General features: G+C 36.0%; 1 protein-coding gene across 6 annotated transcripts; it reads left to right on the top strand.

Annotated features, from left to right (window-relative positions):
• The first annotated feature begins 16,055 nt into the window (after positions 1-16,055).
• On the top strand, positions 16,056-127,770 carry LOC149539203 (auxin response factor 6-like). Of its 6 annotated transcripts, none has more exons than XM_089800528.1 (15): positions 16,056-16,393; positions 54,369-54,481; positions 100,384-100,482; positions 100,588-100,644; positions 100,758-100,913; positions 101,099-101,183; positions 102,656-102,746; positions 102,881-103,045; positions 103,133-103,255; positions 119,118-119,193; positions 120,863-121,016; positions 125,482-126,477; positions 126,589-126,737; positions 126,825-127,015; positions 127,218-127,770. In XM_089800528.1, exons 1-15 carry the CDS (start codon positions 16,360-16,362, stop codon positions 127,414-127,416), a joined length of 2,688 nt encoding a protein of 895 aa, XP_089656654.1. In that variant the 5' UTR covers positions 16,056-16,359; the 3' UTR covers positions 127,417-127,770. The 6 variants fall into 6 exon arrangements, with proteins under 6 accessions (XP_089656654.1, XP_089656653.1, XP_089656652.1 ...); XM_089800527.1 differs by having other exon boundaries at positions 103,118-103,255; XM_089800529.1 differs by lacking the exon at positions 16,056-16,393 and adding an exon at positions 16,910-17,127 and having other exon boundaries at positions 103,118-103,255.
• Positions 127,771-131,605: the final 3,835 nt, after the last annotated feature.

Raw genomic sequence — 131,605 nt, 5'->3', positions numbered from 1 at the left:
GAGTTCAACTTTGGCAAGAAAAATTAAATTACATCAAAGTCAAAAGAAAAAACCATCATTGAGTTTGAAACGTGAATCTACCATTACTTCTATAAAAATGTTTATTAATAAGTTGCTATGTTATTTATTATGAGAGTAGTTCAACGAATGCGCTGATTATATGAATCAATACATTATTTATTTTGCACAATTATTTTAAAAAAATTATGTTCTAATTTAGCCAGGAACTACAAAATTCAGATATAAACTATCCAATTTGAAAAGCTTTTTATAGGTTGCAGAGAAATGTCCTAAGCAGTCTATGATAAATATAGATGGTGACAATGATGTTTTTGATAATTCCAATATCATATGGAAGTAGATAACAATATTGATGTGGGGAACTATAAACACTATTAATACTAATTCTTTTCATATCACCGCATTGTCCTCGAACATTAATAAAGTCTACGATATTGATAGACAACCAAGTGCAATTTCTAATGGGTATGATGATATCAAAGTGAGGGCAACACAAGCTAAGCTGTAGTTGAATAATTCAGCAAAGGTATCTCAGATCAGATCATCGAACAAAGGCTAAAGGACTTATGGGAAAAATGAAGCAAGACCTGCAGAGAATCAGTAGATGATGTTAAAGTAATTAATTATTTATACTTATTAATTAAATCACTTTGATTTAATTAAATAAGTTGCCTATTACTCTAGTTTTCTTAAGCTATCTCTTAGGTGCATATAATTAATATTTTATTAATTATATTGTGCAACCTAGCTTTTTTAGGCTTTAGGGCTTTCGTTCACCTTTAAGGTTGAACTCTTGTAATTCTTTTTTCAATCAATCAATCTTGGAATACAGTTTTTCTCTTATCTTGTTGAGATTTTCCAAGCTCTGCTTTTTCCTTCTTTTTTGGTTTCTCTTCAGCAGGTTATTTGCATGTAGGTGATCTTGGCAATCTGTGAAGTTGGTTTTCACAACTTCTACATGGTATCAAAGCCGCCCTGCTGCTTCCTGGTCTGAAGATTTTTGAAGCAGCGATTTAGAGTCAGAAACCCCAAATTTTTTGGGATTTTTTTTCTTCAATCGGGAGGAAGAGAAATTTTATAGGGCACTTTGGACCCAAACGAATGCTGTCATTGGATTCAGAAGGCAGTTTATAGTAAGGATTCATATAAAACTTTTCATTTTTGGCTTCCGGGTGTCTGGGAAAAATTCCCCCCTCGAGGAGGCCGTACGGACTGAAAAAGGGCATTTATTACGATTCTGCACAAAAAAAATTCAATTTTTGGCACCGACCACCACCGCACCATTGCAAAGCCGCCATCACGTAGCCAGTGCGCAACCTGGGAGCCACTGTAGTTGACTGCATTACCGCGGCAACACCACAACTCGGCCGTCGTCGGCACACATCCCTCTAGCCACCACGGCCTGGCGGCACCTCCAATTTTTGTTGCCCTGTTCTGTGCACCACCAAAAATGACCACCCCTTCGCCGCTCACTTGTGGCCTGCCGGCTCAGTCTAGAATTTGCATAGTCAAAGGACAGTTGGCACAGTTGCCGAGTGCCACGTGGACCTTGCCACGTCACCAGCCCACGTCAGCCCACTGCCACGTGGCCTTTTTGCTACGATGACCTTGTGGTCGTCAATTTTTTTATCGTGAAATTTTGACGTCAACATGACGTTAGCACTGCATCAGCACACTTGTAGGCTCCCCAGGGTCCTTTTTTGACCTATTCGCGCCTTTTTGGCTGTAACTTGAGCATACAGAGGTCTTTTTTCAATCCGAAAGAAGCACTGAAAAGCTGGTTCCGAGACGGAGATAGTGGTGTAGGATTTTTTTTATTTTTATGCAATTTAGTTTCTTGTTTTTTCAGTTAAAGTCTAAAATTCTATTTTGTACTCCGACAAGCGTTTCTTGAGCATCCGATCTCTGATTTTGGACTTCTTTATATCGCTGGAAAGCTCTTTCTATGCTCTTTTTAGTTATGTTGGTTGTTGTTCTAGATTATGCTCCAGGCACATTTTATTTAGCCTTTTGCATTTTTGAATGCTAGTGGGTATCCTGGTTGTTTCAAGTTTGGGGATCGATTTTGTTGCTTCAGATGCTTTGTTTTGGCTTGTACTTTCTGATGTACTAGTCTTATGTTTTTTTTTTATCATTGTCGATATCATTTGTAAGCATCTTTATGCAAATGCACTGAGATAAAGTGCCACTCTTGCATTTCAGGATCCTTTTCATCATTGTGATTCATTGTACTCGTACTATTTTATAAAGTGCCATGGGGGGGATAATTGATTACCATTTAGGCCCTCTTTCTTTGTCAAGTGAGTGTCCCTTCCACGAAATTAGCCCCATGATTGTTGATGACATGTGCCTTTATAAGTGTTTGTACCTCACTCTTGATGTGTTTAGTTCTTGTGTTGTAGTAGATTTTTGGCCCATCTTTTCAGTTGCCTGTCACCTCACCCGCTTTGCATTAAGGGGGGGTTATATTATTGGTTATAATGCTTCCTTGGTTCGATGGTTCATTAATGTGAGCTGTGTATTTAGTACCTGATCCTACATACTAGGCGATTGCAATGGTTTGCTACCTATGCATTTCGGTGAGATGGATCATCTACCATATAGACACGCTCGGTTCGTGCCTTCTATTTCCATGGAGGTTCTACAGATCAACACCTTTTGACAGAGTTTTGCGGTTCTTCATGCTTCAATGATTCTCTTCTGATCTCTTTGTTCCTTCTTCTAGAACATTCTTTGCTATCTCTTTTTGGAGAGGGGTTTTTCCCACTGGGTTTTCTCCTTTGTCTCTGGTTTACTAAGATTTCCTTGTTTTGGGTACCTGATCAAGCCTTGTTGCCGGGACCCATTTTTTCCTGCTTTCTTAGTTGTGCTAGGTTAGCTTAGCTCCCGAGCTTCGCTTAAGGGGGGTGTTACAGTAATTAATTGTTTATACTTATTAATTAAATCACTTTGATTTAATTACATAAGTTGCCTATTACTCTAGTTTTCTTAAGCTATCTCTTAGGTGCATATAATTAATATTTTATTAATTATATTGTGCAACCTAGCTTTTTTAGGCTTTAGGGCTTTCATTCACCTTTAAGGTTGAACTCTTGTAATTCTTTTTTTTTTTCAATCAACCTTGGAATACAATTTTTCTCTCATCTTGATGAGATTTTCCAAGCTCTGCTTTTTCCTTCTTTTTCGGTTTCTCTTTAGCAGGTTATTTGCATGCAGGTGATCTTGGCAATTTGTGAAGTTGGTTTTCACAACTTCTACAGATGAAAGATACGCTACTAGAAAGAATTTACATCTTAAAAATAGGTTACAAGAAATATGTAATACCAAGATATATCTGTTGAATGCCTTCATTGAGAAATGAAATTTTCACAACATTTAGGTTGTTTCCACTTTTTTATTCCTTCCACATTTTTTGTTTGTTGTATTAGTATATTGCGTAAAAAAATACACCAAAAAAAATTTTGAGACTGAGGGACTTCATCTATTGGCCCTAGATTTTGATGGTTTGGTTTAATAGTTAGGGTTAGTAGATATAATTAAGGTTAGGGTTTTGAGATAGAAGTGGGCTCAATGATAAGGTTATGGTTAAGGCTAGGGTTAAGCTATGGAATTATAAGCTTAGAAGAGACAAAATTTGAAATTTATATTATTCATTTTCAAGTTTTCTACTTGGTTTATGTTTGTTTTGTTTAATCTTAAAATGAGACTTGAAATTCAATTTTGCATTTGCACACTAAACTATATATTTTTTAATAAGTTTGTTGTGATCATTTTTATAATCTATTTATGTATGGCTCCTTATGTTGACTACTTATCAGAGTAATTTAGGCCCCCTCGGCTTACACCAATAGTGTTGATATTGAACAAATGCCACAACAAAAAATATATATATATATATATATATATATATATATATATATATATATATATATATATATATATATATATATATATATATTTTTTTTTTCTTTTAATTTAATTAATATAGAGTTATAAAAATACGAAAAAAATAATAAGCCACCCAACCAAAAGGCCTTTCTCATCATGTCCAACTTGTATTTATTACTAAAATTAAAAGATCATGTAATTTAGCCAAAATCAACAGTAGAATTTTTTTTTTTTTTTTTTTTTATGATTTTAAATTTCTATGTAAAAAATTATCAAAGTCAAACTCTACCATATTCTAGAAATGCTAAAATCCCAAAATACATGGAATAGTTAGCAAAAATATTTTATGATTCAAAACATGTAATCATAAAGTCAATTGCAAATATTAAAATTACTAAATACAAATACTTAATTAATTAAAAACATTTATCCAAAAAAGATGTATTTGAAATTGATATAAATAATTTTGAGGAAATATACAAAACAAGATATATGATCTTTGTATATTTAACCAATATAACAAAGATGAATCTCATTGTGCCTTAAAAAATTATCTAAAGTAAAAAATAGATATATCACACGATTTAAAATTATCTTACCATTACAAGTTCTTAAAATATGCACGTTAAATAAAAAATTGAATTCTAATTCTATTAAAAATTATTTAAATTAATATTTCTAACTTAAATTTTTTAAGAAATTAGCAAAAATATTAAAAATTTGTACATTAAACAATTATATTCTTGCTTCTGGGTAAGAGTGTGTGTGAGTTGATGCAAAAACTCACACACAATCTTACCTGGAAGCAAAAATATAATTATCATGGATTGTGGAAATTTCTCGTCTTTAATAATAAACAATGTTAAACAAAAATTAAAATTTACTCATTCAGTTGTATACTAAACAACATTGTCCTCAAAATACTGTTGAATGCAACAATGACTGGTGTGCTTCTAATCACAGTGCATTGCATGTTATTAATGACCTAAATATAAATATGGTTTCCATACAATAACTATTGCTCCAACTAAAAATTTCTACTATATTTAGCAATAACAGAAACTAGATGCTATGCGTCTCTTTTCTTGTTAAGAAAAGAAGTGACTCTTAGTTGGTCAAAGGCCGTATTTCTTATATTATCAAACATAAATGAAGAATGCTCCATGTGTTAATGTATAGATTTAAGGAAATGATGTGAGCAATGGACAAGAAGCAAAAAGAGTAATAAATGAAGTAGAGTAATATATATATATATATATGTATGTATGTATGTATGTATGTATGTATGTATGTATGTATGTATGTATGAAATTAGATTTTTAATCAAATTTATATATCTATCAAAGATAGAGTATGAAAGTGCAAAAATGAGTACATATGTTTCACTTTAAGAAGTCAACTTCAAGGAGATAAGATAGAAGAAGAGGAAGTGTGTGCTAAGATCCATCACTGGTTGAATAAAAAACATTGCTAAGGTGGAAAAAAAGTTTGCGTGTAGTGGGTTGGTTCTCACAAAGACGAGTAGCAGGGGTTGGTGCTTCTAGTAGGTCGGAGCCAACAAAGTGTTGAAGTTGGAGCTTCTAGTGAGTTGGTTCTCATAAATGTAGGGGTTGGAGCCTCCAGTAGGTCGAAGCCTACAAAAAAATTGTAAAAGAATGATTTATATAAGAAAACATTTATTTATTGTGGTTTTCTCCCACATTGGGTTTCCACATAAATCATGTGTTATTGTGTTCATGTGCATATTGTTCATTTCAAAAATTGAAGTTAATTGTTTGGATAAAAGTTTTAAATTGGAAAATTTGGTATTATATTGACTCAACCCCCCTCCCCCCACCCCCCTCAATATAATTGTGTGTTCTTTGTGAACATCTTACTTATTCTTGATTGAAGGCCTTTGTCCACATAATTCTTCCTTCTACTTAGACTGGCCCAAATTTTGGTCTTGTATTATTGCTCAAAGGGGATGAGTGTTTGGACTCCAAGTTTTAACATTGTATATATTTGGGAAACTTCTTCTACACTACTTGTAGTTGGCTCCTACTCTTTTGTAATGGTTTATTACCTTGGAAGGAAGGGCGGTATGATGGGCCTAAATATGGAGCATCTCTCCTTGGATTGGGAACGAGCCTTTCATTATAATTACTATTGTTCATTATTTGGATGGTCTGTGTATTAATTGGTTGGTACTTTCAAACCTCTTATTAGTTTTCTCCATGAGTATTGGGCTAGTTTTTCTACCATGGTTGTTCATCCTCCAATGCATTGAAAATCTTGCATGACTTATCCTTCGTAGGATGATATGGTTATTTCTTTGATACCATTGTAATGTCCCCACTAAAATATCCATAATTTTGACAGTCTAATAATTGTGTTTACAAACTCTCAAGTTTTATTGAAGGTCATAAAAAATTCCTTTATATACAATGTTATAATCTTAGAGAGCTTAATTTGCAAGATTTGTATGTATTAAGATAACTTTGGTAACTTCCTATTTAATATGATATTAAATATGTAAGGAATCTAAGCCTGTATATTTATATAATATTGTTTCAAATCTTAGTTTCAGATGGATTGGTGACTTTAAAGACTACTTCCAAACCCCTTAATTTATTTTTATTGTTATTATACTAGTTCTCCTTTTTGTACACCCATTCATTTGTATTTCTAATTTCTTCTTGCAAATATGTCAAGTATTAATATATCTTTCCTATTAATTCTTCCTCTTAATCCTTATATGTAGATATGCGTTATAATCTATATTTTTTCTTCTTATACCCTACCCCAGTGAAAGGGATTCAATTGTTACCTTATATCTCCTTGATTGAGTGATTACATCCTTTGGATACTAATATACCATTTTCTTCAACTTAACCATTTTTCTTAAAACCACACCCTTCTATATTTAAATAGTATAATTTGTTATCAATATTTAAGATTAATTTATTCTTATTTATCAATCACTTAGATTACATGCTTGGTTGACCTTAGGTAGTTATCTTTAGACCAATTGTTCTTATGATCTTAAATTGTGACCTCCCCATTGCCAACATCTGACCTTGATTTCTTAGAATATTGTATTAAGGAAAGACGTGATATATTTTAAATTGATTGCTCTCGTATTATCCTAGTCACATTTTTCTAATCTTGACCACACCATATTGTTCATTTCAACAATTGAAGTTAATTATTTGGATAAAAGTTTTAAATTGGAAAATTTGGTATTATATTAACTCAACCCCCCTCCCCCCACCCCCCTCAGTATAATCGTGTGTTCTTTGTGAACATCTTACTTATTCTTGATTGAAGGCCTTTGTTGACATAATTCTTCCTTCTACTTAGATTGGCCCAAGTTTTGGTCTCGTATTATTACTCAAAGGGGATGAGTGTTTGGACTCCAAGTTTTAACATTGTGTATATTTGGGAAACTTCTTCTACACTACTTGTAGTTGGTTCCTGCACTTTTGTAATGGTTTATTACCTTGGAAGGAAGGGCGGTATGATGGGCCTAAATATGGAGCAAGTATCTCTCCTTGGATTGGGAATGGGCCTTTCATTATAATTGCTATTGTTCATTATTTGGATGTTCTGTGTATTAATTGGTTGGTACTTTCAAACCTCTTATTAGTTTTCTCCATGAGTATTGGGCTAGTTATTCTACCATGGTTGTTCATCCTCCAATGCATTGAAAAGCTTGCATGACTTATTCTTGATAGGATGATATGGTTATTTCTCTGATACCACTGTAATGTCCCCACTAAAATATCCATAATTTTGACAGTCTAATAATTGTGTTTACGAACTCTCAAGTTTTATTGAAGGTCATAAAAAATTCCTTTATATACAATTTTATAATCTTAGAGAGCTTAATTTGCAAGGTTTGTATGTATTAAGATAACTTTGGTAACTTCCTATTTAATATGATATTAAATATGTAAGGAATCTAAGCCTAGATATTTATATAATATTATTTCAAATCTTAGTTTGAGATGGATTGGTGACTTTAAAGACTACTTCCAAACCCCTTAATTTATTGTTATTGTTATTATACATAGTTCTCCTTTTTGTACACCCATTCATTTGTATTTCTAATTTCTTCTTGCAAATATGTCAAGTATTAATATATCTTTCCTATTGATTCTTCCTCTTAATCCTCATATGTAGATATGCATTATAATCTATATTTTTTCTTCTTATACCCTACCCTAGTGAAAGGGATTCAATTGTTACCTTATATCTCCTTGATTGAGTGATTACATCCTTTGGATACTAATAGATGATTTTCTTCAACTTAACCATTTTTCTTAAAACCACACCCTTCTATATTTAAATAGTATAATTTGTTATCAATATTTAAGATTAATTTATTCTTATTTATCAATCACTTAGATTACATGCTTGGTTGACCTTAGGTAGTTATCTTTGGACCAATCGTTCTTATGATCTTAAATTGCGACCTCCCCATTGCCAACATCTAACCTTGATTTCTTAGAATATTGTATTAAGGAAACACGTGATATATTTTTAATTGATTGCTCCCGTATTATCCCAATCACATTTTTCTAATCTTGACCACACCCTCTTTAATTAGGGTCCCTTTGGTTGCTAGAATAGAGGTGAAATTGGAAAATGCAAATACCCGAGTTCTCAAATTTACAGTTTGTTTGCCAAGACAAAAATGGAATTGGACTTTGCAAATTCTTTTTTTTGCCCAAAATGAGCACACAAATCTTCCATCTTAAAAGGTGGAATTGGAAAATCAATTCCACCTTTTTATAAATCAAAATTTATAAAACTATCGAGTCTAGTTGCCCACCTTATCCTTTTTATAGTCCAGTTCGATGTTTCTCTTTTTTCTTTGCACTATTTTACTTAACACTTTCTCTGTTGTAATTACGCCTCATATGTGCATCTTGATGTTTGAATTCATATCAAACATTTTGAAATTATGATCTAAGGTCTTAAACAAAGACATTATAAACTTGACAATGACATATGAGATCCTATATCATGGAGAGGTTGTGAAGGAAATGAATGAACTCACATCGAAGAAAAATATTGTACTATAGTAGCCATAATTGCTTTGATATATCAAAACATGTTATCCATTAGTTCACATTTCATGGTGGGAAAAGGAAAACATAAAAAATAATTCACGAAAATTTATGCATTGCAATGCTAATTGGTTCTTATCAATGTTATTTCACGAAAAGTTCCCACTAGGTTTTTATTGTTGCCCTGCCCAAATTTGTTCCTTTGTAAACTTCACAAACAATTTTTCTTCAGCTTCTCAAGAAGTTTTGGAACAAAAGCCAAAATCTTTAAACCATGTTTTCCAATCTACCAACAATGTCACTTCAATTATGTTTCCAAGAACCAAATGTAGAAAATGCATCTTCCCACTCATCTACCAGGTGAACCAAATAGTTCCAAGCATATTCCAAAAACTATTTTCCAGATCTAGGAATTCAAGAATTGGCTAATTCTACTATTGCATAATTCCAACATTTTGCAATTCCAACAACTAAACGAACCCTTAGGGTCCATTTGGTTGCAAGAATTTCCCAATGCGACAATCAACTGTGCTCGAATAAGTTCATTCTTGGATTCACCCATTCTTAAAATAATTTCTAGGATAAATTCTCAACTTGTTTGGTTAATCTAGAAGAGGAGTGAGAAAACACATTTTCTTTGTTTGGTTGCAACTTGTTAGAATTGGAAGTCGTGGTTGAACTACAATTGCAAGCCAAAACCAACACCAATGTTTAGAGAAGAGAAGAGAGCCTCAAAGCCTCAGACGATAACTTTCTATCAATTGCAAAGATCTTTGAACTCTTCAAATGTAAAATTGATTTTAACAGTGCAAAAACCAACAACACCACAATCCTCCAATCTCCTACAACAAGCCCATTGGTAATGGTAATTTGCATTTCACACCATTTAGTAGAGCATACATTTTTTTCTTTTGGGGCAACAAGCATTCCAAATAACCACTTTGAGTGGCCATAACAAAGTTCCAAAACCTCAAGCATCCATTGATTCAAGTTGGGCTCCCCTTTGTTATATGTAAATACAATGGAACAAGGGAACAAAGGTTTGTATTCAACGCAGAGATTGTAGAAGATGAACACAGAAAATGATACGCACAACAATATTTTAGGTCAAAATCACTTCAATGATGCTATTAACCCATTTACGAAACTGACATAAATTATGATATGGTTAAGAAAAAAGTGGAATAGGAATAGCTATTCCTATTCCACCCTTTTGGATGGAAGAGTTGGATTCTCATTTTCGATCAAAATGAGGATACCGTCATTCTAATTCCGATTTCAAATTGGACAACCAAACATTGAATTTGCTAATGTAAGAATTCACGCAATCTAATTCTTGGCAAATTCTTGTTACCAAACAAGGCCTTAGGGCCCGATTATTTGTTGGAATTGACTTGGATTTGGCATTGCCAAATTCTAGAATTGACATCTTCTAAGTTTGTTTCCAAAACATAAAATGGAAGAGAGATTTCTTATTTCCTATTCACCCCCAAAACCCAAATTTGAATCTTCCATCTAAATAGGTGGAATTGAAAAGTCAATTCCAATTCTAGAAAAAAGAGAATTGATTGTGACGAAATTTTATAATTTTTGAAACCCATTTGCATTATTTTCTTAAATTTATATATGCTATTAATACAAAGAAAGTAGAGAAGATTGCCTTAAAAATCAATGAGGACATGGTTTAGTTAGAGACATGATCTGCAAATTATTGATTTTACTTCTCATTTGGGTATTATGACCCATTTGTTGCCAACCACAATAATATGACCTGGTCATTGCCATTAAAAAAATGAAGATCAGACGATGACTGAAATCAGCCAAACAATACACAACTTCAAAATTGGAGAGAAATTGATAACCATCCAAGAACTAGAGAACTATAAATTTGAATCAAGATTTTAACAAACAACAATTGGTGAATGTGTGTGTATGCATTTGGGGATGAACTAGAAGGTTCAAACTGATGACTTGATCCATGTTATCTGAACTTCAATAGATCTTCTCATTTAATTTGGATGAGAAAAATTACTAAGAATATGAGAGAGAGAGAGAGAGAGAGAGAGAGAGAGAGAGAGAGAGAGAGAGAGAGAGAGAGAGAGAGAGAGAGAGAGAGAGAGAGAGAGAGAGAGAGATGACATTAGAAGGGGAGACATTTTTCCAGTAGTGCACACTTATTGCCAATAATGACAGAGGACATCCATAGGCATATGAGTGTCAAGAATCAACAATGAAGGAAAAAGAAACCTAAAAGCTTCATTAATTAGGGTCTCAAAATAATTTGAAGTGATGTTTAAGATACAACTAGAGGTTTTACAAGTATTAATTGAATAAACTCCCTTTTGACAAATTCATATTATTAATGTGTTTAATGATTGCCATAAACTTCTAAACATTTATGCTCAACCAAAGTTCAAAAAATAAGGAAGACCTCAGAAGAAAAAATGGTTATAGAGGTACTCAAATTCCAATTTTAGAATTATGAAATCAAACGTAGAAAATTCAATTTCTCATTATCAATTCTAGGTCAGCTAAAAAGTTCCAATGATATTCCGAAAATCATTTTTTGGATTTAAAATGTCCTAAATGGTCAAATTCTGAAATTTGACAATTCCAACATTAACTAATTCCAACAACCTAACAAACCCTTAGCGATTTTTCCCTTATCTATGCTTGTTTTTTGTTGTTACTAATTACATAGCTTAATAATTGGTTCTCATATTGGGCTCAATAATTTTCTCAAAGAGAATGGCGAGGTTATACATGAATAAACTCCCTTTTGACGAATTCATATTATTAATGTGTTCAATGATTTCCATAAACTTCTAAACATTTATGCTCAACCAAAGTTCAAAAAATAAGGAAGACCTCAAAAGGAAAAATGGTTAAAGAGGTACTCAAATTCCCATTTTAGAATTATGAAATCAAATGTAGAAAATTCAATTTCTCATTATGAATTCTAGGTCAACCAAAAAGTTCCAATGATATTCCAAAAATCGTTTTTCAGATTTAAAATTTCCTAAATGGTCAAATTCTGAAATTTGACAATTCCAACATCAACTAATTCCAATGACCTAACAAACCCTTAGCAAATTTTCCCTTATCTATGCTTGTTTTTTGTTGTTACTAATTACATAGCTTAATAATTGGTTCTCATATTGGGCTCAATAATTTTCTCAAAGAGAATAGCGAGGTTATACATATACCACCCACCATACATAATCATCACAAGTTGAGATACCATTATAATTAAATCAACATATAATTTGTTTTGAGACTTCACTCAATACGTTCATATAAAATTTTAAACCTCTCAACAAAGAAAGTATGTGGTGTAGGTTTGTCATTCTAGATGTGTGGAATCAATCTATTCCTTTGAAGACTGCATATCCCTTATTATTTTTTGACTCATAGTGGCATCTCATTATGTGGTGTGGATTACTTCTCACACAATTATGTTTGACAGGGGTGTCATCCTTGATATCGTCTTGTTGTTAATAATTTACAATTCCAAGTTTTAATTTATTATTTTAATATTATATTGTTTTATATTATTTTACATTTTAATATTATTATTTAATATATTAATAATATATTGTAATGTATAATAGTATTAATATATCATATAGTATTTATGTTATTTCGATTATATTCTCTAATTATTATACATAGTTAATTTAATAATAAATTGTATTATTTATTATAAAATCAAATTTTGTAAGTGGACATTATAGTAAAACATATGGTTTTTATTACAGGATTAAACATGTCATTGATGTATCCTACTAACAAGCCCTTCCACTTGCAAGAATGATTAAACTAGCCTTTTTTTTTTCTTGCTCGAGGAAAGTTTTTACCTAGACCATAAGAGTGTAATATCCCTTCTAGTTTTGTACAAGAGATCATTTTTTTGAGCCTATGATGATCTTAAATACACATGATATACAACCTCACATAACATTGTCATGGAGGTTTTGACACAACAATAAGGAATGTAAAAAGTAAAGATACAATGTGGGAGCTAACAACTATCTTGTTGTAGTTTCCGCATCTCAAGCTTGAAGGACAAAATTATTTTGAGGAGAAAGAGAATGCTAGGAAGCTCCTTTCTCATGCATGCATTTGGTATTATTAAATAAAGGTTTAGGTGCATATGCTTTGTAAGCCACCAAGTTAGTTAAGTAAAATGAAATGCTTATCCCACATGCATTGTAAAATGGCAATTGTGCTTAGTTATTAACTATATGTTGTATTAAGGGCAGAGAGTGACATATTGACTATTTTTTTAGAGCTTATGCTATATTTAGAGGACAACTTCGTCAAAATGGTGCCACAAACTTAATGTGGGATCATTTTCTTGCTCTTGTTTTTCTATGTATATTTGTGTATTGTTTTTATTTTCTTTGCAAGTTCACTACACATATTAAATAAGACATAATATATTTGTAAACTTCAATATCACTATATGTTATGCTATCATGAATTTGGGGCCTAGGATGGGGCTTGAAGGACAAACATAGTTACAAAGTAAATGTGTTATGATATAGAGATATTTTGTATAAATGAGGCTTAGAACTATATTGGACTAAAACATATATGAGAATAAGAAAAATACCATAATAGCGGAATGATACATTAAGAATTGTAATTTGCAGAGCTATACCATGCATTAATTACATACAAGATTTGAGAGGTTAGGTATGGTTTGAAAGCCCAAGGTATTGCTCTTCTCTACTAGTAAGTTAGTTAACTCAATCACTTGTCAACTAACTATCAAAATCTTATTAAGAATGGTAGTATACATTACTATACATATAAGAGGGCACTGAACAATTTGGTAGATACAAGCACATTATTGTTATGCCATTTTTTGTTATGACTCTTTTCTATAATTATAACATAAGTTTTGTGTTAGAGATATTTATGTAGAATATGTTATTGTGCTAGATGTCATTAATTGTGCATAGGTGGTCTAGGAAGAAGTGCTAAAATCTTTAAATGTGTACACAAAGCAGATGAAGAAGTGCTAACATCATTAAATGTGTACACGTTCAAGTAGAAGTGCTAAAGTCATTAAATGTGTACACCAAGTCCACGAATAAGAGTGTCACATTATGGTCACACATTTTATTGCTTAGTTAAGAACTAAATCTCATAAATTTCATTGTGCTACGAGGTGGTGGAAAAAAACAAAAGAAACATGGGAAGAGACATAGTCTTATTTTTTTCACTTCAAAATAAGTGAAAAATTAATAATTTTATTTTAGAGCGTGATGTCATAATTATCTTGACAACTAATTCTTGGGATGATTTATTCATCGAGTTGGAGGCACTCATCAACACATTGCATAAGAAAAGAGTTGAAAAGCAAAAATAAGTTTTTGAGGTAGTATGTCCTATAAAAACTTGTTGGGTGTTAACATAATTTCTTCTTCTTAATCTTCTATTATAAATGATGACTAAACTTCTAATAGAAACATCTACAACATACATTACAATAAAAACTATTACCATCTAAATAGAATTAAGTCGCGTGAATAATGGGTAGCTAGCTATTTTAATCCTAGGAAAAAATTAATTAGCAATATCTCCCAATTGTTTTGAAATTTTAAAAAAAGAAACCCATTTTGGAAGATAGTTTGTAGATTGACTAGGAAGCAACTCTTTTAATCAATCATATTTAAACAAGATTTTTGTGTTATAAATGTCCATGTGGAAAGGTCTATTGTCCTAAAGGTCATTAAATGTGAATATTAAAATCATCAAATGCGTACACCAAGTCTAGGAAGATGTGTTCAAGCCATTAAATGTGTACATCAAGTCTAGGAAGAAGCATGTCTCATTATGATCATACACTTTATTGCCCATTTAAGAGCTAACTGTGATCAACTTCATTGTGCAATTGTGCATTGGAAAAAATTAAAAGAAGCTCGAGCAAAGCATAAAGAGTGTATATTTTTTTAATGCATCATTGAACAATTATGTAAATATCTTGACAACTAATTCTTGGGATGATTTATTAAGAACCGTTGAAAAGTTGAAGCCACTCATCATCATACTACATAAGAAAAAAATTAAAATGCAAAAAGTAAAATTTCAATTTGTCTTAAAATAATTTCTCCTCCTTTCATATAAACACCCAATAAACTCATAATAGCAATATATAAACCATACATTACACTAAACACTATTACCATCTAAAAAGAAGTTGTTTACACTAAACACTATTACAATCTAAAGAAAAGTAAGTTGTGTAAATAATGGGTAACCAGCTATTCAATCCTATGGAAAAACTAATTAGCAATTATCCCCGAATAGTTTTGGAATTGAAAAAAAAAACACCATTTTGGATTTGGATAAGTTTGTAGGTTGACTATGAATCCACTCCTTTTGATGCAGATTCAAACCAGGGTTAGTTGGGTGGGCACATGGTAACACGGACATAATGAAAAATTGTTCCAAGATGGTTAACATCATTCGCAAAACACTGACAGCAAGTACGCTTAACTTCCGCGCCACTTTCTCCCAAGGAGACAATCTCAGAGCACGCCAATCACAGTGTACAATCTCTAAAGGACAAAGTACGAGGAAGTTAAGCAATATATGGGGAAGAAGATTCTGAAGCCTGCAACTGTACCCCGAAAACAAAAACATAAATACGATATACGGACTCAAGTCCCGAAGCCGAGGGAAGAATGGACGGCTGAGATCTTTCCCACTGAGAGATCGGACGGTTCTAAAGCAGGCTCGCACTTTCTGCGGCCCCAAATGCACTTCTCCATATAATATTTTCTACCATTCGCGCTTCGATGTGATAAAAGCTTTTATTGATAGTGATGCACTGTAAAATTTCAGAGTTTAACTGTTTTACCGCACGGTGGAAAAAATATGCCACGCTGCGTTATATTATTGGTGGGAGAGCACAACAGCAACCGCCCATAAAATGAATTATTACCGTGCGGCTCAGCGCATTATTACCGCTCCGTAATTGCGAACGTAAATTTGGTTTTACAGTGGTTGTGAAAAATTGGAGTTTTTTTTTTTTCGGGATTTTTTACGCTTTACAAGGGTTTGATGCAGGAGGAGGAAGATGATGGAGGAAGTTCTCTGCGTTTAAGCTTGAGATTTACTGAATTTATTTGTGTAATTAAGTGACTGTCAGACGTCGTGTTTACTATTATTGTTTTTGGATTGAATGACATAATCGGCTTCGAGGGAGGGGATATAGTTTTGTCTGCTGGGGTGAGAAGGATTATGGAATTATTGAATTGAAGTGTCCTGGCAGAGAAATATGTACAGGGGAAAGGAAGAGGGTTTTGATAATATTGGTTATAATTATAGTAATAGTAGGAAGAAACCTTGAGCGCTGAGATCTCTGTGAGGTCGGCAGTTGACAATGAGGAACGGCTTCTCACACCAGCACCAGGAAGGTATGTCTTTGAATCCTCTGAGATCTGTTTTTTTCCAGCTGCATTTTGGATTGTATTTGTGCTGTTTATTGAGTTAGGTTATGTCCGGAACACTGTAGCTCATGTCTGGAGTCGAAATGACATCTTTCTTTTTGTTCGGAAGATTTTCTCGACGCGAGACGTTGTATTCGAAGGGGCCGTGAATTTAGTTTCGTTAATTTTCGTTGGTTTGGAAACTCTGAAAGTGCATTCGGTACGACAGTATGTGTTGCGTTGTTCCTAGGAACGTGTATTTGCTCTTGCCAGCTGAGGTGCTGTGGCATTGCATCGGTTCACTTATTTTGAGTCTCTCTTGGGCTTGAAAGTGGAGACCTGAAGTGACCGTTAGTTAATTTTGGAACTCCGACGTGCTCCTCGTGCTAGCCGGAGAGTTGACTGGAACTATTGTCACTTCTAAAAGAATTGAACTCTTGACTTTGCTTGACAGAAAAAATTACTTAGGCCTGTCTGTATCATTTAGAAATTTACATTAATGTTACAGTAGGTCGTGGTAAGGGCAGAATGTATGATGTTTCCAGACAAAATCTTACGGCATGGATCGTTCTGATTCCTATCATATATGACCATATTGAAGGAACTGTAAGTTCATTCCGGTCTGTAACCGTGTTCGGCAACCCTGGTTTTATTCATAACGATATGGAAGAAGTGTCTTTGTGAAAGAATTTAGCTCGTTGAAGTCATTTTCAAAATACTCGGTACTAGTCAAACAACGTCTGGCATAATTTTATGTTGTTTATCATTTTAGGTTATGTTAGGGTCAGTATGCTTTTTGCAAGTGTCAAAAGGCATTGCATCGTTTTGCTTGTTTTAATTCTCTGTTGTGCTTGAAAGTTGTGCCTTTGAGGTGGCTGTTGGTTAATTTTGAAACTCTGCCGTGCTCCTTGTTCCAATTATGGTGTTGACTTGAAATAATGGTGCTTTGAGAGAATTGACTCTGACCTTGTTGAACAGAAAAAAACAACTTAGGTTTGTCTGGAGCATCTTCTGATGTTATTACTCCAGGTCGTGTTATGGGCAGTATGTTTGCTGTTTCTAGTTAAAATCCTTCGGCAGGGGTTTGTTTTGCTTTTTGTAAGATTTGATCAAGCAGTTCTTTTTGGACGGTAAACTTGTTTGGGAACCCTTGTTTTAGTTAATGTTCTATGGAAGTTGTGACTGAATTAAGAGATTTGAACTCTCATGTTCAAAATACTGGGAATTTAATCAATTAATGTCTAGGATAATGCTACGCTGTTTATCATTTTAGATATGTTAGGGGCAGTGTTTTGTTTAAATGTGCTATAACACCAGATCATGCTTCTTGTAAATCTGCATCTAATGAGATGGGTATTTTCGAAGTGGTTGTTTAGATTTTAAACTTGGAATCTAGTGAGGATTATTTTGCTTGTTATTAGCTTTCCCTGAACCAGAGAGTGCACTTTGAGGTGAATATAGGGTTGGTCTGGATAATTTGTGACTTGGAAATCCCCATTCTAGCTGGGAGAAGTAATAATAGTTGAAACGGATCAATTTTATTAACTATTAGGTTGTTGCAAGTTATTGTTATTTCTGTTTCAGTAGAAAAAAAATATGTATAGCAGTGAATGTTCTTACATCTTTAAAGCTGAGCTTGGCATGAGAGTGTGTTTTTGAAGTGGGTGTCAGTTTGGTTTTGGTTTATCTGTTGAATTGGAACCCTAGTATGCATCTTATTTTGGCTGTGGTATTGGGTGCAAGAAATGTTATTTCAAGAGAAATCAACTCGTGATCTGCTGGCGACAAATATTCTGAGTCACCAGAATCAGACTATTAGTTGTTATGCTTATTTACAATGACAGTTTCAAATAAAATTGCCACAGCAGTGCAGGTTTTGTACTTTTTCTGAAATTCTGCTTATTCAAAAGAGTGTTTTTGAAGTGGCCATATGTTTAGTTGTATTACTGAATATTCCATTGAAATCACTGAAAAATGTGTTGAATTTAGTATCATTTTAGGTTATGTGCTGGGCAGTATGTTCTATGGTTTCTATTATAAAATTTCACAGCAACGAATTGGTTAGCTTTCTTGAGATGACAATCTGTTCTTGAAATGGCTGTTAGTTTGATTGGTTATATGTGTTGATTGGAGCTTCTGGTTGATGATTAGGATAAATATTATGTTATTTGTTACCTCTGGTTGTTTTTTTTTTTGAAAAAGAGGGGTAAAAATTTATTCAATCGAAACAATGCAAATACAAAAGGCCTCAGGCCCAGCAAAACTAGTGAAAAAAACAAAAAGAACACCAGCGGAACTACTCAATTCCATCCTCCTCCAATAGCTGGTCCAAGATCCCAAGATGATCAGCCGGAAGACCATCCCTTCTTGCAATATCCCACCCTTCGCCATTCTCCGATGCCCATTTCACCAAGACATCAACCACTCGATTCCGCTCCCTGGGAATATGACAAAATGAAATGAAATCTATTAGAGTATTATAATGTTTCTTTAATGTTCTTCTTTGTTATTCTTTAGTTTATTAGGTAGTTTCTATTTTCTGTCTTTAGTTCATGATTGTTTCTTTTAGAAACATTGTCTTTGTAAATCTATATGAGGAGCTTTCATCTCCTTTGTTTAATACAACTACAACAACATTGATTTACCATAATATGGTATCAGAGCAGGTCGATGGGATTTCATAAAACTTGGTGAATTTTTTAAGGAAATTTCGAGCCTCTTCTAATCTGGATTTTTTTCAAAAAATTTGTTTTCCGATTTTTGGAAATGAAAATCGTTAGATGTATTTTATGGAACTTTTGTGGTTAGTCTTCAAGGATTTTTGCTTGAAATCACAAGCCCTGGTTAAGGGTTTTGATCCTACGATTTCTTGGTTGCAGCAAAGTCTTTGATTTTTTAGAGTTGCATGTACTTGCGTGTTTGTTGCATGTGCTGGTTTACCATGCGAAGTCTCGTATTTTGCCTCCTTTAAAAAATTTTGATGCGTTTTTATAATTTTTTCCCATAAAAAATTTCTTATGGGTTTTCTATAATTTTTCCCTTATAAATTTTCTGATTCTGTAATTTTTTTCCTAAAAAATTGTCTGATTGGGTTTTATTGTTTTTCATAAAAAAATTGAAGCTTTGTATTGTCTGGGTTTGATTGATTTTTCACCTCAAAATTCATGTTGGGTTTTGATCAAATTTTCACCTCAAAAATCGTGTTCTTTCTTCTTTTGATTTTCTTTGAAAAATCGTTCGTAGTTTGATTTGGGGGCATCATGCTCATCTGCAAAGTTTGGAGGGTTTGCTGATTTTTCCTCAACATCATGCTAGCTTTTCTCATTGTTTGTCTATGTCCCCAGGGAAGAGTAGCTTCATTATCCAACGTTAGGTTGGATGTATTGTGATGATTTTTGATCAAATGTTTTGTCGATTGTGGGAGGTTTTGTGATAGACTTATCTCAATGGCAAAGTCTTGGTAGGTTGTTGTCTCATTTTGCAGAGTATTCTGAAGAAGGTGGCACCCTTCTCGATTATTTTTTAGACAGATTTTGGCTTCGTGGTCATTAACATTTTGCAGATCTAGGGAGGGTCTTAGCAACATCAAAATGTTTTGAAGAATTTGTGACCAAAAGACATCAGTTAGACAATGACTATTAAGAAAGGGTATTAGAATATTATAATGTTTCTTTAATGGTCATCTTAGTTAGTCTTTAGTTTATTAGGTAGTTTCTATTTTCGTCTTTAGTTCACGGTTATTTCTTTTAGAAACATCGTCTTCATAAATCTATATAAGGAGCTTTCATCTCCTTTGTTTAATACAACTACAACAACATTGATTTACCTTACAAAATCCACATACCTACAAAGATACATAATTTCTCTGACAACAGAGGTTAATTGCTTGTAAGCATCATCTACGCTTTGGTTTTTTAACATATCCACAACAAGTTACCTCTGGTTATGTTAAGGCCAATGCTTCTGCTACATTATTTTTAAAAATTGGTGTTAAAGAGTTTTTTCTTATTTCTTAGTTTTTTCTTAGAATGACAACATGCTCTTAAAGTGAAAATTTTCCCAGTTTTAAGAGAATCGAATTTGACACCACCTTTTGTTGGCAAGCAATTCCAGTCATGAAATACTTAATTGTGAATTGTCTTTCCCCTTCTAGTTAATGGGATTGGGAGTTCTTGTTTGTTTTGCCTTGTTTTTGGTGAATTGACAACTTAGTTGTGCTCCTCATTTTTTTTTTTTTGGAATTTATATTACTCTATAAGAGAGTTGAATTCTCGAACTTGTATTCTCACAAGAAAAAGTCAGGCTCACAAGTCAATGCATTAGCTTCACGACTCTTTCAAGAAGTTAACTCTCCCTTAACATGTACACATTCCTTCCGAGAGATCTGTTTGTCAGAGAAAAAGCAAGCCATGAAAGTCATCTGCTTTGAAAGAAACTTGATTAGTAATAACAAGATAGTGTCAACTGTGTTCCAAATGTCTATCAACATTAACTTGATGTAGTCATAATTTTGCCAGTTTTAAGAGAATCGAATTTGACACCACCCTTTGTTGGCAAGCAATTCCAGTCATGGAATACTTAATTGTGAATTGTCTTTCCCCTTCTAGTTAATGGGAGTGGGAGTTCTTGTTTGTTTTGCCTTGTTTTTGGTGAATTGAAAACTTAGTTGTGCTCCTCATTTTTTTTTTGGAATTTATATCACTCTATAAGAGAGTTGAATTCTCGAACTTGTATTCTCGCAAGAAAAAGTCAGGCTCACAAGTCAATGCATTAGCTTCCCGACTCTTTCAAGAAGTTAACTCTCCCTCAACATGTACTCATTCCTTCCTAGAGATCTATTTGTCAGACAAAAAGCAAGCCATGAAAGTCATCTGCTTTGAAAGAAACTTGATAAGTAATAACAAGATAGTGTCAACTGTGTTCCAGATGTCTATCAACATTAAATTGATGTAGTCATAATGTACTTCCCTAGTTGCTGGGTGAATACAAATATGTGTACACTTTGCTTGCTAATTATCAAGTAATTTTTTTTATAGGACCAAAATAAATGTAATTCCTCATCTTACCAAGTTTGGTTGCATGATTTTGGTTAATGAGAATCAAACATCATTTTTGTTTGCATGCTATTGGAATCGACTGACAATACCTTTGTTTTTGTCACATACATTCTCTGGTACAAGATGAACAAATACCTTTATCTCGTCAATATGCACTCACTTAAAATGTTTTTTTTGCCTATTTTATATTGCTTGTATGTATATGTCTATTTATGTGTGTCAAAATGTAACATTTTTGGGCAAAAAGCTCACATTTTGTTCACCATTTTCCAAGGTTTGGCTACGTATAAGTTTACTCATTCTTGGCCTTAGTGAGTTGTGATCCAGTTCAAGCTATGTTACTATGATTGTAAGGAAGCAAATACTTATTGTCAAGGAGACAACATTCATATGCAAGACAATTAGAGTACATAGTTGGGAGCAGTTAGAAGCAACATTTTTTGCATAATAATGCTGAATGTCAATTTACTTTGTTAGTAGCAAGTTCTTGTATGACTAGTTAGATGTAGTACCCACATAAATGTCAATCACAATCTTGAAAAATAATTTTGTAATTGCACAAATAGACAGCTGAACTCGTGAAGAGTAAGTTTGGTGAGTATTAGATTGGGGGGATGACAAATAGTATTTTTTGGTACATTTTGGTACCTTATCTGATACATCTGGATATTCTAGTACTCTATGTAATGCATTAAAAAATCGCAAAACGAGTAAAACTTAAATCATTGTTCCCACGCGTATAATAAATTACTGAAGACACAAACATAATAAAAGAAAATAAGTACCAGTAGTTGCATGCTTTTGTACGTGCAACGATGAGCTGATAGGAAGATTAATTTTTAAAGAAAGTATGATGGTTTGAATAGAAGAAAATCTAAAATATAGAGTTTGGCAGATATGTTTCATTTGTGTAACTTTAGGTAATACATAACACATTTATAGACAGTCTGATGTCGCAAACACAATGCATATTAATGGGATATACAAACAGTGCATTGTAGTTATCTTGGATTAGTAAATGTATTAACTATTTTTCAATTTATATTACAATATGTCAACTCTGTCTTTTAAAATCAACAAATGCATCATTAGAGTTGAAAAGTAAGTAATCAAATGACTGATTTGACTATTGGTCTACCACAAAAATTGTCTCATAAAGGGGACTCTAGAATCTATTTTTCTGGGGCGAAAAAAATCTAGTACATGATAAGTTAGTTTTGAGTTTTGGAAGTTCCAACAACTAACTTGGAAGAGTTTTTTTGCCTCAGAAAATGTGCTTTACCTTTTTTTCCATGATCTACATGTCAAATATTAAAAATTAATAGACAATTTTTTCCAAATTTGTAATATATAAAAAATCAATTCATTTAAACTTACAAAATATGTTAGAAAATGAATCATCACCTTTTTAAAATAATTGGGTGTTCTTAATTGTTGTGGGATTTGGATTTGGCAAATGAAAAAACAAGAATGATTTTGCAGAGAAAGCAACATTATCTTATCTTCCAAACTTCTTTAAATTAATCATTCAATCTTTAGCTAACTTCTTTAAATTAATCATTTATTCTTTAGCCATTTTCAAAATAGATATCGATTTTGCAATCAGATAACACCAAATCTACAAGTCACAAAAATTGCATTGGAAAAACAACAATAATCAATTTAAAACCATAATGTTAAAGGAATTATCAATTATTTTTTGGTTTTTCAATTATTTTTCAGCATAACTGGAATACAACACTTATTACGCATTAATCAAGATTGTCTAAAAAAATACATTATTAATTTAGTTCTTTATAAGCCTGATTGGTTTTTTTCAATTTATTATAATTATAATAATTTAACAAACACAAAATGAATAGATTTAGGGACAGCCCAAATCATATAGACTCAAAATTGATAAAATAAAATGTTAAACGATCATTTAGTAAACTCTTGTACTGTTTTTCATAATAGCAATAAAACAACATACAAGGGAAACAACAACAAACTACGTAATAAAATATATTGCAATACCATAATATTGTAATATGATAATATTATAATATTTTTGATATTCTTAAGTTTAAAAATGATAATTTTATTGTGTTTTAAGAGAATTGTTGCAAATGTATTAGCATCGCTTGTACGCTGTGTGTTTTTCAAAGGCAACAATTGCTTTCATATATATATATTGTGAATGAGACATGGAGAGACATGTCCCTTCATGGGACATTTCTATTCATTATTACACATAGTTCTATGACTCTTTGTGAGTCGGACAAGTATTCTGGGTCGGTGAGTCGGGTTAGCCTTGCTGGGTCTGGATTGGCGAGTTGGTTTAGCCCTTCTAGTTTCAATATATGATAGCAAAAGGGTGATGGCAAGGGTAAATCTTCACAAAAATTTCAAGAGTTTCGTCGCTTTACTGAGTAACTGCCAAGTCATGGTCTAGTTCAAGCTGGTTCACAAGTTGAGTTACCCTTTTAGAGTCAGGGTGGGGTCCAAGTCTGGGAACTTGACATAAATATAATTACAGTTTTAACTATATATATATATATATATAATTTTCATGGATCATTATTTTATTAATATCTCTTCAATAGTTTAGTCTCATAGGTTTATTTGACTGAAGCTACCAAATATCAACACTTCCTCTTAGCTAGGGAGGATAAACACAAGATTACCTAAGGGCCTATATGGTTGCTGGAATACAACAGGAATAGTCATTAAGAAATAGAATATCCGGTTGTAATCTTTGTTTGGTGCATGGAATGGGAATGGGGAATAAGAATATGTATTTCTATTTTAGCCTTAAAATGAGCATATGTCCATTACAAAAAATACCTGTTATTGGAATGGAGAATAGGAATACCCACTTTGGTCTATGGACCCTATTCTTCCATTGGAGAAGCTCGCTCGAGTTTGATTCCTCCAAGTCAAAACCTCTTGCTATCATTGCTGCTGAAATTGTAACCTCTTGCTATTGTTGCTGCTGAAATTGTAGCGAATCTTTCATGATATTGTTCTGAATGCTATTGCTGGGGAAATAGATCAAATCAACAATATCTTCTTCCTATTGAAAATTCTTTACTAGCGGGTTTTGTTGCTGTGGCGGTTCCAAGATAATGCCCTTACTATTATGCTTGTGAGATGATTTGTTAAAAATGATTGGCTTTAAATTGTTCCTCTGATAAATCATAAATGGCAAAGGCTAGATCTAATTCCAAGTTAGATCTCCAAGGCCGAGGATCTTTTGGCTGAAATTGTAGTGAACCAGGGCCGAAAATCATAGAATTGTCTCTTAACTTAGTCCTTTTACCCTTTGCAGGTGCAATTCAAGAAATTGGTTGCATTGCCCTTGGATTGAGGCAGACACGAATCCATCACTGTTAATAGAAAAATTTACAGGGAAGCAAACAATAGAAGTTTTAATTTATTCACAAGATGAATCGAATCAAAACACTTCTTAATTTTTTAAAAATTGGAACCAAAATAACAAAGATTTGAAAGAAGAGTTTAACGCTTCCAAATTGTAAAAGAAATTTGAGCAATTTCTACTAAAGAAAATTTAAGTATTACTGATGAAAATTTTGACAAAGTTTTATAGCTGTTTCTTGCATCTTTGAGAATCAAAACAAATTCTCAATTAAATTTTAGATGAACCAAACAAGAGTGGGATTTCCATTTTCCATTCCAATTCTTCATTTCCATTCTCATTCTCATTTTCCATTCTAATTTTCTATTAAAATGCTTGTAACTAAACCAGCCTTTAATGTAAAAAATCAGGAATATGAAGTTTTAAGGATATCTTCAATCAGAAGATATCCACCATTTAGATATAATCTCATGATATTAAGAGTAATGGCCTCGTGAATGTCAATTCACAGGACATTAATCAAGTACTCTAAGAAATGATATTAAGAGCAATGTTCTCCTGAATGTCAAGTCACGTGACATTCATAAAGTACTCTGAGTAATGAGTAATGGGCTTTTGAACGTCAAGTGGCAAGATATTTACCAAGGACTGTGAATAATGGCCTCTTGAATGTTGAGTTGCATGATATTCATCAAGTACTTTGAGTAATGGCCTCCTGAGCATCAAGTTGCATGACATTCACCAAGTACTCAAATTTCCAAAAGGTATGTACACACATATCCTCAATGATACTTACCATAGGAACATTCATAGTTTGTTTAAGGAACCGAATCCACCATGCAAGTTATCATCTATCATGATCTACTTAGACAGCATAAGATGTCCATCATAATAGAAGATAAAAGTTATTGCAAGATTGTCACCTTTCAATAACTTCTGCAAATACAAGTGATAATCATTTGGAAGTCGTCACTTCCTCATGATGTGCATAGGGGGAAGGCCCATTAAACCATGCAGTTATGCACATGGATTTTTAGACTCCATCTAGATATCAATCTTCTAAGCTCTTCATCCAATGTTGCCTTTGATGAAGTGTTAGACTCCCTCTGAATCTGAGATCAATCTTCCTTTTCCTTCAAGAACATCCCTAAGACAAAGGAAAATATCAAGGCAAGTAGCTCTTCATAGCATGTAAAGAGATACCAAGAAGAGATTTACTATATTAGAAATACAATACTTAGAAATTATTCTTAAAAAAATGCTTAGCTTATGTAATCGACGGATAATGTTGTTCAATAAGAAATTATTAACATTGTGCAACTCGTCTTCATAAGCTTGTAGAAATTGTTCTCTTTCTAAATGTCTCCTTTGGAAACATTCGTCTCTCTAAATGCTTACTACGATGTCCACTCCAATGGTACGGCTTTCCACTTATATCTAGGTTGATATATTATCACATTTCCCTTTAATAGTTGGTATAAGTTGATACAATACCGAATCGCTCCCTTCTTATATGTGGTGGACTCACTCTTCAAATGTAATGTATATTTTAAAACTTATCTTGTTATTTGATCTTGGACATCTCTATGCTTTTTCCCTGATTCCATGGCAATTGGTTAACAATCAGCACATTGAATATGATGACAACCACCTACTCTGGATATGTTGTGGTTTAATATGGAGTTGACTGGGTCTCCTCACTCTATTCTCATCGTACTTCCTTGCTCGTGCTGACTCGATGATGCCACAGGTCGACAACCTTCCTATCGGCTTTGTTGCTCTTTCCATATATTTTTTTGGTACATGTTTTTAATAATCTCCCAATTATATTATAACTGGTTTGCCACCTTTGGTGGCCACGTAACTATTCCTTCATGCCTGTATTAATGGGTCAAATACACAGGTTTTTTCGCCTATTTTGCTTCCTTGCATCATCACTATCGATGCTTTACAATGGCCATGTTTACATTACATTCAGTTCAATTTTATTACTCTACTTGATTTGTAGTGAGACCACCTTGACTCTCGAGCGGCTCATACAATTCATGGCAGAATATTTAAACCATCATCCACTTTGGAGGGATTCGTGTACATTTTTATATCCTTACTTTTATTTATTTTGTTTCCCATCCGAGCTGTTTGCAGATGTGGCCTTATGCATGGGTTTTGGGTCATTTGTTTTTCTGATATCTTTTATATTATTTTCCTTCTTCTTTCTTGTATACTGATATCGTTGTGTCTCAATGTCCTGCAGCATATTTCTTAATAATGACTTATGCTAATAACTCAACAACATTCAGACCTTCAGAAAATTATTTCTGCCCAAGTGTCGTTCTTATTCTGCTACAGATACTTTTGAATACCCAAGATATTGTTTTTTGGTCACATACACTATGCGTGGAGTTATTGAGTAATATTTGCGCCCAACCACCATTAATATTCAACAAATTATGAATTCCATTTCAACTCACAGCAATCAAAATCTCTTCAGGTGAAACACACAAGCTTCCTAACTGAGAAAATATTTAAATCTCCAAAAAAATCCGTATTGAACAAAGTTTTATTAATGTTTGCTCCAACAATTATTCATGGAAACCATCACATTCAAACTCCCTCCACAATACATCTGGTGGCGTCAACTTCTCATGAATCATAACTAATACAATGAAAACATATATCTGTTTTACATTAGACCATTTTAATATTTCGTTTGCTTATAGCAGAGTTTATGTAGCCTCAAAGCCATGTATTTCGCTAATGAAGATACAATTTTCCTATTGCATTATATTTATTCCTTTGATACATTTGCAGCCTGGCTCTGAATACTATTGTTGTTTTTAGAGGATTGCTGCAAATGTAATAAGCACTGCCTGTACAGTATGTGTTTTTCAAAGGCAGCAATTGTTCTCTTTTATATATTGTGAATGGGACATGTTTATTCATTATTATATAATCAATATAATGACAAATTTGATTATATATATATATATATATATATATATATATATATAAAATTTTCTATATATATATATATATAATTTTCATGAATAATTATTATATTAATTTCTTTTCTATAGTTTACTCTCATAGGTTTATTGGACTGAAGCTACCAAATAGCAACAATTATCACTAATATTAATTTAATTTAGAAAAGATAAAACCAAACATAAACATAAATGGATAAGATATGAAAATCAATATCCAATTATATTTTTCTTTCCTCTTTTACTTTCAAACTCTAGTATTACTTTCTAACTCCAATTTTACTTTCTAAATCTAATTTTCTAAATGAACATTTGTTAAAAAGTATCATTCTAATTCAGAAACAATATATAAAAACAATTAATTGAAATGCTAAAAATCTAATAGTAGAATTTTATTTAAATTCTATATATATATATATATATATTAGCAACTATCATTATAATATAGAAACAATATAAAAATTAGAAATGCAAAAATATAATACTCATTTGTAAATGGGGTCAAGTATGCTTTACAATTATTTTGGTAAAATTTAGATTGTATTGTAATTAGAAACATTTATAGAAAAATGTTTATTAAACTTTGTAGCCTTTAAACTTAAAATACAACTTCTTCAAAAATCGAAACAGAAAAAAACATTAAATTAGAAACATCAAATACAACATCAAATACAATTAAATAAAGTCACAAGAAGTCATGAAATGTTAATGTAATTATATATTTCAAAGCCTTCTTTATTTTTTCTGTGGTTGCAATGTGTTTTGAAAATAAAATAGGTATGACAAAGAATATTGAAATTTAAAAATATTTGCTGGTTCACATGCAAGACAAAATAATAATAAAAAAAGGTCTAATACAACATTAGAATGATCTAAGGCACAAGAGCCTACAATGCATTGGTAAGTTGTGAGCCTCTTATCAAGGAGGTCTTGGGTTCAAATCTACTTGAGATTAACATATAATAATAATTAATCTTAACTATAATAAATGAATAATAAATAATCTAAGCTTTGGCCGATTACCTAAAAACAAATACAAATTGTTGAAATAAAACCAGAAACAACAAATCACAAACACTGATCAAGTAATTACCTTGGGAAAAACCTTCTTGATAGAGGGAAACAACCCAGCCCACAAAACCTGCAAATTTTATTGATAAACCAAATATTACAGAGTTACAGGATAAGAGAATTTTCCAAAACCCACTAAAGATATACAGAGACTTACTTGAGATATCGATTGAACTCTCAAATCAGTTGATATGATCACTGTAAACACAAAATTACAAATACAATTATAACAAGTCCCTCAAAGATCCCGATATATGAGAACTTTATACTTTGAGAACTTTATAACATCACTGATCAAGTATGAACTGCTGTCAGTGAACAAAAGGTTTTAGCACATATATGAGAACTTTTATCAAAACCTTTTGATAAACGATGAGCCTGCAAGAATACGTTCCAAATTTCCTTCTTGAATGACGTTATGCAGCTCCCAGTCATGCATGGTCTATGATGAGGTATACTGATCATGCACTGTCTTGAGTATATTTATCCCAATCATGCACATAATCATAAAATACGATGACTTGTGGTTGACGGAAAACATAAGCATCTATGCTCATATTGCTCTCTATGCTGTTGAAGGAAAACCGTTCTTCCTCATTATGTCTATGACTCATAGCGTCTTTAAATTTGGCAGTTAATAAATATAATAACTCCCTTATGATAAATCTTGCCTGGATGGGCCTGTTAGGAAGGAATGACAAACATGCAGCAGCGGTGAAGGCTTCACTCTAGGTGGATTGAGCTGACACCCGTTGACAAGCTATTATGTTGATGCCATGAATACAAAGTTTTAAGCCAATAGAATGTTGGTGCAAATTCTCAATATTTAGAATTTGCAATTTCATGAGTGGAAATATTAGAGATCTTAAATAAGTAAAATCAATAACACTTAGAATTTATATGATGCTATTAAAATTTAACACAAATGACACAAGTTTTTGAAAAATATAATGATCTTATTTGGAATTTATATGATGCGATTAAAATTTAACACAAATGACACAAGTTTTTGAAAACTATAATGATCTTATTGAACAACTAAAATGAAATGTTACAATCAAATCAGATACTTGTAAAAAATAAAATTAAAGAGAGTTCAATCTATAACACAAAATAATCTGAAATCATAAGAATTCCAATTCAAATTCTAGTATCAACTAAACTAGTGAAATTTGAGAATATACATCTCTTTTGATAATCGCTAGTGAATCTGAAAACATTTTAGCACGACAAAACAAAGCCACAATTTTTTATAGAGTAGAAGATTAAATGACCAGAATACAATAAAAAGTTCAAACTAATGGTAAACAATGATTAGCAATGAAATGCGTATAGGTACATAGTATATTGCAGGAAAAAGCTATGAACACATTAATGGAGACACAACAAACAACACAGTCAGCAATGAAAATGATTCCACATGAGGTTTATTCATAGGGAGAAATTAAAATAGAGCAAACAAGGAAGAAAAAAAAACAATTGAGAAACTAAGATGAAATCCCGAAATTTACAAAATTTGTGCTAAATACCCTAACAGAGGATGATTATTACAGCTTCCCAACATCAGTAATGGCCGCAGGGAACCTGAGAATGCAATGTAACCAAGGACTAATCATTGACGCTTTTACAGTTTGTGTTGATTTCCAAACAACACTATTACACTGGAATCCGTTTCCAAAAGTGATCTACCAGATGTGACCTCCTTTATTTGTTTGGCCTTTGGCTTTAATGTATGCAAGATTATACCAGAAAAGAAGTGTTACCCGATGAGGGAGAAAAGGAAGAGGATTTGCTCAGAAATTGGAATAACAAGCAGACCTAGGGTTGTGATATTTGATTTGAGAACTTGATTTTTTTCTAATTTCCAACCAGATGGGAAAGATAAAGTAAAAAAAAATATTAAAAAGCAAGGTAACTTACTATTTCAAATTCATTTTTTTGCTAATTTTCAATCGAAAAAGAAGAAAAACTTAAGTGTTTTTTCATTGTAGGACAAGAAACTATTCGGGAAGAGGGCTGACAACTTTTCTGTCAAGAAATGTAATTTCCATGAGCAAAGCTCCTACACAAAGCCCCCATCGGCTTAATTATAAACTAAAATATCAAAACCAAATAATTTATTACTCTATACATTAAAGTTATGTGCCATGCCTTTGTATATAAATTTAATCGAATATATTTATGATTTCATGATTGTTGTATCAATCCATATCCGCAATAGAGTATCCTGAAAATTTCCCACTTGTGTATCTGTTAATTCTATATAACTCTGATAACATAACTGATCTGAACTGCAGATCGTACATATCTAGGAAAGCATGAAGATCCTTAGAAAGGATTGGCCTCTTAAATACCTTATAGTATTAACCTAATCAGTGTCTTCCTTGGAGCATTTAATAATGTTCTAAATTGCATAGTTATAGTTAGTATATTTACTAACTAATTGCATATCCTTGAGATGCTGATCTGGGCAATATAATTATTGTTTTATATGTAGGGTCGACCTGGAAAGACTCATTTCCTTTCTAAGGATATGCCTCTTGGGTGCCATATAAGTAAGAGGTAGGAATGTGGATAAAGGACACACGAATACAATAAGTCTGCTCCTTTAGCATTCACTGCCTCATACGATTTATAGCAGAAATAAATATATTATTGCAGAACTATACATCACAACAAGGATAATTAATATACCATTTGGTATTGATAAAGACCATCTTCAGCAAAGAATAAAGACATTATTTCAGTATTGACCTATCAGAATTTGCAGAAAACTTACATGGTATCAAAGCTCTGGTAGTTGAACCTAGGCTCTGCAAATTGGCAATCAGATTTAAAAAATATCTACAACATCCTTCTACCTTCAATGGCTAGTGCAATCAGCCTCGAAGACATGTTTGATGGAAAAGAACACTTCGTTGCTTGGAAACTTAGAATTATGATGATTCTTGAAGACAATCATGTAATACAGTTTGTTGATAAGGAATCCAAGCAACCTGATGCTGATCCTCATAAAACTATCTGGATTAAAGGAAACAGGAAAGCAATGCAAATCATATTAGATGGAGTTAAAATGAAGTAGTACCTATGCTAATGAAACATCAGACAACATTTAATATGATTGGTGCATTATTAAATGCATATGAGGTTAACAATGCAACTAGAACCCTCGCACTAAAAGGACTACTAAATCATATGAAGATAAGGAAGGGAGAATCGATGAATTCATACTTCCTAAGGGTGGCTAGTCTAAGGGATGAACTTGCAAGTATAGGGACCATAATTGAAGACAAGGAACTATCAGTTATGGCTATAGATGGGTTACCAGATTTATGGGAAACATTTTCACAAGAAGTAAGTGCTACAGACAAACTTCTAGACTTAAATAGACTTAAAGGAGATTGCCTACAAGAAGAATCTAGGCAACTCAAGAAAGGAGGGAAATTAAAAATTGAAGATGAAGAACTTAATGTCCTCAACACAAATTCCTATAAAGGTTAGAAGAAGCACTTCAAGAAGAAGGGTAATCAAAGAAATGAAAAACCGCAGAGAGATTTATCCAAAATAAAATGCTTCAAATGTGAAAAATTTGGACACTATAAATCTAATTGCCCTGAGAACACAAAGCAACAAGTAAATTGTACAAATGTTACTGGGAAAGGGTTAAACTATGATCCTGAGAAACATGTATTGCTATCAAATGAAGTATCAAGCAAAGCATGGGTAATTGATAGTGGATCATCTCGACACATTGCAGGATACAAAGAAGTACTAGACTCAATATCAAAAGAAGTTAATGATGAAGTTACCATAGGTGATAATTCCACTCATTCTGTCAAAAGAATTGGGAACTGCACCTTGAAACTAAAGTCGGGCATTTCTGTTCATCTTAAAAGAGTACTCTATGTACCAAGAATCAAGAGGAATCTAATCTCTGCTACAACACTTGAATATGATTTGGATATATGGTTGCATTGATGGACGGTAAAGTAATGACCTGGTCTAAGAACTATTCAATTAAGAAATCAAAGTTGATTGGTCAAAGAAAGGGATACCTGTATGAATTAAATATAGAACCTATTCAAATCTTAATTCATGAAGCTGCTGATATAAACGAAATGTGGCACAAAAGGTTAGGACATCTAAACTTCAAAGCCTTATCAACTATGGAAAAGATGGTTACTGGGTTACCTAAGTTGAAGAAAGATCATTTGAGCATACACAAAGGATGCGCTTTAGGTAAGAACGCCAAAAGTCCATTTCAAGATGGCACTAGAAAAACTAACAATGTTTTAGAATTAGTCCACTTAGATTTATGTGGACCTATGTCTGTTCCTTCTCTTGGAGGATTCTGGTACTATATACTTTTTATAGATGATTTCTCTAGAAAAACATGGATTTACTTTTTAAAATGTAAAGAATCAGAAGAAATCCTTAAGAGATTTAAAGAATTCAAATCGTTAATTGAAAACCTATCAGGACACAAAATTAAAACTCTTAGGACTGATAATAGAGGGGAATATACTTTAGATTTGTTTGAAGATTTTTGTAAAGAAGCAAGAATTAAGAGGGAGTATACTGTTCTTTATAACCCACAACAAAATAGCGTAGCAGAAAGGAAGAATAGAACAATTATAGAGGCAACAAGAGCTATGATATTTGATCAAAATTTAGAATATTATCTTTGGGTAGAAGCCTCGTGTACTGCTATCTATATTCAAAACAAAAGTCCTCACTCCCACCTTAGAGATAAAACTTCTAAAGAAGTCTTTTCTGAGGTTAAACCAAATATAATAAGTCATCTTAGGATACTTGGGTGACCAGTATACATACATGTTCCAAAACAAAAAAAGAACTAAATTAGAACCCTCCGAGAGGAAAGGTAGTTTTGTCAGGTATAGTGAAACATCTAAAGCATATAGAGTTTACGTATCTGGTCAGAAAACCATTGAACTTAGTAGGGATGTAATATTTGAAGAAGATTTAGCATTCAAAAGAGCCCTAAGCTATGAAGATCCTACACATATACCTAGTTCTGAAGAAAATCATGAATCTGAGTTTTAGAGGGAGAACATTGAAGAAATTGAAGGTGAAATTCAAAATCTTAATCTTGAGGAAACTCAAAATCCTAAGAAAAGACCACCTTGGGCTGTTGAGACAGTAGAGGAAGCACAAGACTTTCTTGCACCATTTCGAACCTTCAGAGAAAGCAAAAGACCCAAAAGATTTTCTAGCTATGCAACAAACATGAGTGATTTATCTAAATCAGAACCAACCACTGTTTTAGATGCTATTAAACATACAACTCGGAAAGATGCTATGACAGAAGAATACCAATTCATTATTAAGAATAATGTTTGGGAAATTGTTCCAAGGCCTGAAGGAAAATCTTTTGTTTCTTCTAAGTGGATATTTAAAATCAAACATGCTGTTGATGGTAGCATTGAAAAAAAAAAAGATTCTCTTAGAACAAGGGAATTGATTATGAAGAAACTTTTGCTCCAGTTCCCAGATACGCCTCTATAAGAGCAGTCCTAGCTATTGTAGCATCGAAGGGATGGAAAGTGCATTGGATGAATGTGAAAACAACATTTTTGAATGGAAAGATTACAGAAGAGGTATATTTAGAACAACCTGAAGGATTTGAAACTCATAATCCTAAAATCTTTGTTTGTAGGCTCAAGAAAGCTCTCTATGGGCTTAAATAGGCTCCTAGGGCATGGTATGAAAGAATCGATACATGTCTCACTAGTTTAGGATTCTCTAAGAATGAAGCTGATCCAAATCTCTATTATAAAAGGAATAAAGATGATATGATAATTTTTATACTATACGTTGATGATTTACTAATAACAGGTGATGATCATCTTATAGGTCAATGCAAGAAAGATCTAATCAAAGAATTTGATATGAAAGTTTTAGGACTCCATTACTTCCTAGGATTGGAAGTATGGCAAAACTCTGACAACATCATACTTAATCAAGGAAGGTATACATTAGACATCTTGAAGAGATTTGGAATGTAGAACTATGGACCTATGTCTTCTCCAATGGAAACTAATCTACACAAACTTAAGGAAGCAACAACAGAATCACCTTCCATAGATTCTACTCTTTACAGATAGATGATTGGGTCTCTTATGTGCTTGGTAAATACAAGACTTGATATATGCTATGCTGCTAATGCCTTAAGTTAGTTTATGTGTGAGCCAAAGGAGATTCACCTAGTTGTTGTCAAATACATTATGAGATACTTACAAGACACTCTTAACCTTGGGCTCAAGTATGAGAAAGTTGACTTGGACTTACATGGGTTCACAGACTCAGAGTGAGCTGGAAGTGTTACTAATAGGAAAAGCACTTCTGGATGTTGTTTCAATTTAGGCTCAGTGATGATATCATGGATATGCAAAAAGAAGGCATCATTAGCACAGAGTTCCACAAAAGCTGAATACATTGCAGTAACAATGACCTCTTGGGAAGTAGTTTGGCTTAGAAAGTTACTTGTGGGATTATTTGGTCAACCCATGAATCCCACTATTATTCATTGTGATAATCAGAGTTCCATCAAGCTTTTTGTGAATCCATTTTTTCATGATAGATCCAAGCATATTGAAATTCCTTACCATTATGTAAGAGATATGGTAGACAGGAAAACTGTTAAGTTAGAATACATTTGCATGGCAGATCAGACAACATATATTCTTACCAAACCTTTCTCTCGAGTGAAGATAGCTCACTTCAGGAAAAGACTTGCTATGGTTGAATTATAATACATTTGTATTATTTAATTATTAATGAAATAATTTTGTGTTAAAATTATTATTGTTAGGTTATTGACTGTTATGGGCTTCATCATTTGTATTCATTATCTAAGAGGTGACGATCTCTAAGATAATGAACACTTGTATAAAAGACATTATAACAGATGACGATCTTTGAGATAATGTACTGAATATAGAGAACTATATTCAGATCTGGATGAGTTCAAGATCACATTGTGATGTAGACATTTTTATGAATATGAGTCACAACTTGGATAAAGGAAGAATTAATCATTCTCCGGATTTTATCTTGTGTACTGGTAGATCTTTACTCAGGATCATATTGTGATATAGGCCTGCCAATACTTATGAGTCACAACTTGTATAAAGGAAGAATTAATCACTCTCCGGATTTTATCCTGTATATTGCATTCCATGCAATACTGTTATCACAAATATAAGTGATAAATCATATCACAGGTATAATAATATGACATAGTATCATGTGTTCAATGATACCACATGCTTAGAAGATTCAAATAGATTTAGAGTATGAATCTATGCTTATTCATCTTAATTGATGTTGCTAGATATGTTATCTCTTAGTATGATTATCAAGTTAAGAGAGAGTGTTAATTCTATATAAGAGAGTGTTAATTCTATATAACTCTGATAACATAACTGATCTGAATTGCAGATCGTATAGATCTAGTAAAGCATTAAGATCCTTAGAAAGGATTGGCCTCTTAAATACCTTATAGCATTAACCTAATTGGCGTCTTCCATGGAGCATTTAATAATGCTCTAAATTGCATAGTTATAGTTAGTATATTTACTAACTAATTGCATATCCTTGAGACGCCTATCTGGGCAATATTATTATTGGTTTATATGTAGGGCTGACCTGGAAAGAGTCATATCCTTTCTAAGGAAGGACATGCCTCTTGGGTGCCATACAAGTAAGAGGTAGGAATGTGGATAAAGGACACATGAATACAATAAGTCTGCTCCTTTAGCATTCACTGCCTCATACGATTTATAGCAGAAATAAATATATTATTGCAGAACTATACATCACAACAAGGATACTTAATATACCATTTGGTATTGATAAAGACCATCTTCAGCAAAGAATAAAGGCATTATTTCAGTATTGACCTATCAGAATCTGCAGAAAACTTACAGTATCTAACATATCTGTACCTAATACAATATCCATTTCCATGCAACTCTGCCTAATGTCATTTTGAAAAGTGTATTCTTTTTCCTACTTCAGTTTTTTCATAGAATCATCAATTGAAATCTGCAATGTCCCCTATTTCAAAATCAGGCCAAGTTGAAACTCAAAATGTCCTCCTTGCATTTTGTGTGGGGGTTTGAGAATTTTGCACTAAGTGTTAATTTTAGGTGCTCATTTACCACGGGCAACTATTAGTCCTCCCAACCATAGACAATCTTGGATTCCCTCCTTGGAGCATAACTGCTGTCCATGAAACACGCTGTATATTACTACATGAAAAGGAGGGAGATCAAACTTCCTTTATAGAAGCAAATAGGACCCAAGGAGGGTCACACTCCTTCCAAAGCATGGGCCCGTAAATAATATAATTATTATATAATAATAGCATAGTAAGGTTGGGCCCACCCAAACATATAATACTATTAGAATAATTATTATCACAAAATATAAATGTCCTTGCACAAAAATATAATAATTATATAATATTATTATCTCTTATAATAAATATATTAAGTGCATACTATAACCAACTCGTAATATAATTATTATATTAGCAAATACAATAATTATACTCTCTTGTAATATAATATTTATATTATGAATATAATAATAAGTGCATACTATAACCAACTCATAATTTAATTATTATATTAGCAAATACAATAATTATACACTCTTGTAATATAATGTTTATATTATGAATATAATTATTGTATTATCAAACAAATCACAATGATTATACGATCTCAACCTTAAATGACCCTGAATCGGCCAAGAAGGGATCTGACCTAGCTACCAAAATCAACACTAAGGAAATGGAATTAATATTATAATTGACAGGGCCTCAAGCAAAGTTAATAAATAAAATAAGGTCTCACAATAAAAGTTAATTGTTAACACTTCCTCTAGAATATCAATCTAGGGCTGTGAAGGAAACTCTTCTTTAAGAGAGAAATTCTTTTTAAGAGAGGCTAGAGTGTTATGTCCCCTTTTCAAATAATTAAAAAATAATAATCTTTGCTAAGGCAGGAAAGTGAAGTTTCGGAAAAAGGGGGTTAATCTTTGGAAACCGTTGGACTAATAAATGAAAATTATTATTAAAATATGTTTCATTAACCTCTTTTGGACGTGAGTTACAGTTATGCCCTCTTTTAAGGGGTTTTGGAGGCATTTTGGGCTCATTCCAGAACTTGATTTTGCTGATTTCTTTGTTATTCTTCAGAGGCTGCCAAACTTGTGGAGAAGGAGACCCAAGAACGGGAGTTTGCAGGTTTCCAGGAAGACCCAAGAACGGGAGTTTGCAGGTTTTCAGGAAGGCTAAGGACGGGAGTTTGAAGCCATTCCATGTGCATGCTCATACAAAGTTTGCCTTTGTGTTGAATAGTGTAGATTTGTTGGTTTTTGGGTGTGTTTTTTGCATGAGTTTGGTGTTTTCAGTTGAGCATTTCATATCAGTTTTAGTTGCTGCTGTATTTCAGACTTTAAGCTGTTAAAATAGAGCTGAATATATCTATTGGGACGTGATTAAACTTATGAGATAGTTTATTAGTGTTTTTGTGGTGTTTCCGGGCATTTTTGTGTTAATTTCGAGAGCCCGATGAGCATAGTTTTTGTCCTACATTTGTGAGCTGCTATGTAAAGGCTATATAGATTTGGAAATGTCATTTTGTAGGCTGTTATGCTGCTGAAAAATCTGTAAAAATGGCCATTTTCAGATTTATTAATAATAGGTGAAGCTGTGAAGCTTTTGGCACCATTTCTGGCATACCCGATTTGGGGTTTCTTGAGAGATTTGGAGGATCTTGTGATATTAGTTGTTTGATCTTAAAGATCTGATTAAAGGTTGGAAATATCATACAAAATCAGAAAAGGGACATTACAGTGGTATCAGAGCCATGATCTTGCCAGCCTGAGGGTTTGTAGAAGTTGCATGTCAGTTTTGACAACTACCCAGATCTTGCATTTCAGTTTTGAGAACTACCCAGATCTTGCATGTCATAATTTGTGGTTGCATGTTGCTTGTAATCAACTGCATGTCAAAATTTATGGTTGCATGCTACTTCTAATCATTTGCATGTTAGTTCTTGGTGAATTTGGTGGTTGTAGAAGTTTGCATGTCAGTTTTGACAACTACCCAGATCTTGCATGTCAGTTTTGACAACTACCCAGATCTTGCATTTTTGACAACTACCCAGATCTTGCATGTCATAATTTATGATTGCATGTTGCTTCTAATCAACTGCATGTCAAAATTTATGGTTGCATGCTACTTCTAATCGTTTGCATGTTAGTTCTTGGTGAATTTGGTGGTTGCATGTTGCTTCTAATCAGTTGCATGTCAAAATCTATGGTTGCATGCTACTTCTAATCATTTGCATGTTAGTTCTTGGTGTTTGAAGAAGTTATATCCTATTGGGGTTACACTCTACTTTATCCAGAATGGACAGGTATAGTACAGAGTCTCAGAGGACACGATCTTGGGCAATTGATATCCAGAGTCAAAACAGTAGAAAGGATGGTTATTTAGACATTCGAGATAAACTTATGAAAATAAGCCATGACATGTCTGAACAGTTGGTTGAACACCACCGTATAATGAATGACATATTGTCTGACTCAGCTAAGGTGGATAAGTTGACTGGATTTCTATTTGGCAGATTTTCTCACAGGACAGATGACACAATTCCTAAGAACTTGCATGAGGAGTTTGAGAAACTAGCTGATAGCCAGGTAGAGGTCTCAGATTCTACTCTGCCACAGGAGGTGGTGGGAAAGGATATTACACAGATTGATAGTAATGGTCAACTTGATACTCAAATTGAGACAATTGTTTACAAGTTGTCAAAGGGTGATGCCACAGGTATTCAGGATGGTATAGTTACAACAGGCAGTGACTACAGTGTAGTGGGTTCAGATGATGATTATAAGGATGTTGTTGTGCAGGATGGTGAGATACCTGGTAGAGATGAGCAGACATTGAGCATTCATGACTTTGCTGAGAAAGAGTACCAGGCGCAGTTAGATGCTTCATCACATGAGGTTGAGGTAGGTAGTACTTCACATGATTTATCCCGCCAGCTGAAGGTGAGTGAAGATAGTATTTTGACTTCATTATCTCATCATGATAGGTATGTGGAGTTAGTTGGTATTGGTCATATTACTCAAGTGAGGATTTTGCTTGAGTTACTAGCTGATTCTAGTTTACAGATATGGACTCAAGATTGTTATATTGGCATTTGGGATTCAGTTGACAGGAGATCTTCAACACTTTTTGGTAGCAATGTTTGTTTGGGTGCTATCATGGATTTGATTAGCAAATTGCTCGGTGTTGTCTTTTCTTGTGCTAGCAGCTTGTCCGATGTTGGTATTAGTTTTTATACACCGGTGTTGGGCTTTGTTCATATATCCAATCGACCATACTTGCTGGAATGTGTTGATGATCTTTCATATTTGGCAGTGTGTACAGATGAGTCCCAGGATCATATTGACATTGATGACATCCAAGAGGATGCAGTGGGCAATTTTGAAGACTTATTTTCTTTGGGTACAGAGGAGTTGGACAGCAGTGCTACAGTTTTTGATACTCCGTATGTTGATATGAGCTTCAGAGTTGATTCACAGGACATGGATGGTAATACTCTAGAGACTAGTAACTTTGAGGATACTCCTTTAGACAGTGCATCAGAGGAGGTTTGTAGGAGACAGTCAAGCCACTGCCATCATGTGTCTAATCAGTTGAGAGTTAGTGACCGAGACATTGCTATCACTTGCCAACATTTTGATGCTGCTCGTCAGTTGTTAGCAGTTTATGGATGGGGTTCTCCTACTAGTGATGAGCAGGAAGGAAGTTATCTTTCCTTGACAGAGATCCACTCTTTATGGGAGGCTATTCGGATTTTGAAACAGAATTATATGCAGTTGGTAGCTGACAGAGATTATCTTATGGAGTGGGGTAGTATAGCATATGATGCATTGTTGGCCAAGGAAGATGAGGTGAGTGAGCTTACTGAGCAGCTTGAGGTGACTTCTGAGATTCTTGAGAGTACACAGTTGGCTTTCAAGGAGTCACAGTTTCATTTGGCTAAGGTGACCATGGAGTTAGAGCGACTACAATCTTTATCTGATTCTATACAGTCACAAGCTATGGTGTTTGGTGATTCGAGGATGTCCATGGCTGAGATTGTCAGAGACAGTGGAGATGGGGATGCATCCATCCTTGATACTAACATTGGCATATCAGGTTCATTCCCACTAGAGTCAGGTTCAGTTGAGTTGGGTGTTGTAGCAGATTGTTGTATGCCTAACATGGTGGTGGCCTCTAGTACTGATGGCACAGAGACTAGAGATGTATCAAAGATCGTGTGTGATGTTGGAGAGTCGACAGTTGGCATGGTTCCTGCTAGTAATACTACTCCCTTGGTGATATCTTTGGAGGTAGTAGTCAGTTCCAACATGGTTAATGATCAATTGCAGTTAGTTTCATCTGGATTACAGTCTGAGCCACTGACTGAGATTGGCGCATTCTATCAGCATTACACTGTGAGGTACGCTCATCAATTTACCTTTGATGACCATGTTGATGAGATTATGATACAAAGATGTACTTTGGTTCCTAGTGCTTATCATCACTTATGGAATAGTTTGATGCCTCGGGATGAGAGTTGTGATGGGCATGACATGGCGATAGGTCCTGCAGTTGATAGCTTGATAATACATGACTTAGAGCAGGAGTTTTGGAGTGATGCTTCAGCAGGGTATGTACATCAGTTAGCAATTGATCCTTGTGTTGAGGAGTTGATGGCAAGAAAATTTGGTTTGGGTTCCATTTCTTGTTGTTTATCTTGTGATGGCTTTTCACCATCAAGGGTGCATGGGAGTTATGGTTATGAGACAGTGGTCGATGATCTACAGAGTTGTGTTGACTGCAGGAGTTGTACAGTGTGTGGATTCTCCATACTTGGTATAGTTTCATTTGAGAGCATTCACCATTGTTGCAGAGTTGGATTGTACATTCTGTATAGGCCAGTGGAATGCATTGATGGTATTTACTGTGTTGGTAGTCCACTTTACTTGGGTTTTGATGTTCTAAGAGTTTGTCTCTCGTGGGTTTCTGATTATGGAAGTTGTGATTTTGGAGTTTGGTTGAGCTATAATTGTCAGTTTGATTATGGATTCGTCTTGGTCATATTGCAGAGGATATTGCAGGAGCCTGCGTTAATTGGTAGTAGTATAGTTCATGACTACATTTGGGATCCAGGTGGATTGATTGGTTTATTGTTCAGCCATTGCTTGAGGACAAGCAATGTTTGAGAGGGGAGGACTTGTCATGTCCCCTTTTCAAATAATTAAAAAATAATAATCTTTGCTAAGGCAGGAAGTTCCAAGAAAGTGAAGTTTCGGAAAAAGAGGGTTAATCTTTGGAAACCGTTGGACTAATAAATGAAAATTATTATTAAAATATGTTTCATTAACCTCTCTTGGACGTGAGTTACAGTTATGCCCTCTTTTAAGGGGTTTTGGAGGCATTTTGGGCTCATTCCAGAACTTGATTTTGCTGATTTCTTTGTTATTCTTCAGAGGCTGCCAAACCTGTGGAGAAGGAGACCCAAGAACGGGAGTTTGCAGGTTTCCAGGGAGACCCAAGAATGGGAGTTTGCAGGTTTCCAGGAAGGCTAAGGACGGGAGTTTGAAGCCATTCCATGTGCATGCTCATACAAAGTTTGCCTTTGTGCTGAACAGTGTAGATTTGTTGGTTTTTGGGTGTGTTTTTTGCATGAGTTTGGTGTTTTCAGTTGAGCATTTCATATCAGTTTTGGTTGCTGCTGTATTTCAGACTTTAAGCTGTTAAAATAGAGCTGAATATATGTATTGGGACGTGATTAAACTTCTGAGATAGTTTATTAGTGTTTTTGTGGTGTTTCCGGGCATTTTTGTGTTAATTTCGAGAGCCCGATGAGCATAGTTTTTGTCCTACATTTGTGAGCTGCTGTGTAAAAGCTATATAGATCTGGAAATGTCATTTTGTAGGCTATTATGCTGCTGAAAAATCTGTAAAAATGGCCATTTTCAGATTTATTAATAATAGGTGAAGCTGTGAAGCTTTTGGCACCATTTCTGGCATACCCGATTTGGGGTTTCTTGAGAGATTTGGAGGATCTTGTGATATTAGTTGTTTGATCTTAAAGATCTGATTAAAGGTTGGAAATATCATACAAAATCAGAAAAGGGACATTACATAGACAAGGATGAGGATACTGATTAAGCATTCTATTTCTGATTCATACTCCTTGTTGGAGCATAGGACTTTGATTCAATTATTGAGAATGAAAACCCTCTAGTTTTGGAATCGAGGGGTGAATTCTGGATGATCTCATCCAAAGATCGTATATAAGCTTCAAGTTGATAATCATATCAAATTCATGGTAAAATATCTGTTAAGCCTGCACCAAACATTTTCTTGATAATTTTGTGGCTGCTCTCAAATAGCTAATAATCTAGAATTGTAGTGGCATATTTTGTTCATAGCCAAATCGGCAAGTCAGTGATGTATGTTGACAACGATTTCCAATCTTTATAAGATTATAATATTCCAAAGAACTGTGCTTACGCAATATTTCCATTTCAGGGTTTAGAGTGGTGGCAATTCATATTCAAGAGTTGCAATTCTTATTCCTTCTTGTGTGATGATAGCTGTATGATTATAGATCTGCAATTCTAAATATTAGTGATCCAAATTTGTTTTCGTTTTTGGAAATAGTGCTTCAGGCTTTTGTCAGGACATACAATTTGGGCAAAGGGTTTCAAGGGACATTTGTATTCAAGGACAATGTTTTATATTCTGCTTACTGCTACCAATTGTGGGAGCTAGAATTTAAGTCTGCAGTTCATTGTATGTTTAGAGGATTCCAACTAAACATGTTAAAGGTTTTATAGCAGATTGAACTATTGTCTCTGATACACTAAAGATATTTTTATTGACTTTGCGGCAGTTTCATTTCAGAAACTGCCAACTCAAAAGACATACATTGAACACCATCTGAGATATATAGCAGTGATTTTGTGCTGTTTGTTATATGTAAATCAAATAATATAGAATATTTTTATATGGGATATTAGAAGACCATATTTTTTTAGCTACTTGTTACATCCTGACGATTCTGCTTGTAATAAACAAAATCTTCAAGTGTTGTTAAACCCGGTCCTCCAAAAGCACTGAGAAGAGAGAATTTTAATCTTTAATGAATGCATATGCTGTTTTCTAATCATGTAACGATGCATAATTTGTTGTTTTCCAATCATGTAACCACATTTATAACTTCCGTTAAATTACAACCTTAAGTGTTAATTAAGCTGACTATTCTCCTCAACAATTAGAAAAATACAGTTTTACTGGGAGATGGGGAAACTTGGAGGTCTCCTGTACCAGTACTGGTACCACTACGACTATTTTCCGAAAATAGGAGATGGGGTTACTTGGAGATGACAATTTAAAAAAAATATAATTTAACAATTCCTAAGAAATACCATAGATACATAACGCAGTGCTTTGAAAACAAGAACAATGAAAGTTATAAATATGAACATTGAACATTAAAAGTTAAATACTAAATACAAAATAGTAAATTGTAAAACTAAATACTAATAGTATTGTCACATTAATATAGAGTCAAATAGTTTAAAACTCCTTTACCTATTTCATAGTCATATCTGATTTCGGAATATTGCATATGATCATCATCATATCAGATTAATAATTGCTGAGGTTATCATTCCATATTCAAATTTGACATAAAAATATATAGTTTGACGCTAAATCGCTGATATGCAAACAAAAAACATAGAACTGTAAACAAAAAATCAGAAATCTATCTAGTATCTAGAATGATACTGACTTAAATGATTAAATCATTTAAATTGCCATTGGTTTTGCAAAAAATATTAAAATGAGGGCCAAAATACACAAAATATTATATTTCAATTTATTTTTTTAATCAGGAGACGTCTGAGAGACTTCACTTTTTGGTTTAGTGGACTTGTAGTCTTCTGGAGACTTCACTTTTTGGATTTGGAGGCTCAGAGTTTTTAGGAGACTTCGTCATGGAGTTTCCAACCTTTTTTGAGGCTTCTGGAGACACAAAAAGTCTGTGAGATGCATCTCCATCTCCAAGAAGTGTCGTAGAAGGGGGAGACACACCTCTTGATAACACAAGAAAAACGATATAGGCTCTTATTGGCTTTGAGCTTCCATAGTGCATAGTGTTTGCAAAAGAAGATTCATATCTCAACAATCTCTACATATATAACAACTTTGGAGTTGTTCTTGACAATATATGCATTAAATTCTGTTTCAGATTATATTTTTGCTATGCCTTGTGACTCAACATTGTCATCATTCTTTCTAGAAAACGAATACAAAGTGGTGTGCACATATAGATTTTTTTTTTTTTGGTTAAGTTAATGACTCTAGTGCTGTATGGTTCCACATTCTTCCTAAATCAAGTGCCTCAATGTTAAACCATTATGAACCATGTTACTTTGATTCCGAAGATGGGGAAGATAGGGGATGGGGTGACACATTTTGCAGTCTTGGATTTTTCACATCATTTTTGTTGATGGAAAAAAATATGGCTGTATAAAAAGAAGGATAAATTTAAAATATATAGGGGAACTTTAAATATTCATATGATAATGTTGATAATCATGCATATATACATCAGAGAATCTTCAGACATACGATCTGTGTAAAATTAAGAATTCACATGAGATTTGAAGTCAAATAAAGTAGCAAAATTCAAACCTCATTTCAAAACACTTGTAGAATTAATTGTCAATATGCATGTGCTATTAAAAAATAGCATCTAAGGTACAACAAAATTCCCGAACGTGACAAGTTTTACTTTCAATTACGATATGGAAATACAAAAAAGTAAGTACACTATTGCCCCTATTTTGCATCTCTAAACACTTCATCAAAACCAAAGTCCTTTAAGTCGGTGCCGTTGTGAGGGTTTGCCTCATCCAATGAAACACCAACTAATTCCTCTGGTGCCTCCACGTCAACCTGTGTGGTGTCTTCGAGATGGACATCCTATTAGAATATTATAATGTTTCTTTAATGGTCATGTTAGTTAATCTTTAGTTAATTAGGTAGTTTCTATTTTTGTCTTTAATTCACGATTGTTTCTTTTAGAAACATGGTCTTTGTAAATCTATATAAGGAGTTTGCATCTCCTTTGTTTAAAACAACAACAACATTAATTAGCCATAATATGATATTAGAGTGGATTGATGGGATTTCATAAAATTTGGCGATTTTAAAAAAAAAAATTGAGCGTCTTCTGATTTGGAATCTTTTCAAAATTTTGTTTTTTTATTTAAATGAAATTAAAATTGTTGGAGGTATTTTATGAAAGTTTTGTAGTTTTCTTCAAAGATTTTTGCTAAAAGATCGAGAATTTTGATTGCATGATTTCTTGATTTGAGCAAAAATCTTTGATTTTCAAAGGTTGAATATTCTTGTATACATTTGCATGTTGCTTGTATGTGGGATTTTACCATGTGAAGGTTTCTTTGATGGGGTTTCATAATTTTTTCCCTTGAAAAACTCTTGATGGGTTTTCATAACTTTTTCTTTAAAATTTTTTTGATGGGGTTTTATATGTTTTCCCCTTAAAAATTCTAATTGGATGTTTGTACCTTTTTCCTCAAAATATGGTGGGTTTATAATTTTTTCCTCAAAAATTATCTAGTAGATTTATAATTTTTTTCTTCAAAAATTACTAAACTATCTGTTGGTTTTTTTTTTCGTTTTTTGGGCATCATTTTCATCTACAGAGTTTGGAGGGTTTGCTGAGTTTACCTCGAAATCGTGCTAGCTTTTCTCAGTGTTTGTCTCTGTCTCCAAGAAAGAGCAACTCCCTTATCTAACATCAAGTTGGATATTTTTTAATGATCTCTGGTTAGATGTTTTGCTGATTCTAGGAGGGTTAGTGGCAGAGTCTCATCTCTTTTTGCAAACCTTTCTAAAGTAGGGGGTACCTTTCTTTGATATTTTTTTGAAGGATTTTGGCTTCTTGGTCCTTAACATTTTTTAGATTCAATAAAGGTCTCAACAACTATAGAATGTTTTGAAGAATTCGTGACCGAAGGACAATAGTTAGACGATGACCATATAGGGAGATTATAGAATATTATAATGATTTTTTAATGGTTATGTTTGTTAATCTTTAGTTTATTAGGTAGTTTGTATTTTTGTTGTTTTTTAGTTCACGATTGTTTCTTTTAGAATCGTCATCTTTGTAAATCTATATAAGGAGCTTTCATCTCCTCTATTTAAAACAACAACATCGATTAACACATCCCACCATAAAGATGGAGTTTGTTGATGCTCCCAAGTTAGATGACCCTAAAGTCGAAGAGCACTATGCAGGACCTCTAGCTTCAGCTCTTGTCTAGAGATAGGTGTATTGATTTGATGGAGAGGATAAAGCCATATGTGGATCAATTCTTGTCTCTAGGTGAGGAACTATCAACTTGTGAAAGAAGGCAGATGGTAAGCATCTTTGATTGTGTTGCATCCTTCTTGTGCCATATCTACCATCCAATAGGGTAAATACCAACTAGTGTAGCTCTATCTATCTTCAATTTTGATTTAATAAATGTTGGACCTCTAGGGTAAATACCAACCGATGTAGCTCTACCTATCTTCACTTTTGGTTTACCGAATGTTGGACAATGAAGATTTGTGAAGGCAAGCCATCACGTGTGAAGTATTATAGACTTCTCACTTGAATACATCTTACAAAAGACTCTCCTTAGCCCTTCATTTGTCATCATGTGGAGGTTACCTTCCAACTTTTGGTGCATCCCCTTTAAGATTTTTGCTAAGGTTGCCATATGGAGGGGGCGTTCATTGTTTCTACCTTTGTGTCACAATTGGCTAATGTGTTACTCTTTCAATCATAAAGTAGTAGATCCTTAGCCAAAATTGTTTGCTTTATGTTTCTAAGCATGCTGTCAAATGGCTCACTTATCTCTCCAAGTCTAGGAAAGTTCGATCAGCTTTACAACTGGTGTGATGATGAAAGAGAATGTATCTGTAAAATGTAAATAAAATGTTCAAAAAATTAATTAACCAGCTAGAAACTTTGAAAGTTGAAATGTTGAACAAGAAAATTAAAATATTAAAATCAGAAATCTAATATGAAAAATCAAATTTAATCTTTAAAATGTAAAAATCAACAATTTGATTAATCATAGGTCCTTTGTTGGATGGCCCTTCCTTCATTAGAACTTGAGTTAGAGCATCTCAAACATTCTCTCTACCAAATTGAAGTAATTGGCATATCTTGTCTCGACTCTTAATGGGTTTGAGCAACTCCTCCTTTGAAAACCTTTTAATAGATGGTTGCAAATGAACATTTGAATAGCATTACAACTTGCTTCACTCAATATCTTTTTTCCAATGTTCTTAATGCATTGTTCAATGCATGAACATGATGTGAGGTCCAATAGATGTGCTTTGCAAGCACCCTCCACCATCATATCAACCAATTTACACACACACGGCGAATCATTGACTGCCTCCTCAACATGTAAGGCACCAACCTCCTCTCCTCTATGGCTTCTCTCAAAATGCTAAATTAAAAGTCTGCATCCTTATGCTTTCCTTAACAATCCACGGCTCTAAAGAAAATAAGAATCAGCTGGGCATGTGATATGATATTGATAAATGACTGATGTGTAATATTGGTGCATCCATGCATCAAATTTGAATAACCTGTTCTGAACCATGTTTCTCTCATATCCTTCATTAGCAAATTATCTTAGAATATTCTTTATCTAGGAGTGTAGCGTTTAGTTTATGATCTCTAGGGGCACAAAATAGGAACCAAGAAAGAATGCAGCTTTTGATCATTTGCTTCAAATAGGTGAACAATGACATGAAATGGGATGGCATGGGCTTAACATAATTTGCCAATGGAAAACTATGTCACGTCTTGTCTCTGCACGTCAAATATACTTGCAATTTTCCTTGGCCCATCATCACCACTAATCATCCTTGTTCCTCTTGTGGCAATATCCGTAGTAGCACTATTAAGTTACTAACTTATTAACCATGGGCATCATAGGCATTGATAATCGTCCACATGCAAAAGAATGGGTTGGCAATGTCACATCTTCAGACCTCATTTCTGCCTCCATGTGCAACCTATGAGTCTCTCACTTCTCATCCTCTTTCATATCTAGGCATATTTTAACTCCATGACATGTACCATCCAATAAATGAGACCATACTTGTGTGTAGCTCTCACTAAAACTTGTTTTGCAAATGTGACACAATTACATCCTACCCATCTTGAATTTTTACTTTTTGTATCTATGGCTGTTGCAAGTTGGAGAAGATTTTTTTTTTTGTGGGGGGGAAATAATTTTTCAAGACTGTTGAAGGACATTCAATCGGTTTTGGTGGCTGCCCATCCCATCCCTAACACTCCCACACTTTAATGAGGTTGAAACACTTGCATTTGTTTGAGTTTCTTCCACTTCGTTGTCACAGTATCATTGTCACTGCTGCTAATATTGGTTTTGTGAGATATAACAAAAACCCTAACACTCCCACACTTTAATGAGGTTGAAACACCTGCATTTGTTTGAGTTTCTTCCACTTCGTTGTCACAGTACCATTGTCACTGCTGCTAATACTGGTTTTGTGAGATAAATGAAAATTTAATCTGAAAAATGCACAAAAAAAAAAAAACCCGGACATTTCCTACTTCAATCACTAAAGAATTTTTGAAAATAGATAAATAAAAGGATAGAATTACTCATGTTTTTCAAGAAATTATTTCTCCATTGTCAAATATGCCTTGGATTCAACTGCATGCACCCTTGGTGCGAAGAATGAAAGAAACATAATTTGTTGTCATTGATGGCCAAATGTATCCGATTGGCAAAATCTGTGACATCTGGTTAGAGGAAGAAGAAGGAGAAGGAATCCTATAGTTATTGGTCATGAGACTCACCAACATACACTTTGGCTTACCCATGTTGGCACAGCAAGTCGGATATGGACAATAGTTGATGCAAGTCATTAATGGGATAAGTCACCACCAACGTGACAGAAGGTTAAAGCAAAATGACACAAGTAGGCAAGGACGACAGGCCACCATTGTTTCACAAAATGACTGACAATACTACATGTCTAGACCCTAGCTGTAGGGTTCACCAGTCTTCTCTAAATGAAGCAAGCATGGAATTTTAAATTTGAATTCAAGAATGAGGGGGGCAATTCAGTCGTGGGTAACTGCGCCCTGATATCGATAGAATAACATATAAAATAAAAGAAACCCAAAAAAAGGAATAAGGAATGGAGAGCAAAAAGAAGAGGAAGAAGAAAATAACAAAAGCAAGTGCAATAGAGTGAAGAGGACAACTATAGGCTGTTGTAGGTAACCAAGGGAGAGGTGAGAATAAAACAGTCACTAAGTTAGCAGAAGATCGAAGCATCTTCAAGGGAACAAAACAAAGATCTACACGGCAAGATAGTGCTACTCCTAAAGGTCAAAACACTTAGAATGCTTTCTCACCATTGCATCTATTTGTAAGCTCCTAAAAGGGCTAGCTTCATTAGCAAGTTTATTGTACAAATCCTTTAACAAGGTATCTCTCGAAAGGAGGCTTGTAAATTCTCTAACCAGATAGCTTTCATAGGCTTTTGTAACTCTAACAGGTTGGAGGCATTCCTAACAGGATGGTCTTTCAAAAGAAGCATTTGTAGCTCTTAACAAGGCACCCCTTTACATGCATTATAAGGGCTAGTGGGTATATTATCTCTGCTGTGGTTTTCATCCTTGCATCAAGGGTTTCTACATATAAAATACTTGTGTTATGTGGATGAATGCTTTTGTGTTTGTGTTTACTTGTTTTTTTATGTTGCTCCATTTATCTTGAAATTAGCTGCAAAGTGTGTAGTAGCAAGGTTAGTTGGAAAGGTTAGAAGCTTAACCGGTCTTGTGGGCGGTACCAATTAACCCCACCTCTCGGTACCTTTTGGGACCAACACTATTGTCTCATTCAAACCTGGCTAATTTATTTTGTGTCTACTTCAATTTCAAATCCTGCTGCTGTATATTTCTTTGATAAATAATCAACATAAAAAGAGCTCATTTGGGTTGAGAAGGGGCTGATTTTGCCATTCAGGGTGACCTGAGAATTGCAGGCTCACAGTTTATTTTTTAATTTTTTTATAAAGCATGTGAATTTATATTATTATTACTTTTCAAATGTCAATTTGTAAATGAAATAATTAACTTTACCACTAATAAGATGGTTAAATTCTTAAAACATACATGTGCTAGAATATCCTATGCATTTTCATGTTAGTTGTAGGGTACAAATTCTCTGTTATATGTCACTTTAGAAACTCAGAAGCTGAGACATCTAAGAGCACAACCTGAAAAGACAAATTCACAGCATAAAAAGTCAATTTTAATGTTATATATACACGGTTTTTATCGTCCACCCTTCCAAATATTGCTGCTTAATTTTATTGGTAGATCATAGGCAACTGTTTTCTAATGTTAATCTTCTATCTATGATAGGAAAATAGACTGCATAAATGGTCGTCAATGATATAGACTCTAAAGTGTTCAATAATAAAAAAAGTGAGTAATTCCGAAACATCTTTTTAAGAGAAGCTTCCCCACAGTTTGCAATTGATGATTGTTTTTGGTTGTAAGTGACAGAGAAAGATCAGTTATGTACAAGTTTGTTTTTACCATCTTTAACAGAATATTTTTTTCAAATAGTAACTGGCTACTGCAATCTCAGGGCTGTCTACAAGGAGAGAAATCTAAGTTGATGGTAATATTTGAATGACAATTCAACCACTGGTTGTAAAGGATCAAATTTATTCAAATTTGTTTACCATCTTCATCAGTATAGATTTTTCAAACATTATCTCTAATTCTCAGAGCTTTCCCCAAGGACAGAAATCTAATTTGATGGTAAGATTTGAATGACAATTCAATCACTGCTTCTGATATCCTGTACACATGCTCCCAAAATATTGGATTTTTTTTCATCAATGGATAATTTGGTCCACTTCATGCTAGAGTCATAAAGATTGTCCATCTTTTAAATCTCCTTTACAAGGCTAAGGGTGGCTTAATCAGTAATAAAAATGGCGGGTCTAAAATACTTATGTGAGATGATACCTCTAGATGGCGAATAATGGTTGTACATCCTCATTTCATTGGGTTGAGCTCTGAAATTCTCAACACTATGTACAGCTCAAACTAACAAAGCTTGTTTTAAAAACGATTTCAAGGTGTCAATCAGAAGCGTTTTACACGAGAGAGTGTGTTGTGTGGAGAAGTGGCATGTGGGGTAGGGGCGGGGGGTTGTGTGGAGTTTCTAACAACCTAAAATACAGCAGTTTTGAATAAAGATCTGCATCATTAAGAGCTTGTTCTGAGAATAAGTTTCATTTAAATTGAAGTAGCAAATCTATGCTGGGTGGAGAGATTTCAAAGAGGATAACCAATTTTAAATGAAGTCTTGATATGACATTCATCCTGATCATCGCTTATCTTCACCAAGGAGGGAGCTTACGAGATACCAATGTTAGCAGGCTACTGTCCACTACCCAATTACATTATCTGAAGCATGAGATATAAGTGCTTAAAAGTTTCGGCCAATCAAAAGCACTTCTATTTTACTTTCTAATTTTGACTCTTAGATAGTAGTTGATAAATCCTTGAATAATCACCATGGAATCGACATCAACTTCCATAATTCGACAACCAATAGAGTTCGCCAGTTTGAGGTTCTCTAGTAGTACCAAGGCTTTCCGCTTCACTATTTATCTTACAGTGAAGGAAAAATGAGCCTCCACTAATGAACAAGGAATAACGTATTACAATTCCAGTATGGGTTGCACCGTGATTACTTATGAGGCTCCATCAGATTTCAATTTAAAGAAGTTCTCATTCAGTAGTTTCCAAGAAGAAACATTATTTGTAGATCTATTCCATCATATTGATTGAAGGGGAAACACACAAGTGAGTGTGCTGCATGGAGAACTGGCAATTGTGGAATGTCGGGGGTACCCGACAATATAAAATGGAGTGGCTACAAATAAAGACCTGCATTACTAATTAGTTTTGGAGTAAATTCAATTTACTTAAAAAATAGTGAGAAAAAGCTGGTTAGGGGAGCAAATTTCAAGGAGGATAGTTGGATAGAGACCTATAAAGAAATTATGATATTCCATTAGTCTCGATCATCACGTAACTTAAGCAAGGAGGGAAATATTGGGATCCCAACATTTGCAACGCAGGCTGCTACTTCTTTACATTCGTTGAGGCAAATAACAAAATTACTTAAACGTTTCTGCCAAATGAAAGCACTTTCATTATATTTTTTAGTGTCCATTCTTTTGAAGAGTTGTTGATATACCCCTGAATAATTACCTGAGGATCTGTTCAACATTTAGAAATTTACAACACAACCCACAGTGACCACCTATTTAAGACTCTTTAGCAGTCCTGAGGCTTCTGCTTCATTATTTGTCTTAAAGGCAAGGGTAAAGTAACTGCCACAAAGGAACAAGCCTGGGGAAGAATGTATCATAATTCCATCAGTGGCAGGCCAGGATAACCTTTTGAGGTGTCCTCAGGATTCTATTTGAAGAAGCCCTCACTTAGCAGTTTCCAAGAATAAACTTTATGCTTCGAACCATTTTCAATTGCCCTAATTACAAGGGTCTAGGTGTTATATGTTAAGTAGCAAAGGCTAATTTTTGAAGTAGCATCTTAAGTGTCTATATTTATTTTTAATAATGGTTGAAATCTAGTTTGACAGCTGTGATAATGATAATCAATGAATTTCTGTCCTAAAGATGTATAAACATTCAAACTGAAATCTAAAAGTTGACGGCATTAGAAGCCCTCACTTAGCAGTTTCCAAGAATAAACTTTATGCTTAGAACTGTTTTCAATTGCCCTATTTACAAGGGTCTAGGTGTTATATGTTACTCAAGTAGCAAAGGCTAATTTTTGAAGTAGCATCTTAAGTGTCTATGTTTATTTTAATAATGGCTGAAATCTAGTTTGACAGCTGTGAGAATGATAATCAATGAATTTCTATCCTAAAGATGTATAAACATTCAAACTGAAATGTAAAAGTTGACGGCGTTAGAGAGCAATTTGGTTTTCTAAGTTTCTTTGTTTTATAGGTTTTCAATTGTAACCACAGGTGGAATTGATGCTTGTTTTTAATTGTCTCTTTGATTTTTGGATTTAAATAGTGCATTTTATCATTTATTCCCTTTTTTCTAACCTTATCTGAATGCACTTTTATTTTTATATGGGTGTCTGCATATTGTTCTAGAATATTCTTTATTTCCTGATATTACGGTTCCTGTAACAATATAACATTTTCTAATAAATACAAGTTTCCAATAAATTTATGCAAATGCCAAGCAGGGGAAAAGAGAAGCCTCAATTCAGAGCTCTGGCATGCGTGTGCTGGGCCACTTGTATCCCTACCAACTATTGGGAGCCATGTTGTCTATTTTCCTCAAGGTCATAGTGAACAGGTAAAGGTTGCTTCATTTAACTATTTCCTTACTCCTGTTCTATAAATTAGAATTTATTTTATTGTTTGCATGTTTATTTTGCAAGCATTTGAAAAGCCGAGCAGGGTGTGTATTGGGAAGAATATCATGTAAACTTTGCTGATAAGTAATTACATTTTTTTCCTGATTGGTAAATTGACGATTGTATGACCCTTGGCCATTCAGACACAAATGTGGTCCACTCCTTAGACATGAAGTATTATGCACATATATGGGACACAAGCAACATCTCACTCCTAGATAGGAAATATTACATTTGCATACTGGAGTTAGTGCAGTCGTTCCTGGGGGATTTGAACTTCGGTCATCATCGGAGAGTTAAATTCTCTAATTGTACCAGTCAATCATGTCCATTGGACTGATAAGTACTTATATTTTGTCTTAGACTGATAAGTAATTACTTTTTGTCTTAGAAACTGGATAAAGGTGGAACTATCTCCAGGCTCATATCATTTAAAATTTAGGGAATTTCTCAACTTTGTAGTTGCCACAAAATTAAGAAAAATTATTCCCAGACATGTAACATACAATTACTTGTCAACAAATTTCTTGTTTGTACCCAGCCAGGTTGAAACTTGCCATTTAAGTTCTGACCGTCTTCATTTGATTGTTCATCTGTAGCCTCGGTCTTCTATCTCTTTATAACTTCTCATCTGTTCGTTCTTGTTTGAAAGTTTTACTGCTAAAAGCTTTTAATGTATGCACGTTTCTACAGGTGGGAACTACATTGCATTAATAATTCAGGATCACTCTTTATAGTCTAATCTCATATGTTATCGTAGATTATAGTCCGATTACATTATGCCTCATATTTGGATATGAGCTTGAACCTCGCTACCTTTTAAAAGCCCATTGAATTACACACAGTGGACAGACAGGAACTACATTCTATTATTAGTTAGGAATTGCTCTTAATCTTCCAATTTCATATGTTATTACATATTATAGTATAGGATTATATTATGCGTCATGTGTAGATGTGAGCTCAAAGCTTGCTAACAATTCTACGATGGCTTGGAATTTTCTCATAAGATGGTTTCTCTGTTAGATGCAATGGTATGCAGCTGCAATATTTGGATATAATTTTTGGCCTTAGCATCAATGTTGTTAGCTCATAGGTGCATGCACATAACATGAGGTGTAAGTCATAATATTGACATTTTTTTTAATAATTACTTGAGATATGCCTAGATCTTGTAAGGCATCTTTAATGCTCATACAAGGATCAATACTATGAAATTTCTATATCTTGTGAATACATTTAGGTGCAAAAGGTTAGAATGAAGCCAAGTCTCTCAAGCATAGTTTTATGGAGTTTTGGTGGGTGGGGGACCAAAGGCCTTTGGAGACGACTGTAAGGGGTGGCACAAATGTACATATAGTTCCTGAAAAATTAGTCATAAAAAGATGTATAAAGAATAACTATAGTAATTGCAAACAAAGTTTTGTCATACTAGTAAAATTTCAATATACGAAATTGTAAAGTTAAACATGGTACAATGATTGTATTGAACATTTGAAGTTTTGAAGACATTAACAATGAAATGCTGAATTCAGAGTTTATTATTATATTCAAATTTTCATATGATGATTATACATGCAATGCTCAAAATTACAAAATGGCTTGAAGTCACGCCTTCAATCATCCCCAAACTCATGACTAGGACTACTGGACTCATGAGCGCAAATTCACCAGCCTTGTCTATGTGGCATCATAATCAGTTTTTGTTGACTCCTTTGGCTTTTAATACCATCAAGACAATAAGGCTTTCCTTGTATGTAAGTGTTTTGTGGTTAATGAGATGCTAGACACCAAGTACAAGTACAGGGTTCTTTGCCTAGTGAAAGATAAGTTGCTTCTTCTTAATGGAGTTGATGAAGCTATAAGTAGAGCAGTTCCTCCCAACAACAAAATAAATAGGACAACAAATGAATGACTAGAGAGGTAGTCAAAGAAGTGGGCCCATGCATAGCTCATTGCAAAATTGGATCCTCCCATATTTTAGTTTACCTTTATAGCTTGACCTCTTCAAAGTATCCCCTTAGAGTGCCAATTTTTCCTGCTCAATAGGAATGGTGCTGGCATTTGTAGAATCATACATCTTTTGAATGGTCTTCTTGAACCTTGCCTTCACCTCATCATCTTGTAGAGGTGTAACTTTACCAAGTCTTTGCACACAACACTTCAGATTCGATTCATAAGAAACCATGTGCATGAGTATGTTGAGCTTGTCCCAGTGGTTTGTATTTATTTGTTGTAGAATGGTAATGTGGGTCCACTAGTTGCACAATTGTCTTTAGTTGGTCAAGCATAGCATCAATGCACTTGTATATGTAATGAAGGCTAGGGACATTAACATCCCCATATCTAAATACTCAGAAGTGAGTATATTTTGTATAACCCCAAAAAGCATAATTATTCATTGTGTCCTTCATCCTCTTTTCTTGCTCTATCTTGGGCATAGGTCATCAATTTCATTATGTTGTCATAACCATTAGTTACTATGCCTCTTGCAACTCAAGCATCCTCACTGAGAGAATGAAATATGATGCATATCCTAGAGGTTTTGTAATGCCCCGCCCGGAGATCGTTGGAACAAGGATGAAATACAAGCCAAGATAATTTTTTTTTTATAAGTATGAGGGCACATGACAACATCATACATGGATCACATAGATTGCAATGGAAGAGTTAACCACCATCCCGACAACCAATGAATCTCCAAATGCCACTACCCGAATTGACACGACCAATTGAAGGACAAAAGACCACTACGAAAGCAAAACCTAAAATCTCCGAACTGCAGAAGTAAGGAAATACTAGCAAACCCAAAGGGTACTAGAAACACCAAAATTCGATCCCCAAAAACCAGAGGAGATACCCCTTGTTTTTCGTGTGAGGACCAACAACAGACAAAAATCTCGCGTGAGGACGTACAACACGCCATGCGAGAAACTGTCTTTTGTGCGAGGAAGTGCACCAAATGGCACGAGGAAGTACTTGGCCTAGCAGCCGAAGTACCTTAACACTGGTGTGGGCTTTCGCGCGAGAAAGTTCCTAAGGCCACGCGAGAAAACCTAACACACCATGCAAGATCTTGCATTCTCGTGCGATAATGTACAATTTTGTGCAGGAATCCAAAATAGCACGGTAGAAACTAAAAAGTGAAAAAGCTAAGAACTGAAATTCCTCCACACTGGGGAGTACCGAATCCACATATCGAGGAAAGACACTCGATTAAATAAATCGAAAGCTGTAAAGATGAATAATGAATCTAAACATCTAACAAAGCAGTGAAGGGAAATAATTGAAAGCAACATCGTAGTATATAGAAGCAACATCGCAATGAACTAAAACAACAAACTAAGTGTGCGGTTCCTCCCAACCGTAATAGCATCATGAGACCTCGAAGGTCCTAGCCATCCCCCACGCGTAACATCCCAAACTGCCAACTAGGTAGTCGGAGCTGTCTTATAAGGACGTCACTACTAAAGCGTAATAACATCATAAGAATAGGAAATCTAACATGCTAAACCATAAGCAATAGATACTCCAAAAAAGCAGATAACATCATAACATCATATGCTAAACATCATAATAAGGAAATGCGTCAATACTAACATCATCTAAACATGATATACAACCATTCTAATGAAAGCCTAAATCACCAGAAAGCATACTTCGGAACCCGAAGTACCAAGTGAAAACATCCAGCAATGGTCGAACTGGGACCATAGATCGTCTTTGTACACCAGTCCCCAATAGTGTTGAAGGTAGCTATGCCTCCTAACCACGTGAAACTTGTAGGCCCACTCTCGCTGTGCTGATGGAGATAATGATCCAACCCCAAACACTCAAGGCAAAATCCATGGCTAACACTCATGCCAGACAATAATGATGATTGAAACCAAGATCAAGAAACAATGCATAAACTACAGGTCCTGGTCAGACACTCAATGGGCTACTAAGTAGGGGCTGACATCATGGAGAGTCGCTTGGCATTGACAAGCCCAAGCTCGGATCATCCAAATTCAACTCTTCGATAGAAGACTCTAGCACAAAACTTTTTTCATTATCTTAAGTTCTATTACCACCCGGTATTTTATTTAGTTATCACTTGATTAAAGCTCCCTTTGCCAACCTGTGGCGTCATGATCGCCAAGCTGTGAGAGAGAAGCCCCCTCCATATGCTACCCTACCCTACCCATGCTCATCCAACGATGAGTTCCCGTAGGCATGCATATTCCCAACCCAACCCCAATGATCGTAACTCCCAGAAGTACCATGGAAGAATGGGCCTCGCAAGTCACCCGGAAAATGTATGTACGTATTAATGTGTGGCACACCATCATCGCGAAGATCATAATACAAGGATAGGATGAGAACACAAGCAAAAATATCACTCAACTGAAACAACTCGAGAGGATAGATGCGACATGCATCCCAATGCAACATAAAATTGCTTGACATCCAAATAGATGATCTAGGTCCGCAACAACATGCCAAGAAAACCTGATAAAATAGGGTGACACGCAAAACGAGGTAAAAACTTCCAAAACTAGAAAACTTCGAAATTAAAACCCATTTGCTCTTTGGGCACAAAAGCTTCAAAAATCCAATAAAATTTGGGTTCGGACACTGTATGCAAAAACGATTTGCATAACGGTGCGAAACCCCAAACCTTCATCCCAAAGACAAGGAAAATGTTCATACCGGATTAATCGGGCAGAACTAGCAAACAAAAACGAAGGGGAACACTAGTTCTCAACCTCCAAATCAATAGCTACTAGAGACAGATACAAAAACTGAGCTGAAACAAGAAAACAAGAGAGCCCTACCCAACAACAAAAGGGGTTGAAATAGGAAACAACACAATAAAATAAATCACCAACTGAAACTACCAGAAATCTCGGCAAAGCAAGGTCTACACGAGCCGGATTCAACGAGACTGACTTCGCGAAGATCTCACGCCCACAACTCTCACAAGAAACAGAAACGAAAGCTCCCAAATTTGTGTTTTGTAAAAGTGAAAAGTGAGGAATTAAATTCCTCTTTCTATACTTACTTTTCGAGTGCATAATCGATTAGGGCAAATAACTAACCAACCTAGTTAAACCTCGAATTGACCAAAATGAAAACAGACTATTCAGACTATTCCTAGAAATAGGAATTCATCTATGACAAAGCTGTCAGAAATTAAATTCAATAAAATTTAAAGGTCAAAAACCCAAAATCACAAAAAATTCCTTAACAACTATCGCAACAATGCAAACCTCTAAATGCACAAACACGCTCACTAGTCTAATCACATAATGCAAATGTGTTCGGATTTAATAATCACCGAAAGGTTTAATTTAAACAATTAATAAGGATACGTTGACTATACAGGGACGACATTGGTAGACTATGAACAGTTGAATCACTAAGTCCATGTGCCACTGCTAGGGATATAATTCTTGCACACTAACACACACGATCAAGTGCAATTGAATAGAATATCATAGCTGAATCAATAAAAGCATTAAATACCTAATTTGACCATTTACATCACTCATGTTCACATAAAGCATAATGAAACAAGAATGAAGTAAATCACCATAGCATAAAATCCATCACATAACAGAATCAAAGATATGTCCAGAATACTAGATAAGTAGATATCATCATAGAATATACTGTCATCTCAAAATGGCATCAACATGCAAATATGATAAATTGAACAACATAGCAGTATAGCATCTATGGTACTGAAATCAAAGTATAACATCTGACCCTCAGGTCATCTCAAAGTACATATAATAAGAGTATCAAGTATCTCTTGAATCAAAATGAACAAGGAAGAGACTGCAAACACGAGAGTCACTACAGGTTTCAAGAATTCCTACTTGGAGAAGGTCTTGAAGAGTGCTTGTGAAGTGTTGTGGCGATAGATAAAACAACTGCACATTTCTAGAATCATTAACAATCTTTTTGATCCAACTTATTTTTCCAATATAGATGGTTGCATTATTCATGATACACACACAATGAGACCGCCAAATATCTTTATATGCTATTTCAATTAACTTCCTTGCAACTTTGCATACATGGGCTGCATTTGTTACTACATGCATCACATGTTATGACAAAAACTCCTTTGTAACATCTTTAAGGATTGAAATTGAAAACTCACATCCTTGTGATGCCTTGAACAATTTACAGCCACAAGGAAATTAGGGCATTTTGTGCATGTAAATATGATTTGATGAGTTTTTGATGCCTAATTGTATTCACTTGCGACCTATGATTCCTTCATTTTCTTTGTTAAAATATTAATCTTGGAATGGTTTTTATCCAAGTTTGTTGTCCTCAATTTTAGTCTCCCTTGGTGGCACTTATAATAGTCGTGCCCTAATTATCTTTGCCATAACCTCCTTGTAATAAGGAAAGTGAGCCATGGGGAATGAAATGCAATTGACAAAGAAGAATTTGCTAGTGGTATTATTTGCCTCTTCTTTCAATTGCCCATCAAATAAATCTGCTAGAGCATTTAGAGCATTACTAGTCACCTTATGTTTCCCCATAGACTCTTGCCCTTTAATTAGAAGAATTTCAATATATGCACGTGACCTTTGCAAAGTAATAGAGGCGAAGCTTTGGCAACCCCTCTCTTTCCAAGCTTACAAAAGTGACACGTACACAACCTAGTTCTCCCAAATACCCTAGGCTTTGTTTGTAACTAGATTGCATATTGTTTTGAAGGGGTCTTCGGATTGAAAGGACCCTTAGCATTATTTTGGAAGGGCAATAAATATTTGCACTCCTAATGGACATAGTAGCTTTGCCCCTGTTTGCTTTTGTACTTTTTATTAGGTTCATAATGTCATAACCCCCTCTTGATAGTAATCATAAGATTAAAAAAGTTATAATATAAAAATAAATAAATAAATAAATAAAACAAATAATGAGATAACAAGACAATAATAACTCAAAAATCAAATAAACTAATAATAAAAAATCTGCTATTAATATAATAGTAAAATATATTATTACAATTACTAAAAGAATAATACAATCCTAATATAATAATATATATATCATTAAAATATAATATAAAATTTAAATAGTAATATACCTATAATAATAATATAGTTATATAATATGATAATAAAATAACATCATAATATGAATCTCAATATAATAATAATAACAAATAAATAGTATTTTACAGTAACTTGGACTAGGGCTTATACCTGACTAATATCTTTCAGACCAAAGAAGAACCCAATGTTAGTGCCCAAAACTTTTGAAGGATGAAGCCACCATACTTAACAAAAACCATAGACCAATTATGGATAACAATATCAACTACCTCTAAGTCAATGATCAAGAATAAAATAATGTTTTTGGCAAGTGTGGCATACGATGATATGAAAAAGTGAATTCTAATGAGCAAAATGATGATGTCAAATATCTTGGTACAATAATTACATTAACAACAATTTAGACAATTCTCAAACAATGACACCTCAATATAAATCACTATAATAGTGAAACAATCAAACAAGCCACATCAATTGTGTACTTAATACAATATATTGAGCCGACTGAGTAACTCAAATTAGATAAGAGAATTAAACTGGAAAATAACAATTTGGATAATAGCAGAGAGTAAGAGATAAAACCCAAAAGATACCAATCAGGACAATAATTACATATGTGATTAAAACAATTAATGGTTGAACCAATTTCAAGGAAATAGGAAAATCTGTTCCAAAGATCAAAGGTTTCGAAATAGTTGTTGAGCCGGTGTATATGCATGCAAATGATAAGCTATGTGAAGCGATTCATCAACAAATAATAAACAGTAATTTAATATACAAGGATATGTTCAATTTATTAAAGAGGTGCAATTATTCATTATGGAAAAAGGGAAAGACTTTTGATAGCTAATGGATGCAACTAACCGATAACAAGGAGATATATAATGAAAATGGATACCTTTCTTAGGAGAAAGGCAGATCATTAGAGAAGTTGGACCACATTCTCTCTTGGTTGGAGTTTGGTAACCATATCAGCGTACTAACAATAAGGAATCAGATAATGTTGAAGATGACAAAAGATACCAGTAAATAAATACTATAGGTTCATACAAGGTGGTACCATTTAACTAAAGCCATTCTTTCCAATTTCCATTTATAGTCCTTGTATAGATACTTCTTATCCTTAATGCTATTAGAATAATATAACTAAATTATTAAATTGGGTTTTATTATCAATTTAGATTAAGGGTGCCTATATCTATATATAAAAAGGGCATTGATACATATTATTCAATATAAACAACATTGCAAATTAATGGACATTATTACATAGTATCCAGAAGCCCACTTTGCATTCCTAAATCATCTATTGGTCCATATTTCATGGGTATGAATGGTCCACTTAATATTCATTGTATCTAGATAGTGATCATAGGTGTGTAGCACCAAGACTTGCATGGATTTGACCTTGGCGAAACTTAATGTTTAAGTATGTATTGGGGTGGGTGACTGCTTGAGAAGCCCCTACGCTTCACCCCTATTAGCAATGCCTAAATGCAGTGAGTGCTGAGTGGACCATTTATGCTCATGAGAAGTGGGTTCTTGTGAACCACCGTGCATGAAATATGAGCTGATGAAGATTGATTCGATAACCACACAATTTTGAATTCTTAAATAAAAAATAAAAGTTACATTTAACATTTTATATGCTCTTTCCAATAAAAAAATTTCTTAGTTTGATGTACTTGTTGCAAGGAATCATTGGCTCAATCCTATTAAAGTTCTGTCATCCAGCATAGAATGAAACATAAACTTAGTAAGGTCAAATTTTTAAGTTGTTCCTAGCCCCTTTATTATGGTCAGATTCTAGTATCAGCTTTGAGCCTACAACAGAGAACATTATAACTAGCTGGGAGATTTCTCGAAATCTTACTTCATCTCATTCATAAGTGTTGGGTGACACAGAGTTGTTTTAATACTTCGTACTCATGTCTCTAGAATGTCCATGTGGGATCATTCTTCTGCTTCTTTGATGCTGTATCGCTGCTCAATGGTATTTTACCTGATGATTCCAAACATGCAAAAACATTGGAAAAGGATATCTCTTGTAAATTGTTGGACAGCTCTTCAAAAGTGTAGGAGGCAATAATGATTTCTAGAAGATTTTTTTTCCTTAGTTTTTGGAGATTTATTTCAAAGTGTACAAGACATTAATAATGTTGGGAATATGTTTTTAATTTGAGTGGATGTGATCTATTATGGAGTCTCCTAGAAGCACCTATTTGACGTTTGACTATAAGGAATGCATCTTTTGTTGACCTTGATAAATATATTTTGAGGGTAAAAGTAGTGAGCTTAGTGGCACATGATTCCCCATAAATGTTACATATCTGACATACGCACCAGTTATGATTGAGTAGATTTTGTATAAATTTGCAAAAAAGTATAGGCAAAAGAATTAATATCAACTAAGATAGTTTCAATCTAATATGGTATATAAGTTTTAGGCTTGGGAACTGAATAATATTGTGATGTTTTCTTTTAGTTCAATCAGCCAATGTGTTCCTAATGCTTATTTTCCTGAAAGAGAAAAAATAAATAAATATAATAATGGGGACCATAAATTGAGATGTCAGATACAATAGTCAATAGATTGTAGTAAAATAATATTTAAGCCCCACACCAAGGGGCATTGGTATCCATAATTGGGTGGTTATTTATGAGCAGTAACAAATTGATTTTCAAGATAATGTGGGAGCATTTGGAGGATCTTGCTAGAATTAGTCCCCCCCTTTTGTTAAATGGTGAATTGTATAATTGCTTTTGAAAGCATTGCTATTTCTTGGTAAACTTTGCTACAACTTGAGTCATGCATTCAACTGTTAGTTCAAGGATGAAAACCCTTGGATTTGGCGGATTGGAGGCCAAAAACCCTATGATTTTTTTGAAGGTTATCTGATCTAAAGATTGTTATTTGTGGCGAAGGTTATGTTCTATCATGAAAGTTATATCATTCTAGCAAGTATTTGTAAGTTGTTTATTTGAAATATTCCAGAAAATTTGAATGTTGATATCTAACTCCAGCCAAATTCTAAATAATTTTACTGTTTATGCAATTTATTGCCAAATATTCTAGCTACAATTTATCACAATGGTATTAGAGCCAAGATCTTGCCAATCTAAGGGTTAAGATTTTGGATACAAGAAGCTACAACAAAACACTATGCCACCATAAACTATAGATGGCTGCAATAGATAAAGGAAGATTGTTTACCGTACAGGGTGAAAGGATACTTATCGCATATAGTATAGTAAGATATAACACAGAACAAATACTTTATTCATATATGCAATATGCACTCCAATGCTTACAATATGATTATGATGATGATCTTCCAAAGTCCCTTCTGGATGGTGTACATATACTTTCCCGAAGGGGTGATTCAACCGTCATGCGCCCTTTCGGATACAATTCTACCTGTCGGCTATAATATAGAATTTACCGACAACATCATCCCCCCAAAAAGCAAAGTCATCTCTGGACGACAATTACAAAATTACCGAGGTAGATTAACAAAATGGAATACATTAACTGTGACTAACTAAAATGGGATAAATCTTTTTCCTTCACATCACATTCACATTCCTCCCGTGCTTGCACCAAACTGGTCTCTAAAAACATGTTGCATCTGTAGCCTTTGCTAACACAATACTGTCTCCCTAGCCAAGCTGACCTTGATAGCCACCCGTGCTGCCTCCTCTACTTCCAACTCCTGAGTACACTAAGCCAAGTGTCGCTCTATTGCTTCTAATTGGATGGTCAGCTCCTCCCAAGTTCTCTATGCATCCACCAAGATAGCCTTAAGTCCAACCAACACCTACTCCTCGTGCCTCAAAGTGTAGCATCCCTCTCGAAAGGCTTGCTCCAGTGCTCTCCACCTCTGGCACACAGACACTATTCCTGCAGTAGCTCTAGGTTTCATCAATCGGTTACACTAACCATGATTGATAATTGAACTAACCGGAGCTCTAGGGGGCAATGCCCCTAGCAGGGTCAAGGAGTAGCGCCCCAACAGGGTCCTAGGGCAGGGCCCTAGGCGTGCACCGTGTTGCGATACAGGGCGGGGTCCCCCATTGCCAAGACCAAATTAACACCCTCAAACCCACACAGAAGTCCATGGAACACACCATTTTTGTGATTTTCTTCCGAACCCAGACTCTTTCTGCCAACCGCTTATGTTTTCTTTATTACCTGTTTATGTCTTTTCCTTTGGTACCATATGTTTTCCATTGCCAACTGTTTTGATTTGTCGTCTTTTTTTTCTTTTTAAAATTTTTTTTACAACCTCGTATCACCTTTCTTCTATGTCATCCCTTGTATCAATTTATGTTGTACAACCGTGCAATGATGTTTTATAACTTCTTTGTGGCTGCCGTACGATGTACACCACTCTCTTGTTCGTAGTTGGACTTCTTATAGTGTTTCAAGAGCCCCTTCTCTGTGTGAGTCATATGACAGTCCTTCTAGTCTGACTGCAATCCTTCCTCCTAGTCTGTACGGTGGTCCCTCCTCCCATTTTGTACGGTGGTCCTTCTTCCCAGTTTGTACAATAGTCTTTCCTCCCAATCCGTACGGTGTGCTTATGTGCCGGCCGTACGGTGCTAGCCTCATGGTCCCTCTTGTATGTGGTGGTCATACGGTATCTTTTTAGGTCGCTAACTGCTCTTTTCCAATTCCGTACGGTGTACCTTTTACGTTGTAAGGTGTCAAATGCCAAATATCTCCTTTTCCCTATGTGCTTTGCATCCGTACGATGCTCTTTCCTTCCTTGTAATGACTGTATGGTATCATCTTCTTTCCACTTGATGGCCTTCAATTTATTCTTCGATCATTGCTCTATTAACAATTTACATTATTTACATTTACTTTACATATATACATTACTAATTAATATTTTTAAATTTTTAAATTTGTTTTTTATTCTCTATGAGTTGTCTGCGTAGGCACATTATTTCTTTCATGATAGATTTGCAACTTCGACCTATTCAGTGCATCAACTACTTCCTTCCTGTCGAGCGTCCATAATTTGATTGCGCCATTATCACCACCTTTGCGGATCTTGTATGGTTCGAACCATTTAACTTTAAATTTGCCTGGTTTGATCTCGTTACACCCATTTTACTTCAAAATTAACTGGCCTGGTTGAAATTTATTCAATTTCAAATGCTTGTTATGCCATACTTTTTGCCTATTTTGTGTGACTTTCGTGGCCCATTGTGCCTGCAATTGTCGCTCATCAAGTTTATTTAAGTTATACAATCTCTCCCTCGGGCTTTCTATATCTCCCAGTTTGTTCTTGATCGCGATCCTTAAACTTGGTGCCATGAATTTTGTCGGTTGCCACTTCTTGCCGTCAATAACTGTATTCTTGATTCTAGAACCTTCACTCCGTACGACTGAAGTTTTTAAGCCCTTCCTCTTTGTTTCCTGTGCAAACCGTACGATGTGTTTTCCTTGTTGTCGGTACCTTTCTACTAAATCTGTGGTGTGGTGTAACCTTTTCTTTTCGTGCGGTCCGTTCACAATGTACTGTACGGTGGAATCTTTCCTTTTTTTGGGTTTGTACTATATGTTCTTCCTCTTGTACTAGCCATACAGTATGTTCTTTCCTTCAGCTTCAGCTGTAATTGCCTTGCCTTCTTTCACTTCTCTGTATTCCTTCAAACATTCATTTTCCTCTCCTTTATTACTTTCGTCGGCTCTTAACATATTACAGCTCGAAAAGAGCTCGTAGTCCTCCATCTGCCAATGGAGTAGGCCGTTCACCAAGTCCAAGTCATCATTGTTAGACCCTCCTTCCAGTCTCATTACTCCCTTTTCATTAGGTTCCATTCTCTTCTTCCCCTCCACCTTTGCCTTTAGAATCAATGACATTGCCTCCTCACCTATCATCTGTGTGTAAGTCGATTACAAATCTTTGGCCTCTGCGTTCCATGGATAGGGTATTTCGTTTCCAATCATGTTTCACCTTCGCTTGTACCAACCAACCCCTTCCAACGATGGTGTTATACTCTTTTCTTTTTAACGGAATGACCGCGAAATCCAATAAGAATGGTTGCGTTCCAATGGTTACCGGCTTTGCCATTAGGGTTCCCAACGACTTGATTCCATGCTGATCTGCAGTAACTGAGATGTAGGTGGCCACAATGTTGTCCCAACTTTTTCCATAAATCCTTCGGTAACACGTTTACGCTTGACCCTCTGTCGACGATTGTATCTGTGAGTACAGTTCCCCATCTCTAGTACTGCAGGATGTCTTCCCGTAGTGAGTGCCAGTAGCATTGGGTCTGTTGCAGTCACTTCGCTGCCATCCTTTCCTGTCACTTTCGTTGCTTTCGGGAGTGGTGTCATGTTCAGTATCGTCGTCCACAACTGAGGCATTGTAAGAAGGTCATTTAATTTTATAGGAACTTCCATTTGCATTACCTGCCTTACCATGTTTTTTTTTGCCCGATTTCTCCTCGAGGTGTTGGCAGAGTCTTTTGTTTGTAATTTCTCTATTTCCATTTGTTTTTCCAACTCTGTGCATGCTTGCTACAACCTCTTCTTTTCTTCCTCTACATTTGGGTACATTGCCTTCTTTGCTTGTTCACGAGTGATGGCTAGTATCTTCTCATCACATGCTTCGATGCTTAACAAGTTCATCCCTTGCTTAGGGCATTTTGAATTCTTGTGGTCTCCCGGACCACACCATCTGCATAACAACTGTGGTGTTTCCTTCGTGGTATAGTCTCTAGTGAAGTGCCTCTAGAGGTTGCACGCACGACATTGTATCGTCGACCGTCCACTCGAGTCATATTGTATCCGACTTTGGCCTCCATTATTGTTATTATTGTTATTGTTACCGCCTCGTCCGCGCTAGTTATTGTTATGGTATCCTCTTGAGGTTGCGGCGTTTGTGTTCGTTCCTGCTCCTGAGGTGGATACTTCTCGTGTCAGTAACACTTGCTAGTGTCCGTTCGTCTTTATATTGAACGAGCATTTCTCTGTGGAATGTTTTCCAATTTGGTAGATATTGAAAAATTGTTTTTCCGGGCAAGAGCCCTTTGTGTTGCTCTCCTTACAGTCTGTACACCACAATTCCCCTTTCACTGAGTTGGGATTCCTTTTCAGATTTTTGAATTCCTTCATCATCCATAACATATCCTTTTGCAACGCTCAAACTTCCTTACTTGATTCTTCATTGCTGCTGCTACTTTCGGAAGATGAATCGTCTGAGTTTGATGATTTGTGTTTCTTCTTTTTGCTTTCTTTTGCTCACTCTCTAGATCTATTGCCCAGTTATACGCATTAGTGTACGATGCTGGAGGTACAATTTTCATTTTTTTCTTTAGTGTCAACCGTAGCCCTTCAACAAACCATTGTTTCTTTAATTCGTCCGCTGGTGGACTCTCCATCTTTCCCACCAACTCTTTCAGCCTTCTTGCATACGTACAGATCATTTCATTCTTCTCCTGCTTCGTACTGTATATTTCTGCCGCAATTTCGTTATCGTCCCTTAGTAGTCGGAACTCTGCTATGAACTCCTTCCTGACTTCTATCCATGTAGTTAATTTCTGAGGATCGACATCCGCAAACCAATCAATTGCTACACCTCGTAGGATCGTCAGGAACTGTTGGATCCAGTCATTCTGGTCCGTTACACCATTCGCCGTCCATATTGTTTTGCATGTCTTTCAATGTCCGATCGGATCTGCCGTCCCATCACCGTTGAACTTCGGCAATTTTTTCTTTGGTCTTGCCATTGCTACTTTCTTCTGATTTTGTGGTACTTGCTGTGTACTTGCGCTGTTCTGAGTACTCGCACTGTTCTGCATAATTGTGCTGCTTTGGACAATTGCCCTACTTCCAACAACCATGGTAGTTGGCGAAAAAAGATTTCCTCAAGCGAAGTTGTTCAATTCTCTATCTTGTATCCATTTGTCTGGTGTATCGAGAATGAAGAGTTCACTCCACGCTTGTGCTCTTTTGGCACTTCGAGCCGTGCGAGTTACTTCCCTACCGCTCTAATTCTCTACCCTCGGCGTATACAAGTTAAGGAACTCCTCCCTTGTCTCTTCCACCAAATTCAATTGCTGTCGAGTCTCTTCTAGAAAAATTCCTCAGCACTACTCGGTCTGCTAGGTGAATACACTCCCTCCGTTTGTGCTCCTTCACCTCCTCGGTGCCCGTCGGGACGCTGCTGAAGCTTCTCTCTGCGCTCCGCCTATTCTGCTAAAATTAAAACTTTCTGTGCTGTGCGTATTTCATCCTTATCTTTTATCTTATTCCTATTCTTGTTAAGCAGATTCAACATTAATCTTCATAACACTTCCTTTGTTCCAGGTTCGACTGGCAATGACACCAAATGTTTACCGTACAGGGCAAAAGGATACTTATCGCATGTAATATAGTAAAGATATAACACAGAACAAATACTTTATTCATATACGCAATATGCATTCCAATGCTTACAATATGATTATGATGATGATCCTCCAAAGTCCTTTCCGGACGGTGTACATATACTTTCCCGAAGGGGTGACTCAACCGTCACGCATGCTTTCGGATACAGTTCTACCCGTCGGCTACAATATAGAATTTACTGACAACAAAGATCATTCTTTGAAACTATGGAGTCTTTGAAGGATAATGACATTTCATTAATTTTTTAACATGGGCATGTAAGGTACCCATTTTGCACAATAATATTTTGTGAGCTTTTGGCTAGTTTCCAAGATTTCCCATAAACTTCTAGGTGTACTAGGAAGAACTCCAAACTTTCTGGAGGATTCAAGTTTGGTATTTCTTGGTTATCATTGATGGCATTAGCTTACTTGGCATTATGGATTGCAGAGATGCTTTTAGAAACGTTTACAAACTCTTTGAGTTTTCTCCAAACTATTGGAGGGAATGTCTATTTTTAGTCAGTTCTTACTAAGGAATTATAAGATTTCAATCTGACCAAATTTTGAACCATAAAGATTTAAATCCAATAATATAATGTGCTTCCATTTCACACTTTCATGTCGAATGGTATATTACATATATAACGAGGTATGTAGCTCCTATAACCACCCCACTAATAAATCTAGGTGGGTTGCTCAGCCACCTTTATTCTCTCCCACCTATGCTCATAAAAAGCCCTAAATATCTTCAGACCATTTCTGAGTTTTGTTGTACCCTTCTTTTGCTATCCAAAACACTTTGAATTTTAAAATTTTGTTATGAAATGAAAAAGATATTGCAGTTATAGTTTGACTGCAATAAATTTGTATAAGGAAACACCATTTGACATTTGACATAATTTACTATTGAACTAAAATGGTGCTGCAAACTACTCACAGGTTTGGAAAGGATAAATGCTCTGATATTTTGAGTCAAAATAAATGTTTCTTCATTCCATTTACATAGGCACAAGACGAGAATTCTCTGATACCATACAAGATTTCAATCTGAGAGAATTATTAAGCATAAAGATTTAAATCAAATAACGTAATGCGCTTCCATTCCACGCTCTCACGTTGAATAATATATTACATATCTATATAAGGTATGTAACTCCTATGACAACTCCTCTAATAAATCTAGGTGGGCTGTTCAACCACTTAATTCTCTCCCTCCTATTCTCATCCCTAAGATCATGTTCCCATGCCATTGCTAAGCTTATTTTGGCTAGCAGTGGCTGCTCAATTTTTGTAGGAAATAATTGTGGAGCTGGTGGCCCCATGAATGTATATTTGATGCTTATTTTTAAGCAGGAAACTTGAAATTTGAATTAAATAATTGAATAATAATACTTTTACAAAGAAAATATAGAAATAAAATCTTAAAAAAAAAAAGAGGGAGAAGAGTTTGTGGAGCCACGTGGTGTTTTTTGGCAATAAGAAGCCACTGCTTATCTTCAGCTCCTCTTCTCCCCTAGCTAATTTTCACTTGCTAAATAATAGCTGGTCCACTAGAATAGCTATGTAGAATGGACATCAATCAGAATAATAGAACATACATTCAATTGTACAACAATCAAAAGAACATTTAATGCAATTACCATACATACCAAAGTTGGTGAGGGAAACCATATATTTTATTGATCACCAAAAAAACAACCGATACATCATTCAAGTTGCAAAGTTCTTAAATAGAGGTTGGTTGGTTAGGAAGACCAACTGATACATCCCCTCGATAACAACTATCCATCCCCAACTAACTACCTTTAAATCACAATTTAGGTCCTACATCTATCCCCCCCAAAAAAGAGTCATCTTCCAGATGACTGCCTAGCGAAACCAAAAAGAAACTATACTTCAAGAGGTAGGGTGGGAAGATGTCCTTGAACTGGAACCTTGGTGGCAAATACGCTCTAGCTCTTGCTCGGCAGCCATGTGCTTAACTTGAACTCCTTGAAGTAGGCACAAGGCATCCATTCAGTCATTTTCTGCTTCTGCCAATTTGGCTCCCAAAGTTGCTTTCTTAGCTTGCCATTCTGCCTCCTTTTGCCTTGCAAATTCCTTTTCCTCTTTTAGCTGCCTTGCTAAGTCCTTTTCCTCCTGCAATGCGAGGAAGTTACTTCAGAATGCTTCCTCCATCTGTGCGAGGAATTGCAGGAGAGGTGGCTGCTCAAGTGTCCAGTGGACTATAGGTTCGAACTTCGGCCTTCCATATCTCTGCTGCCTCTTCTTGCATGACTCTACTCTGCATAAGTACACTCCAATCTATATGGCAGGCAGTCCTCATAAATGCCACTAGTGACTCTGCTGCCTCGATGATGGCATCCAAGTTTTGCCCTTGGATCTGCTTCATGATCTACTTAGTTGCTTGCTCTATATTCTGCAACTCTTTGAGGAAGCTTTCAGCTTTTTCCCCAAATGAAGGTACTGTCATCCCTGCTACCACTGGTGCTAATGGCTCCTTATGAGTTTCCACATAGTTCTTAAATAGAGGTTGGTTGGTTAGGAAGACCAACTGACACATCTGCTCGCTAACAACTTCCCATCCCCAACTATCTATCTTTTAATTACAATATTGTATTATTAGGCCCTACAAGCTAAAGATTCTAATTTTTTTTTTAGACACATAAAATTTCTATGGGAACACTTAACTACATAGATTTAAGCACAAAATATGCTTAAGCAGCCGCATGGGAACACAAGGTAACATCACATTATTATTCTCACACACAGTTACACTCACTGTAATGTTAAGTTATATTCAACAACTTAATGTTGAATTACATAAAATTGTTTTATTACACATGCTAGTAAAGTTAAACACCTGTGTGAACACTAACACTCATGTGAACAATAATCCAAAATGAGAATCACCACTATTCTTCATAGAGATTCACTTTTAGTTTTTGTTGTTTAATGATGGAGGTATTTAATATGTTCGATTTCACAGACTCCTGGAGTGAGTGTTTCAGTTTGCAAGGTCATTTTTAGTTTCTTTGTTTTGGGCGATTGGAAGAAGGCATTGCTGGCCTTACCATTCATATCAGCCATTCTTCTTTCTGCTGGTTGCTTGTGGGTTTACCTTATAGTTTTTTAAATTTTTTATGAGGTTTTGAATGCCATATATTGCTTCATATTCTAGCTGTACAGTTTCATTTGAGCTTATTTGTTTTCTGGTGAGACGCACCCTGCAATGATCATCTTGAGGAAGGCACGAGGACTCTAGGATCAAGAAACTGCCCCTTTGGGGGGTTCTTGGGCTTGCAGGATGGTGTTTAGTTTGTGCAAGGATATTTCGGTTTGCTAGGAATGGGGTTAACGTGGTCCTTATGGACTTAAAAGAGGCCACACAGTCTTGGTATGTGCTGTAATTGATTTCTGAATATTGTCTTAAGATCTGCCATTGTTATTTGGTCATTTTGTTAGTGTTGGGAGTGTTGATTGAGTGTGACCCTGTTAAGTATAGGTTTGGGGGTTTATCGAAGGTGTAAGGTTGTATCCAGCTGCTGGAACAGCAAGAAGACGCCTTGAACAGATCTGAAGACTTACATTGTTTAGTACTTAGACTGCTGCCACTATTTCTGAGCACTTACTGCAATTATATCGGACCTGGGTTAGCTGCTGATTACCAGGATGTTTTCCCAAAATGACTGTTGAAGAGGTTATTTGTAGTGTGTAAGTTTCTAAGTTTCTGGAAGGCATTGTTCATGTATTTTGGTAAGTCAAACTTCAAAAAGCTGTCACAGTCGTATCAGTCCCTGATTGCCTTTGTTTCAGTAAGGAAATCAGATTCGAAGACCAGTATGATCAATTAGTTTCCTGAGGTGTCATCCTGTTGAGCACTAGCTTGTAGTGATTTCCATTGTTATCTGAGGTTTTGCAGCAGTTGTGTTCCAATTCATGCACCTCTTATGAGCAGAAGACATCTATATCAGAGGCCTGTAACTTTTTTCCCAATCGTTTCCCCAAAGTAACTCCTCATTGGACATTGACTATGTTGTTATTTTGGTTGTTTGACAACCTTTTGTTAATGTAACAATATGATGCTCTATACAAAAAGAAGCAGAGCAGCCAAAAGTAAAAATTATAGAATAGCAGGATGAGGATTTAACAACTCTCCTTTCAATTTTCAAGCTGATATCTCTTTCTTGAATGTTGCTCTCTGAAGACAAAACAAACATAAGAATTGAAGAAGGCTCAATCAATATTAGACTCACAAGAATCTCCAACACTATTTAAGAAGACTCGATTCACTTGATGTGTCCAACAAATGTTCAACCCATGCTTGGATCCTTAAGTTATACACTTCTTTGAGTTTTATGAATGAAGAATGATTGAGTTTTCTACCATTCACTTAGAAGGAATGACCCATTAATGCTAGTACTATGGCCTACTCAAAGGTCATATTCTTATCACTATGTATGAAGGGTTCAACCAAACATTGATTGATAGATTTGAGAAGCAAGATGCCAACATCCACTTTAGAGAGTTGGCATATTTGAAAAATGGTGGTACAGTAGACAACAATATGGTAGATTTCTAGAGGATTGTAATAATGGTACCTAATGTTTTAGACAAAATAATCACTTTTCTATTTATTGAAGGTTTATTTGAATCCCAAAGGGTGTATTCAAGGCTTTTGCTCCATCATCTCTCCAAGAAGCTATTGAGAGGGCTAACACTTGTCATTTGTGCTACAAAACAAGTTCTCATCTAAGCCAAAACCACCCATTACTGGTTTTCAAAAAGGGCAATTCTTAGAAAGGGGGGGCTTCACAAAAAAGCCACATTGTAGCCATTTGCACCACTAGTTTGGATGATCTCACAAAAAATGAACTCAAAAGAAGGAAGTCATGTTCTGTTTGCAGTGATTTGTGGAATCTTGGCTATTAATGCCTTGGAAAGGCCAAGTCCATTATGTTGAAGTAGTATTTGAATGACTTTGACCATAAAGGATATGAACTAGAGAGGTTGGATGTTTGTGAAAGCAACCACCTCTTGAGGGCACCTCAACTAACCATCCGTTTAGAGTTCATGGAGTTCTATCGAGACAATGAATCATAGTGCTTATTGGTAGTGGGGCCACACACAATTTCATTGATGAAGACTCGATTATTGAAAGTTGAGGTCTTTGTTGGATTCAAGGTTTTGGTTGATGGGATTCATTATTGCATATACCAAGATTGTTTAACAACTCATTCCTTGGTATTAACAAGGAATGTGATGATGTTTATGTTGTGTGATTGAGAGAGGTTGACATAGTTTTAGGTATTCAATGGTTACATTCCCTTGGAGAATTTTCATAGAATTATCAAATTGTACAATTAATTTTCATAGCAAGAGGAAAAAGTGTGGTTTTTAGAGGCATTTCTGATGAACAACTTTGACTGATCACAACTAAAAGGATGGATAGGATTTCTCACAATAACCAAGTTGCATGGATAACAAGTTGCTTGATGACAAAAGACATGACTACTAATTCATCCTTGGTTAAGCATCATAATTATCATGTTGATATCTAATTTTTTTGGGGATGAACATAGTATGGTTTTTAGTTATTTGCCTCTAGGACTACTACTATATAGGGGATTCCGACATATCATAGAGTTGGAAGTAGGCTCTAAGGTTATCTTGATCATTCCATATTGCGATTTGCAGATCAGTAAAATAGAAATAGAAAATGCTATAAAAGAGTTGTTGGAGATTGGTCACATGAGGCTGAGTTTACTCCTTTTGCATCATTTGTGTTGCTTGTAAAGAAAATGTATGGTACAATGAGGATGTGTATAGACCATAGAGCCTTGAACAAAAAGATCATCAAGAATAGATATCCGATTCTCAAGATTGATGAGCTTATGAATGAGTTGTATGGAACAATCTATATATCAAAGAGTGATCTCAAAACAACATTGAGATGCCATTTTGGACATTTTGTGTTCTTAGGTCAAGGCTTTTGGCCTGATAAATGCTCCAATCACCTTTTAGTTATTTAAGAAAATATATTTTCATTCTCTTTAATGGTTTATTGATTTACAACAAAATTTGAAAACACTCGAAGCATTTAGATACTATTCTTGGATTTGATTCGGGCCATTCAATGAGTGCTCAAGATGTTTAGTTGGATCAATAGAAGATCCAAGCCATTTTGGATTGGCCATTTCCTATCCTAGTGACATTCTTGTGGAGTTTTTTTGGCCTTAGTAGTGGCTGCAAACTATGCTGAACACAGTTTTCAGGATGAGAATGTTTTAGGGATAGGGACGTGTTTCTAATGGGTATGGGTTGAAGCTAAAATTTAGGGGACAAGACCGCAGGGGTCAACAATTAAAAACATAGGTTATTTTTTATTATAGAGACAACATTCAAATATGCATAACATAACATTGATAAACCATTCATCATAGATATTTTAAAAGCTCAATACATGTAACATAACTGGTAAATAATAACAAAATTAAAATACCAAGTACTTTCATTGCAATATATATGGTGTACATGTAGCACAAATGCCCAAAGACCTAAGTATCATGCATGAAATCAAATGATGTAAATAATAGTCTGACTAAAATACTAATAAGATTTCTAAAATCCATAAAGATTTCTCATGTCCATAATGATCAAGATTCAAAATCGACAATGTATTTGCAAATGTCAAAATATGCCAAATATATGGGTATCCTTTACGAATCTAAATCTAAATCAGCATCATCATTGCGATCATCCTCCAAGTCATTGGTAGGGGTAGGCAGAGGGTCCTCATCCAATGAAACCCCAAGCAATCCTGGAGGTGTCTTATCTGCTTCAACTTGCATACATTTTGGGATTAACCTCCCAACATGATGATGGAGTTTGACAATACTAAGGAGTTTTTTGATCTTGTAGGCGCAATACACTATGAGCAACCACTAACTTCTTCGATTGTTTAGAGGTAAGGTTGTTTCTCTTAACTGATTGGATGAAACTATGTGGACTAATATCCTGCTACAATAGAGGAACTCACAACTTGTGAAAGAAGACGAATCGCAAAAACTCTCATCTTAGGTATATTTTTACTATGCCACGCCCACCATCTGTTAGGGTCCCTTTGAGATAATATAGCTCTATCCATCTTTGCCTTAGGCCTACTAAAGGTTGGACCACGAAGATTGGCAAGTCAAGCTGCTGCTTTGGAAGAATATCAACATCTCTATCAATATACATTTTATAAGGGCCTTGAAGAAGCCCTCCTTCACCTACGTTGAACAAATAAAAAACATATTAATTTACCACATATCAAATAATGATTAATGACAGCAGTAGCATTTAAAACTTCAATTTCAAATTGAAAAGTAAAACATGAGGTTTTAGAATTGAGACCCACCTCCTCATCCCTAGATGGAGGCACCCTCCCAGGGCTTGGTGCATACCATTTAGGATTGGCAACATAGGCTGCCATCAAGGGGAGTGTACATTATGTTCTACCTTTGCATCACAATGGGCTTAAGATGCTCCTCATAAAACCCCAAATTAGGGTCGTTGGGATGAATCTCAAGCTTGATCTGCCCAAGCAAGCTATCAAAAGTCTCATAAAGGCTATCCAAGGCTAGGAGAGTTAGTATCAACATATCTAATGACTGACACAATAGGCTCAATGAAGGAGCAAATGTAACTGAAGATGCAAGCAACTACATCTGAGAAACATCATAAATATTAAAATTAGCAAATGCTAAAATCAGAAATAATTTTATCAAATCAGTAATTAATTAATTAAGCTTCTTACCTCATTTGTGGTCCACCAATTATCATCCAGGATTCTTTGTTTTACACTTTTTCCATCCAGGGTGCTTGATTCATGCCATCTAATCCACTCTACATTGACCACCATGGATTGTAAGGCCTCTTGGACCTCAAACATCCTTTCCAACAAAATGAAGTAGCTAGCATATCTAGTATCGACGGGCTTGAGGAATTCTTTTTTGGAAAATGTCCTAGATAATGCAAGAGATGTGTGATGATTGCAAATAAACAATTGCATCTTCTCTATAAACATTTGCACATCTCTAGCCTTTATCCAATCAATTTTTCCAATTTCTTTTAAGGCGTTATTCAATGAATGTACACAACATAGGGTCCAAAAAATGTGTTTATAAGTACTCTTGACCATCTTTCCAGTTGACTTACACAAGTGGGCTGAATCAATGACTACTTGCATAACATTTGAAGGTCCAACCTCTTCTACCACTTCCTTAAAAAATCTCAAATCAGAGGGACATGTCGTTCCTTTTCCTTGTACAATCAATAACTACAAGAAAATAAGAGCTTGCTGTGCTAGTGATAATAAGATTGATGAGTGGCTGATGTTTGGTATCAGCCCACCTTTCCATGATGATAGAGCATCCGTCACTCATGCATGTTTGTCTCATGTTCTCCATCAAAATACTTACTTTTGAATACTCTTTATCAAGGATAGTAATGCATAGTTTTGTCCCTCCAGATGGTACAAATGAGGGACCAACAACATATATATCTTTGCACATTTGTTTATAAAATGAGGAACGTGATACATGGAATGGCATACCATGAGCAAAAAGAACTTACCAGTAGATTCTTCAGCCCTCTCTTTTGTTTGCTGATTAAACAAATCAGCAACATTTATTTCTCTTTTGGTCCTCTTTCCTTTTCCTTTACTAGTAGTGGTTGTGGGGGTTGTGCTACTCATAGGTATATTGGCTTGCATATTCCCTCTTGGACTCCCCATTTTCGATCCCTCCCCCTCCATGTGCAATCTAGTGGCCTTGTTTTTTTCCTCGTATAATAATTTTGCATCCTTTGACTCCTTGCCCACCTGTTCCTAAAAGATGGCAATACACTCTAGTGTAGCTCCCAAAATAATGTTTCTTACATATATTGCACTCCCATTCCCTACTACCCTCCGATTTTTTTCTTATTTCTGTGTACTCTTGAGACAAATTATAGGAGAGGTTTTTTTGGGTCAAAGGGGCCTTTGGCATGTGTTTTTGAGGATTTGGGAAGGGAACTCATATGGATTTGAGGTTGCTACATCTTCTCTATTAACATCCATATTAATTGAAGCCCCTATGGCTTCCCTAAACTAGGAGTAGGTCTTTTTCTTTGTCATATATGAGTTTCTTCTATAGTAACATCCATGCTATCGCTACTTTCCTCATAGTCACTCTGTAGAATGGAAATACAAGTGAAGTTCACAGAGTAATGCAAATGATATAGAATGATGCAATTGGTATACACATAAAGCAAAACATAGAATGTACCTTTAATACCACAATACCAATTACCGAGGAAATGGTTTATTTATTCATACCAAAAACATCATGAGTACATTGACAATATTCCAAGTACTTATACAAGGGTCGGTTGGTTGGGAGAACCAACCGACGCATTCCCTCATGTCCTAACTATCCAGCCTGATTAAACTTTAACAAGTACTAAGAACAATAGTTGCTTTATTCCAACTACATCTATCCCCCCCCCCAAAAAAGAAGTCATCTTCCAGACAACAACTAAACATGAAAACAACAAACAGAACTTTGATTTTAAGAAGAGGGATGGGAGGACATCCTTGTTCTTGGAGCTCCCCGTAGTTGTTGCATGTCATGTTCAATTTTCTTTTGTTTTGTCCAAACACCTTGTAGTACCCTTGAGTTGTCCATCTTCTTTGCTTCTGCTATGGCGATCTTGCTTTCCAAGTCAATTTTCTCTATCCTCTAGGTCTCCTCCATGGCAATTGTCTTTGCTTTCTCTTGAAGAGTTTGTCTTTCTGCTCCCATTCCTTAGCAAGGCTTTTTCCTTACTAGAGTTCCAAGAAGGTCCTCTGAAGGGCAACTTCCATATTTGCAAAGGTCTCCATGAGAGGTGGCGGTTGTTCTTGACCGCCAGGAATAATAAATCTGTTTGTCCATGTAGCCGCTGTGTCTTGCGAATATCCAAAACGTGTTTTTATCTCTTCGAATAACACCTTTGTTGGTACTACAACACTTTGTTTGTCCCTCGGAGATGGTCGTTTGCGTACAACCTTGTACCTCTAGGAAGCTACTGTAATAGACGCACAGTTGTGCTCGTACAATAGTGAGACTTTCTGTACAGTCGGTTGAAGTTTGGCCACATGTACGACAATCTCTCCAATGTTCCTGTGCCTGGCTGCCTACCCTTGTCACTTTTTGTGTGCTCCTTTGTACTGCCTTTCTTGCCTCTCGTACGATACTCCTTATGTCCATATGGCCGACTGCACCCGTACGGCCCTTGTTATCTCCATACGGCTGATTGTGCCTCACGTACGACCCTTGTTCCCTCCCGTACGACTCCCTTGGTCTCTCATACGATGTTCCTCCGTACGACCTCTACTTTGCTGTCTCGTATGACCTTTAGTGCTCTCCTCCTACTGGCTCTGTTCGTACTTATTCCCCTCGTATGGCTATGATTCTAGTGTGTTTTGATATAGCTTTATAAGACTTAGGGTGGAGATTTATTTCTTCTCCGTTACTTTCTCCTTCCGTACTTATGAAATAACTAGGGACCAGCTTTTTCCTTTCTTCATATGTTTTTAGTTTAGACCCGTTGATGAGGTCTTTTACCGGTTTATTATCTAGAGTAGATAACTTTATTGCCCCATTTTCTTTATACTTTGTGTACCCCTCCTGGTATCTTTCTTTCGACTCAGATTCTTGTATTTGCAACATATTACATTCTGTGTGGCAAACTTCATAGTCTCCCATTTGCTAGTGGAATAATCCATTAAGAGAACTTGTTTCGTCATTTGAGCATTCCCCCAACCTGAGCACTCCTTCGTCGTCTGGTTCTATCCCTTCATAGTCTTCCCCCTCCGAGTCTGAGGCCATGTCCTAACTTATTGACTGGTTCTTTAGGTCTATAATGTACTTTCTTCCTTCCGATTCAATAGATAGAGTGTTCCGTTTCCAATTATGGGTGACTTTTGCTGTAACCAACCATCCTCTTCCTAATAAAGCATCACACCCTTTCTTCTCCAAAGTAATAACCACAAAATCAAGGAAAAATTGTTGAGTACCAACCATGATTTTTTGCCCCATTAGGGTCCCTATAGTCTTAATTCCATGTTGGTCTGCTCCTACTAGTTGAAATGTAGGTGGCCAGAGTGTGGGTTTTCCTATTGCCTTACACGTTTCTTCAGATAAAACATTTATGCCGAAACCTCCATCAACAATAGTACTTGAAAGCTTGCACCCTAATATCTCCATTTCTACTATGGCTGGTGTTCTCCCAATTCCTATAGTGAATAGGGTATTGTTTTCTGTCTGTGATTCTCCTTCTCTTTCTTAGAAGTTGCCCCTCTTAAGCTTGCCCCCTATGTTAATGCTATCTGCAATTGGGGTAACATTTCCAATAAATCAACGATTTTCATAGGGATGGTGGTTTCCAGTACTTGCCTCACAATATTCGGTACACCCCTACTTGATGTAGGTTTTTCTGGTCTTGTCTTCCCTTCCTCTCCCATGGTATCTTGAATGTCCTTCATTGCTTCCTGAAATCTTTTCGTCTCCGTAGTAGCATTGGGATAGGCTAATTTTTTGGCTTGCATCCTCGTGACCGCAAGAATTTCACCTTCTGGATCTTCAATGTCTATTTACCCCGTTTTGTCTTGGGCAGTTTGCATCCTGATGATTGCATGAACCACATCATTTACACAACATTCCTCCATTCTGTCCTCCTTCATCTTGGCAATCTCGTGCAAAATGTCCCCATTCATTGCACCTCTACATCGGATCATAGGTCTCCCCTTAGAATCATACTAGATTGCTCGTCATGGTGTGTTGTTATTGCTATTATTATTACTTCCTCATCTGTTATTTCTGTATCCTCCCGGTGAGGCTTCTGTATTTGTATTTTTTGGAGGGTGGAAGGTGGTGTAGATTGCTCTCCTTGGGTAAAGAATACTTAAGTGCTCTGTATTTTCAAATTGTAGGGACAATCTTTAATTGCGTGCCCTAGTACTTGACAAATCTCACAAAATGCTTTCTTTGGACATGCTCCTTTTGTATGGCCTTCTTTTTCACAATCAGTGCACCAGAGCTCCCTTCGTTCTTTTTTTCTTCCTTACTCCCTGCGACTTCCTTCATTAGTTGCCTCAAGTCTTTTCTTAGGGCTTGGATGGTTTTGGGTTCATCTTCGCTTTATTTTGAACATTCACTCGTGCTTCCATGCCTTCTTGCCTTGGAAGTTTTGCTCTTGCTTTCTATGTCCATCACGCGAGTACACGCATCCCTAAAGGTTGATGGTGGGACAATTTTCATCATTTTCCTAAGGGACGGTGTTAATTCTTTAATGAACTATCTTTTCTTTAGTCCATCCATGGGCTTGTTGTCAAGTTTTCCTATCCGCTCTTTTAGTCTTCTACTGTAGGCTTTAACAGATTCACTCTTCCCTTGCCTTGTATTATAAATCTCCATTACTATTTCATCATTGTTTCTCAGGAGTCTGAAGTCTTCCTCAAAGGCTGTGCGGATATTATTCCATGTGTTTTTCTTTGTTGCCTCTAGATTGGTATAGCAATCAATGGCGATACCCCTTAGTGTGGCAGGGAAAGCTTTTAGCTGTTTCATTGTGTCATTTTCTCCATTCGCTTGCCATATGGTTATGCATGTTTTACAATGGTAGGCGAGGTACTCCCAGCTGTCCCTCGTGAACCTCGGCAATTTTTGTTTGTCTATTGTCATTATGTTGGTCTTTTTCCCTCTTGACGAAACACTTCTTCTAGATGGAACAATTCTTCCTGATGGAACACTTCCTCCTGACTGGAAGGTCCCACTCGACGAGGAGCCGGATTCTTGATTACTCGAAGTATCCTCTTTTTTCGGACCTTGCTCATGTCAGAGATCTCTTCGTGCAGGTGTCTTTAGATTTTTATACCCTAACTTCCTTCCTGGTGTCTCTGGGATGACCAAGTTGGCTATGCCTTCGATTGTTGCTCAATCAACCCTTCTTGGATTTGGGTGGAATCCCCATGCCCTCCCCTCAAGTTACGACGTTTCTCCTGCTGCTATTGGAGATGTAGTGTCCTTAAGGCGACTTCCTCCTCAGTTTCTTCTCCTCGTACCCACCTCGGATATATGTTTGGAATCAGGGGCATGAATTAGTTTTACTGTTTGTTTCCCTTTTTGGAATTTTCATGTTCCTCAAGTCGCATTCCTTGGTCCTTTCAGCAATTTGTTGGAGTACTTCTTGTCTCCTTCGTTCCCTTTGTGTCTCAGTTCTTTCCTCTTCCACCCATAACAAATTGCGTGCCAACAGGCGAGGAATCACTCCTAGGAGATTGTACACCGCTAGTGGCACCAAAAGTTCGTCGCATACCATACCTTCAGGGACCGTTCTCTCACAGGCTTCCCTTTGTACGTACTGATCGACTGCAACTTCCCAGGCTGTCACTTGATCACATATCAACTGATCTTCCCTGTTTATTTCCTCTTCTTCTTTGTCACTATTTGTTACTTGTATGAGTGGTAAAAAGGGCCTTCCCATTACTTTGTCCTGCCAACCTCCAGGTTTGGACTTAGGCAACGACGCCAAAAATGTAGAATGGAAATACAACTGAAGTTCACAGAGTAATGGAAATGATACAGAATAATGCAATTGGTATACACATAAAGCAAAACATAGAATGTACCTTTAATACCACAATACCAATTGGCGAGGAAATGGTTTATTTATTCATACCAAAAACATTGTGAGTACATTGACAATATTCCAAATAATTATAGAAGGGTCGGTTGGTTGGGAGAATCAACCGATGCATTCCCTCACCTCCTAACTACCTAGCCCGATTAAACTTTAACAAGTACTAAGCACAATAGTTACTTTATTCCGACTACACACTCAATACTGCTGCTCATGTATTTAGATTTTGCAATGCAATATGGTGCTGCAAGCTATTGAAGAAAAAAAAATTTCAATGTTGTTCAAAATGCCCTCTATGTGATGAAAAAAATGAAAGATAACAAATAGCAAAAAAGTTTGATAGAAACAAAAAAAAAATGAAATACATACCTGGAATGAAGAAGATTTGAATGCAAAACCTCTCTTTTCAATTCCAAAATGCAATCTTTATTCATTGTTGTTTTTCTCCTATGTTTTCCTCTCCCTCTTAGCAACTTAGAAAAACCTTCAAATGAGAAGAAAAACTTGTAATATTAGTATTTTGATGCTTGATGCTCAAAACAGGGTGTGACAAATTTCAGAGGAGTCTAGAAGTCGTGTGGGTCCTGCATGGTTAACCCAAAATAGGAAAAAAATAGTTTTTTGCCTTCTTGCCGCGGTCTCATCCTTGCAAGGAAATTGGAGATGGCAATCCATCCCAGGGATAGGTGAGGGACGACCATTTCGGGAATAGATTGCCATCCCTGCATTTATTAGTTGGCAAAAAATGACGTTTTGGGGACCATCCTTGAATTGACTCGATTGGGGACGACAAGGGGGATGGAGAAAATTCGTCTTCGTGTCCCTGTTCCGTCCCCAGTACGAGAACAAGCCCAAAATGGTCAGGGACGTGTCCCCATGGAGTGCTGAATGCAAATGATTCATTAGGTTTTTTGGGTGGTTAAAAGCACTGCTAACCAATATGATAAAAAATGAGCTTTCTCATGGAGTGACATTGCTAAAGAGACATTTTGAGAAGCTTAAAGAGATAATGTGTTCATGCCTTGTACTTGGTATTCTTGGTTTCTCATAACCATTGGTTGTAGAATTTGGTGTTGTTGAAGAGGGAATCGAATTAGTATTAGTGCAAAATGGGCATCCATAGCATTTTCCATTAATGACGAAGAGAAATCACCATCCTACATATTTTGGTCAAGTTTTGACAATTTTTTGTAGGTGCGTAGTGTGGAAGTTCAATTTGACTTGAATGATTTATGGCAATATTCTCTCGAATGCCTACTATACACTCTATTCTATTGTTTATGTTGATGTTGAAAGTCTTCAATCATGGCAAAATATTTGAAGTTAAGTCAACTTCAAAACTACCCACCTTGCAGTTATGGTCCCTAAGGCGGTTGGAACACCTTTTTTGCTAACATTTTGGGTAAAAGTGGGAAGGGATGACTTGTATTTAGTAGAAAAATAGTTTCATTTTGCAATAATATAATAATCCTAGTTTTTGAATCCATAAGATGAAGTAGAAGATTTGAAAGCTTTGGATGATGTGCTAGTGGATACACACTTGGGGTTCTAGAAGACTTATAGTTAGATAAGATAAAGCTTCTCCTAGAAAGGTCTTGAGGAAGATGCTATCGAACATATTGAGGAATGCATAACTTACCAACAAGATAGAGGAAAGCTGTTTTTCTTCTAGGATTGCTATATGCCTTGCCTATTCCCTAGCAGAAGTGGGAAATTGTGTCCATCAATTTCATCGTATGCATCTCTAAAGTATATGGTAAGAATTGCATTTATGCAATAGTGGATATGGTATTGGTATTTAAGTATGAACACTACTTTTCCATTCTTGTAAAATTCGGAGCAATTTAGGTAGCTGATCTATTTTTAAGAGAAGTGTTTAGGTTGCATTACTTGCCTAGGAACATTGTTAGGGTTAGGGGCAATAATTTTTTTAGTTTCTTCTAGTGGGAATTTTTTCGTTTGATTGGTATTGAGCTTACTCTCAATGATAATTATCACCCATAGATAAAAGGTTAGTCAAAAGTAGTGAATAAGTGGATTGAAGGACATTGGAGAAATTATGCAATGTTATCGATTCGGGATACGAATCCGATTCGGGCACGTGAATCGGATCCGTGGATTCGTGATTTTTTTTTTCCCGATTAGGATTCGTGATTTTTTTTTTCCCGATTAGGATTCGTGAATATATATATATATATTTGTTTCTCTCATTTATTAGTATATATAATGCATAAAAAGGTCATTTTAGCACTAGAAAGCAAAAAAAATACTGATCTTGCCCAAGCCCCAACTAGTAACTGATATATATATATATTTGTTTCTCTCATTTATTAGTATATATAATGCATAAAAAGGTCATTTTAGCACTAGAAAGCAAAAAAATATATTTAAAAAAGTCATATTAAATAACTCACTTAAACTTGTCGATCCTTGAGGATTCACGCTGGATCCTTGAGGATTCGTGCTTGGATTCATGCAGATCCGGGGAGGATCCTTGTTTTACACAGTGGATTCGTCAGTATTTGTGGGCCATGAATCCAGACGAATCCATTGTGTAAAACAAGGATCCTGCTCGGATCTGCACGAATCCAGGCACAAATTTGGATCCGGATTGGACCCGAATCTGGATCCGACCTCTAGGGCACGAATCCGGTAACTAAGAAATTATGTCATAGATCAATAAGAAGCATGGGTCAGGCGGTTGCACCTTGGAGCGTAGTGCTATGACGCCAACCATTGCCGTGATTCGATTTATGGCATTATATGGATATGATGCGCTAACCTTCTTCGATTCGGTGTTTATTAATAGTAGGGTACAAGTAGCTAGTGACTTGGCAAAACATAAGCAAGACATTTTGAGAACACATTAAATTCATTTGGGCCAGGCTCCTAAAATCAACAAAAATTGTACATAGGCTGACACAATACTAAGTTTGAAGTGGACGATATGGTTTTTTAACATTGCATCATTATAAAAACTACCATTTAGCAATTTGGAGTGAAAAAGCTCAAACCTCATATCTATGGACTATGCATAGTTTTGAGAAGGGTTAGTGAAGTGGATTACGAGTTAGGGTTTCCAATAGGCAGTCATATTCACAATGTTTTCCATTTGTATTTCCTCAAAAAGGCACTTTGCAAACATATTTTACCATGTTGGGATGAAGGAAAACTTTTATTGGTTCTAGAGGTCATCATTGATGTATGGGAAAATGAATTGATGGACACGATCTTCTTATAATCCTTGGTCTGTTGGAAGAACCTCCTTTTAGAGGACACTATTAGGGAGGGACTAGAAATTTTGAACAGCTAGCACTGCATTGCTTGTAGGCAAGCAATTTTGGGAAGGACAAAATTGTAACATCCCCATTTAGTTGAATTGGCTTGTGTGGGCTTAATCTTTATTTTCTCCAATAAGGATAAATAAAGAGGAATACGTTTGATAATAGGGACCATCAATTGGGATATCCAGTGCAACATTCAATAAATTATAATATAGTAACATTGAATACTAACACAATAGGGCATGGGTTTCAATAAAAGAGTAGTCATTTATGTTACAATCTGACTTTCAAGATAATCTGGGAGTTAGTTGAGGAAGATTTTTGAAAATTTAACAAATATTATTTAATGGTTTATCAAGCATTGGGTTTTGGGTGGCCAAGTGGGGTCTCCTACTATTATACAGTGAAGTGCCTAGTTGCTTTTGAAAGCCCTCTTTAATTTCCTTATAATTTTGGTATAGGCTAAGTTATGTGTTCAACTATCAGGTCAAGGATGAAACCCTCGGATTTGTAGAATTCAAAGATGGACCGTTGTCCAAAGGAAATCTGATCTAAAGGTTGTAATTTTTGTTTGAGGTCATGTTCTGTCATTCTAGCAAGTATTTGTATGTAATTTATATGAAATATTGAGTATTCTTATGATATTTGGAAAATCATACCCAGTTCCAGAATGCTGCAGTTTAAAAAAAAATAAAATTGTTTATGTAATCTATTGCCAATTTATTTAGCTACAGGTCACCAGAAATATGCATGAGAATAAAACCCATAAGACTCCATAATATGTTTGTTTCCTATATAGACATCTATATCAATTAGTAGGGAAGGGGTTGGGAAGTGCAGGTTATGTCAAGACTAAAAGTATCAAAGCTTCTCATTAATTAAGCCTTAAGTAAATTTTTTTTTCTCAATTTCAAGCAGTGAAATGAGGAGCACTTTTCAATTTTACTACATAAATTATCAGCTATCATTATTAAAATATAGGGAAAAGTAAGGCTACGCCAGGAGCTTCCGTGGGAGCATTATAATTGTGCCATGACCTTGTTAGTCATACTGTTACATTCCAATTTTTGACCTAATTTAGAATATAGCCGTAAAGGTTCACATGAAGTCAGTTGGCAGTTTAATTTGTTATAATTTGGCAAAAAGGTAAGATAGTTAATCGTTATGATTTCAAGTGAAGATAATATGTTAGATGTTCATTAATCACTAATTCATGGAATTGAGATGAAGTTTAACCGTTACGAATATTTATGATTAAATAACTTATAATTTAATTACAGGAGAATTTCCTTGCAGAAAACACGTCGAAGGGGTGGAAGCATTGTCAAAAAAGAATTAGGCAGGAGCATCACCATCACTGAGCAGATGGGTAGAAGACCTAGTGAGTTGGAACAGAATACATCTGTGGGACCCGCATGAGCTATTTAATAAATAATTTAATTAAAATAATTGAGTTAAAATATAAAACGTATCTTACAAGATTTTAACATTATCTTTCGTCATATTGTTTTAATAATAATTTATATACGTGCTTTTAATAAATAAAATGATTTGGCACCATTATAATTTAATAATTAATAAGTAATGTTACAAATAAGATTATAATAATGTTCGAATTATAATAATTGTATTATTATAATTTTCGAATTTTAATCTTCCAATTCTATTCTCTTCTTTTTATTATTCTTGCTTTTAACCGATTATTATTTGGTATGTTCAATCGAATTTATGTTTTGAATTCGTATAAACTTCTTGGGAATTCGAATGGATTCTTGTAACTACAAGAAGTCGTAAAGTCAAGCTCTTCTTTTTGTAGAGTCTCATATTGTATTACAACCCAATCTTTTTCCATTCTTATTTCCATTACCGTCTCCTTGCTATCAAAGGTTCTCAAGATAATTGAGAATGATATTGGATTTTATTACTGCTCTTTCATCCGTCTCTAGTCACTTCATATCTGAACGATATTGGAATATATTACTGCTCTTTCATCCGTCTCCAGTCACTTCACATCTCTGGCCGCAGTTTTCAGAATAGACGTCTTCTCCCAATAACAGAGCAGCCGAACTGTGTTAGAGGTGGCACGTAAGACCACGAAATCCCTTGTGTTTTTCCTTATGCTAAGTTTGTATTAATGTGTGCAGAACACCATTTATCATTTGAAGGTTTCTTTCCATATTTCATTACATATCTTAACGGCAGTCATATTCCTTTGTGCCATTAATACATAGGAACCGTAGCTTGCTGCGCATATATATATATATATATATATATATATATATATATATATATATATATATTTTGGATTGTATTCAAAAGCTAATCAATAGATTGAAATCATGAAATCTGCATAATGATGTTTTACTCCGGCCTAAAAGATTACCAGTTCTATATAACCATTTATCTCAGAATTAAAATACATTTTCTTTTATTTTTCTTTTACAAGATGATAACAGGAAATTGGAATACCAATGCATTCACTAGGCAATGATGCCATCATAGGTGAAGGTGGTGTAAAACAATGCTGTGAATAAATTTTAAAAAAAATGTTCCATCTCTTTCCTTTTCTGATTTAGTATTCATCCATAGCCGGCTAGGCATAGTAGTTAGTGATTAATATATAATACTAGTTGTTGGTTTTCTGAAGTGCATCAGAAATCATTAATCGAGTAACCTTGAGAATACATCATTTATAAATTCAAATGCCAGTTGTTTAAAAACTTGATTGATTTTAGAAATCAACATGTTTCTCCGAACAATCTAGAATAATATTAACATCGAGGAATTCACTGGTAGAGAAGCCATGAAATAGTGAAGAGGTGGAGATAATCTGCAAGAACGCGGAAGAGAATTCAGTTATGATTAAATTAAGTAATTAAGCATTCGATTTTTGAAATCTTTAAAGAACATAATTTATGTAAACACAGAATGTGAAATGATGGTTTTATGTAATCTTCTTGAATAATTGATAGAACCGTCTGCTCTAAGAATTCCGAATACCTGGGACTCACCTGACTGTGTAGCCAAGAAGATGGGTGATGAGGTGTGAGAAAGGAATCATCAATAATATGAATCAGTATTAGTTATGACATTTCAATAGTTATCATTTAATATGAATTAATTAATAGCTCATGCATATTCCTATTATTGTGATCTCCTGCTTCCAAGTCGTATGGTGAGTTTAGTACCAGGAAGCCTAGTGGATGGCAAGATGACCCCTATCTATTTTGGGTAGTGAGGGCCTTTCTCGTTAAAGATCATGTGGGGACAAGTTGTGGTCCGAGGTTGGGTGGTTAAAGCCCCTGACAATGTTTCACCTCTCCCCAAGATGTCAGTCGTGCATCAGAGAGAGATAAGCTATGCATTCAATTGTTTATCGAAAATCAGTTAATCAGAAGGAAAGGAACCTGAAGCCCTAATTGATTGAGTGATCACTGGAACCCTAAGTGATACAGTGGGCTCATAAGCCCTAATTGATTCTATGGTAGCGGTAGCCCTAATTGATTTCGTGGCAACGGGAGCCCTAATTGAATTCTGTGGTAGTGGAAGCCCTAATTGAATCTGTGGTAGCGAAAGCCCTAATTGATATAGCGGTATCAAAAGCCCTAAATGAATCGATGGTAAACAATGTCCTAATTAAAACAATGGTATGTGATGCCCTAATTTTAATTTAGTGGCATTTAATTGTAATTATCATTTGATTTTGAGATAGCGGTTTTTAGAGGATAGTCGTCATGTGATATTGTTAAATTGGTATTGTGGACTAACTCGGGTGGTTGCAGAACATCCCTAGTTTTAATTTTGAACTCAGTTTCCAAGGTATGTGGTTTTTAATTTTTGTAGTAATTTCATTTGATGGTGTTTTAAGTATTAGTTAAGAAATTTTGTCTAACTGATTTTAACGGTAAATCTTATTCACATGAATATGAATGATGTAACTGTCTTCCTATGGAATTGAAGTTATAACTGTATTTTCTTGAGTATGTTAGATATTAATTTAGTCTCGGGAAAACCGGATATTACATATGGTATCAGAGCTCTGGGTTCAACGCTAAATCTTGGGTCCAACATTGTTTTTGAGAAATTGAAAATGCAAATGTTAATTTTTTAAAATTTTGCGTAACGGATATTGCAATCAAAATTGGAAAAACACACTGGAAAATCTTTCAGAATAGCTAGGAAGACCGAGATGATATAAAATGGACAAATGTATAAACTATAATATCATAAAGACGAAACTTAATTAAGAAGATAAAAAGGATTGGCAAGTCGAGTTGGTGGAGGTTGGGTTTGTAGACCCAATTTGAAATCCTTGGCCAGGGTAGATATGGGCAGATGTGACAAACATGTGATCTTTGTTGATTGTCCAAATGCTTCCGTTATTTTGGAGAATAACTATTAGGACTTCAATCCACCCGATTACTTAGATGGCAGGACCAAAATGATACATATGTCTTATTCCAGGAGGGAGGGCCATTCTTATTAGAGAATGATAAGATTAAAATGGGTCCTGATGCTGAGGATTGCGCAATCCAAACACAGTTTATATAGTCTTGATAAAAAGTTAACAAAATCCATCATGATGGCTAAATAATTCTTTATGCAATTAATGACAGAAATAAAATTGTTACCTATTTGAACTTGAACTGAAGGAAAGCGAAACTGTGAACCGTGATCCTTTTTGATGTTGGTAAAATGACAAGATCATTATGTGCTCCAGTAAGGAGTAAACACACTTGCATTGTTGGAACTATCAATGCTTGTTTATAGATGTAAACTTTGACGAGATGGGCATGGAAGCCTAAATCACAGAAATGGAAAGATGAATTTCCAAGTATTTACAAATGAATGATGAGAATCTTATGAATTGTTTTAGAGGCTTATGATCTTGATTAGATGTATGATGATCTTGCATAGTATATCATGTTTCTACCCTTTGACACATTGCTATACATGTATAATACACACGATGTTGATTTACATATTAAGCTGTTGTATTCTATCATGAGAGGATTATTATAATGAAATGCTATTGTGATAAGATGGGCAAAGAGGCCGAGGTTACATAAATGGAAAAACTTGGATTCACTAACCTATTTCAGGTGATCTGTAAATTTGCAAGGATGATGTACCCATTGATGAGTGCCATATGCCAGATGGTACGTATAAGTGATTTAAATTATGATCTAGTTATGATCTAGAACTTGCTAGCTAAAGAATTTCAATTTTTGAGTATTTATCTTACTTTTAGTAATTGAACCCTAAAAATTCTCTAAAATGAAGATATCAATATGGAATCGAACTAATGATATGGTGAGTGTCTACATGACTATGATAGGAATATGAAATAGAATCAACTCAATTACTAAAAGTAAGATAAATATTCAAAAATTGAAATTCTTTAGCTAGCAAGTTCTAGATCATAACTAGATCATAATTTAAATCACTTATACGTACCATCTGGCATATGGCACTCATCAATGGGTACATCATCCTTGCAAATTTACAGATCACCTGAAATAGGTTAGTGAATCCAAGTTTTTCCATTTATGTAACCTCGGCATCCATTTATTCTCATGAGAGATGGATTCATGTTGAATCACTACTCATGAAATATGGGTCATCGAGTTTGACTCAAAAATCACACAGTTAAATCCTGATATTCATATCACAACTCAATTGATGCTGAGATGACCACAAGTTCGGTAAAGTGAACTCAGGTGAGTACTTGTTTAATTTTATGTTACCATGCAAGTATCTTTTTGGAAACTTTGAAGTAAAAATGGATCTTGAGTTTCGATTATGATTTTGATTTGTAAAAAGAAATGATATCACGATGCTATATATATATATATATCTTATATTTGGAATATTCTTTTAGTGTCTAATTTGCAGAGATCATCAAGGACGATGAAACACAAGGGGAATGGTATGTTACATTCCAATTTTAAAAAAATAAATAAAAAAATACTCCTTTATAATGTTTGTTACAATTTCAAGTTCGTAGAGGATGATGAACCACAAGGGGAATGGTATGTTACATCCCAAATTTTGACCTAATTTAGAATATAGCCATTGAGGTTCACATGAAGTCAGTTGGCAATTTAATTCATTATAATCTAGCAAAAAGGTAAGATAGTTAATCGTTATGATTTCAAGTGAAGATAATACGTTAGATGATCGTTAATCACTAATTCATGGAATTGAGATGAAGGTTAACCGTTATGAATATTTATGATTAAATAATTTATAATTTAATTACAAGAGAATTTCCTTGCATAAAACACGTTGAAGGGGTGGAAACATTGTTAGAAAAGAATTAGGCAGGAGCATCACCATCACTGAGCAGATGGGTAGAAGACCTAGTGACTTGGAACAGAATACATCTACGGGACCCGCATGAGCTATTTAATAAATAATTTAAGATAATTGAGTTAAAATATAAAATGTATCTTAAAGGATTTTAATTTATCTTTCGTCATATTATTTTAATAATAATTTATATAGGTGCTTTTAATAAATAAAATGATTTGACACCATTATAATTTAATAATTAATAAGTAATGTTACAAATAAGATTATAATAATGTTCGAATTATAATAATTGTATTATTATAATTTTCGAATTTTAATCTTCCAATTCTATTCTCTTCTTTTTATTATTTTTGCTTTTAACCGATTATTATTTGGCATGTTCAATCGAATTTATGTTTTGAATTCGTATAGACTTCTTGGGAATTTGAATGGATTTTTGTAACCTCAAGAAGTCGTAAAGTCAAACTCTTCTTTTTATAGAGTTTCATATCGTATTACAACCCAATCTTTTTCCATTCTTATTTCCATTACCGTCTCCTTGCTATCAAAGGTTCTCAAGATAACTGAGAACAATATTGGATTTTATTACTGCTCTTTCATCCATCTCCAGTCACTTCATATCTGAACGATATTGGAATATATTACTGCTCTTTCATCCGTCTCCAGTCACTTCACATCTCTGGCTGCGGTTTTCAGAATAGACGTCTTCTCCCAATAACAGAGCAGCCGAACTGTGTTAGAGGTGTCACGTAAGACCACAAAATCCCTTGTGTTTTTCCTTATGCTAAGTCTATAGTAATGTGTGCAGAACACCATTTATTATTTGAAGGTTTCCTTCCATATTTCATTACATATCTTAACGGCAGTCATATTCCTTTGTGCAATTAATACATAGGAACCGTAGCTTGCTGCACATATGTATATATTTTGGATTGTATTCAAGAGCTAATTAATATATTGAAATCATGAAATCATGAAATCTGCATAATGATGTTTTACTCCGCCTTGAAAGATTACCAATTCTGTATAACCATTTATCTCAGAATTAAAATACATTTTCTTTTATTTTTCTTTTACAAGATGATAACAAGAAATTGGAACACCAATGCATTCACTAGGCAATGATGCCATCATAGGTGAAGAAGGTGTAAAACAATGCTGTGAATAAATTTAAAAAAATGTTCCATCTCTTTTCTTTTCTGATTTAGTATTTATCCTTAGCCGACTAGGCATAGTAGTTAGTGATTGATATATAATACTAGTTGTTGGTTTTCTGAAGTGCATCAAAAATCATTAATCGAGTAACCTTGAGAATACATCATTTATAAATTCAAATGGCAGTTGTTTAAAAACTTGATTGATTTTATAAATCAACATGCTTCTCCGAACAATCTAGAATAATATTAACACTGAGGAATTCACTGGCAGAGAAGCCATGAAATGGTGAAGATAATCTGCAAGAACGCGGAAGAGAATTCAGTTATGATTAAATTAGGTAATTAAGCATTCGATTTTTGAAATCTTTAAAGAACATAATTTATGTAAACACAGGATGTGAAATGATGGTTGTATGCAATCTTCTTGAATAATTGATAGAGCCGTTTGCTCTGAGAATTCCGAATACCTGGGACTCACCCGACTATGTAGCCAAGAAGATGGGTGATGAGGCGTGAGAAAGGAATCATCAATAATATGAATCAGTATCAGTTATGACATTTCAATATTTATCATTTAATATGAATTAATTAATAGCTCATGCATAGTCCTGTTATTGTGATCTCTTGCTGCCAAGTCGTATGGTGAGTTTATTACCATGAAGCCTAGTGGATGGCAAGATGACCCTTGTCTATTCCGGGTAGGGAGGGCCTTTCTTGTTAGAGATCGTATGGAGACGAGTTGTGGTCCGAGGTTGGGTGGTTAAGCCCTTGGCAATATTTCACCTCTCCCTAAGATGTCAGTCGTGCGTCAGACAGAGATAAGCTATGCATTCAATTGTTTAGCGAAATTCAGTTAATCGGAAGGAAAGAAACCTGAAGCCCAAATTGATTGAGTGATGATTGGAACCCTAAGTGATACAGTGGGCTTAGAAGCCCTAATTGATTCTGTGGTAGCGGTAGCCCTAATTGATTCCGTGGCAGCAAGAGCCCTAATTGAATTCCGTGGTAGTGGAAGCCCTAATTGATATAGCGGTATCAAAAGCCCTAAATGAATCGATGGTAAACTATGCCCTAATTAATACAATGGTATGTAATGCCCTAATTTCAATTTAGTGGTATTTAATTGTAATTATCATTTGATTTTGAGATAGCGGTTTTTAGATGATAGTCGTCATGTGATATTGTTAAATTGGTATTGTAGACTAACCTGGGTGGTTGCAGAAGCATCCCTAGTTTTGATTTCGAACATAGTTTCCAAGGTATGTGGTTTTTAATTTCTGTAGTAATTTCATTTGATGGTGTTTTAAGTATTAGTTAAGAAATTTTGTCTAACTGATTTTAATGGTAAATCTTATTCACATGAATATGAATGATGCAACTATTCCTATGAAATTGAAGTTATAATTGTATTTCCTTGAGTATGTTAGATATTAATTTAGATTTGGGAAAACCAGATGGTACACATACCAATAGAAAATTGAGAAGTTAAGATTGGATGAGGGGTTAGTGGTTTGGGGGAAGAAGCAATATGCTAAGCTTATTTTAACAATTCTCAAACTCTACTCCACTTCATTTTGGAAAAAAAAAAGATCAAAGAAAGTGTGTTACGAAGTTGTTGAATCATGTTACCCTTGCTATTGCTCATCCCAATTACTTAAAAATATGATTCCCAACGATAGTGTTGCACTGAATTTGCACATCAACTGCTCACAATTCTGGATTTCATTAGAATATGTGCCGTAGATATTTGGAGGAGCTTTAAGGGCCTAAATAAGGATCGGAAGGGTGTAAAGTGTTTAAAACAAGTCCTCGTAGAGGATATTAGTTGGCACATAGGAGAGCTTGGTTTTAAAGGAGTTTTCCTGTTAAGATTTATTTTATTCTCTTGTTTTTTCAGTTTTGAGTCATTGAAGTTGCATTTATATGCACCACCATAAGAGTAAGAGAACGACTGCTTATAGTTTTATAGTGGTTGTAAGGAAATGATGAATTGTAGGAGCTCTTTTATAAATGGGGGAAGAGCAATTTATTAATTCTAAGTCGGCAAAAAAAGATTTAACCTCATCACAAACTCTTGTATTATAAAATTTTATGATTTTAAACTTGAGGAATAAATTTTGGAAAGCAAATGATCAAATCAATAAGATATGGCAATTTTCTTTCTGGTTAAAATGTCTTGGTAGCTTCCACTATTTAACCTTTTCGGAAGGTGTATCTAGTTTGTATAATTATTTGTCTGTTCAGTGATCAGATCAGATGCTATTGATGAATAAGAGTTTGAGATATGCAGAAGATTCATTCTTTGAATAGCTATTGGTTTATCAAAACTCTAGTGCAACTGTTGATTCTCTTCTTGGCAAGCTGTGTTTCTTGTTGCCTCTATTATTCAATCTATCTTGTTGCTTGTCCCCACCCTTCGATCTGAAATAATTAACAAATTGTCGTGCATAGCAGATGGATGTTTACTTATTTAGTTTTAATTCTAGGATTGATATCAAAGTCACAAGGAAGGCACACACGTGGCAATAATAGAGTGAAGTTGATGTGTAAAGGTATATTTTGTACTTGGAAAAATACTGGAAACAGTTGTTCCAGAAATTTAAAGGTTTGGAAAATACTGAAACCTCTAAGAGGGAGAGTTTTGGAGAGTGTTTTCAATTATTTGCAAGTTTTTCAAGGTTTTCTTGAATATATTTTGTTACTTGGTTCTCACATTTCAAATATTTTCTATTACTCACTCAGTTCTCACATTTCAATTACTTTCTACGTACTCGTGATTACTGGACTTGATTTGTTTGGTAGGACAGTGAATAAATCATACAAAATGCTTTCTATATGAGGGTGAGCTTACTACATTAAGTTTTGGGTATGGGTTTTTGACATGACATTTTTTTCTTTCACAAAATTCATCATGAGCCACCAAACTCACCACCTTCTGCTCCATATCTGTCTGATTCTCTTCATAGACCTCACTCCCTAATTATGATCATTCATGTTGGTGTTTCCTAAAACATTAATATTTAACAAGATGAACAATCTAGCATAATTTATCATCTCATATACCTAGTGTCAGGCACTCATTGTTTGACCCAATCGACCTTCACAATGGCTTTCAATTCGCTGTTTAATGCATGAACTGAATTCTGAAGGCATGTCTGGACCAACGTATGGACTGACCTACACATTAGAACTGCATTCATGATCAACTTGTAAAATGAAAAGTTTACAATATAAAAAGGATTAAAAGCAGTAAAAGAAGTGAAAACTTATGATATCATGGAAAAGGAAAATACAGAAATATCATAATAAGATTTTAGCAAAATTTAAAGAATATAGTTGTTAGAAAAGGATAGTGCTCTTCAATCTTGTCTACAGCAACCTTCAAAATATTGAATTGAATTAGTGTTATAATCCTTATGCGAACAACAATTAGCTGTTAAAAAATGGGGACCATCTTGGCTTCTGCAAATAACATTAATGAATGGCTGGTGTCTGACACCTGTCCACCCATTCATGACGTTGAGCACCCTACACCCAACCATGTACCCCTCATCTTCTTCATTGTCAAGGTGACCCTCTAATATTTTTGGCCCAAAAGAGAGGTCCTAAGCTTTTTTTTCTGAGATGAAGCATGTAGGAGGCACTTGCAGGTGCTACTTTCTTGAATGCCTTCTGATAATAAGGTGACCAGGCGATACGGAATGAGATGCCAAGGACAAAAACTAATTTACTAATTGCACAAACCTACTCCCTGCTTTGATTACCTTTCATAATATGATTACTTTGGCAAGGCTTTCTTTTACCCTTGCCTCTCATAATCACCACTCAGAAACCTAGCAATAGATTTACAAGAAGAATTAGAGGGAATAGTGGCCCTTTCTCCAGGATTCTATTCAAAACATGCATCAACTTAGTGTAAGTCCCTTAAACTTTTATTGCATGTGGCATAGTTACTGTCTTTAGTCACCACATATTTTTTTGTATTTAAGTATAATAACAAATTGGGAAGAGGTTTCTTGGGATTGTAGCGTCCTTTGGCATAGTCTACTAGCAAGTGAGAGACAATCAAATTGGCTTTCAGAACTGAATCACTCTGTCTTCATCAATACCATTCTCATTTCCTTTCCAATCTCTCCATGTGGTTTGATGGTGACCTCTAGGCATAGACATCTCTATCTCATCCTCACTCTTACAGTCGTCTATGCTTCCTTTATTTCCCTGAAACAAAAAACAGAAAATCTAAAAAAATGCGAACAATACCCATAAATGACAAACTGGATTTCAATATAAAACCAAACAGAAGAACACCTTGACAAAATATAATCATAAATACTGTTGATGGATTCCCCTTGAATGCTTCTAATGCCTTTTTAATCTTCTCCTTGCTGATACTTTGATTAGTTTTCTGGTATTCTTTGTTTGCTTGTGGCTAGGACTCTTCATCCCATTTCACCCTCCCTAGGCCTAAGCCAAGGACATTGTTGGGGACAGCAAGACCTGTATCAACTGGTTGAAGGATGGCCTGCTGTGCCCAATCACGTTCCTTCACACTTTGAAACCTCTAGGTGTAACTGGGATGACTGGGGGTTTTGGAAACTCTAGGGAACTTGGGGAACATTTCTAAAACTCGGTGTGAGGTAAACACTAGGAAACTTGGGGAACATTTCTGAAAGTCCTTGTGAGCTTTTGCCATACCAGATATAGAACCTAGAACAATTTTTTTATTCACGGATGTCTAGGTTATGTTTTCTAGCTGAACTTGTTTGCATATTGAAACAGGAGAAAGAGGGGATGATGAAGTTTTGGGGTATATCGGTAGCAAGAACTTTGACAATAGTTAATATTACCCTTTGAAAAGTCATAGTAGAGTCCTTATAATGATAATTTGCCTTACAATTAGGCTTTGACTTATTGTTAATAATAAAAAATCAGCGATTCTTTCTATTTGTTGCTGATTACAAGTATAGTTATGTGTTACTTTTTCTGCACACATTTCTTGCATTTCTTTTTAGCACTGTCACATGATTCGAACTTGGGAATACTCGGGAATCACTTGACAAGGGTTTTGATACAAATGGTATCCAACTTTCTGAATATTTTGTGTGCTTTTGATATTCCAAGAATTTCCTTAGTTAAATTGATTCCTGCAGAATTATTGCTAAGCTTTCGATGAGCTTTTGTGTATTGTGTCATTCTGTTGTTTTTGAGTTGAGTTATTCTTATGGGTAAACTCAAATCAAACCTAAATGATTTATGTGATTATGCTATTTAGATTTTTTGATTTTAGTCTTGTAATTTAATGGCAGGCTTTTACAAAATTTGTGTTAAGTTGTAATCTTTATGATAAACCTTTCGTATTTATTGGAGATTGAAATTCTTTTCCCCCCCAAGAATTAAAAGTTTGAGCCAGACATTTTGAATTAGGTGCATTTTTTAGACTTTTTGGAGTTTAGCTGTAACAGATCGGATTTGAATAATTGGAGAAAGATATAGGCTATACTTGGATTTTCTGATTTGATTGTGGTTACACATCAAAATATCAATTGCTTGATTACGTGATGCCCCTGTGGAGACATACCTCTTGCCTTATATGCAATGTGAAAAATTCTCTTTGAGCTGTCAACATTCTACTCAATGGTCAGATTTTGTCTCTTAACTTTATTTGTCATATTGTCTTTCTGGAGGGTGTGACAGTGACTGCATATCCTGTTGTATCCTTTTGTTAATCTATATGAAGGTGTTGCCACCCTCATCTTGACTATAACATGTTTTGGAAATCATTCCCACTATCTTACTGCCATTTAGACAAGTTGCACTGACAAGATGTAGCTACTCAAAGAAGGTTTCACATGATAATAAGGCTCAGTATGAGTTTTGTTAATACCATTTTTACTTTACCAATATTGATTGTCTGTGTTATTTGTCATTCTAGGTGGCTGCCTCAACAAACAAAGAGATTGATTCTCACATACCTAATTATCCAAATCTGCCACCTCAATTGATCTGTCAATTACATAATGTCACTTTGCAGGTGGGGAACCTTTTTTTGTTATGATTTTTTTAGAGTTCCTTAAATAGTTCACTTCAAGTTGCATAATATATGACCTGTCACTTGATATTGAAAACTCTAACCCAGGCGGACATAGAGACAGATGAAGTGTATGCTCAAATGACATTACAACCCTTAACAACTGTAAGTCCTTTCTAGAAGCTGGCTGTTTGGATTATGTATATTTTCATCTCCTTTCTATTGCTAATTAAAAAATATCTTTTTGTTTGGTGCATCATTTTTGGAATTGTGCTTAGCAAGAGCAGAAGGACTCGTATCTAGCTCCTGATTTGGGAACACAGAACAGGCAACCAACTAATTACTTCTGTAAGACGCTTACAGCTAGTGACACTAGCACTCATGGTGGATTCTCAATTCCACGCCGTGCTGCTGAAAAGGTTTTTCCTCCACTGGTATGTACAGATCTGTTAGTGCTCTCCACTATCTGTCTTTTTGCTCTAGTTCATTAGGGATAAAATAACAATATAATATCAGAATTGTGAAATTTTTGTTTTGCCATGAATATTCTCCCACACAGTGCTGAAATATTTTCTAGCCATTAGTGTTTCAATGTAGTTTGCACTTGTCTTTTGCACAGGACTTCACTCAGCAGCCTCCCGTTCAAGAACTTATTGCAAGAGATCTTCATGATAATGAATGGAAATTTCGGCATATTTATCGGGGTATGTTTTGTTGAACAGCTCTACTCCTGAAACTCTAAAAGCCATGCTTATAGACAATCAAAAGGTATCCAAGCAGAACGAAGGCAGCTCACAGTGTATCTTTATCTTACAACTAGTTTTTCCACTTGAAAGAATAGAATATAGAAGCAACTGATGATTTGAATTCTAGAGGTTTTCTTACAGATTATGCTTCACGATTTTTGTTTTTTTGGCCTGCATTGTACAATATTGTTGAAAGCCGATATGGCTGTGGCTTAGAAAGGCCCTTTTATTATTAAAACATCTTAATTGGAGCGTGCATCACACATCTTTAGAACCTACCTTAATGCACTTGACTCAAATTTTAAAAGCTAATTTACGAAATTTGGTTATTGGGTTAGTTCATTGACATGAGTCATGATGAAGGTGATAATATACAGTTACTCTGTAAAAACTATTCTGTCAATGTTCCTCAAAAAATGGTTGAAGAAGAGACTTTATGGAATGAGTAATTTATATGTGTGGTGTAGTTAGCCAATCTTTTGAGTCAATAGAATGAGAATACACATTTATAAATAAAATTTTGGAAAATTCTATAAAACTTTTGTAGTGTTTGAGGTGGAAGAAGATGCTAAGATGAGTGTATTCCTTTTTAAATAATAGAGTGAAATGCCTCTATGCTACATAGCTACTCTCACTCCATATTGATCCTTAAAAAACTTGCTTTGGTTGAAACTTGAATCTAGAAGGTTCTCGTCAAGCATGGGTGCAGTAAGCTGCTACAGGTGTCTAGGAGGCTGCTAAAGGCATCTGCAAAGTTGTTTCAGGCATGTCATTGGGTGTTACAGGTATGCAACAGGTTGTTGTAAGTCTGCTAGAGGTTGCTGCAGGATTTCAACAACCTTCTACAAACAACCCAAGAGATGCGATGGTGTTCTCTTAGCATGCTACTCATAGATGACCAGAGAGAGGAGTCTGTGGGCAGCTATTAGTGCATGGATATCCAAGAGTTCATTTAAAGTTCTCATAGAAGCAGCCTTTCGAATTTTATTCTCACTGCACTATCAAAATTAGTTTTTTCTTCTCTTCCCGAGGATAATAAAACACTTTGAGGGCTTCTGGACATACCATCATAAGCCTAACATTTGTCATACTTCCATGCATATATTGGGGGCAACTTTAATTTAGTGCTATGGTTGACTTACTAATGCTGGTGTTTTGGAATATTGGAAACCTAGGAATTCGTGTTACTAGTTAGGTGCATTTCTAATGTTATCTAAGCACTCAAACTTATAATTTTTGTATTCTTTGATATTGTCCAACTAAGAATGTGTCTGGCCAAGTAACAATAGCCTACCATTATAGTTGAGTTCTTTATAAGGTTAAAAAATGGGGTGTTTGTTATCAGGATAGCTGGTCATAAATTGAACTCCCTTGGATATGAGTCAACATCGAACTTCCATAAATTTAGTAATTATTTTATTGATATGCAGGTCAACCTAAGAGGCATCTGTTGACAACAGGATGGAGTGTATTTGTCAGTGCCAAAAGACTTGTTGCTGGGGACTCTGTGCTTTTTATTAGGTTGGAGTTTGTTTTCTCCAAGGAAGTTTAAGATTCATTCTCACACATGCCAAATTGTTTTGGGAAAACCCAAGGTTGTAGTATGGCTTGAGAATTGTTGGCACTTATTTGGTGTGTTTTATTTATGATTACAGAAATGAGAAAGGGCAGTTATTATTGGGAATTAGGAGAGCAAACAGAACTCATACAGTTATGCCATCTTCAGTGTTGTCCAGTGACAGCATGCATATAGGTGTACTAGCTGCTGCAGCTCATGCTGCTTCTACAAATTGTCGGTTCACTATTTTTTACAATCCAAGGTGGCTATGTACATTATATTCATCCATAAAATTGCTTTGTTTGCTGTTTGATGATTAATACCATATTTTAAGATTGTTGTCCTGCAGAGCAAGTCCATCTGAGTTTGTTATACCATTGTCCAAGTATGAAAAAGCAGTTTATCACACCCGAGTTTCAATTGGAATGCGCTTTCGGATGCTTTTTGAGACAGAAGAGTCAACTGTTCGGAGGTAAATTTAACCATCTAATGTAACTAAGAAATTGACTTGTCTTGTAAATGTTAGTTAAAATTGATGCTTCTGTTCTAATTACATGTTTTAAAAATTCAATTGCTTTTGTCAAAACTGAATAGTATGTTGAGATCTACAATATCCACATGGTGAATCGTGCTAAATTTCTGACATAAGCTGAAGTATCATTTGCATTTGTAATGCTTTTGAAATCACCCGTTTCAATATCAAGTTCAATTTTCAAGAAACTTATGTTGCACATTTCTTTTAGAAATTGTAATCATGTGATGACTAATTTTAGTGTCCCATTGAGATTCCCAGTGGGGGATGAGGGGATGGGTTTTGGGGATGGGGGGAAGGTGGGTGGGGGAAATACTTATGGTACTTGAAAAATTAGTTATCAAAAGATGTGTAAGACGCAAGTACAAGAATTGCAAATGAAACTTTGCCCCACTATGTAAAGTCACACTACTAAACATTAAAAAGTAAAACAACAAAATGATGGCATTGAAATTTGAACATTAACAATCATTGGCAGAATTTTAGAAGTTTGGGAACAAAGTTCAAACCAAGAATAAGAATAAGAATTGCAAATGTAACTTTGGGATTGTAAGTGAAGTTCATAGTATTTAACTTATGAAAGGGGCAGAGCCTCCTATGGGGTCAAGGGGCAGCGCCCCTTGTAGGGGTCTGGGGTAGAGCCCCCAGCAATGTTCGGGGCCATTGCCCTTGGTGTTCTCTATTGCAATACATGGCTGGGTTGAGGGGTGGAACTCACTAGCAAGCACAAATTAGGCCTCCTAAAGCTCACAAACTTTTATAATGAATGCCATTTTCACAAGATTCTCACCAGTTTATCGCTTAAGGTTTGAGTTTCTCTCAGGTGTCCTTGGGATGGTCTGGGGACGCTTGGGATGTCTCACCATCCAGGCAGTGTCCCCGACATCCTGGTAGCGTCACAGCAGCAGTGGCGGCTGGCGGGGGATCTCTTCCTCATCTCTGAATCCTGGAGACATCCCCTTAATCTTCCTTGGAATGGAATAAAAATGGGGGAGGGTAGCATCCCCATGTTTCATAATTTTCTACTGTTAACTTCTTAATGCATGACTCTGTTTCTGTCTTCAGTTGAATAACTTGGCTATGAAATAGTGGTCCTTGGTATCAATTTTAAGTGTATCATTGTTGCATACCAAGGACCACTTGATAAATTTGAAGCATTGTACAGTGGCAGCAAGAAGTGTCATGTTGTGACTGAACTTAATTTTGATAGCCATTTTACAGGTGTAATAAGTAACAGTAATTTTTTTTCAATCAGTAATAAGGCTATTTTTTAACTAAAAGAAAACCGGGTTTTAGCCTGGCACTACCATCTCTCCACCTTTTGAGAGTGAGCACAAAATCAAATTGAATCCTCCCTAACCTTATCTCTTTTCCCTTCAACTACCATCTAAATTGTTTTTGGCCTCCTGCCACATCAGGAGTTCCTTCGTGAAGTGCCCTGTCTCCCTTTCATGGTTCCGAGAACTTCTGTCTGGAATAATTCCTGCACTTCCCAAGGCCACCACTATCAATAACACACTCATTTCCACAAACAGCAGCATCTGAATCCTTTCTCACATCCTCCACCAGAACAGTAGACTCAACCTTGTTCACCTTCTTCAATGTGTCCGGCTGTCTTTCAGTGGGCCTACAACAAGACTTACCCTCAATTGTGACCTTTGCAGCCTCACTTCTCATTTCCTGTAGACACTTCTCTTCTTCCAAGCCTATGGCCTCCTCAGATTTTCCTGAGGAATCTGAAGCTAAAACTTGTTTGGATGCCAATTCAGCATCTTTTGAAGCCACCTCTAATACTTCGTCCTCCTCTTTCTCTATTGAGTAGAGTTTATACGATTCATCCTTCCACCAGGTCGCTTGTTTAAGCACTCCCTTCTTTGGGCAGCTCACAGACACATGCTTCGTTTGATTGCATCTTCTGCATCTGAACGGAATGCCTTTGTAATCCACTGGCTGAATCCACTCACTATTAGCCAGTTTTAACGATAACTCTTTTGAGAGGGCATTCATAATATCCACTTCAACAAGAATATGTGCATAAGTAGAGGGGAAATATAATCTAGGATCCCTCACCCACACTAATAATTTACCCAAAGCATTCCCAATAGCTTCCAGACAGGACTCAAACAAGAACTGAAGCGGGAAACTTGGAAGTCTTACCCATAGGGCAATCTTGTTGAAAGATTCAGTGTCGAGATTGAAAGCTGGATATAGCACAGCTTCAGCAGTAGCTTATATATATTCTCCCAGTTTGGAAGGTAGTCATAGAAGATATTTTTCCTATCCAACTCGTTTTCAAATGTCATGACAAACAAACATCACGCACCTGGATAAATCTGAACATTTCCATCCAAAATGGGTCTCCACTTCTCAGAGATCCAACTGTGCAGCTTTCTTATGGTGGGTTAAAACCCATAAATCTCTCAATCAAACCTTTCTCCATGAATTTTATTACATTTACTGCTACTTCTGCCTCCACCTCTTTATCTAGGCAAACTAATAATTTATCTGCAAGCAGTTCAGAACATTTTGTGCTTATAACATTTCCTTTCTTTCCCATTACTGCATCCACATACAAACCTTGTTCTAAACCCACATTGCCCTTCTCCTCCTTGACAAATTGACAATCTATTCCAGAACTGCCTTTTGTTGGCATAACTGTCTCAAACCTCGAAGACTGACCAGTAGAATGATTGATGAACTCAGTTATGAAGATGTCATTTGTGGAGGCACAAGAAGGAATTAAGATCGGTAGGAAACAACAACCAGCAAGGCACATCGATCTTGTATGTGTGAGGGTGATCAACAAAAGATGAAGTACAAGCCCAACAAAGGAGATGACAGAGGATATCCACTTAGATGGAAGTATGCTAAGTGAAGAGAGAATATGTAGAAGGATGCCAGGCATAAAGGAAGCCAGATTGACCAGTGACCATACAAGATGGTTTAGCTGCGTCAGCAAGGAAAGCATGAAGCAGGATACCTTGATTGCCATGTCACAAAGTGGGTAGAAGTGCACTCATTGTTGCACTTAATAGTGACGGGGTTGACATATCGAGGAACAATCTCAAATTTGAATTCTTTCAACAAGAGCTAGTCATCAAGGACACAAGAAACCCTTGACTCTTGTACGAACACACCGAATCTGACAAGAGTGGTGCGCTACTGCAATGGGAAGTCAGGCTAGAACTAGGCATGAGAATTCAAAATTTTAATTCTCAGACTAGGGCTTCGAAGCCAAGCAAGAAGAGACTATAAAAGGAAGCAAAGTCAAAAGAGACAAGTTTAGATTGTTGATTGATTAGCCAGAGATCTAAGAGAGTCAAGCAAACTGTAATCTCAAAGTGTAAAGAATGTGACAGAGCGGAGTCATAGCTAAGGAGTTAGCAAATGTGTTGTAAAGAAGCTAGTGAGCCAAAGCAGCATAGGTGTGATCGTGTGCAATAGCGAGTAGAGGCAAGTGCACAAGTGATTGTGTTTGAAGTTACAAAGCCAAGAGAAGGTAGGGCATAGTTTTAGATTGGTCAGAAGAGCTGAAAAAGGATCTATTTCCAAGCTAAGTGTAGTAGCTATTTTATTAGATCATTCCCTGTTGTTTACTCATCTCTACAATAGTAAATCCCGTTGAAGGTGGACCCTAGTAGGTTCTTTGTATCAAATTCCCTAACAGGGTGAAACATTATCTTGTGTTCAATCGCCCTTTAACCAGGCTCCTCCTAACAGGGCAAGACTTTAATAGGTCTCATCAAAATCCCTTAATAGGGTGGCACATAACAGTGTTTTTGTAAAATTTTAACAAAGATAAGCTCTTGACTAGGGGCACTTCAGGAGAGTGCAAGCTTTGTGAAGATCGACTCACACACCGTGGTTTTTACCTTAGCTGGGTTTCTACAAGATAAATATTGTGTTATGTGTTGTTATGTTCACATTCTTTGTTTTTACTTAATCCTGACTGGTTAATTTATAGTGAGTGCAAACCCATAGATTGGTGTGAAGTGTGATAGAAGCCAAAAAGTTGAAACTAGTAGAGTATACTAATTCACCCCCCCTCTTGGTATACTTACCTGTGTTTGGACCAACAATTGGTATTAGAGCCTAGGTCCTTTGAAGTAAAGAGTTTAACAACTTGAGGAAAAGATCAAGGTGTTTAAAAGGGATTCACCAAAGTTTTCTTAAGGAAAACAATTCATGGTGCAAAAAGATGCATTTGCATGTGAGAACTCTTGGTGATGCTTACTGGACCCATGTAGAGGTCAAATAAGTTGAACTTGCCAGTCAACTCAGTCCGGACCAGTAAAGGAGAAAGAAATGCACACAACCATAATGGATCCTCTAGCAAGCACCCTATCCTACTTTGAGTACAAGAATGTTGAAGATCTGGAAACAACATATGAGATGTGGGAGAAGCTCAAAATCACCTATGGTGGTGGTGGCAATAAGCATGTCACGAAGGCTAAAGAGGAAACTTCGATGACATGAGGATGCAGGAAGGAAAAGATATTGAAGCCTATGGCAGGTGAGTGAAAGACGTGATTGTAGCCATTAGAGCGTCTGGAGGCGTACTACAAGAAGATGAGTGCGTAAGCAAGAGACTGAGAACCTTGCAACCCAAATTTGCCATAAAGGTGCTAGTCATTCAGGAGCTGAGAACAGTAGACAAGATGGAGGCATCTCTTGATGCCTTGGTAGGCAAGCTTGCTGCATTTTAGCAACTTCGACAACAGTCAACCACTTAAGGTTGAAATTGCATTCAAAGCGTCAGTTGCACCGACTGCAACGCAAAAAGTAAGGGAGAAGGCAAGCACATCCAGCTACAAAAGAGTTGGAGAGTCTGTATGCTGAAGAAGCCAAACAAGAAGAGCTGGAGGCTTTGTTTGCAAAAAGAATGGTCGAAGGGAAAGGGAAGTACAAAGGTAAGCTTCCATTCAAACACTTTAACTGCAAGAAGGTAGGACACTATGCTACTAGATGTTCAGAGAAGGAGAAGAAGCAATGCTATATTGTCAACAAAGGTGTGACAGATGAAGAGTCAACCAGTGATGATGATGAAGACGAGGATGACGTATCCTTTGTTGCTATCACAGAAGAAAGGGTGGAGAGAGCACTGATAACCATTACTAGTATCCACAAGAACTGGATAATAGATGGCGGTTGCTCGCATCACGTCTGGTGACAGGAGCAAGTTCCACGAGGTCGAGGCCTATGATGGAGGAATGGTGAAGGTCGACAACAACTCACCTTGCATAGTGATAGGTAAGGGTAGTGTAGCCCTGAATGAGTCCACTACTTGTGAAGATGTATATCAAGTGGAAGGATTGAAATATAACTTGTTGAGTGTAGCCCAATTGATGGATAAAGGTTATAGGTTTGAATTTAACAAAGGGTCTTGCAGAATATTTGACAAGATAGGCAAACTCTTAGCTACAGGAGAACAAAGTAGAGGTGATCTTTTCTACCTCAATATTTCTAATAATAGTTGCATGGTAGCTAAAAATGACAATAGTTGATTGTGGCATAGAAGGCTATGACATGTAAATTTTGAAAGCATTATTAAGGTAGGATGGAAAAATTGTGTAACGGATCTACCCCCTTTACCAAACCAGACAATGTTATGTGTAAAGATTGACAACTAGAAAAGTTGACAAGTTCTAGTTTATCTAGCAAGTAACAAGATCTAGATCTAGTTCATACTGACTTGTGTGGTTCTATGAGGACAAAGAGTGTATTTGGTGATAGTTACTTTATGTTATTTATTGATGATTTTTCTAGAATGATGTGGACTGCCTATTTAAAGGAGAAGTTAGAACCGGGTAGAGCATTGAAATGCTTGAGATGAGACCTGGGAGGTGGGTTCACCTCGCAAGAGTTTGAGAGTTACTATGAGGAGCATGGAATCAAAAGATAAATGTCAGTTCCCATGACACCTCAGCAGAACGATGTTGCTGAAAGTAGGAACAAAACTATCACAGATTGTGGTAGAACATTAATGATTCAAAACAATGTTGCACAAAGCTACTGGAGAGAAGTTGTGAGCATAACTGTGTACACCTTGAATGGGGTACAAGTGAAGAAGGGAAGAAGAAGATTACCTATGAATTGTGGTTTTGTCACCCACCATTTGTGAGTTATTTCAAGGTATTCAGAATCAAATGTTACATCAAGAGAGATGAATATCAAGGAAAGTTTGAGCCTAAAAGTGATGAGGTATCTTTCTAGGGTACTCTACCAAAAGCAACACATATTGGTCTTTGAGCCTCCTGACAAAAAAGATTGTGGAATTTGCCAATGTGAGAGTAGATGAGTTCTCAGAGAAGAACAAGGAAGAAAGCAAGAAAGAACCAAAATAGTACAAATAGTTTGAATACATCCCACTAAATGATACAGTGGAAAGATTGCTGGTAGAGGTGGAACCTGTACAAGAATTTTTACTGGCTGAGGCAGAAATGCTCAACTTGAAGAACAAAGAGAAGAAGCACCTAAAGGGGAATCAATGCTAGGAAAGTATGTGAGAAGGTACCACTCAACCAACTAGATCATTGGAGATAAAGTTACTAGAGTGATGACTAGGAGAAAGGCAAGAGAGACTGTATGTCTATTCTCACACATGGAGCCCAAAGCTATAAGGGAAGCTCTAAATGATGAAGATTGGAGAAAAGGCCATGGAGGAGGAGATTGATCTCATGGTAAAGAACGATACATGGAGTTTGGTTGCTCGACCAGAAGACAAGAATGTCATTGGTACAAAGTGGGTGTTTAGAAACAAGATGAACGAGAATGAGGAGGTAGTCAGAAACAAGGCTATACTTGTTTGCAAAGGAATGCGCAAGAAGAAGGCATTTATATGAAGAAACCTTTGCACCGGAGGCTAGATAGGAGTTAGAATATGCCTAGCATTGGCAACCTACACGAACATCAGAGTTTACTAGATGGACGTAAAATCTACATTACTGAATGGAGTTCTAGAGGTGTACATCGAGCAACCCGAAGGGTTTGAGAACAAACAAGGCAAAAATCAAGTGCATAGATTGAGAAAAGCCCTGTATGGATTGAAATGAGCACCTAGTTGATGTTATGAAAGATTACACTCATACTTGATAAAGATTGGGTTTATAAGAACATGTGACTACTGCAATCTATATATGAAGCAAGTTTGTTGATTGCAAAAATCTTTTTTGATGACATCATCTTTGGAGGAGATGTTAAGCTAAGTGATGAGCTTGCTGAAACTATGAAAATAGAGTTTGAAATGTCCATGACCGGATACATCAAATTCTTTATAAGACTTAAAGTATTCCATCGGAAAGTAGGGATCTTCATAGGGTAAACAAAATATGTCAAGGAAAGCTTGAAGGCGTTTAGCATGGAGGAGGCAAAACTGGTGGGCACTTCAATGGTGACCAGTTGCAAGCTATTAAAGGAGGATGGAAGCCCTGAAGTAATTGAGACACTTTACCAATCCATGATTGGTAAACTATTGTATGTTGTGCACAACATGCCAAACATAGCATAGGCAGTTGGAATAGTAGCTAGTTTTTCTGCCAACCCAAAGGAGTCATGCATGGTAGTTGTTTAAAGAATCTTCTGATATCTAAAGGGTATTGAAGATTATGCCCTATGTTATTCTCGCAAAGGAAACTTTGAGCTTAGTGTCTTTACTGATGTTGACTGGGCAAGAAACATAAATGACAAAAAGTAGCACAACTAGCGGTGCATCCTTTCTTGGAGGAAGATTGGTTACATGGGCTAGCAAGAAGCAAATTTGCATATCACGGTGAACAAATGAAGCAAAATATGTTGCTGCAACAATGAATTGCACTCAAGTTGTTTGAATCAAACAATTACTTATCAATAGTTATTAATTGTGATAACACTAGTGCAATCAACATATCCAAAAATCTAGTGATGCATGTTTACCGTACTGGTAAAGAAATCAACACATACAGACAATGGAACAGAATAGCAGAATTATATTCGCATATGCCAGACATACATTATGCTCCACAATATTGGTAATAGTAGATGATTGATGATTCACAATGATCCCAGACGAGATATAAATACTATTCGCCGAACCTTCTCGGAGGAGTCCGTCGGCCACAAACATTGTCTGCTACAAACTATTTACCCGTCGGCTACAAAATACAAAACACTGACGACAATCATTCCGTTGGCTACAGAAACACTGTCAGGACCATCCAGTCGGCTGACACCATCCCCCCCAAAAAGAAAAGTCGTCTCCGAACGACAATTACATAATATCTGAGACAGATTAACAAACAAAATATATTATCCCTTCTGTCACATCACTTCCACATTCATCCCGTTACATCTGGAGCCTCTGCTAACACAATACTGTTTTCTCAAGCTGACCTTGATAGCCACCCGAAAGGGTCTACTGAGCTAAGTGTCGCTGCACTACCTCCAACTGGATGATTAGCTCCTCCCGAGCTCTCTACGCATCCACCAAGACAGCCTCCCGGCCAACACCTACTCCCAGTGCCTCTGGTACACAGAAAGTCCATGCCTGCAACAACTTCAACTCTTCTCAACTAGTCAGACTCCCACGATTGATATCTGCAACGACTGTGGGGGTCCAGGGGGCAACGCCCCTCGCCGCCAAGACCAAATTAGCATTTCGCAACCCACACAGAAATGCACGGAGCACACCATCTTTGTCATTTTCTGCCGATTCTACACTCTTTCTGGTAACCACTGCTGCATCCCCTTTCGTGTGGCATCATTTGCTACTCATTCCAAACAGTTTGATTTTGTCGTCGTTTTTTTCTTTTTTTCTTTTTAGCAAACCCTCCTGTTTGTCTGTTGCTGTTCCGACTCTCTACAAGTTCCTCCTTCCATCGCTTTTGTTTTCCGCAGCCTTGCTTTGTGCGAAACCCCGACAATACCTCTGGCTTAATATTTCGTTTTCTCCCACGGAAGCTTACAGCAACTGAAATCATGAACATTCACCCCTCCGTAGACTGGAAAGAGATCTTTGCAAGGCGCGTGAATACAGAGGACCTCCAGACAGGCTCCTGCGGAGCACCTCCCACGGACCTCCAGACAGGTGCCCGCGGAGCACCTCCCACGAACCTTTGGATAGGCTCTCGCGGACAGGTGCTTGCGGACAGGCTCCCGCGGACCTCTGGACAGGTGCCCGCGGAGCACCTCCGGCGCTTTTTCACTTTTTTTTTTTGTTTTTCAATTTTAAAAAAAAAAAAATTGTTTATTTTTTTGTTTTTGTTTTTGTTTTTTTTTTTCAATTTTTTTTTTGACAAAAATAAAATAAAATAGAAAGACAGCACCTCAATTTTGCCTCTAGGCGTCACCATTCTGCAACGACGACGGAGTCAGCTGGCCATTCTGTGACAGCGACAGAGTCTTCCTGGTACCATATATTTGCAATTTAAATCCGTTGACTACCGGAGGCACCTCTTGCTCGTCCAATGTCTCCAATTTTATCTCCCGATTGTTGCCGGCCTCTCGGGTCTGATATGGCCCAACCCATCTTGCCTTAAACCTTTCCTGTTTCATTTCATCCCGTCCGTCGTACTTGAGTACCAATTGCCCGGGCTGAAACCTACTGAGTTTGTCATGCCACGCCTTATGTCTCTTCTGTGTTACCTCCTTCGCCCACTGTGCTTGCGGTCATCGCGCATCTAACTTATTTCCTTGCTGTCGGCACCCTTCAACCAATTTTATGATGCGATGTGTTCTTTTCCTCTTGTGCGGTCCGTTCATTGTGTACCGAATGGTGGGATCTTTCTTTTTTCTGGGTTTGGACTGTATGTTCTTCCCCTCAACTTCAGATGTAACCGCCTTTCCTTCTTCCGCTGCTCTGTATTCCTTCAGACACTCATCTTCCTCTTTTTTCTCAGCTTCGTCGACCCTTAGCATATTACAACTCGGAAACAATTTGTAGTCTTCTATCTGCCAGTGGTAAAGGCCATTCACCGAGTCCAAGTCGTCATCGTTCGATCCTCCGTTAAGTCTCAATACTCCTTCATCTGGTTCCATTCTCTTCTTTCCTTCATCATCACTTTCGTCGTCACTTTTTGAATCTGACGATGCTGCCTCCTCGCCGACCATTTGTGTGCAGGTCAATTATGAATCTTTTGCCTCCGCCCTCCATTGATAGGGTATTTCGTTTCCAATCATGTTTTACTTTTGCTTGCACCAACCAAGTCTGTCCGAGAATAGCATCATATCCTTTTCTTTTCAATGGAATGACTACGAAATCCAATAAAAATGGTTGCGTACCAATGGTTACCGGTTGCGCTTTCAAGATTCCCAACGGTTTGATTCCGTGCTGGTCTGCCGTTAGCAACTAGAATGTAGTTGGCCACAGCGTCGGCTTTCCCAACTTCATCCAAGTATCCTCCGGCAACACATTCACGCTGGACCCTCCGTCGACAATTGTCTCTGTCAGAACATTTTCCAAAATCCCCATCTCGACGACCGCCAGATGCCGTCTGGAGGTGAGTGCTAGCAGCATTGGGTCTGTTGTCATCACTTCCCTATTGCCCCTTCTTGTGTTCTCCGTTGCTTTCGAAAACGGTGTATGATTCAGAATGGCTGTCCGTAATTGGGGCATTGTGAGGTCACTTATCTTGACCGGTATCTCCGTTTGTAAGATTTGTCGTACAATGTTTTGTTCTGCGAAGTTCCTTGCCAAGATGCCGGTGATGTCCTTCAACTGAGATGTCTCCGCCGACGATGCCTTTGCAATTTCCGCTGCGCTTCTCCCAATTTTCTCTTTTCCTCCGCTTGCCTCCATGTAATTGCCAGAACCTCCTCTACATCCGTGCCGACAGTGATCAAGTTTAATCCAGACTTTGGACACTTGGAATCTTCGTGATCGCCGAGTCCGCACCATCTACATAATAACTTCGGTGTGTTTTCCGCTGTACAATCTTGCACAAAATGACCCCACAAATTACATGCTCGGCATTGAACAATCGATCGTCTGTTTGCATCATACTGAGTTTGACTTCGGCTCCCATTATTATTGTTATTATTTGTATTGTTGTTATTCTGCCCTCTTCTATTATTCCTGTATCCTTCGGATGTGGCACCTGCACTATTTGTATTTCCGCTACTGTCCGACGGGGAAGCCTCTTGTGTAAGAAACACCTGCGGAGATCCTCGTCTTCATGTTAAAGGGGCACTCTTTTGTGGAATGGCTTATGATCTGACAAATGTCACAAAATTGGTTATTTGGACACGATCCTTTAGTATGACCGTCGGTCTTACACTCCGTGCACCACAGTTCATTGCCTTTTGGCTCCTTCTGCATGTTTTTAAACTCCTTCATCATGCTTACCATATCCTTTTGTAGGGTACGAACCTTCTTGCTGCTACCTTCGTCGTCGTTGCTATCATCTCCGGCAGGCTCGTCGTCATCAAAATTAGAGGACCTAGTTTTCTTCTTCTTTGTTTTCTGCTCACTTTCAAGGTCCAGTGCTCTGTTATACACGTCCACATATGACGACGGTGGCACAATTTTCATTTTCCTCCGCAATTTTGATCGTAGGCCGTTCACGAACCATCTTTTCTGCAATCCGTCCGCCAACCTGCTTTCCATTTTGTTTATTAAGTCTTTTAATCTCCTGGCGTAGACGTGGACAGTTTCGTGCTTCTCCTGTTTGGTATTGAAAATCTCTGCTACGATTTCATTATCATCTCGCAAGAGTTTAAATTCCGCCAGGAACTCCTTTTAAATGTTATCCTAGCTATTTAGCTTTTGTGGATCCGTATCCGAAAACCAATCAATCGCCACACCCCGTAGGGTTGCCGGAAATTGCCTGACCCATTTGTTGGCATCTGTGATTCCATTTGCCCGCCATATCGTCTCACATGTCTTACAATGTCGAATGGGATCGGCCATACCATCGCCATTGAACTTCCGCAGTTTCTCTTTTGGTCCCGCCATCACAATTGGTTTCTGTAAACAGGCGTTGCTTGGTCTTGCAACACTAGCGCTCTTCACTCCCAAATTGGCGGTCTGCACTCCCACACCGATAGTCTATACTCCCACATTGGCGGACTGGTCTCCCACACCGGCGGACTGCTCTCCCACACCGGAGGTGTCGACAACTGCGAACCTTGGTGAAAAAAAAGGATCTTTTAAAGTTGTTTCCCGCGGAAGTCTATCCCGGATGAAGAGGTCACTCCACGCTCGTGCTCCCTCGACACTGCGAGCTGTGCGAGTTGATGCTCTTTCGTCTGAATTTTCTTCCCTCGGTGAACACAAATTCCAGAACTCCTCCCGTGCTTCTTCCACCAATCCCACCTGCTGCCGAGTCTCCTTCAACAATTCTTCAGCGCTTCGGTTTTCGTCGGCAATCTTCTGAAATCTCTATCGGTGTTCAGCTTGCTGTGCCAGAATTAAATTCTCTTGCGTAGTACGTATTCCATCTTTTCCCTTGACCTTATTCCGATCCTTGTTAAGCTGATTTGGCATTAATCTTCATTCCTCCCACCTTCCAGGTTCATAAGGCAACGACACCAAATGTTTACCGTACTGGTAAATAAATCAACACATGCAGACAATGGAACAGAATAGCAGAATTATATTCGCATATGCCAGACATACATTATGCTCCACAATATCGGTAATAGTAGACGATTGATGATTTACAATGATCCCAGACGCGATATAAATACTATCCACCGAACCTTCCCGGAGGAGTCCGTCGGCCACAAACATTATGTCCGCTACAAACTATTTACCCATCGGCTACAAAATACAAAACATCGATGACAATCATTCCGTCGGCTACAGAAACATTGCCGGGACCATCCAGTCGGTTGACAATGCACTTGAAGACAGAGCACATATCAATCAAGTGCCATCTTCTGAGAGAGCAAGTGCAATCAAAAAAGTTAAGGTTGGAATACAGACCAACCAAGGAGCAATTGGCTGATATCTTCACAAAGCCTCTTCAAAAGGATACTTTCAAGTATTTGAGAGAGAAGTTAGAGGTCTTACCCATATCAAGCCTGAACTAAGAATAGATAGGAAGACATCGATCCATGATTAAGAAGTGGAGCAATCTAATGGCATATTGATGAGAACAAGGGACTACTTTATAATGGGATTATTTATAGAGGTTAAGAGATGATCGCCTTTGGCATTGTTGTCAAAGGGAAGAAACTGAAAGTAGCAGAAGAAGAGAAGAAGAGAAACAAAGGGGGAACACAGAGCAAAAGAAGAGAAAAAGAGAAACTATAGGGGAGCCAAACAAAAGAAGCTGAGAAGAGAAAGTGCAAAGAGAAGTTAATTGCAGAAGACAAACACCAAAAGGAGTGAAGTCTTAAGTAATTCCACAAAGAACCAAGAATGGTCAAAGTATGTGGAAGCATCATCTTTGGGGGAGATGTTGAAAGAAGAAGAGAGAGAGAGAAGGCAAGGCACCAAAATGATGAAAATGTCTAAGTGTTGCCGTTAATGCAAAAGGGGGAGATTGTTGGCATATTTGTCTCAAACCTTGAAGATTGACTGGTAAAATCACTAGTGAACTCAGTTATGAAGATGGTGTCATTGATGTCAAGGCACAAGTAAGGAACCAAGACTGGTAGGAAGCAACAACCAACAAGGCACCTTGATCTTGTATGTGCGACTCTAGTTCACAAGGGTGATCAAAGAAAGATGAAGTACAAGCCCAACAAAGGTGATGAAAGAGGAGATCAACCTAGATGGAAGCATGTTAAGTGAAGCTAGAATATGCAGAAGGATGACAAGCAAAAAGAAAGCCAGATCGAGCGGTGACCATACATGATGGTTTGGACGAGTCAGTAAGGAAAGCATGAAGCAAGACACCCGTGACTGCCAATGTTACAAAGTGGGTAGAGGTGTACTTATTGTTGAAATTAATAGTTATGGGGTTGACATATCGAGGGATAGTTGAAAGAATTCAAATATCCAACAAGATAAGTCATCAAGGACACAAGACACTTGAGACTTGTACGAACACACCACATTTGACAAGAGCACTACACTATTGCAATGAGAAGTTGAGCTAGAAGTAGGCTTGAGAATCCAAAATTTGAATTTGTAGACTAGAGTTTCAAAGCCAAGTAAAAAGAGACTATAAAAGGGAAGCAAAGTCGAAAGAGAAAAGGTTAGATTGCTGATTGATTAGCCAGAGAGCCAAGAGAGCCGAGCTAAGTGTAATCTCAAAGTGTGAAGAAAGTGATAGAGCGAAGTAATAGCTAAGGAATTAGCAAATGTGCTAAGGAGAAGCCAGTAAGCTAGAGCAACACAAGTGTGATTGTGTGCAAGAGCGAGAAGAGCCAAGTGCATAAGCGATCGTGTCTAAATTTGCAGATCCAAGAGAAGGCAGAGCATAGTCCTAGTCTAGCTAGAAGAGCTGAAAAAGGATCTCTTTCCAAGCTAAGTGTAGTAGCTATTTTATTAGATCATTCTCTAGTTGTTTACTCATCTCTACAACAGTAAATCTCGTTGAGGGTGGACCATGGCAGGTTCTTTGTATCAAATCCCCAAACTGGGTGACACATTAACTTGTGTTTAGGAGTCCTTTAACTAGGCTTCTCCTAATAGGGTAAGACTTTATCAGGGCTCATCAAAATCTCATAATAGGGTGACACCTAATAGTTGTTTTGTAATCTTTTAATAGAGATAAACTCTTAGTGGGACACACTTTAGGAGAGTGCAAGCGTTGTGAGGATCGACTCAGACACTATGGTTTTTACCCTAGCTGGGTTTGCACAAGATAAATACTGTGTTATGTGTTGCTATGTTCATGTTCTTTGTTTTTACTCAATCTTGACCGGTTAAGTTGTAGCAAGCACAAACCTATAGACTGATGTGAAGTGTGATAGAAGCCGAAAAATTGGAACTAGTAGAGTATACTGATTCACCCCCCTCTTAGCATATTGACTTGTGTTTGGGCCAACAGCTTTGACTCCATTCTTGGTCTCAAAGGCGACCCCCATCTGGCTGCTGGAGTGACCCTGAAAACCTGGGTTACGAACAAGGGCAAAAGAAGAATCACCCTATTCAAAATTCTTGAGTTCATCTTGCTACATTCTTTCATACACTTTTCCCTCTTCGTTTCCAGTATGGTGGAAGTTACCCTCACACAGATGTGAGTGATGCCCAAACTCAGCACATGCCACACTACTATCCTTGCCACCAACCAGCAGAGAGCCCATTGGAGGATGACTGTATGAAGATCTGCATGAATTGGAGGGAGTGTCATCATAGTTGGACACCATAGGTCTATTGGGTCTTGAATGGTGAGAAGAAATCCTGTGTTTGGCCTTCCATCCTTCAATACCGTGTGAGTAGAGAGACCTGCAATCATCGCCAAGAACAAAACTCCTTCCACCCAAGAGGATCTTGCCATAGGAGGCATTGCAGTCTACATGTGGCCTTGAATTGCAGTAAAATGAACACAAGAAGCCTTAGAAACCATAGCAGACACAACTTCTTTCGCCTGCAGCCCTAGGTGTGATAACAGTTGGGAAAGCCATGAATATCACCTAGTAATAGCTAATACTTAATAATAAGCATAAAGTTGAAAAATAAGTACATAATATTTACTACATTTTTCAAAGTGAGAACCTAACAATAGGAATATCAAATCAGTGAACAGTGTCTTTTTAAAAAATAAATAAAAAATTCATGCACAACTAATTTAGCCTTTCAAACACATATAACGTATTAATCAATTAAATTAGTTCTCAGTGAAAAAAAAAATTAGCCCCAGACTGATATCTTTCAGTGATTTTAGATAGAGATGTATATCATTAACTTTTAGTGAACTCTCAATTCTTGAAACAGGTACATGGGTACAATAACTGGGCTTGGTGACTTGGATCCTATTCGCTGGCTAAATTCGCAGTGGCGTTCACTTAAGGTGAGCATATGGACAAACTTAAATTGGTTGTGCGAAAGCCATGGAATTAGTGCAATTTGACATGCATGTTTGGAGTTCCAAGTGGTAAATGTTATAACATTGCTTCATTCCATGAATTATTAATTTATTCGGTGTGCTATATTCTTATGGTACAAATTAAGTTTGGTTCACCAAAGCTTTTTAACATATATTACAGAAAAAAGTAGTGTCATTTTCAAATTTTTGTGGCCATTTCACAGTGCTATATCTAAGATTTTCTTTTGTATTGAAACATGAAAGTTCATGGAAACTTGCAAGCCGGTCATCCTAACGTGCTACAAATTTAAAGTTTATTTATAAATTCTAGAAATTCATATCCAATATCCTGAAAATTAAGACATATTCTTTACAAATGGTGTATGTGGTGTTGCTTACAAGTGTCATTGTTCATCTACAAAGAGGATTGGATGGGTAGTATTCTTTGTTTTTCTTTTAAAATGCAAACCAGTGATGCCAAGTTCTAGGGAGATTTCTTCTACTGTGTAACAATAAAAGCTAAAGGTCCTTTGGTGGAAAATCAATTCCAAATGTTACATGCTAAATTGAAACAGTCGGAGTATGGATATTTTATATTTGGTGTTAAAAAATCGCACATTGTTATTTCAGAATTTTAAAGAACAAATATTCTTTCTAAAGGAAAAGATTCTTAAATACTTTTAAATATTGAACTGATCCTGTTTTTCAATTATTATATTTCATTGGTTAAGTTTCTTTATCCTTTAATTAGGGCCTGGTAGAGCTGAAATATTTATATTGGTATAAATAAAATTACAATCCCAACCAGTCATCATAATCTTTATACTCACAGAACAGAAGAATCCAGAAAAAGCTATCAATCCAATCACTATGCCATAAAGCCGTATAAATGTCTCCTCTTGCTACTATCTTGATTATGGAACATGTAGTTGATCCAAAATGCTGGTTCAAAATATATACAGTTATTCCATAACCCTTCAATCTGCATGTCTTATAGTTCGTTAAGATGCTATATGTTGTATCTCCAGTGTGGAAGAGGGTCAAGGATAAGCTTGATATTATGTTTTAATATTAATTAAACCTTACTTGGTCTGGAAGACACCTTCCTTTCATGCATTTGGATACCAAGACTATGCATGTTTGACTAGAAATAACCATTTTCCAGCCTTCTAAAAGTAATTTCCTTTGTTATTATTTTCATGTTTTCTAATTTGGTTTTACCTGTCACAATTTCTACCTCTGGGGCACTCATGTGCTTCCCAAACTGTCCCTTTTATATAATAGTAATATCTGTGCAGTATGATTTAAAAAGTACCCATTTCTGGTTGGCTCTCTTTACATACTGTTTTTGTTCTTTTTTGAATAGAATATTATATATATCACAGTGTATTTTGTATCTTAGCCTATCCTGATAAGATTCACACATCTTTCATTGATTCACACTATGCACAAATTATATTGCATAGGATTATATGAGCAGTTCCTCTCTTCAACATTCAGATGACTTCCTTTGAAACATTTTTTAATGATACTCATCCATGGTGCTCTATTCTGTCTGTTTTTTACTGCCACATGTCGGTTCTATGTGTTATGAATGCATGTTAAGTCCAGGCAATACATGAATCTAATTTTGTTTAAAAATTTGGCTATGCAGGTTGGTTGGGATGAATCTACAGCTGGTGAAAGGCAGCCCCGGGTATCTCTTTGGGAGATTGAACCTTTGACCACATTTCTCATGTATCCACCTCCATATCCTCTAGGACTAAAAAGATCTTGGTCACAATTACAGGGAATCACACCTCTTTATGGTACAAAATCTTTGATGAATTCAAGTCCATTGATTGTATTCTTTGAGTGCCTTTTTCTGCATGAGTTCTCATACTCTATAATTTTATTGGCTAATAGAAAGAATGTAGGCGATTATATATAAACACAACAGAGGACTTGACAAAGGGCAAGGAGTTTTATAGCATGTTTTAAACCAATTGAGTAATTTTGTTTATCAATTGATTGGTTCTTTTGGGTTCATTGCATTCTTTTGAATCTTGGGTTCCATAGACTGCATGGTCTGTGGATGTCATTAAAAATTTTCATTCATTCTTTCAAGTTCTTTAACAATTACTGCGAATTTTATTATTTTTATATTTCTCCTTTGCTCACATCCATTATGTGAGTGTTCTCGGTTGGCTCGTATACTTCTCATTTGCTGGATCAATTTGTGATACTTTTCAACAGTTTGACAAATTATCCTAAAATGAAGTTCTAATTTTCATGGATAAAATACTGATACATGACCACTAAACCCTTTGCGTATCATATTTTTTGCTTTCCCTAGGTCGTTCTGCTCAATGTATCAGGGTTATGAGAAGGAAATGGCCTCAATTATTGACATGAAGATAGCATTAATCACAGACGATTGTCTCACATTAATGTAACCCCATTGGGACAAAGATACTTCAAGGATCTTTAATAATTTTTACCATAAATGCATGTCATAATAGGCAGGAGCACCCTTGACATTTTTTGGCATTGCTGGAGTTGATGTGTTGGTGTTTTAAATATTGATTTTGTTGGTGTCAATTGTGACATCTAAGTTAATATAGTATTTGTTTTCTAAATTCTCATTCCACTTAATAAATAATAAATATGATGATATACAGGTAACTTTCAAAACAAAATTTTGTAATGTGTGTTGTTTGCAGTTACGTGTGGGTCAAGCTACTTTTGAAAATGAGGAAAAGTCAGAAGACTCAGAAGTTAGTTTGACTTGGTTTGAGCCAACAAAAAGAGTATCAGTGGCATCCTCCTGCATGTTAGAGCAAATAATTTTGAGAAATCAGTTGAACTGGTGCAATCTCAATTTTTGGAAGCATATTGTGAAGTTTTCTCCTGAGATAAGAAAGTAATTTTCAAATTGCATGCTAAATTAGTTATGATCTCTTGCACATGCAGAAGAGGCTATATAAAACTGGTTTTACTCCTAAAACCTGCAGACATCCTGGTGTAGCATACATGTTCTGGGAGGGAGCAGATCCTCAAAAATGGAATGTTCATAAGAGATTTTCTTCCAACTGCATGACATGTATCTGCTAGATGAGACTTTGTGGATGTCTTCTGTTGGTCTGTGTGGGAGCAGATGTAATATAACCTATTTCTATAGGCCTGACTAGGTGCTGCAGAGTGATGATTCACACGACCTCCTAAGTTGAGCTGCTACATGGGGCACTTTCATGATAACTTTAAGTAGTCTTTAGTTCTTTATTTATCCATTCATGTTTAGTGGCACTTCACACTTTCACATTTTGCCTTTTTTGGACACAGCATTTGTATAATGCTACTTGATGCTACTGATCATTAGTCTAGTCTGTAAATGCCAGCAGATCATGGAAACACGTGTTTAGAGGTGGGGTATATGTCCCATCCTTTTCTTATATTACAGATTTATGAGAATGCCAGGAAATCGTCCCCTGATGCCCTTGGCATGTCCCATTTAGAATTTTTAGGAAAGGAACTGTCCCAGAAATGTTGTAGGAGTTTTTGGGCCACATGTCTTATACATGTCTTGGTGATATGGGGATGTCTGGAAGTGTTATGTGACCCTCCAGAAACAAATGGGATGACATGAAACATCTCCTAAATGTTTTGGAAACTGCTGGCTCATTGTCCCTGCAAAAAGAATTTACCCCACTCCACATGGTGCACCAGGACATCTCTCACAATGTTGGTCAAAGGAAATGAAAAGTAAATTTCATAATTTTTCTTTTCTTAGCACAAAATACTTAAGATTTTAACTGAATGATAACTTCTATTTTTCTATGCACCTGGTGTTCAAGATTTCGTCTCTATTTCTAATTTTTCTTGTGTGGGAGATCAAATGTAGTTTGGATTGATTAATGGATTTGTTATATTTGATATATTCTGAATTTCTGTCTCTTGAAACTCGGGGGTTCTCTCCAGGCATGTCCACAGTTTCTCTATGCCTGTATTGGCCCATTTCTGGTATGTGTTGGAGCATAGGAAGACACAAGGTATGCACCAGAAATTTAGAGCATCTGCTTGTAAAAATTGTTCATGGGAGTGGAATCTGACATACATTCAGGAAATAATATAATAATACATATCTTTGGCATGGAAAGAGTTATTAGACCAATATTAACTAACACGTATCATTTTATTTTTGAGATCCTTTTTGTAACTTGAGAAGAAATTGTAGAATTTTTGGAAACTGTTTGGAGAATTTAAGAAAGCCAAGCCACCCATTATGAAGAAAGAATCCGAGGCCATCAGGAATGAGTATGGTTGTTTGATATGGAGAACTATTTTTGGCTGCATAACTATTCCAACAACTCTTAGGTCCAAATGATTGTAGCAACATCTTCAGCACATCAAGGCCCACATTATTGTTTGTAAGTTGATTTGGAATGCTTAAATTGCTTGTTATAAATACTAGGATAGTAGAAATTATAGCTCTCATAAAATATCCTATAAAATGACTCCCAAACTACATCAGGATAAAAAGGGGAAAAAAATAACCAAAATCATAAATTAGAAACTACTAGCTTTCCGGGAGGAGTCAACTTGCCATTGGGAATTCAATGTTTTGGACTAAATGCCAAATCTTGTTCTGTATGCTATGGGTCGGTGCTCCAGAATTGGGTTTTTAACTCTTTGACATGATTCTGGACAGTAGATAGTTTCTTTGATGCTGGAGTATGTGCAGGGTGGAGTTGGACATCAGTGTATGTACTTCGGTTGATAGAAAACAGTGAAGGATGTCCTTTCTTGGCTATGGTGAATTTTTCAGTACTCATACTCGATGATTGGAGTTTGACAGAACTGGCGATTTTAGTACAAGCAGAAGAATGTGTCTTTTGGTGTTCCAGATTTCAATTCTCTCAGCTTCCTTCACTTCCGTGGCAGTCATTTTAATTTCCAGAAGGCTCGGGCACCTATGATTATGTTTGTTTCTGTCAAATTTCTAATGATCGGTTTGAACTTTGAATAGAGTCTTGTAACTTGAGTTTTGAGAAGCTGTAGTAAGATTGTTTTTTAGATTCCCCATATCTGTAATTGTTATTTATAAGAGGGCTGAGAAACAGTATTTGAGAGTTGCATGTGGTGTTGGGAGAGAGTTTGCAAGCTCTCGAGAAGGCCTATGGACCGAAGATAAGCTATAAATCATAATAGCTCACAATTTCTGGAGTTTTAACTCCCAGGGGTTTTTCACAGGATCTTGGTTCTCCTTTCATGGTGTCTATCTCTCTAGTCTGTTTCTTAGCTAAGGAATATTTTGGAGTTTATGGAACAGTAGGGTACACTTTTCTGGATACATGTACATTTCAGACACAAACTTGGTGGAAATGTCATGTCATGTTTTGATGCCTCTGGACATCTCCTGCCTAAATAAAACAATAGCAAAGCACACAGACACAAGTAAAACAGCCATTATGAGCCCTGAACGAGCAGATGATTCCATTGGAGCCATTTCTGACTCATTCTAACAATGAGAAATTATGAGGGTGTTTGGAGAGCACACAAAACACATTATTGGATCTTGAAAGAAGATGATAATAAAAAAACATTGCAGGTTTACGCAGCATAAATCTGTAAAGAAATCCTGAAAATTGTCACACAGTATAGGATGGGTGAGAGTAATGCAATTTTCGTCTATGAGAGTTCATAAGGTATAAGATTTTTTGAAATTTGAGTGCATGTCAGGTATTCTGTAGCTGTTGAATGCCACACCCTAGAATGGAAATTTTTATCCGTCCTTGTAATTCATTTTGGATTATCACTCTACCTTGATTTGAAAATGGTTTGCCCCTCTCCATACTCATATTTCTTGGTGATCAAAACCCAAAATTTCATGATTGACAATAAATAACAAATAATTTGACAAACTATTGGTATCTTGCACTAGCAACTTTAAAATTCAGATGGTGTACATTGGTCATTCAAGATTCTTGTTATGATGGGAACTGTGGTGTAGGATTTTGTTTTGGGTTTCTATAAAAATTAATTATTCTGGATGTTCATTGTGCCTTCGTAATATAATGATTCTTGTCTGTTGGGAAATTGCAATTCCTGAAGTTCTCATGCTGTGATTTCAGTTTGATCTATGCAGGTTGTGTTGAATTTTTGACAAAAGTGTTGGTGATTTTTAAATTTTGTTTAATGTTGTCTTGATTGTTTAAATATATCTCTGTATGTCCAGTGGAATGCAGAAGTATTTTCGTCATGGTTGCTTTTTCATGCTAATTTATTTTCTGGCAGGTAATGATGATTGTAGCTTTAGGAGGCCATTCATCTCAGAGAGGGGTGATACTGGGGAAACTCTGAATTTTCAAACAATAGGCATGGATCCTTGGATGCAAATGCAGCAGCGATATGAATCATCTTTACCAGGCATCCCATCCAACATTTTCTCAGGGCTGCCAGGAGCGATCTTGCAGGAGACAGGAAGCCTTGATCAGTCTAAACAGTTGAAATTTCAATCACAGCAACCTGTACATTCTGAGCAACTTCAAAGCAGATCACAAATGCAATTACAGAAGAATATTGTAGAGCAGCAGCAGCAGCAACAGCATTTACTTCAGCAGCAAGTGCAAGTGCTCAACCTAGAGCAGCAATCACCAAATCATCTCCTGCAACAGCAATTTCAGCGGCAACCATTGCAGAATCAACTTGTGCAGCAAAAGCTCCATAACTCCATCAATGAGCCACAGCAGTTATCACATCAGCATCAACAAAACCAACAACATATATTTCAAGTCACAAATGTTAGTTCCTTGTCACAGATCCCATCATCCCAGTCTCAGTCACCAATGAGTGATATTTGCTCTGTATCTTCACGACCAGTTTTCACGAATACAAGCACCAACATTGTTTCATCTAAAACTTCTTGCAATGCATCTCCTTTTCAAAGTGTTCTAGATTCGTTGACCACAGAAGGAGCTTCTCCATACTTGAGTTTGCCTAGATCAACACACAGTATAGGACAGCAACCTGTAGAAAATTTAACATGGTCTTCTATTGCTTCAGATCAGGTTGCTGCCTCATGGTTCTCTCCAAAGAAGATATCTAACAATCGAACACATTGTCTTCCATCTGGTCAGGTTGAAGCTCCTCTTCCGCCTGGTAATCATCATGTTTTGACTCATACAGAACCTGGATTTCCAGTTAATGTTACAGCACAGACTTTATCTATGCCCCAGTATCCACTAAGAGATTGTCCTACGGAACAGGAAGGAGTTCACTCCGACTCTCAGAGTAATCTTCTCTTTGGTGTTAATATAGAAAATCCAACCTTAGCAATGTCTGATGCAGGCTCTAGAAATATTGGCAATGGCTCTTATGTAGCCAGTTCTTTTTCTGTTACAGATTTGCTCAGTGTGCCTCCTTGTGGTCCTGTGTCTGGTTTCCCAGCGAATTCAAACACAAATGCTTGTGGAGGTATGGATGAAAGTGGGTTTTCACAGAGCACATCAAATGCTTCAAAGATGAACCATCCTACAAGAACCTTTACTAAGGTGAGCATTTTTTTGTCCGTTTCTCTTTACATGGTTACATCTTCATATTTGCTAGCTAATTAATGAAACATGTTTTGGTTCGTCAAGGTGTACAAATTAGGGTCCGTTGGGAGGTCAGTAGATGTAACACGCTTCAGAGGCTATCCCGAGCTGCGTGCTGAGCTAGATCATATGTTTGGTCTAGAAGGCCAGCTGGAGGATCCCCAGAGATCAGGCTGGCAGCTTGTATTTGTTGACAAGGAGAAGGATATACTTCTCCTTGGAGATGACCCTTGGGAGTATGTTTCATGACCCTGTTTACTACTAGTTACAGATTAGAGCTGATAGAAACATCTTATACTTATTATTTCCTAGGCATTTTACTTATCATACCTGTTCATGATAGGTTGTTTTGAAAAATGATCTTTATGTTATTATCCTAACTTAAAGAAGAGTTGGATAAGACTTTCTAACCAGTGGTAATGGATGTGTTTTTCCTAGGGAATTCGTCAACAATGTTCGTTCCATTAAGATTCTCTCTCCTATAGAAGTACAGCAGATGAGTCAGGAAGGTATGGAGTTGTTGAGCATCTTGCCTAGTCAACAGACAACAAGCAGTAGCTCAGAGGATTGTGGCATTAGGAAAGCATCTCGTAATATCAGTTCTATTATGACATCTGCTGGGCCACTAGACTATTGAGAATGGTTTAATTGTATTATAGACACTGTTTTGTCCTGAAATGGGAGCTGAACACTAAATGGTGTATTTAGTGCAATGAAAAAATACTCTTTGATTACAAACTCTAATTTGTGTTGCATAATATGCTTGTAAAAACCATGAGAACGATAAAATTAGGTGGCATCTGAGTCTGCCCTCTGATTGAAGTCAATAACTCGACTTATAAGAACTCCCATTGAAACTTAAAATTAACTCATTGTATCTTCTTGTTCCCCCCCTCCCCTTGTTCTTATTTGTTCATTTGAGGATTACTTTATTGTGTGGGTACAATTACGGCATATTTAATTAACATCAACCTTTTATGCACAATACAAATTCCTCTAATGTCTCTGGTTTCAATTTTTGCCCATTAGAAATTTATCTTTTACCAGTGTGTATACTGAAACCATTTTGGAAATTATCTTAGATATGCGATATTCAAATGATTGATTATGCTGTATCCGAGAGAATTATATTGGTTTTGTGCATTTTGAAAAAACCCAATGAAGCCATATCCAAGAGAAGTATTTGTATTGTGCATTTTGAAAACACCCAATGAAGAAATGAAGTTCTTTAGACAATTGCTTGACCTGAAGCAAAAAAACAATTTACTAAATGAATGGAATTTACACACTTCCCATAAGCAATACATGTACTATAAGATCATCGGTTCCTTGAGAACTTGGGGGCTTCATACTCATGGTGATCAGTTCAAGAGAATGATCATTATTCAGGATGTTCCAATGTTTCTCAGGCCATAGTTTAAGGTTATCCTATGTTACCCGGAGACGCGTTTCCGGCAAAAATTGACCCCGTCCCCACGTCCCCCATCCGGAAACTCGAAAACTTCCGGAAACCTTTCCCTTGTCTATCTCATAAAATTAATGTTTCAGTTTTGATAATTTGTTTGATTTACACTCTCATGTGAACTCTAAAGTTAAATTATTTAACACAAACATTATATGTTAAGGTTCTATAATTTATACAAGCATGCGTTATCTATGTTTTTATATGAATATTAAAATTTTTTCTGTATATTTTAAAATTTTCCTACTTTTAATATAGCTGTTCCCACTGCTGTACCCTGCGTCCCCTGCTCCGAGAAAAAAAAATCCATCCTGAAAACCCGTTTCCCTGTCCCCACGTCCCCTTGTCCCGGAAACTTGGGGTAACATACAAGTTATTTGAAGTGTGAAAGTACGCTAGTCTGAGATGATGAACGTACCCTTGATTTCGATGCTCTAAGAATACACATCAACTGGTTAGGATAACTAGAAAATTATAATGCCCTCTAAGGCCATGGTAACAAACTTTAGAGCACACATTAAGAGGGCTGTAGCTGGTAAAAAATTAAGACATGCAAATGCTAACCAAGAAATATTTAGAAATTGGGTAAGAGCCTACAACACAACAATAAATTGTGAGCCTACCCAAGCTTAATAACCACAACACATTAATAATTATTAATCTTGGCTTTGGCCTTCTACCAATAAAAAAAAAAGAGAAATATATTGAGAAATTGGTTAGGTTTAACAGCTACAAAATGTTACCGGTCTGGAACAAAATGTTACTGGTCTGAAACACAATCAAAACTAGATATAGAAGATGTGTGGGCTACGTATTTGCTGATGCACCTTGGAGGTTGCTTGAGCGTAATTAACTAAATCATAATGAAATTGAGTTCCAGTTCCATCTTGGGAACTGTCAAATTAGGGAAATCAAGTCCCATAGATAGATAGATAGATAAAATTTTAACGTCCACAAGGCTAAAAATAGCCTATGGGACAGCAAGACAACTCAAGCAGACTTAAGTAACAATGTTCATTGCTTGTGTAGGATGATGATGAGTCCACCCAATTGCTCAATGTACTCTTCGTTGAATAAGTTATGCCAAGAACTGTCACATATAGTGTCCGCAAATTTATCTCTACTACTCTTGTAGGCTTCACATTCTAAAATAAAGTGCTGTTCAGTTTCCACTTTCCCAGAATTGCAGAATCTGCAAATTCTTTCTTCCCAAGCCTCCTTTGGCCTCTTCCAACGTCCGGTCTCACAACGAAGTTGGTGAGAGTTGGTTCTCAGCTGAGCAATAAGAATTTTAGCCCTCCAAGAAATGTTGACTCCTATGTATGCTTTTTGGAGTTGATCACAAGTGGGGTTGAACTCATTTATATAATATAATTTCTTCCTTTCGATCTCGCTTCTCCAATTTCTCTTGTAGAATTTCTCCATGACAAAGACCTTTATTTCTTTATTATTTGTGGGGCACATATTGAATTGAATATTCCATTTACCCATCCATTTGATGTTTTGTTGCATCCATGTCCTTTTTCGCTGACATAGTGTGTCACTAAAGACCACTTTAGGCCATCTATTATCTTCGATTTTTTCAATTCTTTTTAGATAACTTAGAAGGCGAACCATAGCAAGTGCTTCAATAGGAGCAGCCCCCATTTCACTTAGCATGATATCATATGGAACAGTGCTTTTGATTTTAAACTTGCTTGTGATCAAACGCTTTTGGATTCCTTCGATTTGTTTTCATTGTGCTATAGTAGTGTTGCCGGCCCATAATTCACACCTGTAAAGAACAACTGGTAGCACAAGAAGACCAAACAAGGTTTGAATAGTTTTCCAATCCCACAACTCTGCTTCACGACACCTATTCTGAAGAGCATAAAAAGCCTTCCACCCACCTAATATCTTTTTATACCTGCAGCTAGACCCGTTTAGTTTTTTGTTGAAATCGATGTCAAGGTATTTATACTCCGCAACTTCTTGAAGAACACTTCCATTGTAATAAAATTCATGTTGGTGTTGTTTTTTATTATTAGAGAAAATCATAACCTTAGTCTTGTTGATATTGACCTGCATCCCCACCATTCCGCAAAAGCGCTCAAGAGAAGATAGATGATCTTGCAAACCATAGGCAGATTTGGCAATTAAAATGAGATCGTCTGCATATAAGAGCAGCTTTATAACAAATTCACCTAGCTGAATGCCTTCACCCTTTTGCATGTTTAACCACTCTTCCAGTTTGTCAATATATAAACCAAACAAAGTAGGAGATAAAGGGCAGCCCTGTTTGACCCTGATATCGCTCCTAAAACATTCTGAAATGCCATTTGAAGTTCTGATTTTAACTTTCACCTCTTCGTACATCCTATAAACAACAGCTTTGAGATGCATAGGAATCCTCAATTCTTCCATCCTAAACCAAAGCTTGTCTCTCGGGACGGTGTCAAAAGCCTTTTTGAAGTCGACAAAGCAACAAAATACCTCTTCCTTTTTCTCCCATTCTTTTTCAATAATGTGTCTCAAAGTGACACAGTGATCCACTGTCGAGTGCTTTGGCCTAAAACCAGCTTGCCCTTTAGCACGTTTATGGTTTTCTTCTGCCCATTTGTTGATCCTAGTTTCTATCATGCTGCCAAAAAGTTTAGCAAAGAGGGGATTGATCATTATAGTCCTGTAGTTGAAGGGATTGTTAAAATCACCACTCTTAAAAAGTGGTATTGCAAGGCTGATTGTCCAATCTTTCGGAAACCCTTCTTGGCAAATTTTGTTAAAAATTTTAGTGATGTGCGGTGCAAGAGTTTTCATACCCCACTTCAGATATTCTGCTTGGAGCGCAACAAGGTCTTTTGCTTTACCTCCACCTAACTTCTTAATCCCTGCCTCTATCTCTTGCACAGTGAAAAGATTTGTATCATCATTGACCAAAGGTGGCTGTCCCACTCCACCCTCTTGTTCATAAAGTTTCTTAGCATATTCAAACCATTGGGTGGCAATAATATTATTATTTTCAGTTTGTTTTCTCCTTAGTTGGAGTTCTTTCCAAAAACGTTTGGGGTTATTTCTGCCCAAGGAAATTAACTCCTCTCTCCTTGTGAACATAAAATCAGTTTTTTTCTTCTTTAAGATCTGTTTGTAGGCCTTAGTGTCAAGGTTAGTTTTATTTGACTCTCTTAAGTTTCTTCTAGCCCTCTTGCATTCCTTATCAAACCAAGCATTGGCTGGAAGACAATTAGTTTCAGATTTTCTATTTTTTACTCTCTTGCATTTTGAAAGAGCCTCATGAATCAAATTTGATAAATCATAACTGTTAACACCATGTTTATACATAGGGTGTCCCATACAAAGTTCTTCAAGAGTAGTTCTGAAAGTGTTA

The sequence above is a fragment of the Cupressus sempervirens genome, chromosome 9, assembly GCF_028749045.1.
Source record: "Cupressus sempervirens isolate cs-2001-9-10 chromosome 9, ASM2874904v1, whole genome shotgun sequence".
In the NCBI taxonomy this organism is placed as follows: Eukaryota; Viridiplantae; Streptophyta; class Pinopsida; order Cupressales; family Cupressaceae; genus Cupressus; species Cupressus sempervirens.
This window is presented reverse-complemented; position numbering and strand designations above follow the sequence as displayed.

Coding starts and splice junctions, on each gene's coding strand:
- LOC149539203 (XM_089800525.1), top strand. CDS start 16,360: ATGAGGAACGGCTTCTCACACCAGCACCAGGAAG. Junction 16,394..54,368: donor CTCACACCAGCACCAGGAAG/GTATGTCTTTGA, acceptor AATGCCAAGCAG/GGGAAAAGAGAAGCCTCAAT. Junction 127,016..127,217: donor CTTGGAGATGACCCTTGGGA/GTATGTTTCATG, acceptor TGTTTTTCCTAG/GGAATTCGTCAACAATGTTC.